Source organism: Vigna angularis, chromosome 3 (genome assembly GCF_016808095.1).
Source record: "Vigna angularis cultivar LongXiaoDou No.4 chromosome 3, ASM1680809v1, whole genome shotgun sequence".
Taxonomy (NCBI): domain Eukaryota; kingdom Viridiplantae; phylum Streptophyta; class Magnoliopsida; order Fabales; family Fabaceae; genus Vigna; species Vigna angularis.
In genome coordinates this window covers 37,547,151-37,672,880 of record NC_068972.1, presented here as the reverse complement: position 1 = coordinate 37,672,880, position 125,730 = coordinate 37,547,151, and the positions used below count along the sequence as shown (strand labels likewise).

Sequence of the window (125,730 nt, the reverse complement as noted above, 5' to 3'; positions counted from 1 at the left end):
GAATATCAATATTTATTTGTCTTGTACGTGAAATCCATAAAAAAAAATATTAAATGCGTTCAACTATTTCACTATATCAGGATATGTCCATAAGAGGTCACTTACAACCTCAGATTTGTTGACACATCTAATCCAATGAATGTAGTTTTCACGATCCAACATCATTATCAACTGCTACAGTTCAGTTCTTGGCCCTCTCAATGATCGTTTTATGTATACCTTGTATTATAGATTTGCTTGATTCTTAATACATTACCATTATTATTTTCTTTAAAGGTCAATAAAATATTTGCAAGCGTTACTTAAGTCTTAGTCATATCAACAAGTAATGACCCATTAAGATCTCTGTCAAATCGTGGTTGTGATATCCACATATTACAATCAATACCCACCTGTCGCCATTAAAAGATGGTTTGTCCCTTAACTTAAAGGACACTTAAATTTTCTTGTGTCCTATATACTCAGTTGGACACCGGGTTTGTATTTCTTATACTTTTTATCTTTTTCACATCCTAACAAGACAAAAGTTTTCCTTCCTGATTCACCAGTAGCTTTGACTGATCTTATAGTTACCACAACAAACTTAATATACAATCCTTCTCACTCATTGAATTAAGTCATCACTAGAGAAAAATATTTCATCTGTTATAAAATTATTTGTTAAATTACTGCTTTTCAACCTCATTTATTTATTTATTTATTAAATTTATCAAGAAGTATTTTAAGAAATTGGAAGTAAAAAAAGAAAAGCTTATAGATGAAAAGAGACCCACTAAAAAATAATATAAAACATGATAATAACAAAGTAGGAAAAGCTAGATTTGCCAGTGAAAAAGCAAATAACTGAACCTCTCTCATGCTTAATATTGTGGAAAAGTACACTTTAGAATTTCAATGGTCCAATCCACTCCAGTTCGACCTCATCCATCTTTCATAAAAAAAAAAAGTAGTGTATGGACGGCATATTTTACAATGTGTAAAAAATTTAGTATGTGCATGTACATATTTTTATTTATTTATATTATTTTTAAATTTTTTTAAAAATATTTATTTAAAAAATAATAATTTATCTAATTTTTATATGTTTAATTATTTAAATACTATGCAATTAATTTTAGTTTCCCTAAATATTTTTTAATTAATTAAAAATACTAACTCATACTTTAGTTTTCTAAAAAGTAAATTTTAATAAAACTTGTGCTATGTGATTAAATGTGTCAAAATTAACACTAGTAACACAACATATGTAACCCAAACAAAACAAATTTCAAATAATCAGATTAAAATTTAAAAATATTTTTAATCTCTAAATTTAAATGTAAAATTTAAATTTATTTTTATTCTAAATTTTAATATATATTTTCTTTAAATTTTAAAAATAAATTAATATAATTATTTTAATTTAAAAATATTAACTATTTTACATATTAAATCACCTTATTAACGTAACATTTCATTTTAATAGTATAAAACTATCAAAATAAAACGTTACATAGATGCTAAAAGAACGACTATGTAAAACAAACCTCCTTCAAAGAAGAGATCTACTTTTGTAGATCTATCTAACAATTCATCTGCTACGCCCTCACCTCAAGCTGGAACAACTGAAAAGTGAATCCCTAAGCTCACACCATTAGGTGATCATCGCAAAAGAGAAACAACATACAAAGACAAACAACAAAAAAGTAAGGGTAAGCTAGATACAAAACAATCCATTATAAGTTTAAAGCATTTCATATATGAATCATATGTAATTTAATCCAATCCAAACATCTTAACATGCAAGGACCTAAACCGACTGTCCGGACTTAGAATGAATACCGAGTTATGGAGGGTCGTGCACTCGTGGTGGCCTCTACTGCTTTACAAAGTCATTGCCAATGGGTTTCACCCTACCACACTCAAGAGGTTAGTCTGTTCCGGGGGCCTTGAGACATATTGGAAGCCCCCAAGACTAAGACCTCCTGCTACTCCTCACGACATGGATCAATCCTCTCTACTTGAGAATGAAAGACCATTGGAGTTTCAGGATAACCTCTAAGACTGAGCTCCTTGTATTCATCCTAAACATACTTGAGTCTCACTAAGAGATCTTACTTTGGAACTTACTTTCACCACTTTGAAATCACACTTTAATTCCATTTGAATCACAATTTATCTCTTTGACACATATATAACTTAGTACACCCTCAAACATAATCCAAGATAAATCACCACATCATTCAAATCAAACAAGAACACATAAGAAAAATGTAAACAAAAACTTGGACCAATCACTAAGCGCATACCCTCGTTAAGCGAAACCCACCAAACAGTGAATTAGACCCTCAACTCACTCGCTTAGCGCACACCATTCACTCAACGAATAAAACTGACAGTGCTCCCAGACCCCAACAATTTGCTCAGCGCACACCATTCGCTCAACGAATAAAATTGACAGTGCTCTCAAACCCCAACAATTCGCTCAGCGCACACCATTCGCTCAATGAATGTCCTTAGACAGACAACCCACCTCTATCACTACTCACTGAAGGAATCCACTAGCTCCGCACGTCTGCATAATTCTGCAACACCAAATCTGTAGAATTACGCAACCTACACCAAGTTTACCAATTCCAACTATTTTTCCCAACTTCTAACTCCCCTAGATTGTATTATATACCTAATTATACTTAACAAAGATTGTGTAAACACTTCTAACCTAAATCTAACAAAGAAACTCAAAATTTCACCCAAAAACTCTAAAAAACTCAACTTAGGGACCCAAGTTGAATTCTACCATTTGTGACACAATTTCAAGTAACTTATGGGCTCTAACAAGTTCCAAATTACTTACCAAAACTGCCCAAACTAACCATTTGCACACAAAACTCCAAACTCCAAACTCCAATTTTCACTACCTCACTTCCTCCAAATTGAGTTCTAACACAAATAGAACTCTACTCCGTCTTCATTATCTACCTGTAATTTAGATTTCTACCACTTCCAAGATGTTCAACCTGCATCAAACCAGTTCATAACTAATCTCCAATACCTCAAAACTGTTGGAGCGGCTACAACGAAATTGTTAGCGTGGATAAAAAACTAAGAGAGTTTTTAATACGAACGTGTGTCTTTTAATTTCTACTCAATTAAACTTACCAAGCAAATAATATAAATGAATAACAAGAGTAAGATTGAGAGAAATTTGCATAGATGATTTTATCTTGGTTCAGATCTTACCAATCCTACATCTAGTCGCTTATCTCAAAATAAGATAAACAGTTCACTACTCACAAAACAATTACAAATTACAATCACAAAGAAACAATTTGTAAAAGTTTAGAAACCACCTCTTTTGATACCACAAGACATGAACCTGCACCTCCTTTGAGTCTTCACAAAGGATGAAACACTTCCTCCGAATACTTCACGAAGGATGAACTTCCTCTTCCAAACACCTCCTCAGACACACCAAGGATGAACCGACTATTTCCTCTATCACCGCAGCAGCACTTCACCAGCTCCACAGACAATAGTTTCACAAGTTGAACAAGAACACACAAATCTCAATGATTTCTGAGTACTAAAGCACAAGGGAAGAGTTGTTGTTGATGGAAAATGAGAGTCTATTTATAGACTCACGCAAATACTCTTCTGTTCTTCGTTTCCAGCCATTTAACGCTTTTAATCGATTAATATTAGTGTTAATCGATTAAAATGAGTATAACGGCTAGTTTTAACGGCTATAAAACTCCAACGGTCACTTTTAATCGATTAAAATTTATTTTCATCTATTAAATCGAAAAAAGTTGAGTTTTCAGCTTTTACTTGTTTTAATCGGTTAACACTATGTTTAATCGATTAAAATAGTGCAACTTTGACTATAGATATCAATTATATAATATGAAAGTACATGGAATCAAAACCACTGAAAATCTAACTCCTAGACACTGAACTACAATTATTACAAAATCTTTCCATTGCAATACAAGTCTTCATAACATCTTCTTGAATCTTGATTTCTCTTGACTTGATTTGGACATCATCAAAACTTCATCTTCATCATTTTGCTAACATTCTCCCCCTTTTTGATGATGATTAAAAACTCATTTGATTTAAAACTTTTAGTAATAATCTGGATAAAAACACAACTTATGGAAGAAAAGAGCATTAGTGAATAAACACAAATAAGGTTTAAACATTTTCTCCCCCTTTTTGATTAGAATTAAAAAGCTGTGTTTAATTTTTCTCCCCCTAAGATAATACTCCCCCTTTATAAAAGCAAGTATGCATATAAGCTAAATATGTTTCAATTTTAAAGATTCATTCAAACATACACAATAGGAGATTTAAAGCATACAATTTTAGGATAAAGAACTTAAATATCATTGTTTAAACATACATTGAATCATACAAGATAAGAATTTTAAAGCATACAAAAATATGGCTAGTTTTTCAAATATGCTAAACTGGAACGCATTTAATCGATTAAAGATAGGTTTAATCCATATTAAAAGCGCTATTTTTCGTAAAACGCTTAAAAATGCACAAAATAGGTCAAAATGCAATCCTAAGATTTCTAAAATTGCTAGATCTCTTCTAATGTTTACCCCTTTTAATATGCCTCCAATTTCGTAATGATAATCCTCTAGGTTGTTTCCACATTTTGTTTAGATCTTCATCTTGAGGATTGTCATCATTCTTCGCTTCATTTGTTGTCTTCTACAAGTCCTCATCATTACCTGCATTTGATTCAACTGACTCAAGAGGTTTTGCCTCAAGGTCTACAATTTTATCAAAGACAACATGCACACATTCTTCTATTTCAAATGTTTTCTGATTGAAAAATATATATGCTTTGTATGTTAGAAAATATCCAAAACAAAATAGTTTCATCGGCCTTGGAATAAAATTTTCTTAAATTTTGTTTTAAAAGAGATTCTTAAAATTTAAACAATAGGTACCCAACTACTTGTATGGGTCCTTTGAGTTAGATTTAGAAAAATGAAATCATTTTACAACCCAAACATATCTACCACTTCGGAACACCATAATGCTTAATTTTACATTTATTTGAAGTATAACCCTTTTTCATAAATAAAAGCATGATACAACGTTTGTGTTCTTGTAAGTTGTTCCTTTTTCTACCTAAGTTCTACGGGTTCTATTATTATGTTTATTTTTAATTTTAGGAACATACTTATTTTTAACAACCTTATTTTCATTTTTCTTACTACATTCTCCTAAGGTTGTGTTATCTAGTAATTTCTTATAATTCACACAAGATGCACATTCATTACTACTAATATATTTACCTTTTTCATAAAATAAAATTTTATTTTTCAAATTTTTATTCTCTTCAAAAATATTTTCAAAGTCTAATTTTAAATTTTTATTTTCCTCAGAAATATTTTTAAAATTTAATTTTAAATTTTCATTTTCTTCAAGAACATTTTCGAAATTTAATTTTAAATCTTTGAAATTCTTTTTCAATTTCTTATGAGCTTTATCTAATTTTTCTGATTCTACTATTAAAGCAGCATAAGTTTCATGCAATTCATCTTCACTAATTTGACTATAATTATCAGAATCGCTAGATGTACTTACTTGGCTTCCAGCGTCGTCGTCTGCCATCAAACAAATGTTTGCTTCTTCATCAGATTCGCTCAAATGAGAAATTGTTTTATTGTCATCCTCCCATGTAATGTAGCCTTCTTTTTGAAGTTTTTCTTTTCTTTCTTTTCTTCACCCTTCTTTTGATTTGGGCAGTCAGCTTTTAAGTGTCCTCTTCCTCGCAACCATAACATCTATAGTTTGAGGAAGATTCTTGGTTTTCTCTCTTTTCATATTTAAATCTTCCTTTGTCTTTTGATTTCATGAACTTATTGAGCCTCTTTATCATAAGTTTCAAATTTTTTTCCTCATCCGAGTCTTCATCTTCTAGTTTGCTTTTGCTCCTTTCTACCTCAGATTTTAAGGCTAAAGTCCTTTTCTTCTTAGTTTTTGCTTCTTCTTCATCTAGTCTTCCGAGGTCAAGTTCATGCTCTCTCAATTTCCCAAGTAATGTCGCCATAGTCATTGTGTTGAGATTTTGTGACTTAGAAATTGCAGTCACTTTTGGTTGCCACGACCTGTATAAAGATTTCAAAATTTTAATATTAAGCTTATCATTTTCGAAAGACTTACCTAGTCCAATGAGATGATTAACGATGTTGGTAAAGCGTTTCTGAACGTTTGAGATTGTTTCTCCTTGCTTCATCCTGAACATTTCGTATTTTTGGATTAAGGTATTCTTTCTCGCTCTCTTTACGTCATCTGTACCTTCGCGTGTCACTCTCAGCACTTCCCACATCTTTTGAGCGGTCTTACAAACAGAGATCCTGTAAAACTCCTCAACGGTTAAAGCAGATGAAATAATGTTTTGAGCTTTCACATCATTTTGAAATCTATTCTTATCTTCAGCAGTCCACTGAACACGGGGCTTTGGTTCCTACATATTGTTAGTAGGAACAAAAGGGCCAAATGCAATAGCTTCCCAAATATCAACATCAATAGGCTCAATAAATATTTGCATTCTAACATTCCAGAATGCATAATTTTCACCTGTGAATAGGGGTGGTATGTTGATAAAAGCACCCTCTACAAATGTTTGATATGATCCTGCAATTTGAATAACTATCAAATTAAGCTCTGATACCAATTGTCAAAGCGGCTGCAGCGGAATTGTTAGCGTGGGATAACAAACTAAGAGGGTTTTTAATACGAACGTGTGCCTTTTAATTTCTACTCAATTAAACTTACCAAGCAAATAATGTAAATGAATAACAAGAGTAAGATTGAGAAAAATTTGCACAGATGATTTTATCCTGGTTCGGATCTTACTAATCCTACGTCCAGTCGCTTATCTCAAAACAAGATAAACAATTCACTACTCACAAAACAATTACAAATTACAATCACAAAGAAACAATTTGTAAAAGTTTAGAAACCACCTCTCTTGATACCACAAGAGATGAACCTGCACCTCCTTTGAGTCTTCACAAAGGATGAAACACTTCCTCTGAATACTTCACGAAGGATGAACTTCCTCTTCCAAACACCTCCTCAGACACACCAAGGATGAACCGACTATTTCCTCTGTCACCGCAGTAGCACTTCACCAGCTCCACAGACAAGAGTTTCACAAGCCGAACAAGAACACACAAATCTCAATGATTTTTTAGTACTAAAGCACAAGGGAAGAATTGTTATTGATGGAAAATGAGAGCCTATTTATAGACTCACACAAATACTCTTCCATTCTTCGTTTCCAGCCATTTAACGCTTTTAATCGATTAATACTAGTGTTAATCGATTAAAATGAGTATAACGGCTATAAAACTCCAACAGTCACTTTTAATCGATTAAAATTTATTTTAATCTATTAAATCGGAAAAAGTTGAGTTTTCAGCTTTTATTTGTTTTAATCGATTAACACTATGTTTAATCGATTAAAATAATGCGATTTTGACTCTTGATATCAATTATATAATATGAAAGTACATGGAATCAAAGCCACTGAAAATCTAACTCCTAGACACTGAACTACAATTATTACAAAAGCTTTCCATTGCAATCCAAGTCTTCATAACATCTTCTTGAATCTTGATTTCTCTTGACTTGACTTGGACATCAACAAAACTTCATCTTCGATCATTTTGCTAACAAAAACAGTTCACCCACTCTTGCTCACCAATTCTCTATCCAAAACCGCAATTTCAACCAAATCCTCTTCAACTAGTATTATTATTTTCCTTCAACAGTACAATTAACATAATTCACTTCATCAATATCAAATTTCAGCATCATAAACATACACCAAACAAATTCTACTTTTATCTCAACTACTAATTATCATAAACATCATCAAAATCTCAAATTTATCAAGAGCATTAATTTAACATTCACATTTAAGCAATCTAATATTCACCTACCCGTCCTTTACACAACATTCATACAATTTAAAAACAATTATCTAGCTTCCCTTACCTTAGAGAAACGCTGAACAACTCTAGAAAACTCCGACCAATGCTTGCACTGCAAGGAAACACTAGAAAACCTTACAAATCATCAATTGGTAATAGGAAACGACTCTTAGATCTTAAATTGAGCAAAAATTTAAGAGAAGGAGACTCTAATCACACTCAAAGACATAATTTTTGTATGATCACAGATTTAAGAGGAAACCTAGAAAAGAGAAACGAAACTTATTGACTAAAATCAAGAAATTGATCGAAGTTGTAGCCCTCGACGCTAGGATCGCCTATATACTTCTTGATTGTTGAACAAATGACTTGAAATAAAAAAACTCTTAGAGAGAAGGTAGATAACTCTAGAAAAGTGGTTTCTAAAAAGATGACACGTTTTAAAATAATGACGTTTATAACAAAACTATTTATAATAAAATCGTTTAATATTAAAATAATCGAGTCTCACTATTTTTAAACTATCATCACTTCTAAAATGCCTTTTTCAGGAGTTTTACAATTTTAAATTGATATGATAGTTAAAATGTCAATTTATAATATTTATAATATCATTTAATATGTAAACTGTATTATTTATTATAATATCATTTAATTTTATTAGATTAAAAAATTATATATATATATATATATATTAATTTTAAGAATTAATATATATTAAAATTCAAAATAAAAATAAATTTTAATTTTATGTCTAAGATTAAAATATTAAAAATATATTTAACAAAAAAAAAATGAAAAGATACCTGAGAACCTATTCTCATTCTTTACAAGGTAGTTTCTTATTGGGATCATATTTCTATGCATCATCTAATAATACCTCAAATCTCTTAAATTCCTGAGCAGGGTTCCAGACATCAAAACCAATAAAAAAAATACAATTAAGTTAATATTCTGTCTTTGGCAAGCTGATTTCCTAAAGGGATGAAATTCAAAATGTAATATATATTTACATTTTTATATTTACAGAAGAGAAAATATTAGTTAGTTGGGAAGTTTGTCAGAAAACAAATCAAAGTGTAACTTTGTTTTTGTTAGTTATATAGTTTTCAAGAAGACCAAAACCAAAACAATCATTCAATTAAGATATAAGCTTTTCTTCTTTATATGATTTTAGGATAATTTTTGTGTATATGATTTTAGTTTTTCTAAAGCTGCGATTATAGTTAAGGTTACATTACAATATTTTAATTTTAATTTATATTTTTTATGTAAATTTTAATTTCTTATCAATGAAAACACAAGTTCATGTGCACATGTGTACACTTTTTTATGATAACAAAAGTAAAAATATCATTAAAAGTTTATATAAAAATAAGTATAAAATTTTCTAATATAAATATTTATAAATTTCCGTTAAAGAGAATAAAAAATATATAGAAATAATTATAAAGTATTTGAAGTTTTTATTTAAAAATTTGAAATTATATAATAAAAAAAATTAGTTTATAAAGATAGTTTTCTTGAATATTAGAAACTATTTTTTTAATGAATATAAAAATATAAAGAGTAAAAGAGGTAAAAAGAAGTGGATATGAAAAAAAAGTATATTATAATTCAAGCTGTTAATAACTCAAAACATCCTTTTGAGTCACATTTACTAACCTAAAAATAATAACATAATTTATAGTTTACTTTAAGTTCAAACCACTTTATTTAAGAGTAATTTAATTTTTAAACACTAATCTAATAAAATATTTTTTACCCCGTTTTTGTTTTAGACTATTTAATTTTTCTATATAATACAATTTAGATGTTAAGATGATATTATTATCCATCCTTTTCATTGTTAGATGATGTATGTTCGTGGAGAGACTTTTCTAACTTGGACTGTGCATAAAGGGTGTTTATTGAAAGAACCATTGATTTGAGTGAGGATAATTTGGAATAGTTGATAATTACTTTTAAATTATTTTACTTTTAATAAAATACATTTTACAATAAATGATAAGTGTTTTAATTACATAATTCTAATATTGAAATGTTAAAATTGATTTTGGATCTATATTTTTGAGTTGTTCTTATAATTTTTCCTATTTTGTGTAATATTTATTTTAGAACTACTTTCTTAATCCCTCTACAAACATGTGTTATAACTAAAAAAAATGATTAAGTGAAAATATGAAAAATTTGGAAGGTACAGAAAAGAATTCATGGAGTGCATGAAACAAAGACTGATATTATTTGTCCCCCTCCATATTTCAAGGCCTATGAATGAAAAATGAAAAATACTTTAAATTGTATAATTTAACTATTTATTTTAAATTGTATAATTTAAATTTCATGTTTTCATATCCAAATGTATTACTTAATTCAAAAGCATATTTTAATTTCAGAATATATTTTCAAACTTTATAAATTTCAAATACATAGTAACAAGGAGAGATCTATAATTTATTTTTGCAATTTTCAAACTACACACATGTAATCTAAATCATTGACACTAGGAAAATATACATACATTAGGCACATGTTCACTTTTTATTATTATTATAATTATAAAAGTAAATTAAAATAATTTTATAATTTTATTGTAGGAATGTTTATTTTTGATTAGATAATTTTTTTATAATAACAGTTCTTTTAGTGTTAAAAAATAGTTAAATTAAAAGAAAAACGTAAAATTAAAAAATAGAAAAAATTTAAAGAAAAAATCATTTAAAGGATTATTTTAAAAAATATTTAAAAAATAAAATTGAAACTAAACCAGTGTTGCAAAAACATAAAAACATTTTTTTTTCCATCCTTTTAGTAAGTATCAAAGCTGATTCATCCCCGCCCACACTGTTCGTGTTTATTTTTTCTGTAATTCTGTTCACCTAATTCGAGTTGCTTGGGTGTTTCTTCTAGAAGCTTCTATCCTTTGACCATTGAATTTAACTTCGCTTCATTGAATTCTTCGTCTTCTCAGATTGAAGTCGATATTCATAGCTGCATTTCTGTATGTATATCTCCTTAGTTTTTTCATTCAATTACTTTCTATTCTGACGACCCTTTTTTCTCTAACAGTCTTTTAATTATGATTTTGTTATGTGTTGGGAATGAATGCTTGTTAACTTTTGAAATCTATGTTGTTAAATAGTTGAATTAGGGATTTTGGTAACTATGGAGATACTATGATAGTGTCGGGGTTGCGTATTGTGTGTCTTTGTTGTGATCCAAGCCACAATTAGGGCTGTGTGATTGACCGCTTCATCTTGGTTGTCTTGAAATTTAGTCTTTCTTCTATTCTCTTGAATTCGACATGTGGGATAATTGTGTGAATAAGGATGAAAAGTGTAAGACGCAGATAGTTCTAGTGAAATATGGAAAAAGTGGTTGGTTACGATGAATTTTGCATGCAATTAAGGTTTTAGTGTTACCTGAATTTTGACTCTGTTTTAGTATTAATTGAAGCTGATACAGTGCTGCATAATTATTCTTGGATGTTATGTAACTTTTGATTCCAATGTGAGAAATAAGAAATTTATCTATGGCAATTATGTATGTTAACTTTGGTTACAGGAATGTCATATGATAACTTGTCAAGACTCAGTACTCTTTGAGTCGAACTTAATGTTATCTGTTTGGATGTGTGATGTCTGAACATTGAGCACTGAAAGCAACCCTGGATGATTTTTGTTTTATTGATTTACTTGTAACACTTAATTTTCATTATTCTTTAGTCATTGAACCAACAAGATAAGATCCGGCGGTTTGTACTACTGTCTAACTAAGAGGAGAAGGTGATCAGTGACTATGACCGCAAATGAAGATGCTGCACAGGAATTTGAGCCAAAGAAGAAGCCACCGACAGAGGATGAGAAGAGGTAATTATTCTTTTTTTTTTTATATATATTTTTGTGCTTTGGCTCTGATGGTTTATCTTAGGTCGTCATTGTTGCTTTTATAAGTGTTGTTTCTTTGTTAAAATGAAGGAAGAAGAAAATTACGCCTGGGAGTTTGATGAAAGCTTTGATTAGGCCTGGTGGGGGTGATGCTGGACCGTCAGATGGTGATCAGGTTATTTCTGTTTTTCTTGGTTTTGGATGTGAATTCTTATGTTATGTGTAGGCAATATAGAAATACATTGGTAAGGGAGCCAATGGTTTAGTGTTTGCTTCGGTGGCTTGATTTTTATAATGTGTCTCAGATTATCTATCATTGCACCATTCGAACTTTGGATGGAGTACTCGTGGAATCTTCCAGATCTGATTATGGAGGTGAGGTGAATTAAGCTTCTTGGGAGCTTTTCGGTGTGTTGGGTTTAAAAAGATGATAATCTCTTATGTTGATTTTGTTTAGAATTTGTTATTTTATCAAAATTGGTTGTTTTTTATCCTCTATTTTTCGTACTGCTTTTGTTATTTTTGTTTGAGAATTGACACAGGTTGAAAACTTCTTGTTAGTTCTTTTTGTCAGTTCCTTTTCCCTACAGATACTGGACTTGAGAACTAAATTCCATAGTTAAACAGTCATAGGAAAAAAATGGAATTGGAATTTTAGAATCCGTGATTAGTCTTTGGGTATGTGTCAGATTGTTGTCTTGTGTAGTTGACCTAGTTGTTGGGTTTGATAACCTTTTATGTCATTGCAACAGGAAAAGGCACTCCAATAAGGCATGTTTTGGGCAAAAGCAAGATGTTATTGGGCATACTAGAAGGAATTCCTACAATGTTGAAGGGCGAAGTGGCAATGGTAACATACTAATTTTTTAATATTATTGCCTTTGATATCTACGGTTTTCCTGGTTACTATAAGCTAAAGTCATCTTTGTCTCGTGCTTAGTCCATTTTATACTCGAGCTTCTTAATGGTCTTCATTTATTATGATTTTAACTTAAAACCTTAAGGTAAAGCATGCTGCAACGCAAGGAGATTTTTGTTTCATTGGTATATCTAGATTGACATTTTTCCAAATTGATTTTGGACAAGACGGAAAAAATTAACAAAAAATTGAAAAACTTTTGATTTATTTTTCATAAGGTATGTCCACTTGACACGAGTAAAATCGTCAATAAAGGTAATGAATCATTTGGCTCCAGAATTAGATTCTATGACAGGACCCCAAACATTAGAGTGAATTAAATCAAATGAAGAAGTACTCTTTCTATTACTAATAGACTCTTTTTTTTACTAATAGGATAAGATGCACGATGATGTTTTGACAATTGACAAATATCACAATTAAAAGACTCAACAGACTCCTTGGTAAACAAATGGGGAAATAAGGACTTGATAAGATTAAATGAAGGATGCCCAAGCCTTTGATGATGTAACCATATTTGGGAATTTTCCCACGACTCAGATATAGCTTGTTGACTCATGATTTTTGTGTTGCTTTGGTTATCAGACTCCAAAAGATACAACCCACTCTGCTCCTTAGTAGTTAAAATCGTCTTTCATGTGGCAAGGTCCTCAAAAACACAATAAGTTGGGAAAAATGTTACTGAACAATTGAAATCCTTAGTGAGTTTTTGCACAGAGATAAGACTATTAGCTAATTGAGGAACATGTAAAACATCCTTTAATACAATAGATGAGTCCAAAATTATATTCCCATAGCCACATATAGGTATACCCTGACCATTCGCAACTGTAATAAGTTGTTCTCTATTTCTTTTACCATATGAGTAGAAGAACATGAAAAGGTGTCATGTGATCAGTTAATCTTGAATCAAGGATCCAAATACCTTGAGATACATGACCAATAGTATTGAGACAAATCTTACCTTTCATGGACAGAGTACATGATCCAGAGGGCTTACTCATTGATTCAACCATTGCTTTCAAGTGCTCGAGTTCCTCCTTACAAGCTTTCATATCAAGATTTGGTGGTGGTGAAGGACTAGATTGATTGGTGGCTTCTTGTTTTGAGGTAGTATGATTTACCCATCTTTGAGTAGACCCTTTGTTGTTTCCCATGCGCTCGAGAACATTATGTCTTCCATGGAGTTTAAAACATGTTTCCTTGGTATGTCCAGTTCTTTTACAATATGAACAATAGTCCCCATGAGTACCTTTTTCAAATGACTTTCCCCCAGCATTTGTTGCCTTATGGACTCTCTTTCCAGTTGTCATGGCAGAGCCTGTGTTGGAGGTCCCCCCATCAAGCATGACAGTTCTCCGAGTTTCTTCTCCTTTTACCATAAAAAAAACTTTTGATAAGGATGGTAATTTTTCTCTTCCTAAGATTTGTACTCGGATTGGGTCGTACTCATGATTTAGGCCACGGAGAAATTTAAAGATTCTATCTTTTACCACGACTTCAGCCAGTGCGACAACATCTGTTTTACACATCTTTATAGTTTGGTTCTGATCTAATTCATTCCAAAGTCCACTCAAGATTCTGTGATATTCTGAAACAGAAAGGGAGCCCTGTTTCGTATTAAAGATCCTGCTTTCAATGTCATAGCATGCAGCAAAATCCTTTTTTATTGAAAAAGTACTCTGTAAATCATCCCATATTTCTTTGGCAGAAGAATGAAACATAATTTCTATTTATCTCAAGAGTCATGGATTGCCACATCCAAGTCATAATTAGTGAATCTTCATTGTTCCAAATTGGAAAATGAGTGTCGTCTGGTCCTGGTCCTCCTCCATCTATGTGATCTAGTCTTGAATGCCCCTTGAGGATCCTTCGAATGTACTGGCTCCATTGTAAGAAATTCCAACCATCCAACCAATAGGCACCCACCATGATTATTCGGACCCAAAGGAATAATTTTTAATTCAGACATCACGTAGACTTGTGGGTTACACCGGGAAAAGGAGCAGAACTTAAAACTCAGATGTACTCAAATTTGGGCCAAGATCGGGAGTTTTGATACCAACCTGAAAAGGAGAATGATTTTATTATTTTCATTCATGACAATTACATTCTCCTTACCTCTATTTGTAGCAATTTAATCTTCTAAAAAAGGGAAATAAAGAAACAATGTACTAAAAAAATAATCTAGAAGATCATACACTTATTCTAATTAGGAAGATTCTATAGATATTTTCTCTAATTAAGAAAATTCTGTAGATATTTCCTCTAATTACAACACTAACAATGGAAGTTCTAAGTGTCATCATCATCTACCACTTCTACTATTATAATGATGCAGGAGGAAAATTGACTATTACCTGGTATTTCTATTTTAATGAATTCAATTGTTGATTTTCTTGAACATTTTTTTCTTTGTTTGGTTTTGTCTGCGCTCTTATATGTGGTTTTTGTTATGGATTTGAGGAATCATTTGTAAAATGATTATTGTTGTCTTGAACATATTAATGGTTTGAGTAGTGCATAATCCTACGGGAATAATGAAAGTTAAATTTTAATGTTTTGTGGGGCCTTCCAATGGTCTCTTGGGGTATTACTTTTCTGGATCCTTATCAGATTGTATATTTATTCTTGCAGTTCAAGATGAAGCATCAGTTGCATTATGGTGAGGATGATTGTCCTATTACCGCTCCTGATGGTTTTCCCAAGGAGGATGAACTTCATTTCGAAATTGAGCTGATAGATTTTTTCAAAACTAAGGTAAGGATGTCAACTTTGATTTTTGTTTTTATTCTAATGTTTGTTTTCTTTATCTTTGTTATCCTTCTAATGTACCAAAATTAAAATAATTAAAATAATTCTTCTCATTTGTTGCTCTTAACAGTTAAGGGTTTTGTTTTTCCAGTTTCTTTTCATTATTATTTTGAAATTCATCAGTATTATTGCTGTGTTTCCCATTACTACCGTCCCAGTTTTCTCAATTTATGGTTTTTTATTCTTTTCTAAATAACTATTCCTTGTTGGATCTGTGTTGTAATCCTCATTTGCCATTTGTGTACATTTCCAGGTTGTAACTGATGATTTGGGAGTCGTAAAAAAGGTAAATGGATAGATAATATTGCTTCATAGTTTACAAATTTATTTTGCACGTTTCTATCATCATGGATGGATCTCATGGGAAGTATGAATATTAAACCCAAAATGGAAAAGAAAAAGGAACCATGACTTGTTGGACTGACACAAATATTCAATGCATCTCCAATTAGGTGAAATTGGAATTGTTTTCCTTTCTTTGAAGTTTTAGGCATCCTTTTAAAGTTGTGTTGCCAAAATTGCAGGTGAATGCAGCGATGATTGTGGTTGCATTGCATTTGCAAACATTTAATTTAAAACATTGCTTAATGTATTAGAAACAATAACTCTTAGAATTACTCATCTAAATACAAGGTAAAGGAAGAAGAACAAAACCCGTGAAAAAAGTCAAGTGTGATGGAACGTAAGTCAAAACAGAGGTAACATTGGGGAAAATTTCACCCAGAAAACCCCCACAATGATATTGTATGCATACAATTGGGTTTTTGAAGGATATATCAAGGTAGGGCCGCTATAATATGCAACAAAAGCTGTTAGGAAACTGCTCTGCTTTTTGAATCCCGTAGAGGTCTAGGGCGGTTTTGCTCTGTACTGTGTTGTAGCATGCTATTGACTATTATGTTAAGAGAAAGCATGAATATGTTTTTTATTTTTTTTTATCAGGTTTTATCCGTTTTTAGCTCTGCAAAAATGGAAAATTTTGGGTTTAGTCCTTCCATTTTTTTACTCTTTTGGTCCTTGTAAAATTAATTTCATTTTTAGAACTCCACTATAATCGTTTAGTGATGATGTAGCATGCATTTAGACATGGTACATTAGTGACCACTTCAAGATAGCATGCGAAATGACATATAGATGTGTTTCATGTCCTTGGTATATGGTGATAGGGACCAATTTCAAAACATTTATATTGTGATTGGAGTATTTACAAATATTTAAATCTTAGGTATTTAGATACAGGGAATTTTTAGTAAATTGGGGGATTTTCCATAATTTGTCAGAAAGTTTGCCTAAATATTTTTGAACTTTCATATAATTTTTACATCATGTGTATATCTTGTGAATGGAAAGCTGAAACTGAATAGAAGCATTTGATCTGGAAAGATCTTGCGTGTAGGAAGAAGGTTCGGTCAATGTTATCCAATAGTCTTAATCATGTTCATTGTTTGTTTTCTAAGGTTAGCTCTCTGAATGTAGGTAGTGCGAGAAGGGAAGGGTTGGGAATCTCCGAGGGAACCTTATGAAGTGAAGGCTTGGTAAAACAAATTTTTGTTCCCTTTTTCCTATTGTTCATCTCATCTCATGTCAGTTCATATAACGGGTTGATGCTAGTTTCTGATGATATTTTGTTTGGTTGCTACCAGGATATCAGCAAAGACAGTTACTGGGAAATTGATCATGTCGCATACAGAAGGAGAACCATACTTGTTTACATTTGGAAAATCGGAGGTATTTAAATCACTTTGTGCATTTGTTAATTGTAATGATGATAATTATATCATGGTGCTATAAACCTTATAATGAATTGGTCTCTGTTAAGATTCCAAATATTTTGGTCAGGCCATTGTTAGAATAGGTATTCAATATAGGTAGAACATAGTTGTATTGGAAGCTGTTTCATGCTGTACCTATGAGCTGTACCTATCTCTGGACCTTGGTTTCTACTTTATGCTTTTGATCTTTGATCTTCCCTCTACTCTATAAGAATTCTATCATTATAAATATGAGATCATAACAGAGTTGTGATTAAGCCCTCTAAAATATATTTTCTCTTTTATTAATCTTAAGTGCCATGTTTTTTTTCTTATTTGCTGATCACAGCCAGCCATGTAGCAACCTTAAAATAAATAAAAATGACAAGGAAACAAGTAATTTCGTAGTCATTGTTGTGCTTGCAATATCTTCAAAATGCTTTAATATTAATATTGATTTCTTTGTCCTGTTCTTTAAACGAATCAGCTACCTAAGGGCCTTGAAATGGCAATAGGAACAATGGTTCGGGAAGAGAAGGCTGTTATATATGTTACCACTCAGTATTTAACTGAGTCTCCTCTGATGCCTGTAATAGAAGAGTATGATGAAGTGCATTTTGAAGTGGAGCTGGTTCACTTTATTCAGGTGAGCAACACCGTCCGCAATAGAAATCATGGTTTATTATTGAACTTGTTTGTTATGGCATGTATGTGTAGTAATAAATATTATAATGTGATAGAGAGTAAACTTTTCTCAGCATTCTTCTTTGTTATACTTGAATATTTAGAGAGAAAGAGATTAAAACAAAACCTCTATTATTTCTTCTTATTTCCTAATACATCACTAATCATACTTATACAAACATAATCAACAGTGAAAGTAGGAACAGTGAAAACAAAGGAAAAACATAGAAGACTCCTAAAGAGTCTATATCTAAAACATATTACATTTCAACACTCCCCCTCAAGCTGGAGCATATAAATCATATGCACCAAGCTTGGAACATATGAATTGAATTCTAGGCCCCCTTAGAGATTTGGTCAGAATGTCTCCAAGTTGTTCATTAGAATTGACAAATTCAGTAACTAGTTCCTTGGATAATAACTTCTCCCTAATAAAATGACAGTCAATTTCTATGTGTTTCGTTCTCTCATGAAACACAGGATTGGAAGAAATGTGAAGAGCTGCTTGATTGTCACAGTACAGTTTCATTTGCTCATTTTCACAAAATTTCAATTCTTGAAGAAGTTGTCTAATCCACACAAGTTCGCATGTAGTTAGAGCCATAGATCGGTATTCAGCTTCAGCACTAGATCGGGCAACAACATTTTGTTTCTTACTTTTCCAAGATACAAGGTTCCCACCGAGTAAAACACAATATCCTGTAGTCGATCTTCGATCAATTGGACTACCAGCCCAATCTGCATCACAATATCCTTCGATTCGAGTGTTTCCCTTGTTCTCATACAATAGTCCCTGTCCTGGGCTTCCTTTTATGTATCTGAGAATGCGAAGCACTGCATTCCAATGATCAACATGTGGATTTTGCATAAATTGACTCACAATTCCAACTGAATAAGAAAGATCGGGTCTTGTTATGGTGAGATAGATGAGTTTTCCAACTAGCCTTCTATATCTCTCTGGGTCTGAGAAGAGTTCACCCTGATCTCTCATTAACTTTTGATTTGGATCCATAGGACTATCAATGGGCTTGCAATTTGTTAGACCTGTTTCTTCTAAAATGTCAAGAGCATATTTCCTTTGTGAAATGATGACACCATCTTTTGACTGTGCCACTTCAATACCAAGAAAATATTTTAGACGACCCAGATCTTTAGTTTGAAAGTGGTTGAACAAATGATTCTTTAACTGAGTAATTCTGGATATGTCATTTCCTGTAATAACAATATCATCAACATACACCATGAGATAAACACATTTGTCAGGAGAAGAGTGACCATAAAACACTGAATGATCTGCCTCACATCGTTTCAATCCAAACCTTTGCACTACCTGACTAAATTTACCAAACCAAGCTCGAGGTGATTGCTTCAAGCCATAGAGAGAACGACGTAACTTACAAACCAAGCCAGACTCCCCCTGAGCAATAAATCCAGGAGGTTGCTCCATGTATATTTCCTCTTCCAGATCACCATGAAGAAAGGCATTTTTAATGTCTAACTGATAAAGAGGCCATTGACGAATAGCAGCCATAGCAAGCAAAATACGAACTGTACTGGTTTTAGCCACAGGAGAGAAAGTATCACTATAGTCAAGGCCATAAACTTGAGTATAGCCCTTAGCTACTAGCCGAGCTTTAAGACGATCAATTTTACCAGTAGGACCAACTTTAATAGTATATATCCATCTACAACCAACAGCCTTCTTATCAGGAGGAAGAGGGACAAGATCCCAAGTGCTATTGTGTTCAAGAGCCATCATTTCATCAAGCATGGCTTGTCGCCAACCAGAATGACCAAGTGCCTCATGAATATTATTAGGAACTTTAGTGGAAGATAACGAGGAAACAAAAGAGAAATATGAAGGAGACAATTGATGATAACTCACAAAATTATAAATAGGATATGGATTACGAGTAGACCGAATACCTTTCCGAAGGGCAATGGGCCAGTTATCATCTGAATCAGTAGAAGGTGAAGAGGATGAAGGATCCATGGTATGGTGATCTGATGGAGGAGGAACTGAGTCTCGAGGATCTTCAGTGTTTGGAGTTGAAGATTGTGTCCGACGCTGATATGTGATAAGAGGTGGAGGAACAATGTCATTTGGATTTTGAGTTTGAGGTACAGAATCAGGAATAACTAAAGGATCACATGTTGGCAAAGGAAACATTTGTTGAACATAAGAACGATCCTCCATGGAGGAAGAAAAAAATGGTTTATCCTCAAAGAATGTGACATCTGCTGACATATAATATCTCTCGGTGGAGGGAGAATAACATTTATACCCTTTCTGAAGACGAGAGTATCCTAAGAAAACACACTTGATAGCTTTTGCTGAGAGTTTATCAAGACCTGGAGAGACATTATGAACAAAACACGTACACCCAAATACTCGTGGGGAAACATGATACAAAGTGTCATTGGGAAAAATGACAGAGTGAGGAATTTTATTGTTAAGAGAGGAAGAAGGCATCCTATTGATAAGAAAACAGGCAGTAAGGACTGCATCGCCCCAATGATGTACAGGAACATTAGTATTCAACATCAAGGAACGTGCAGTTTCAATGAGATGTCTATTCTTTCTCTCTGCAATGCCATTTTGTTGTGGAGTATGAGGACAGGTTGACTGGTGTAAAATTCCTTGGGAAGATAAGAGAGAAGAAAATGCTGCAGAGAAATATTCCTTAGCATTATCACTTCGAAGAATTTTAATTGTCTTCCCAAATTGGTTCTTAATTTCATTAAGAAAAGACTTAAAAATAGACAAAAGTTCAGATCTCTCTTTCATTAAATAAACCCAAGTACACCGAGAGAATTCATCAATGAAAGTTACAAAATAATTAAAACCAAATGACGTAACACGACTAGGTCCCCAAATGTCTGAGTGAATAATTGAAAAAGGAGAATTACAATGTGTCTCAGATCTTTTAGGATAGGAAGATCTAACATGTTTTCCTAATTGACAAGACTCACAATCTAAGACTTGAATATTTCTGAGACTTGGAACCATCATCTTCAACTTGAGCAAACTTGGATGGCCTAAACGATCATGCAAAAGTTTTGGGGATGAAGAAGTAAAGCAGGAAACTGAAGAACAAGATTTTAAGAAATAAAGTCCTTGAGACTCATGTCCTTCTCCAATCAGACGACCTGTCCCATGTTCCTGTATAACAAAGGAATTAGCAGTAAAGGTTATGGAACAATTTAAGGAACGAGTCAGCTGACTCAAGGAGATTAAATTGTATGGACAATGGGGAACATATAAAACTGAATTTAAATTTAGTGAAGGAGATAAGGAAACTTTGCCAATTCCTTGAGATGTCACTTTCGATCCATCGGCAACAGTAATAAGATGGGGAATTTTTGGAGAAGACATAGAAGAAAATGAAGAAATGTTACCAGAGATATGGTCAGAGGCACCGGAGTCAAGAATCCATGGATTATGACCTTCCACAGATTTAGATAGGTTGGTTGTAGGCACACTGGTCATGGCAGAAGATTGACCAGGATTAAATGATTTTCCAGACTTGTATCTGAGAAATTCTTCATATTCTTCATTTGAAATTCTGGATTCTAGATCACCAGCTTTAGAAACATGAGCAACTTTGTCTGGATATCCATGTAAAATATAACATTTGTCCCGAGTATGACCTATTTTGTTGCAATATGTGCATTGAGGACGTATACTACGACCACCACGTCCTCGGTTGCTTCTGCTTCCTCCTCTCCCTTGTGGCACTCCTCTTCCTTGGGGTATTGTCATGGCTGATGTTTCAATAACCTCAATTGGATTCTCATTTTTCACTGATGTAGGTACTCGAAGAAGTCGAGTAACTAAGCCATCCATTGATGGGATTTGATCACCAGCTAAAATCTGATCACGTACATGATCATAATCTGAGTGTAAACTTCTCAGAATTAGGACCATGTAAAACTTGTCAAGCTTTTTATTAATCCCTTCTAATGAATCAGCTATAAAGAAGTTCTTTAATTCTTCTACAGCAGCCCTAGCCTTTGCTATATGAGAAACCATGTCATGATTGACTTGCTTTAGAGATGCTGCTCTTTGAGTTGCATCAAAGAGACGTTGTACATCATTAGCAAATATGTCTTGTGCCCTTTTCCAAAAGGATGAACAAGTCTTATAGGGTCTTAATATATCTAGAACTTCTTGCTCAACTGACTGCCACAAAATTGCACATAACTGAAAATCCAATTTTTGCCATTGGGATTTTTCGTCGTCTTGAATCATAGAAATGTCTTGTTCAAGATGATCATGGTGTCCTTGACCAAGAAACCACAATTCCACAGCAGAAGACCATGATAAATAATTTCTCCAATTGAGCTTTGCAGAAGTGATGATCGGAGTAGCAGATAGAGAGGAATTAATTCCAATAGAAGATGCCATGACAGATCTGTAAGAAGAATCTGGAGTCCAGAATCAGAAATGAGATCTGGAAACAGTAAAAGATAAGAGCCAACTTGAGGGGGAAACCCTAGGTATCAATTACAGCCCCTGAAACAGTAAAATAAGAGCCAAAAGAAGCTCTGGAAAGTCAGACGAACAGGACGACAGCGGTCCGATGATCGTCCGGCAAGGATAAGGCGGCGCGTGAACAGTACGCGCTTGACGTCTGACGGAGGAAGGAGGCGCGTGGCGGCGCGTGCAGCGGAAACAGGGAAAGCGACCACCAGGGATGGGTCGCGCTCGAGCAGGCGCACAAAACCCCTAACTTCGCCTGAGAAAATGAGTCACCGGCGACGGCGGCGGCGGCGGCGGCGGAGCGGCGGCGGGGCGGCGGCGGCGGCGGCGGCGGATATCGGTAGTCAGACAGAGAGCCCCGGTGGTTGGCTCTGATACCAACTTGAATATTTAGAGAGAAAGAGATTAAAACAAAACCTCTATTATTTCTTCTTATTTCCTAATACATCACTAATCATACTTATACAAACATAATCAACAGTGAAAGTAGGAACAGTGAAAACAAAGGAAAAACATAGAAGACTCCTAAAGAGTCTATATCAAAAACATATTACATTTCAACAGTTATCTACTATAGGAGTTATGAGGCATTCACTGATATGACTTTCTTCTATCCTGAGTGCCCATAACCAATTTTTAACCTATATATTTGGTTGCTTTTATGGATGGAAGCACTAACTGATTTGCTATTAGGTCTTGTAATTATGGTTTTATGTTTGACAGTCATATAGGAGTACCTCATTAGGAGCTATAAGGTTGGTCTAATGGTAAAAGCTGGAAGGGAAGGTGGGAGAGGTTGTGGGTTTAACTTCCCCACTAACATTTGGGAGATATAATGTTGGTTTGAAGGGTTTGAAGGGAGGGTGGGAGAGGTTGTAGGTTCAACTCCTCCCACTAACAACCTAACAACTAACATTTGCCTATAAAAAAAATAAAAAAATAGGAGTACCTCATTATATTTTTCAGTGTCTAGAGGTCATGTTTTGACTATTAGCCACACTGGCTTGTCTTTGGAAGCCTATTCCGAGACCTGAATTTTATCCTTCATATTATTGCTAGAGTGTCTGAAACATGCCTTGCATTTATAATTTTTTTTTTCTTACCAAGATGTCAATCATATGAAATTTCATCTTAGTAATATATCATCAGGTGAGGGACATGCTTGGAGATGGGCGCCTAATAAAACGCCGCATTCGTGATGGCAAAGGTGAGCCTCTAGATTTATTTTACTGCTACCAATCTGTTAGGCAATTAAAGGTTTACGTGAGAAGGGGTAAAAAAGGGATGAAATAAGTAGTGGGAGACGGTGGTTAGTTGGTTAGAAGAGAGAGGGAATATAAATAACAAACAGATTAAGGAGAGAGGGTATAGAATATTATTTTGGGAATTGAGACTGGACCTCTTGGCCAGTGGAGGAAGGGAGGCTTCCTTGGGGGAGAGATAGACACATGTATTCATCTTTTCTACACATTACAGAGGAAATAGAAATACAGATACATGCATATTCCTTTATACTGTTGAGTGTGTGTGTATTTTTTGCTACTGTTCGGTTCCTTGTATAAAGGAACCTAACACAATCTTACAAGGAGATTTTATAAAAGTCTTCATAACTTCATTTTAGTCTTTAGCTAAGGAATGAATGAATAATAAAGAAAGATATGTGGAGAATGCCTGGTCAATGCTTGAGTTTATATTAAAGATGTTATGATTATAGTACAAGTTTGTGGTTACCATGTTTTGTTTTTCACAATTTTATTATTGTTCTTTTGTTAAGGTGGCATGTTTGGAGAAGGAACTGATTTTTTTTTTTTTTAATTTTATGCTTGTATCACATTGTTCAAATTCCTGTTGGGTTTTGTTATTCAAAGTCATGTATGATATTGATTTTTTTTTATATAACAGGTGACTTTCCCATGGATTGTCCCCTTCATGACAGTCTACTTCGTGTTCATTACAAGGGTACTGTTCTCAATGAAGAAAAGAAGGTATTTTATGATACAAGGGTGGACAATGATGGTCAACCATTGGAGTTCTGTTCTGGAGAAGGGCTTGTGAGTTTCCAGCTTGAGCATAAATAAAGTCAAGTGATATGTTTATTTTATTCTTTTTATAGATTTTGCTGTTTGGAAATACTTGATTTTTAGTATTTATCTAGAATGTCTGCCCTTTCATATCAATGCTATCAATGCAAATACATCACATTGCATTGATTATTGCTTTGGACTCTCATTTTCTGTGTTTTAGGTACCAGAGGGATTTGAAATGAGTGTTCGTCTGATGCTTCCTGGAGAGATAGCTCTCGTTACATGCCCTCCTGACTATGCCTATGATAAGTTTCCAAGGTCATTGATGAAGAGCACCTTTTAACTCTATTGTGTTTAACCAATAATTTAGGTTTCTTGAAGCATTTAAGTGCAACCAATTGCAAATGGAATATGGTTTCTATCTTAATATCACTTGAGAAAAAAAAATGAGAAAGTATACCTTTTGAGAGCTTAAAAAGGTCTACCTTAGGTAGTTATATCTGTATACAATAGATTTGTTTGATATAATAATGAGAAATGAAAGAGTAAAAACCAAATAATCCTAGGTACAAATAGCTTCTGAATAAAGCTTATTTAGCTTACTTTGAACTTATTCCAACACCCCCCTTCAGGCTAGAGCAAACAGATTGAATGCACCAAGCTTGAAATAAATAAATTCAATCTAAGGTCCTCTAAAAAATTTTGCCAAATACATTTGCAATTTGATCATTGGATCCAACAAACTCAGTACCAATTTCCTTGGATAACAACTTTCCTCTAATGAAATGACCGTTGATATTTTTGTTTGGTCTTCTCATGGAACATAAGATTAGCAGTGATGTGAAGAGCTGCTTGATTTTCTCAATACATCTTCATTTGCTTAATCTAACAAAAATCTAGTTCTTGGAGAAACTAGATAAGCCACACAAGCTCACAAGAGATTAATCTAACAAAAATCTAGTTCTTGGAGAAACTAGATAAGCCACACAAGCTCACAAGAGATTTCGTTGCTTGTACTTAGCTTCAATAGTTCATCAGGCAACTATATTTTGTTTCTTATTGTTAGAATTATTGTATTTGTATTTAGATGTGAGTTGTGAGTGTGTTGTATGTGAGTGTGTGTGAGGTGTGTACCACTCACTTAATCCTATAAGTATAGGATTAAGTGAAGGGATGTAACAATGAAGAGAACCATTTCATTTAATACAATACCATTTTCACATGGTATCAGAGCAAGTTTTCTGATCCTCTTCTGGTGGTCTCTGCTGTCTGTCGGCGGCCGGCCGCCATGGCCGCCGGCAGCCCCTAAAATTTCAGTGGGCAGTCCATTTTTCTTCTTAAATCTCTGCCACAGTCAGCACCAGTCCAGACCCAGTGTGTCACTGCTGTCGCCGCCACTTTCCGCTGCCATCACTGCTAACTCCGGCCACCGTCGCCGCCGCTGCCGCCGCCGGCCACCGTCACAGATTCGACGGGTGACCTACGGATCTGGACCGTCTCTTCAAGCGACGGCCAACCACGCCAGTTTCGAGAGCCAGTTCTCGGTCACGCGCCGCCACGCAGCGCTTCTTTCCGGCCACTCCGTCGCCGGCCGTCGGCCACCGTCACAGATTCGACCGGTGACCAGCAGATCTGGATCGCCTCTTCGAGCGCGACCTAACCCTGGTGGTCGCCGTCTCTCACTCGTCCGCATGCGCCGTCACGCGCCTCCTCTCTCCGGTAGAACTCGGACGCGTGTTCATCACGCGCCGCCTTCCCAGCGTCGGCATCAAACCGCGACGCTGCCAGTCGTCTCGCCGGAGCTTTCTCTCTCTGTTCAGATCCTCCAGAGCAGCTGCAATCTTCGTTTCCTTTCTTCTCTATTTTGAAGGGCTCCCTTCTCCACCACTGGGTTTCTTCTTCCTGTTCAGTTTCTGTTTTGAAGAACCTATTGCTGTTCTTAACAGTGATGTTTTGATGTTGCTGCTCCGTTGATTTAACCTGTGACCAATGACCAAGCTTGCTTCCATCATCTCCTTCTCCATTGAAAAGGGTTCTCTGCCTTCACTAATGTAAAGGGCTTCCTGTCTCTATCATCCTCTCTTTGTGTGCTTTCTCTGCTGGACGTGATATGTCTTACATGAGCTGCACTTCTCCACCTGGACCAGCTGCTATCTCACGGCCTTCTCTCAAGTCCATAGCCTCTCCCTCTTTGCTGGGCTTGTGTTTGCTGGATGCTTACCACTTGCTGCTGTTTTCTTTTTTCCTTAGCAGCTGGGAACGTGAAATGTTATTGCTGGACGTGATTCATCTCTTTACTTCCAGCCATCAATGTTGTGTGCAGCTGCTGCCATGCCTCTCAAAGCCGTGACACTTTGGAGTTTTGGATGAAGAAATGAAGGCTTCTTTTCTGAACCGTGATGCTCCTGCTGCTGGACCGTGAATTTCCAGCCCTCTCTGCTGGACCGTGAATTTCCAGCCCTCTCTGCTGGACTGTGTCCAGCTTATTCACCGTTTTTCTGCTTTCCGGCACCGATTTGCTGCTGTCTAGGCGCCATTTGCCGCTGTCCCGCACCATTTGCCACTGTCTAGGCGCCATTTGCCGCTGTCCCGCGCCGTTTCTGCTGTCCCGCGCCATTTCTGCTGTCTGGCGCCGTTTCTCCGTTGTTCAGGCGCCGGTTGCTGCTGTTTGGTGCTAGAGTTAGCACAGTTTGCCGCTGTTCGGTGCTAGAGTTAGCCCGATCTTCTTGTACTATTTGCTGCTGTTCGGCACAGCCGTTGTTCGGTGCTAGAGTTAGCCCGATCTTCTTGTGATACACTGTTGCGTATCACCACTTGGGAATTGTCCAGCAAAGAATTTTGGACCTTCAATTTGGATCTTTGATGCCTCTGTTTCAGCATTGTAGCTTAATCTTGTGTTTTGTTTTAGTGGTCCAGCAACTGTGATATTCCACATTTCCGCCGTTCACACTAAGGGGGAGTACGTTTCCAAGACACTGCAAGTCACATGTATATGGGTGTAGTCCCTGCAGTTTTGTAGATTTCAGCTACTACTGTTGATCCCGTCACCCAGCCATCATTGATGAGGATTTAGTGTAGTCCCTGCAGTTTTGTAGCTCTTAGCTTTCAGCTACCACTGTTGATCCCGTCACTCATCCATCATTGATTGGAGAATCAGTCCTTGCAGTTTGTCATTGGCCACCAATGCTTTCCTTCATCCACTTTTGAAGTTGAAGTTTCACAAGCTGCTGTTGTCCATCTATGTTTGCCTCACACTCTTGAAGACAAATCATCTAGTTCAACACCGAGTTCATCTATTCCAAGCTTAGTACATACAATATGTATGCTCCAGCTTGAGGGGGAGTGTTAGAATTATTGTATTTGTATTTAGATGTGAGTTGTGAGTGTGTTGTATGTGAGTGTGTGTGAGGTGTGTACCACTCACTTAATCCTATAAGTATAGGATTAAGTGAAGGGATGTAACAATGAAGAGAACCATTTCATTTAATACAATACCATTTTCACACTTATAGTAGAGCTTTTGTCTGTTGGAAAACATGCCAATCGGCATCACAATATCCAAAGATTTGAGTATTCGCTTTATCTTCATAAAGTAGACCTATCTTGGAGCCTTTTTGAGGTATCTTAAAATACAAATAACAACATTTCAATGATCAATACAAGAAGTCTACATGAACTGACTCAAAAAACCAACTCCAAAAGACAAATCTAGTCTGGTAATAGTAAGATAAACAAGTTTTCCAAGTAGTCTTCTATAACTTTTTGGATTAGAGAAAGCTTTACCCATTCTGCCATTAATTTATGATTTGAATCCTTAGGACTATTGATTGGTAAGTCAATCATAGATATCTAGAATATATTTATGAGAAATTACAACACCTTCCTTTGATTGGGCTGCTTCAATGCTCAAAAAGAACAAGACCTCCAAGTTTGTTGGTCCAAAATTGATTGCATAATTGTTCCTTAAATGGAGAGATTCTAGCAATATCATTACCGTAATGACTATATCAAGATACATTATGAAGTACACACATTTTCCAAGGAAGGTATGAAAATAGATATCTAAATTATCTGCTTCATTGTGTTACAGTCCAAAGGTGTTAACTATGTGGTTGAACATTCCAAACCAAGCACATGGAGATTACTTTAGACCATAGAGAGAGTAACACAATTTATAAACTAGACCAAACACTCCATGAGTAACAAAAATAGGAGGTTGCTCCATGTAGACTTCTTCCTTAGATCGTTGTGAAGAAAAACATTTTTAATATCTAATGTACTAAGAGACCAATAACAAATGCTATGGCAAAAGAAAAGTCTGACAATAGTTATTTTTGTCATTGGAGAGAAAGTATCACTGTAATCAAGCTCACAGATCCAAGTGTATCCTTTAGCACTTTGTGGCGATTAACTTCACCATTGATCCAACTTTAATGGCTAGACCTAATGACAACCAACAGTCTTATTTCTCTGTGGAAGATAACCTAATTCCCATGTAATGTTGTGCCCAAAAGCCTACATTTAAAAAATCGTGTATTGTTGCCCTCCAAGATGGTCAAGTGGTTGTCACATTTTTATGAATAATAATAGAAGATGCAGAGGATATGAAAACAAAAAAAATAGAAAGGACACAACTTGCGATAGCTAAGAAAATTATAAAAATAGAATGTGGATTACGAGTCGGGTGAGTATTGAGGGACAAGGGGCCCACTCAAATCATCATTATCACGAGCTGAGGTATTGAGTGATGATTGAGAAGGACTTGATGAAGGGGACTCACCTTGGAGCATTGGACTAGCCATTTGGTTCATGTGTTGATAGGTAATAAAAGGTGGTGATGATGTATGGAATTTTGGGTTTCAAAACCAGGAAGAACAAAAGACCCAGCTAAGGGCACATAAGACATGTGAGATAAAATGAATATCCTGTATAGAAGGTGGGAAGAAAGGAGTTGGTTCAGAAAAGGTGTTATTAGTAGACATATAACACATCTTGGTTTCATAAAAATAACATTGATATCCTTTTTGAATGCAAGAATATCTCTAGAAGGCACATTTGATAGCTCTAGCTAAGTTTTGTAAACCGGAGACATTTCATGAACAAAGCATACACAACCAAAAACATGGAGAGAAATATGAAAGAGGGGTTCCTTTTGCAAATAGAATGGAGTAAGGAAATTTATTGTCAAGTGGAGAAGAAGGTATTTTGTTGATGAGAAAACAAGCAATTAGGATAGCACTACCCCAATAATGGACATGTATATTTGCACCAAGCAATAAGATACGAACAATTTCAAGTAAGTGTTTATATTTTCTTTCAGCTATATCATTTAGTTGAGGTGTATGAGGGAAAGTAGACTATTGTAAAATGTTGTTTGGGTTTAAGAGAGTACAAAAATTAGAGGACAAGTATTCTTTGGCATTATCACTTTGTAAAACTTTTATTACCTTGCCACATTGATTTTTGACTTCTTTAAGGAAAGACATAAAGATAGAAAAAATAGGTACTACCCAACACAGCTTTTGAATAAAGCTTACTTAGATTACTCAAACCTATTCTAAAAATATCCACTGTCATTCTGTTCTATCTCTATGCTGCATGATATCATTGACATACTTCCTTCTTTTATGACCAGGCCTTCAAATGTCCCTGAGGGTGCTCATATTCAATGGGAAATTGAGCTTCTAAGTTTTGAAACGCCAAAGGTATTTTTTCAAATTGGTCAGTTAAATTCATGTTACTTACTAAAGTAGTTACATATATGCATTTACCAATTATAAGGTCTGTGGTACTGCATGGTGGTGAATGTTAGGTGAAGTATTGCAACAGAAAAAACAAGTGTTAGAAATCACAATGCTGAAGTTAGGCTTATGTAACCACTATTGGTATGATCAATTATATATTATATAAGTACGTGCAGATCAATGATTGTAAGTCAGTTTTATTGGATTGAATTGTGTATAAATCCATTTTCTAAGATTTATATTCTTTATTTTTATTTTTCAGTTTGGTTTGCACTAAGTAAATATTCTTGAATGAGATAGATTTCAGGTTTATTGTTTTTTTATTTTGGTCCCTGGCTGAACCATGATAATCATGTTAAACAGCGTAGGATAAATAATACATACTTGGTTTAATACTTTTTCAAATATATAATTATGTTACATCAGTTTTTAATCTTTATCTGCTATAGTTTCTATTTAAATTGTTTTATCATATCCTTATAATGATGAAATGAGTAATGCATTATGGACTTTATTCCTTATTACAGGACTGGACAGGATTGGACTTTAAAACTATAATGAATGAAGCTGAAAGCATCAGAAACACGGTATGCAGTTGAACCTGCATAATTTTCCTTGCTGTTTCAGCTTTGTTTGCGAGATACTAGTTAAAACCAGAAAAATAGTCAACTAAGTTGACCACAGTTACACTGGATTTATTGGAAGTTTTTTGAGAACTAGGTGGCAATTCTACCTTTTTTCTTGTGTATAAGATTTTATTTGTGCTTTTGTTGTCATTCTTGTGATTCACTGTATATTTTGACAATATATTTTCCTACATTGGGAACTTCCATAACATCCATGTGAACTGTGTTGAGCAGAAATTTGAGAATAAGAAAGGGGAAACATTTAAGCTGTGAAGGCTGTCTTCAATGGTTATAGACCTTCTGTTAGTGATCCATGATTACTGCTCACTTTGCTGTGCTGAAATAATCATAAAAGAATTGAATAATACAGGGAAAGTTCATTGAAAATCTCAATATTTTTTTTTTCTAAAGATTATTATTTCTTTAAAATATACAGATTATTGTTTTCTATCTAATCTTTCCCTCCTTGTATATAGATTTAAATAATTTTGGCTTCACTGTGGCTTATTTGATTAATGCTCATTATTTGTTTTCATACTTGTACTACAATCTCTTACTAATGTATTGGAGAATGTTGAATCAAAATGAAAGAAAGTTGAATGTTTCATTTTATTATTGTTTTTCAGGGTAACAAGCTGTTCAAACAGGGGAAATATGAACTTGCCAAGGCAAAGTATGAAAAGGTAATTGATCTTTCTCTCTTGTGCTAAGTTGAATCTGATACTCTTATGTACTTCAGCTAACAATTTTCTCATAGAAAATTTAGTCATTGGGGTAAAAGTTTTGGATGGACTAGTTGTATGAGCTGCCATAATATAGCCTGCTAGAAACTGGGTATCTAAACATTATCATCATTGAATTGGTCTTCAGCTACACCTCGGTCTTATAAGGCTGGGAGAGTTAATGATTAGGATTTGAATCCTAGGTTCTCCCTTCCAAGGTAGTCAAAATTGAGATCTTACTCATGATTGGAAAGTGAAGTATGGATTGTACATCAGGAGATCGTAACATCCTACAAAAGTTATGAAGTTCATATATCCACACTCAAAATCATTATTTCTCACTTGAAACTCGTAATTGAACTTCAATATTATGACAAACAAAAAACAATATAATAAACATATAGTAAGTGAATAGGTGTAAGCATCCCATTATGTAACCGTAACTCCTTCCTTGTTACAAAATAAACCAATAGTTCCATTCTATTTCGAAATAGGAATTATATCCTTCAAAGCAAATAATCTCGTGGTCATACTCCTATTTAGTGTAGGAATAAGGAGAGGGGAATTTTGTGGTTTTTGGTATTTATAGTATATAAGTAGGTGCAAACCTCACCTTATAAGCCGATTTTGTGGGGTTAAGTTAGCCTTAAAGTCCATTTCTTAACATGGTGTCGGAGTTATGGTTAGAGCTTATTCTAGCAATATTTGTTGTTTGTTGGACATATTATTCCATCCGTTATCGGACCGCTATCGGACCACCCGTTAATGCCTAGTCTCATGCTCGAGATGTATATACCTCGGCGTGAGGGGGTATGTTGGAAGTTCCACATCGACTAGAGATAAGATCCATTTATAGTATATAAGTGGGTGCAAACCTCACCTTACAAGCCGATTTTGTGGGGTTGAGTTAGGCATAAAATCCACTTCTTAACAGTGACAATAGGAACAGAGGCTGTCGCAACAAATTTTAGGCAATGGGGTGCACTAGGTTACATGGTGTTTTTAGGCGATGTGGTGTGTGGGGTTAAATGATTGGGTTTTGAAGGTATACGAACTTGGGCTTAAGTTTTAGGTTAGAAAATGGGTAATGCAACCCAACCCATGAAAATAACCTAGAAACAAAGAAAGGCCATGAGAAGCATAGCAAGAAAGTTCACGAGGCACTGTGAGGAGTGCCATGGGAGGTGTTATTAGGATCTGACAAAATCACAACCTGAAGAAATGCGAGCTCAAAAAGAGAGGAGGAGATCGTAGACGCATACAATCTTACGCTCTAGAAAACAAATTTGACTGTCTTGCTCCATGTCCCAGTCGCATTGGACCTATAGTTGTGTTGAGAAGAATTATCAGCTAACAGCAAATTAGTTCTCTTTTATTGTGTTGCTTTTACCAAATTTATTCATACTTGCCAATGAATTTGCTGTCCTTTGATTTAAATACTATGATATTTTTTTTTGTTTCTGTTGGAATATCTGACTTTGTTGTTTGAATTGATTTGTATATTCCATGATAATTGGATTTGTATTTTTGCTTGGACTTTTGTTTGTGGTTCTAAATGTCTGACTATGCCATCAAACTTATTAACATTATGTGGTAGTTTGTAACAGTTGCTTCGAGAATTTAATCATATCAATCCTCAAGATGATGAAGAAGGAAAGATTTTTACAGACACACGAGTGAGTGATCTTTTATCCCTTTCCCAGTATATTAAAGATATGAAGCATATATTACCCAACATAATTAAGCTTGGTAGGTTGATTTAAATTTAGACTAAATCTGTTTGTCACTTTTGCTGCCATTATTGAAGAATTTGCTACATCTGAATGTCGCTGCATGCTATCTGAAATTGGGAGAATGCAAAAAGTGCATTGAGACTTGCAACAAGGTATGTTTGATGACCTCAGCTATCATTTATCTATAATTTTATTTCATTGGATGAAACACACCTCAGTTGATTTTGGTACGTTTGGATAGTAAAACAACGTCATGGATTTTATTTATAATTAGGAATGTTCTGTAGCAATGCTCTAACCTAGCGATGTTTCTTGGATGGGGTTGAGGGATTTGATGAATAAATTTATTGTAAGTCTATGAGGGATTTTAAGCTGCACACTTTTCAAGTGAGCTCTTGTATGTAACTAACTGAGTCAATCACCATGACTTTCTACTTTCCTCGAATTAATTGCTATTCCATAATCAAATGTTTGATAAGGGGTTAAAACTTAAAGGAGTAAATATTTTCATTTTTTTAGTTGTTACACTTCTGTTGGAGTAAAATCCCTTTTTATTTAAGGATTTCTTTTTTCTTCAGAAAACAATGGGTTTAAAAAGAGAACAAAAAGAGAAATGGCATGAATAATACAGTTGTGCTATAAACAGTGTTTATTTTCCTCAACTCTAAAACTAGATGGAAACTTGTGTCCTAAGTATTTGTCACTGCCTGTTTTCGTTAATGAATCATGCAGGTTTTGGATGCAAATCCTGCACATGTCAAGGGCCTTTATCGTCGTGGAATGGCCTACATGACTGCCGGAGATTTTGAAGAAGCCAAGGCTGATTTCAAAATGGTACATATCTTCATGTGCAACTGGTGTAGGATTTAAAGCTGTACTGTTATCCGTTTCTAAAATCACTTTAATGCTATTTTTAGATGATGAAAGTTGACAAGTCAACTGAATCAGATGCAACTGCAGCTCTTCAAAAACTGAAGCAGAAGGAACAGGTGGGTTTGAACCCAGTAATTTGGATTATGTGCTTGATTTGAGACATCACTGAAGGAGAACTCTTCACACTTTATTCTAATGTCAATTGATCTGTAGGAAGTCGAGAAGAAGGCTAGGAAACAGTTTAAAGGCCTATTTGATAAAAAGCCTGGAGAAATTGCGGAAGCTAAAGCTGATGATGATGAAGATCAAATAACAAGCGAAAGTCAGCAGAAGGATGAAGCACATGGGGACTCTGATGAAACAAATTTCGAGGATTCACATGAAGGTCCACCTGAGACACCTCGAACTAGGTGGTTCTCTCTCTTTTGGCCTTCTGGTAGAAGACTTTTTGAATCTCTTGGGCTTAATAGATGTGCCATACTTTAATTTAACTGCAGAAACATGTGGTAGTTTGTCATACAATATAATTTATAAAGAAGGCATTCCAGATCATTTTAACTTAAAGAGTGAGAGTTTAGGTATTTATAAGTTTGATGTTACTTCGGGGAATTTCATGCTATCTGCCGAAGGATTTTTGTGTTCAATTTTTACATTGTAATGTTTAAAACCATATATTGAATTAAAGAAACTGTTAAGCAAGTTGGAAATACCAAAAGGTGAACAAACTGGAGCAATTGTTTGAAGTGCAGCCATATCCTCTTGTTATTTTAGGTTGTGTCAGGAACCAACACTTTTATTGAAAAACATGAAAAGAACAAGAAATATACACAATAAAATCTTCATTCATAAAGAACTAATGCTATCAATCTAGAAAATGAATATCCCCTTTTTCCTTACATCCAATTTAATACACTTTCAACCCTTAACTAATTTCATATTGTTTAAATAGATTATAATTTTGGAAAACTTTTGCATTGACTAAATATGCATAATATTTAATTTTTTAAATACCAATGTTGGCTAACACACAAATAATGATAACTTATATCTTAATCAATTCTTCAAATGTTTCATGTATCATTTTAAGTATGCAATAAACCATATTAAAACAAAGAATTCTCAACTTATGTGCATCAATGTTTCCAATTACCTTTTGATCTAGAAATTTGTCTCAAAATTTTAAATACCAGCCTAGTAATAGTAAGGATGAAAATCAAACTTTGTTACCAATGAGAACCATTGTTGTCTTGAAGATAATAATTTTGATGATGCTACAAAGTGAAGAACTTGAAGACTTTAGTTGTAGTTTATTTAAAAGCATTTTTGTAAAATCAATTGTAATAGGAATAAATCTTGATAATGTAAACACTTAGAAGTTTTCTTGTCATTAGAAAGTTTACGTAAATAATCGATTATTTGGTTACTAATCGATTATCACGAGCTCATTTGAAAAACAATTGCTCGCGCAAATAATTGATTATTTTCTCAAAATAATCGATTATTCCTCGAAATAATCGATTATTACTTTTTGAAAAACCCATAACGGACAAGGATAATCGATTATCACTTACAATAATCAATTATCACTAACAGTGGGGAAATGTCTTTATAAATTATGACCTCTGGGCTATATATACTCTTTGCCAAACTCTTCAGAAAATATCTATGTCATTTGAGAATACAGTTTGTCTGAGGAAGTTCTCAAGTGATAGTGTTCTCTTGTCAAGTCTTGTGAATAGGAGAAGCTCGCGCTTAGTATGTCTAAGGTCGGAGCGGTTCTCTTCAAGTTGGCTGAACGGTTTCTTCTGGTTCGTTTGTCGAAAGAAGATTTTTGTTGTTTTTAATTTCTATTCATCTTATTATAATTGTTAAACTGATTTTAGTGAAATAGTTAATCACTCATTATAGTGATTAGTGATTAACGACTGGTCGTAGAATCTTTTGATTCGAACCAGGATAAAAATCATTTGTGTGATTTTTCTCTTCCCTACATTCTCTGCACTTTTAGCACACCAACTTTTTGATAAAAGTTCTCTAAGAAAACCAATTTTTAAAACAGACCACTGTAACTTGTTTATTGACCGCTACACGCTTTCCGCTCTTATAATCGATTTTTATTCCGCTGCGTGACTCCTTGATACCTACAATTGGTATCAGAGCTTACTTTGATATTCTTTCAAAATTTTTGAAAATGGTCGGTCAAAATCAAGTTTAGCTGAAGGTGCTTCCATCAACAGGCCACCGCTTTTTACCGGTGATAACTATGCATTCTGGAAAGTCAAAATGGAAATTTTCATGGGGTCTATTGACAGAGGCATCTGGGATGCTGTACCAAATGGTCCTTATATTCCTAAAAGTACTTTTGATGGTGTTGAAGTTGAAAAACCTTACTTTAACTGGACCAATGAGGAATATAAAAGCCCAATTTGATATTAAGGCTCGTAACATTATATTTTCTGTTCTGATGCTTGATGAATTCTATAGAATTTTTGTTTGTAAGACAACACAGGAGATGTAGGAAGTACTCAAAGTTACACATGAAGGTACTGATGATGTAAAGCGCGCAAGAAAGAACACACTCATCCAAGAATATGAGATGTTTAGGATGCAACCTGGAGAATCAATTTTTGATGTTCAGAAGCGCTTCACTCATATAGTGAACCATTTAACATGGTCGGGTAAGACCTTTGATGTTGATGAATTAAATGTAAAATTTTTGAAATCATTGGACAGGTCTTGACAACCAAAGGTGACAACTATCTCAGAGTCACAAAATCTCACCCAAATGTTGATGACAATTCTCTTTAGAAAGCTTCGTGAGCACGAGCTTGAATTGCATAGATTGACTGCGGAAGAGGATCAAGGAAGGAAGAAGATTCTTGCTTTCAAATCTAAAATATCCAAGGGAAAATGTTCAAAAAGAAATGATGATAGTGACTCTGACGATGAGGAAAACATGAGCCTCATGATAAAGAAGTTTGCTAAGTTCATGAGAGCAAAAGGAAAGGACAAATACCAAGGAGAAAGAAAGGAGAATCAAGGATCTGAATCAAGCATCAAATGATATGGATGTGGAGAAAGAGGACATGTAAAGACCGACTGTCCCAAGAATAAAAGAAGTGAAGGAAAGAAAGAAAGGAAATTTCCCAAGAAGAAAAAGGCTTATATAGCACGGGAAGAAAATGATTCTAGTTCTTCAAGCTCAAGTGAATCAAACGAGGAAGCAAATCTCTTTTTAATGGCTGACTCTGATGATGCTGGAAGTCAAGTAAGTGATTCTACCTTTGAGTCTAGTGAATTAGATTTGCAAAAAGCTTTCTTTGAATTGGATGAATCTGAAAAACTTAATGCTGGTCACATGAAATTAAAGAAAGAATTTAAAGAATTAAAATTGAAATATGAAAATGCATTAGATGAAGAAGTAATTCTAAGAAATAAAATTTGCAATCTTGAAACTAAAGTGTCTGAGTCTAATGTAAATGAAAATCATGTTGAATGCTTGTCTTGTAAGAGACATATGTTTGATATTGATATACTTGAGAACTTACTTGCTAAAGCAACCGAGTCTACCTCACATGCTCAAAATAATTTTAAGAAGAGCAACTTCAAAAACAAGAACATGCATCAACATAGGAAAATTAAAGCTAAAAGAACTCGTAGAGATTGGGTCGAAAAAGGCACTTTGTGAAAAATAAGATGCATGATGTTTGTTGTTTTTATTGCATGAAACATGATCATACTTTTAATAAATGCAACATTAAACATTTTGGAGTACCAAATGGAAAATATACATGGGTTAAAGTTGTTAAATGATGTTTATTGGATACTAACCCCAGGGACCCATAATGAGATTGGGGACCTAAAATTCTTGTTCAACTTGTTTGGTAGGAACCTTCTAAGTCAAAGAAGTCATTGTGGTATCTTGACAGTGGTTGTTCAAGACACATGACTGGTGACAAGAAGATGTTCATCTCTTTTGAAAAGAAGAAGCCAAGATTTGTTACATATAGGGATAACAATAAAGGAATAATTATTAGAACCAGAGACATTGGAGGAGGAAACACTTTGACAATGAAAGATGTGTTGTATGTTGAAGGTCTCAAGCACAACCTCCTAAGCATAAGCCAACTTTGTGACAAAGGTTTTAAGGTAACTTTTGAAAATGACAAATGCACAGTTTATTTTAAGAATTCTTCTGATATTGCTTTGCAAGGTGTTAGGAATAATAACATTTATTTGATTCACATTGAAAATGCATCTAGTCATAGCATATCATGTTTAGTTGCAAAAGAAGAAAATCCTTGGCTATGGCATAAAAAGGATGCACACATTCATATGCAACATTTGAAGAAATTGATTTCTAAAGACCTTGTGATTGGTTTGCCCAAGCTAAAATTTGAGAAAGACAAACTTTGTGCTGCAGAAAAAGGGAAACAAACCAAATCCTCTTTTTCATCCAAAAGTATGATTTCAACATCAAAACCTTTAGAACTCTTGCATATGGATTTGTTTGGTTCATCTAGAATCAAGAGTTTTGGTGGAAATTATTATGCACTTGTAGTTGTTGATGATTATACTAGGTTTACTTGGACATTCTTTTTTACTTTGAAAAGTGAAGCTTTTAAAGGATTCAAAAAATTTGCAAAACGTGTTCAAAATGAAAAGGACTTGAAAATCAAAACTTTGAGAACTGATCATGGTGGTGAGTTTCAAAATGAGTCTTTTGAAAAGTTTTGTGATGAACATGGCATAACTCATAATTTTTCTGCTCCTAGAACTCCCCAACAAAATGGGGTTGTTGAAAGGAAAAATAGATCTTTAGAAAAATTAACCAGAACTTTATTGAATGAGTCTAATGTGCCAAAATATTTTTGGACTGATGCAGTTAGTACTGTTTGTTTTGTGCTGAATAGGATGTTTATTAGGCACATTCTTAAGTTAACTCCTTACGAACTATTTTTAAAGGTAGAAAACCAAATGTATCACATTTAAGAATATTTGGATGTAAATGCTTTGTGTTGAATAATGGTAAAGATAACCTAGGAAAATTTGATGCTAAATCTGATGAAGCAATTTTCTTAGGATATTCATTAACTAGCACAAAGCATATATGGTATTCAATAGAAGGACTTTGATAATTGAGGAATCAATGCATGTTGTCTTTAATGAAATTGTGGACCTTGAGGTGAACCCTCTTGAGTCAAACAAACATATTGCAGGTGATGAGGATTATTTAAGGGAAGCTCTTGGAAAGATGTACTTAAATGAAAACAATCATAGGAAAACTCAAAATCAAGAAGTTGATCCTAAAAACTACCAACAACCTCGTGGGCTCTCTTTGGACAACATCATTAGAGATATATCAAAAGGAGTAACTACCAGACACAACCTAAATAATTTTTGTCTTATTGTAGCTTTTGTGTCTCAAATAGAACCCAAAAACATAAAAGAAGCTCTTCAAGATGACAAGTGGTGCATTGCTATGCAAGAAAAGCTGAAGCAATTTGAAAGGAATGATGTTTGGGAACTCATTCCTAGAAAAGAGGATTATCAAGTAATTGGTACAAAGTGAGTGTTTAGAAACAAACTAGATGAAGATGGAAACATCACAAAGAACAAAGCAAGGCTAGTTGCTAAGGGCTACCGTCAAGAAGAAGGTATAGACTATGAAGAGACTTATGCCCCGGTACCCAGGTTATAAGCAATTAGACTTTTACTTGCTTATGCATCCTTGATGAAATTTAAATTGTATCAAATGGATGTGAAAAGTGCATTTCTAGATGGATTTATAAAAGAAGTGCATGTTAATCAACCTCCTGGATTTAAGGACTTTAAATTTCCTGATCATGTCTATAAATTGAAAAAGGCATTGTATGGTCTTAAAAAGGCACCTAGGTCTTGGTATGAAAGACTTAATACCTTTTTGATTGAAAATGAATTTTCTAGAGGAAATGTTGATTCAACCTTGTTTATTAAGAAAGTAGGAAATCATATATTACTAGTTTAAGTATATGTTTTTGGATCTACTGATGATTCCTTATGTGAGGGGCTTGCAAATATAATGCAAGGTGAGTTTGAAATGTCTATGATGGAGGAATTGAACTTTTTCTTAAGACTACAGATAAAACAAATGGAAGGGAGAACTTTTGTCTCCCAAACCAAATATTGTAGGGAAGTACTTAAAAAATTTGAAATTGACACTTGTAAAGAGGCTAACGCCCCTATGCAACATCTTGTTATCTAGATAAAGATGAATCTGGTGAAGAAGTAAACCAAACAATGTTTAGAGGTATGATAAGATCATTGCTATATCTCACAGCTAGTAGACCAGATATTATGCAAAGTGTATGTGTTTGTGCTAGATACCAAGTCAATCCTAATAACTGTTGTTAAGAGAATCTTGAAATATCTTAAAGGAACTACTTCTTTTGGTTTATGGTATCCTTCTGATGCAACACCTAGTCTAATAGGTTATTCTGATGTTGATTATGGGGGCTGTAAAATTGATAGAAAAAGTACTAGTGGAACATATCATTTTCAGGGTTGTTCTTTGGTATCTCGGTACTCAAAGAAATCGACGTGTGTAGCCTTGTCTACCATAGAAGCATAATACATTGTTGCTGGAAACTGTTGTGCCCAAATTTTGTGGATGAAACAGCAATTGGAAGATTTTGATATCTTCCTTGATCACATTCCTTTAAAATGTGATAACACTAGTGTCATAAACCTAACCAAGAACCCTATAATGCATTCCAGAACCAAACACATTGAAATAAGACACCATTTCTTAAGATATCATATTCAAAAGGGTGATTGCACAATATAATATATGATACTTTGCATCAATTAGTTGATATCTTCACTAAGGCATTACCCAAGGATAGGTTTTATGATCTTAGAAGAGTGTTGGGAGTAATAGATATATCTTAGAATCAAAATTCTTGAAAAATTTAAGTTTTTCGTAACCCAGCGTATTTAATCGATTATTTGATAGCTATAATCGATTATCTTGAGCTTTCAAAAAAGTTTTAGGTTCGCAAATAATCAATTATTGTGAAGCATAATCAATTATCCTAGCTCCGTCTTCAAATCTGGGTATTCATGAACAGATAATTGATTATCTCCATCAATAATCTGGGTATTCTTCATCTTGTTCTAGAGCTGCTCGTCCTGCCTCCATTGAAGGATGGATCTTCGACCCAGAGAAACAAGCTGAATTTGCCCATTTTTGGCAAGAATGTCACATACTAGGAGTCAAATATATCAGGTTGGAATTTTACAGATACTATGGCTATGGCTTTCAATTTCCTTATTTGTTTCGAACTCAAAGTATCACCCACTTGGTTGAACAAAAGGAATGCATCTATCCTGATTTGATTAAAGTGTTCTATCACAACCTCAAATATCGTGATGGCATTGTGTTCGAATCATCCTTGATGATGATATATGGACCAATGTCGCAAAGCTCACAATATGGGATGATGCAGTAAAGGTTCATCTAGGCGTTCCTAACTTCAACTGCCTTCTCGCATACCAATCGTTTATGTGAAACCCCCAACAACAAAACAATCGTCATCAATTGTTGGTTGGAGGATTCAAGGTAGAAGAGAGGATTATCCACTATTTGATTGTGTGGATCTTGTGCCTTCGTGCTACTAATCATGCTCAATGTTCTGAGCAAGATCTTCTACTCTTATATGGGATTTTGAATCATATTCATATTGATTGGCCTGCACTTATCACAGATACCATGTTAAAGGCTCAAAAATACTTTGCATATCATCTTCCATATGCTCTTCTCATCTCTAGAATTCTTGAATACAAAGGAGTAAGCATAGATGGTGAACACACCCAAGCCATCCAATCAATTGGGACTGAAATTGGTGAGACAACTTTTAGACAAATGGGATTTATTGCTTGTGGACGTGTGCTTGTTCACAAGGATGATGATAATTAGGGTGAAGAAGATGATGACATGGATGCCCATATGGCTGAACCGGTAAGAGCTGTTGCTCCATCTGAAGCTGGACCTTCTATAATGCCTTCATCCTCTTCTCTCTCAATGGAAGAGTACTTTGCCAATTTATCCAAACAAATGGAGGACATGAGTTTTTCTTATCAAGCGCGATTTGATCAAATTATTGAAATGCAGCAAACTCATCAAGATTATGTCTATGAAAGGCTTGAAGATTTTGATACTCGCTTAGGTAATATTGAGGAACGTCTTAATCTTCAACCTTGAGAACGTTCCCCAAGTCCTACCTTTTAAAATTTAGATTTGTCTTAGTTGCTTTTAAATTGTTGTCTTTTATATTTTGAGTGAACTGTACTTTCCTTCATTGCATGATTTGCCTTATTGAGGAGGAGTATGTTTGCTTTTTTCTTAATGATCAAAAGGGGGAGAAAAACTTCTAGTGTAGTTACTACTAACTTGTTTCTATATTTGTTCATTTGAAATCTGTGTAGATATTCAAGAATGCTTTTAAACAAGGAATTTTTTATCATCATCAACAAGGGGGAGATTTTTACCAATGACAAGGATTGGTGTCTTGAAGATAATGATTTTGATGATGCTATAAAGTGAAGAACTTGAAGACTTTAGTTGTAGTTTATTTAAAAGCATTTATGTAGAATCAATTGCAATACGAATAAATCTTGATAATGTAAACACTTAGAAGTTTTCTTGTCTTTAGAAAGTTTGCGCAGATAATCGATTATTTAATGTAATAATCGATTATCACGAGCTCCTTTGAAAAACAATTGCTTGCGCAAATAATCAATTATTTTCTCAGAATAATCGATTATTCTGTTCTGAGTCAGTACTGCCCAAGTCTCGCAGATAATCGATTATCCCTCGAAATAATCTATTATCACTTTTTGAAAAACTCATAACGGACAAGGATAATCGATTATCGTTTACAATAATCGATTATCATTGGCAGTTGGGAAATGTCTTTATAAATTATGACCTCTAGGCTATATATACTCTTTGCCAAACTCTCTAGAAAATATCTATATCATTTGAGAATACAATTTGTCTAAGGAAGTTCTCAATTGATAGTGTGCGCTTGTCAAATCTTGTGAATAGGAGAAGCTCACGCTTAGTGTGTCTAAGGTCGGAGCGGTTTTCTTCAAGTTGGTTGAGCGGTTTCTTCCGATTCGTTTGTCGAAGGAAGATTTTTGTTGTTTTTAATTTCTATCATCTTATTGTAATTGTTAAACTGATTTTAATAAAATAATTAATCACTCATTATAGTGATTAACGACTGGACATATAATCTTTTGATTCGAATCAGGATAAAAATCATTTGTGTGATTGTTCTCTTCCCTACATTCTCTGCACTTTTAGCACACCAACTATTCGATAAAAGTTCTCTAAGAAAACCAATTTTTAAAACGGATCACTGTAACTTGTTTATTGACCGCTACACGCTTTCCATTCTTATAATCGATTTTTATTCCGCTGCGCGACTCTCTGCTACTTACAAACTTTATACTTTTCGAGAGATAAAAATAGAATAACTTTTTTTTAGACTATGATTAACACACAATACTTTTATATGAGCTAAAATCATATAAAAAAATAAATTCACATAAAATTATTATTTTTTAGATGTTAGGGTATGTAACTTCTCAAATTTCACTTTTTATTTCGACATCATTCAAATTTTGTAAATTTAAAAGGAATTCTAGAAGTCTAATAAACTATATTATTTTCAAATTATCAAATATTATCCATATATAACTTAAATGTTTTATGGATCAAGTTTTGAAATATATAAAAATAAGACTTCCGTCACCAAATTAGTTAAATATCGTTTTTAGTCTAATTAAACCAATATATTATTTGTACTTAATTTTAAACTTAATTAAAAACACTTTGATACCGTGTTTGTTTCTAGCTACAAATATACAACAAGTGAAGAAAAAGTTCAAATTTCAATGTGAAAGAACACATCAAACCAGACTGTTTTTCTGTTAAAACTTTCTTCACATTCGTGTAAAGTTTTGAAAAATGAGGTAAGTAACATTCCATTTTAATAGTATAAAATTACTAAAATAAAATATTACATATATGATAATAGAATCACTAGATAAAAACAAACCTATAAAGAAATTCTAAGAGATCTACTTCTGTAGAACCATCTAACAACTCATCTGTTTCACCTACATCTTTCGCTAGAACAACCGAAAAGAACATCTTCCTAAACTCACACCATTTAGGTGATCATCGCAAAAAAGAAAAACAACACGAAAACAGACAACACAAAAGTAAGGGTAAGCTAGGGGTAAAACAATTTATCTTAATCAAATAAAATTTCATCATACATTATATTCCACACACAAAATAAACATCCATATTAAACATGTCACAGACTTAGACTTGACCATCCGAATATAATATGAATGTTGAACTATGGTGATTCATGCACTTGTAGTGGTAATACTACTGGTTGACCCCAAGCTACCACACAAGATTAGTCCTTAACATAAGTCTTTGGCCAAGGTAAAGCCCCTAGACTTGAACCTCCTACTACTATCCACGACATAACCATCTATCTCTACTTGAGATTGAGGTTAATGAGAGCATCAGGATAAACCATAAATACTTAGCTTCCTACAATCATACAACAATAATACAGGGCACCACCATGTAACCTCTCCACGAATCATGGAATTACGTCCATTAATCATTCACACAATCAACCACATATTCATCATCATCATCATATCCCTCTCATAATTATATATATATACATATACTTCACACAAACATTGCATATTATCACATGAAATCTCAAAGCTTTCATCACAAAAACCATAAACAATCGCATCAAGTATCACCAAGTAGTTGATAATAAAATTGATTCTCTATTGCACAATAAAAATTGATAATAAGATTGCTTTGGATCATAAGAGAATAATGAAGTAAATAGATCATATGTGTACAAGTGAATTTGGTTTAGGTTGATAAAAATTACACATTACTTGGGTACTAATAAATTATATTGGTAATATAATATGTTAAGGCAAGCTAGAATTCACATAAAGCAAAAGAGGACAAAACTGCATATTTTAATATATTATATTAGAGACATAACCGGTTAAAACAAAAGCTTTGGCATAATCCATTATGCTTTTAATCTAATCTTTTAAAATAAGCCAGAAGAAGTAAAACAAGGCATAATTGGCATTTTAATCAATTACATTAATGATATAATCGATTAAAACAAAAGTTATTGCCTAATCGATTAGTATGACTTTGGATACTTTCCCCACAACTTTGATTGATCCCTAAAACCCTCTGGACACTAAGAAACTTCAGAAAACTCACTTCTAACTCAATTTGACTACTCCAAATCAAAATCCACTTCACTAAACTACCTAAACTCATTTCCATTCCTTCTAACCCCAATTTCATCCACCCAAAAGCAGGAATAAGTCATAATTGACTCAACAAGGGACCCTAAACCCTCTAATTCATCACATACTTCCTCCTTTAGAAATTCATTACCCAAAATCCTTTCATTTGGACCTTAAACATGTAAAGCACTCTCACAAACCATCTACTACATTCTACACCAAATTTTGCTGGCTAGAAAACTTCAATAAGTCTTAAATGACTTCAAAACTGACCTTAAACTGTTATTCTCCCAGACCAACCATTTTCCCATAATTTCACCTATAAAAACCCCTAATTTCACCAATCAAAACCCTTAATTTCACTCTAACGCAAAGATAAAAGTGAACTCAGTTTCTTTCTCTCAACTTAACATCCTAACTTGACCATTTAAGGATATAAACAAATTATAAAATACCTAATAACCCTTGCCAAACTGTAGGTTCCACTTTAAACTCAATATTCTAAGAATTTTTATACCAATACCCCTCAATTTGGACTACAAAATGATACATCAACCTTCCCCTTTCACCAATATCATCATACCAATTACCTTCACCAAATCACCCCCATTTTACACCAAATTACACAAAGAATCAAGCATTATTTATTCATTAAACTTCAATCAAACACATTCAACACTATACAAGCATTTTATTCATATACAATTATATATACAACCAACATACATACACACAATCACAACATGCATCAATTTCATATACTTTCAAAATATCATTTTATACTTAATAATTAAATTAGAAAATAAAATTAGTTTCCCTTACCTCACAAAGTTGCCTATTAAGCTCTACAATCGCATTGCGTTGCTTCCGACTCAAAGAATTATAAATACACATAAGAAACACCAAAAAGATATCAAGGAGAGTTCTGAGGACCTTTGATCAACAATGAACTCAAAGGAAAGTTCACATTACACATGCGGTGGAAGATTTCATGCATGGTCTCAAATAAAGAACAAAGAGCAAAAAGAAGTCGAAACTTACTTGCTCTATTGCATAAACTGTCAGATAGGAATGTAGACCAATGTAGTCATTTAGGTACCTCCTGATCGTCAAAGAGATGACTAAAGAGTTAGAACTCTTAGAGAAAAGGTCAAAGTGTTTTCTAAGAGAGATGATAAATTTTAAAATAATCAAACTCGTTTATAATAAAATTATTTATAAATAAATAATTTAATATCAAAATAACTTATTCTCATTATTTTTAAACTCTCACTGCTTCTAAAATACCATTTTCTTGAGTTTTACAAGGTATATACATATATTATATTTTATTAATTAATTTTTATTATATTTTCATAATAAAATAATATAACATAATAAAAATGATAAAATATAAATAATAACAACAATAAAAATAATAGTAATATCAATAATAATATATAAATTGTAATATCTCATTTTAATAGTATAAAACTACCAAAATGAAACGTTACATAGATGCTAAAAGAACGACTAGGTAAAACAAATCTCCTTCAAAGAAGATATCTACTTCTGTAGATCTATCTAACAACTCATATGCTACTCCCTCACCTCAAGCTGGAACAACTGAAAAGGTGAATCCCTAAGCTCACACCATTAGGTGATCATCGCAAAAGAGAAACAACATACAAAGACAGGCAACAAAAAATCAAGGGTAAGCTAGATACAAAACAATACATCATAAGTTTAAAGCATTTCACATAAGAATCATATGTAATTTAATCCAATCAAAACATCTTAACATGCAAAGACCTAAACCGACTGTTCAGACTTAGAATGAATACCGAGCTATGGCGGGTTGTGCACTTGTGGTGGCCTCTACTACTTTGCAAAGTCATTGTCAATGGGTTTCACCCTACCACCCACACAAGGTTAGTCCGTTACCGCGCAATAGGCCTCTAGGTAGCGCCTACACTAGGACCTCCTACTACTCTCACCACATGTATCAATCCTCTCTATTTGAGAAAGAAAGATCATTTGAGTGTTAGGATAACCCCTAATACTGAGTTCCCTGTATTCATTCTAAAACACTTGAACCTCACCAAGAGCATTCACCTTGGAACTTACTTTGAAACCACATACTTTCACTTTAATTCGCAACACTAGGCACCACCATGTAACCTCTCCGTGAGGATCATAGAATTACGTACATCAATCATACTTTCAATACATACATAACATCAAGAATCAAACATTATGTATTTTAATTCATATTACAATTAAATTCATACTCCACAACAAGTAGTAGAAACCAATCATTCAAACATTCACATACATTGTACACACTTTAAGAAAACATATAATATCTTAGTCAAAACTCTGATATTTTTGCTCAGTGCATGTCATTCGCTATCCGAATAAAATTGGTAGTGCTCCCAAACCTCAACAATTCGCTCAACGCATGTCATTCGCTATCTGAATAATAGTGACAGTGCTCCCATACCTCAAAAATTCGCTTAGCGCATATCATTCGCTAAGCAAAAGTCCTCTGACAGAAAATCCATCTCTACCACCACTCGCTGAGCGAGTGAATTCGCTCAATGAGTATGCATAATTCTGCAGCACCAAATCTGCAGAATTACGCAACCTACGTCAAATTTACCAATTCCAACTATTTTTCCCAACTTCTAACCCTCCTAGATTGTGTTATATACTTACTTATAATTAACTAAGTGTGTTTAAACCCTTCTAACATCAATCTAAACAAGTAGCCTCAAGATCTCACCCAAAAACTTACAAAAACTCAACTTAGAGACTTAAATTGAATTCTACCACTTGTGGCACAATTTCAAGCAACTTAGGGACTCAAGCAAGTCCCAAATGACTTACCAAAACTCTCCAAACTGACCATTTGAGCACAGAACCTCTAACTCAAGTTTTCACTAGTTCATTTCCTCAAATTGAGTTCTAAACCAAGTAGAACTCTATCTTATCCATCACCAAACCTTCTCCCCACGGATTTCATCCATTTTAAACATCTTAACCACTCACAAAACACTCAAAACATACTTCACATACTTCAAACCAATTCACAAGACTTCTCTCACAGTTTTCACTTTCTAATACCTCATTTCTAGACCAAAATAACCTATAACCAAGAGTAACCCTTGCTCCCAATAATTCCATCATCACAATTCACTTTATCAACACTAAATTCAACATCAATCTCATATACAAATAGATTCAACATATTATACATCATTCATCAACACACAAAACATCAAACACCTAATTGATTTCTCTACATTCAATCATAGAATAGAATTTTACTCACACAATTCAATATTCATGCATCCTCTAACATACACAATTAGCATCAATTCAAGAAAACTCTAGCTTCCCTTACCTCAGATCAAAAGCACAGCTCAAAGAAACCCCGACAGTTTGCTTGCACTGCAAGGAAACTCTACAAAAACCTACAACTCACCGATTGGTTATAGGAAACCAACTTCAGGACCTAATTGAAGTAAAAAAATTAAAGGGAAAGGTTACTTCATGCAAACAGAATCCATTGCATGATCAAGGTTCAAGAACTCACGAAGAAAGAGGGGAAACAACTTACCGGCTCAAATCAAGAAATTGATTGGTAGGAATTGTAGCCCTCGACGCAGGATCGCCTAGACACTTCTTGATCATCGAACATATGACTTGAGATCAAGAACTCTTAGAGAGAAGGTAGAGAACTCTAGAAAAGTGATTTTCTAAAGAGATGGTACATTTTAAAATAATGAAACTCGTTTATAACAAAATTATTTATAATAAAACCGTTTTATATTAAAATAATCAAGTCTCACTATTTTTAGACTACCACCACTTCCAAAATACCATTTTCTGGAATTTTACATCAATAACAATGATTAAATAATTTAAATAATAATAATCCAGTTTTATTAATTAACACACTTTTTTAATTTATTAAAACATTACGTTAATCATTAATTTTCATAAATTTTTATCTTAAATCTTTTTATTTTTTATAATATTTTTTGTATTCAAATAATTTCATTTTTATCTTAAATCTTTTCATTTTCTCTTTGAATTCACTAAAATTTACAGTATAATATGAAAGTATGATAGTAGAAATTAAATTTTTTTATTATAAATAATTAACCTACATTTCATTAATTAAAAAGTATTTCTGATAAAGAAAAATAAATAAGACATGAAAGTATAGTTTTAACAATAGAATAAAATGAAGTTCATAAAAAGAATAAACACATGAATATGAAACCTCAGTAGTCAGTGTTTACGCGCTTCCTCTCTACTCTTTCCCTCATCTCGTCGGCAGCGTTCCGCTCACCAGCCTTGTCTCCGCCGTCCGCCGTCGGCCAGCAAGGGTTTGATTCGTCAACTTCAGCCCGTCGCTGCATGAACGACAACGAGAACCCTAAAAACGCTAACGTCACAGCAAACACAATTTCCTTCACGGATTTGGTTTGGTGAGGTAGGCTATTTACTCATTACTCTATTTTGTAGTTTTTTTAGCTATTACATTGTTGCTTGTACTGTACTTGCTGTTATGATTTCATTCTTATTTTTTATTTCTTGTGTGGTATTTGAAGATTGAGGTTTGGGGTTTCTTGTTATGTAATTTGGGGTATTCTGTTGAAGAGTGAGTTGGGATTTGGGGAATGAGTTAAAACTTTCCGAGCCTTAGCAAAAATATTTTATTGTATTTAGTTTTTGAGATATTTCAGAGTTGGGTTTTCAGAGCAACATTCCAAAAAGATTTTAACAGTGCCATGTTGTGACTAAGTGTTTCAGTAAAGCAAAAGTAATCAACATACTCTCTGTTTCTCTTATTAATTTCATTGTCAAAGTATCAACTGTTAAAAGGAGTGGTTGGACGATAGATGACATTGTCTCAGCTGAATTAGTTATATTTTGACTCCTCACGTCTAATCTACTTTGAATGGGGATATTTGAGGAAAAGTTGGACAATCGGAGCTTAATGAGAGATAGCATGTTTTAGATAAAGCATACTATTGAAACTTTACATTTCAATCTTTTTGTATGGCTTATTAGTGGTGGTCGATGGCAGATTGGTCACTAAGCATAAAAAGGAAGTGGCGTGTAGAATTTCGTGTAATATAAACTGTGTTATGCGGGGAACTGGTGTTGGATATTCCGCTTCATTTTGTACTGTATTTAGTTGTGTGAAAAGAACCAGAGAATATGTATTTATCATGAATTGTTTTATGGGACTAATAACTCAGAAGCTCAGAATGGGATATCAACACAAAAGTTAAGGGTATACCATTAGATTTTAAATGTCTTTTACATTGAAACGATTTTTTTTTTAGTTTTAAATGTTATGCTTCTTGTCCATCTCTGCTTCAGATGCATTAAATCTTCTATTATAATTTTGTCTTTCTTCAGATGAATACATATATAGCTCTTTGACTTGTTCTTTATTGGGGTGTTTGAACGATCCATGCTTCATTTTTGTTAGAGAAATCCTCCCACAACATGGGTTTATGCTTTTGCTTATCATCCAAGTGCGCTACAATTTTGTTGCTAAATACTATGTAGAAGATTTTTGCTGGAATGAAATCCATTTGTTGCTAATAATTATTTAGAATCAGAACACAGGGATTTAACCTCTAACAAATTGGTAGAAACAAGAGGCTTTTTGGCACATTTCAAGAGCTGAAGTTGCTAGATTAGGCTGCTCAAAATTATCTTTATTTTTAACAAATAGGGTTTTCTAATTTCTATATTAAAAATGGAGCAAAGATCAGCCTAGATATATAGTGCTTGATTCTTGCTATTCTGATTTCTGAACATTGTTCTGGTTTGATCAGGCTCAAAGTAATCCAGTAACTTAGCAAGGTTGCCGTTTACCCATATCAGGGAATAATATAGCCGCCCACGAGAATGAATTTTAAATGATTCTGAGAGAAGTAGAAACCATCTTTTAATACAATGTTTTAAACAAAATTAGAATAAGAAACATTATATGAAAGACTGAACATTAAAAATAATTATGACCAACCATCCTTTTTTTAGCATTATCACATGAAATAGGTTGATGTTCCTCATTACCTTGTCTCAAAAACCTTTGTTTAGCAGTGGTAGACCATAATAAATAATTATTGCCACTCAACTTTTGATGAATAATTAGAACACCACTAATAACAATGAATAAAATGCTCTCTGATTAGGGTCTCAGGCTGAGACATGCCGGATATGAAAAATTCACTTGTCTGTAGTCAATAGTTGTGCATTATTTTGCACCTTCTTTCTTGTTTCTTTAGTTATCCTAATTGTGATCATTAGGTAAATATGTATTCTGCCCTCTTGCCTAGTTTAGTTTTGGGACGCCTCACAGTAATCAAAAATACTTTTGTTGTTCTGTCTTATTGTATAAAAATAATAAATTGGTTTTATAATTGAATTTAGAAAAAAATATATAGAATTTGGATTTATGAATAGATTTTATATATTAAAGAAGTAAGGTTTAAAACAAGTTGAAAACCAGATTGATTTTTACCAAACCGTTTTTTAAATGAAATGGGTTGATTTTCAAATTTAACCTTATAATGAGTCTGTAAAGGGTTTTGGTATGGTTTTATTCCAAACCTATCCATTCACAATCACTAACTTATTTCTATTGGGCCTTTACTTAGATCCTTTTTTTGTGGTTTTATGTGTACGCTTGACACTTCTCTGCTTGTGTTTCCTTAGATATGGCATTGGCAATTTCATTTAATTTTTCTGGGCAGCTATTATTTATTTGTAGTAATTTTTTAATTTAATTTTGTAGTCTAAAATTCTATAGTGTTGTTTTTTTTATTCTTTTCAGTTGGGTAGGAATCATGGAAGTGGAGAAGGAAAATGTTACTGCAGAACCATCTTTACCCGCCTCTGATGGTCAAGATACTATTTCTGATAATGCATCTCTACCCCATTCAATACAACCTATTATTCCACCTGTTATTGCACCTTCTGTTGTGCCTCCTTTAGCTCCAATTCCCACAATTCCTCCCCCTCGCCCACTGGCACCACTTCCAGTTCGGCCACCAGTCATTAGGCCACCTGTGCCACAAAATGGCGAGGTTAGATCAAGTGACTCTGACTCGGACAATGATGACTCAAATGCAAGAATTAACCAGGGGACTGGAGAGTATGAGATATCTGAAGAGAGTAGACTGGTGAGAGAGCGGCAGGAAAAGGCAATGCAGGAACTCATGATGAAGAGGCGGGCAGCTGCTCTTGCCGTTCCTACAAATGATATGGCTGTGCGAGCTCGGCTTCGACATCTTGGTGAGCCAATAACTCTGTTTGGTGAGAGAGAGATGGAGAGGCGGGACAGGTTGCGGATGATTATGGCGAAGCTAGATGCAGAAGGTCAGCTGGAGAAGCTGATGAAAGCTCATGAGGATGAAGAGGCTGCGGCTTCTGCTCCAAAAGACGAGGCTGAGGAAGCACTGCAGTATCCTTTTTACACTGAAGGGTCAAAGGCTCTCCTGGATGCCAGAATTTATATTGCTAAATATTCTTTGGCAAGGGCAGCATTACGGATTCAACGTGCACAGAGAAGAAGGGATGATCCAGATGAAGATATGGATGCAGAGATAGATTGGGCATTGAGGCAGGCTGGGAATTTGAGTCTCGAATTCAGTGAAATTGGAGATGATCGGCCCCTTTCTGGTTGCTCCTTCTCAAGGGATGGAAAATGGCTTGCCACCTGGTATGTTGTTGTTGTACAGCTTAAGCCTGATCTTTTACCATTTCTTCCTTTGTGAAACCATTCCAATCTACTACTGAATGTTTTTATTTATTTTGTAGTTCTCTGACTGGCGCTTCCAAGTTGTGGAACATGCCCAAAATAAAAAAACATTCCACCTTGAAGGGGCACACAGAACGTGCTACAGATGTTGCTTTTTCTCCTGTTCATGATCATTTAGCAACTGCCTCTGCTGATCGAACAGCAAAGTATTGGAATGATCAAGGATCACTTTTGAAGACATTTGAGGGTCATCTGGACCGTCTTGCCCGCATTGCCTTCCATCCATCAGGGAAGTACCTGGGAACTGCCAGTTTTGACAAGACATGGAGATTATGGGACATAGAAACAGGGGAGGAGTTGCTTCTTCAAGAAGGACATAGTAGAAGTGTGTATGGCCTGGCTTTCCACCGCGATGGATCATTAGCTGCATCTTGTGGACTAGACTCTCTGGCTCGTGTTTGGGACCTCCGAACTGGAAGAAGTATTCTTGCACTGGAAGGTCATGTCAAACCGGTAGGAGATTAAAGACCCTGCACTCTTTTTCTCACTCAAAGTTACATTTAATGCCTTACTTTCATAAGGATGACTGATTGTAATTCATTTTGAAGGTTCTTGGCATCAGTTTTTCACCTAATGGATATCATCTAGCCACTGGTGGTGAAGACAACACGTGTCGGATTTGGGATTTGAGGAAGAAGAAATCCTTTTATACTATTCCTGCTCACTCGAATTTAATATCACAAGTTAAATTTGAACCACAAGAAGGTTACTTTTTCGTAACTGCTTCATATGACATGACTGCTAAGGTATACTTTCTATTTCTGCCTAAAACGTTTTATTGAAGTGAAATTTTAAGATTCATAATTTGTTTATTTTGATTTTAGTATACTTATTTATATTTATATGGAGATACAGTACCTTTGCATGGGTAATTGGTTAGACTTATTCATATTTATGTTTTAACTGTAGGTTTGGTCGGGCCGTGACTTTAAGCCTGTGAAGACACTATCTGGGCATGAAGCAAAAGTTACCTCTGTGGATGTTCTTGGAGGTAGGATTTCTATCTCAGAAAAGAATAACACACACATGGCTCTGATTCAGATATCATTTCTTTTTTCCATTTTTATGTGCTATTTCATTAAGTGATCGATGTGTTTCAATGCACCAGTGTCCTGTCCACAACTCACCACCAATGGTGAATTTAAAATCTAACTTAACTAGTGGGTATTTTGAAAAACTAATGATATATCTGGAAAGTTTGTTGTAGGAATTGATAAAATAAATTATGTGGCATTGAGTTTAATGGGTACATCCTATGTGAAGTTGTGACTCAAATTGCAAATCTGGTTTAAGCTTTTCCGAGTTTTAGTCCAGCAGGGGACTTTTTTAAGTGCTTCATAGATTTTTCTTCTGCATTCATTTCCTTCCTATATGCCATAAAAGGCTAAAGGAAATGAAAGGAGAGGGATGGGTTCTTTTATTCTATTGTCAGATGTTAAAGGATAGGACTTCATCAATTTTACTGTTTATATACTCTTGGTAAGTGGGATCTGATTCTTTTAGAAACGTAAGGATCAAGTCTTTGAGCTGATAAGTTTTTTTTTTTGATAAATTGTTTGTTTGCGGCGCAGCTGTATCACCAAATTACCGTATTCTGATTGTAGCATGTATTATTATTGTCTGCAGATGGTGGCCACATTGTTACCGTCTCCCATGATCGCACCATAAAACTGTGGTCCAGCAATACGACTAACGAACAAGCAATGGATGTTGATTAAGCTATTTTGATGACATGCAATATCTGAAAGACTTTGGTGGCCCAAATGAGATTCATAATTTTTGTTAGAGACATCTTAGAATGACTATTTTGCTTGGATGGATTTTTACGTAGTCATACATTACATTGAAAAAAAAAATACTTTTTTTGCCACCTTGTATCACTTATATAGTCGACCAACCAATTACACTTGATGTAGCATGAGTAAATAACTAATTATCCCTTAATTTCAATGTAGCGTCCTGCTTTTTGTTTTCTTTCTTTTACAATATTTTTTGCATGTAAAACACTGTCTCAGTATGCATAAACACATTCAGATAATTTATTTGAAGGATGTCATTTCAGCTGGTGATTTCCAAAACCAAAAGAGCACGCGGTGGCATTGTTATAAATGATATTGCTAACGGATTGTATACGAAAATGTTAAGCTATTGAATGTCTCCAGAAAATTTTCAAGTGGTATATTTCTGTAAGTTGATATTAGTACACAACATTCAGATGATGAAAGAAATTCGTTCACCAAAATCTATATGCCTATTTCTCACTAAATTTTTCTACAAAAATGGTTATACAACAAAACCAGTCTGTCGAGTGGTTTTCATCCATGTCTTTTTTAGTATCCACTTCGGGCTTTTATTTGTACCAACCAGCAAGGAAATACCTTAGCAAGAAACAGAAACAGCACGCTATAGCCTGTCCAAAGGGGAAAAGAACATTAGAGCAATGATAACTATGATAAACTGCATGATTAGCAAGCTATAAAGTGATTAAAATTTGCTCTTGATTTAAAAAAATATATTAATATCCTGCATTTTTTTCCCTCTAGCATGTAATCCCATAATAGGAGTCAGATCCAACAAAATAAATCAAGTTCTTGAAACTACTAGTTTACTTGAATCATACAAACAACCAAGTTCAACACGGAAATAGAAAACAAAAAGGAATGCTGGTCACAAGAAAAAGAGGGAATCACCTGGAAAGCAAGAAGATAAATACAAAGTGCTTTTTCAGATTTGCGGCCTAAATTTCTTAGGAAGAAGTTAACGAGTGTCCCATCATTTGTCCCAGTCAGTAGTCCAGTTTGAGGGTCAAACCTGAATGAATTGAGGGTCCATGAGTTTTCAACCAAACAAGTACAAGAGGTAAGATGTCTCAACCATTGACTTAGATACATTTGTTGTTAATGCCTACCTTGGCAGACGATGACGTGGACACGGAATATAGCCAGAAAGCTGGTGCAAAGCATATTTTATGTCAAACATGTTCACAACAGTTTTTAAATTATCACAAAGTTAAAATGTCAATTGAGATTTTGTTAGTGACAAACCTGGGGAAGTGACAAGAGAAAGTTCAAAACTTGGGGTAGGAAGAAAATCAAGAGAGTTTCACTGAAGCAAATATAATAAAATTATTACAAGGAAATCGATAATCATATAAGGCAAGTTCATAAACAGAAGCAACATGGGTTAAGAAAAATGTGCTATCATTTAGCAATGAACTAAAATCTCAGTTAAAGCTCACATTACTAAGTCGATTTTTGCATGGTTAAACTTAAAGTCCACTTTCTAATGGTATTAAGGTATATCCCAACTAAAATTGTTGGACCTATGATTTCACCCGTTGTGAGACCACTTTCTAACTATCCACAAATACATTTAGTTTCACACTCAAGATGTTCGGTCCTTATGGTCTATTACAAATCTCACATCAACTAGAGAAATAATTAAGTTACAATATGTAAATGAAAATCTCACCTTATAAATTGGTTGGTTTTGTAAAGTTAAATTAGATATAATGTTCACTTTCTAATAAGAATGAAATGATGAATATAGACCTCACATTTGAATAGAAAATCCCCCCCGAAAGTGAAATACCTTGTGCTATTATATAAGGCAAAAGTACACTTGGAAGGGTATTATCACAAGATATCGTTAACCATGATTGAAATGAAAAGAAGCAAGACTGGAAAAATAAATCATTTGTTTGCAAGTTTCAACTAATGAAAATGAAGATCTACCATCTCTATTGATCCATTATAACAGAGTACGACGGCAGATGCAAGGTAAGAATATACCTAAAATGGCCTAAAATACCAATCACGGCCATAGTCATCCCTGCAAAGTATGTATATGTATCTCCAACAAAAACTGAAGATGGATACCTAGAACAACAACAGACTGTTAGTAAACTACTCTTAATCACGTGAAAAAAAGTTTCAAACAAAATGATAATGTTACATCAGTGAGTACCAGTTGTAAGAAAGTAAGGCTAAAGAGGTAGCAAGCAAGGGCTGAACTAAGTAAATAGAGAATGCATGCGCTTGTTTATATTCAGGATCTGTTGATGCTCCAATTTGCATAATATTGTGAATCAGGATCTGCATATCCACGGCATTACTAATTTTCATGACCAATGTGGATTATGTTAACTGTTACAAGCTTGAATACTTACAGCTGTTGCAATAACCACCGTCTGCCCAACTTCTAGGCCATTTAACCCAGCATGTATATTGATAGAATTTGTGCAGAAAACAGCCAATAGCCCCATATATAGTTTATATATCCATCCTGCCTCATGAAACAAAGTCAAAGTAGTGAACTTTTAAAATAATCAGTGACTTCTCAAGTGTCATTTGCATAAAGGTAAAGAAAGATTACCAAGATCCAAAATCTCTATCCCAATGTGTGCAACAAGTGGCTTTGGTATAACTATAGTTGTGTGTCCAGCATATGCCATTAACAAAGGAAGTGCAGCAATTGATGGGAGTAGTAATTTTCTGTTCTTCACATCAACATAAAATAAAAAAAAGCAACTATTATAACAGTAGTTAACAAGCACAAATCCAGGAAGCAAATTGTGAGAACATGTAAACTCACACTCTCCAAGGTACATCAAGGACATCGTCAACAAAACCCAGTAATGTCATGAAACAGATGCATGCTAATGCTGCATTATATTCAACAAGCCACTGTAAAATAAAAATAGTTTATAAGTACAGCATTTCGTTCTTCTATTGATACTAGAGTTGAACCGAATTCTCATATCTGCCACACTCATAATTCACATAATATACTTACATTTGAATCTGCTGTGAAGTTAAAATACTGAAACAAGATTGCCACCACCAAGAAGACAATACCAACAACTATGCCTAACGACTCAGGCCTGCAAATAAAGAGGTTACAAAGTCAAAACTTAGTACCAAAAATATAAAACAAAAGATATCTATCCTTTCCGTGCACCAAAAATATAAAACAAAAGATATCTATCCTTTACGTGCATACATGGCATTAAATACATAAAGTACATAGTACCAAAATAAATCTTAGCTAAGGATTTGTTCTCTACTTCTCTCTCTTAACTGCATTTACAATGTAAGGTAATAACTGCATTTGCCAAGCATATTAATCAATTTCTTAAACTAAACCATCAACCAAACTACCCATTCGCTGGTCGTGACATCCTCATTTTCATCACACATTTCCAGTTAAAACCTAAACTGAAAATGCCAAGTTCAACAATCCCATTGAAAAAAAAAAATAGAAGGGAAAGATAGCAAAATTAATTCTACAAATCAAAGTCTAGAACACATTCCAAGAACACCATCGGTAAGTCTAAAACTTCCACGCTTTTCGCTTTATCAAATATAAGAATTAGTCTGGTAGATAGCAAACTCAGGTTTCAGAACAATCCAGAGTCTAAAAAGAGAAAGCATTGTGCTAGTGAACATCATCTTACCAAAATAATCAAATCCAGATACATTTATTGAACAATACAACAAGTGTAGGATAAAAGAAAAAAAAAATAATGATCACATGGAACAGAACAAAATCATATCAGAAAGCACAAAACTTATATCCCAGACTGAAGATTCCCTCCCAAATCCAACCAAATGCTCCCGTTAACCCACCTATGATTTAAAAATAAAAAATAAAAATAGATACCAAGATCTCGAAATCAAAATCCAACACAAACCCACTTCATAAAAGCAAAAAATAAAAAAGGGAAACGAAGAAAAAGACTAACACTTTGACATTTCCTTGAGGGGTTCCCTTCTTGTTGATATCATAGCCAAATAGATTTCGCTTCTGAACGTATCTGGACGCGACGGGGATCATCTTGACCGTGACGAACAACCCCGCAAGGCTCATTCCCGCATTGATGAGGATCGATCTTCGGAGTTCCGATTCGATGGGGTAGTAGTAAAAGAGAAGGTACAAGTAAGGAAGCAGCAGGAGCGAGAGCTTGAGAAGAAGACCCCATTTGGGAGGCGCAATTGGAGGGTCTGCAAGGTTCAGTTTTTCTTGGGGTTTGTTCTGTGTGTCTTCCTTCACCACAGAAGAAGAAGGTTCAGAAGAAGAAGAGAGTCTCTTTCGTGCTCCCATTGTTATTGTTGGGTTTGTTAAGGTTGTTCTGTTTCAGGCACACTCTGGTCTTTGTTTTGGAGATTTGCTACGCTGAATCTTATTCCTTTTTCTATTTTTTTGGAGTTTTTCACTGTCGTCATAGCACCAATCAGATTTTGCCAATTCATCACCACAGGCCCATGAGACGTTTTAGTTTTTTTAATAACTTTAATCCATTTAACTATTATATTAAATATTTTTAATAAAATTAATTTATACTTATAATTTAAAATTTAATTGTTGTTTTATTATGTGTTTATTTGGTGTGTGTGTGTATATATATTAAATGAACTATATCGTTACATTATAATTACTTATTGGTTAAATTATACAAATGATTTTTACCTTTTACATTCTATTTAATTTTTAAAAATTTCAATTTAGTGTTTTATGATTTTTCAATAATCTAAAGTATTAAACATTTTATAACAGATACTGTGGATTTTTAATCATCATTATAATTAGATAAAACTTCACCAATTTTTCCTTCTCCTTTATAGTTTTTCACATCACATATTACCTCATTTTTAATCATTTTACCTTTAAAATCTTTATCCTTTGTGAAAATCAAATATAATACTAAGAAAATTTATGAATTACAAATTTTATAACCATTCTTGAAAATTATATTTCAGAATAAGAATTTCAAATAGTATATCTAACATAATTCAAAATTAATTTGTAACTCTTTTACATTAAAACACCTATAAGATCTTTTTTAAGAGTAATTTAAAATATATTCTATAATATTTATTTTAAAAGGCGTAATATTTGATATACTCTGAATGTTTTTTCAAAAAAAATTTTAAGCGAGTATAACAAAAATTAATTACAAAAAGCAAATGATATTACAATGTGTGGGTAGAATTATATAATGTTAATAACTATTATTAAATTAATAAACATTATTTATGTACTTATATTTAGGTCAGCTAGATTCAAATTTGACATAAAATCAAGGGAGGTTGGTTGTTGGACGAGTTTGTTCTTGTTGGGCTCATTTAACTATATTTTGTTATTATTTGACTCACATGTTACTTAGTCGAGTTCCTTCTCATGGTTACTCGTTTTGTTGATTTCTCTATTTGATGTGGTTTGAAACGTGAAATTCTTTTTCTAGAAATTGTTCTAATATGAAATTATTAGGGTTTTAAGAGAATGAAAGCATGCTAATATGATGAAACGAATGGTATAAAAATGTTATGGATATTGTATGATACTTATTTGAATAGAGTGTGGTTTAAAATGTTGAAATATAAGTAATACTTAAAAGGATGATAATGTTAATGTTGGATTGAACATATGGTTGAAATTTGTTTACCATGTAACTATATTGTTAACTATTTAACTTATATGTGGATATGTGATATGAATAAGGAAGAAATTACGTGGAGGTACCAATGTTATGAAATAGTTTGGTTAGAAATTTTATGTGAATTCTCGTTAAGTATGAAATCTACATGTTGAAATATCATAACTTTAATAAACTCACAAACTCATATACAAATGATATATAATAATTATAGTTTATATGTTTAACATCAGTTAATTATTAATTATGTGTCTCGGTGGAAAGTTTTGGGACCGAAAGACTAACCTGTTGACGCGTCTGGGCCGCTCGCTCGCCTCCAAACTCCAGCTGTTGGCCGATCGGTGTTGGCGCAAGCCGATCGGTCTCCTTTTGGACGGGGGTGGATGTACCTGCAAAAGGTACTCTGACGCTCAAGTTAGGCGTGTGATTTTGAGGAGCCTCGGCTCTTAGTTGAATGTTTAGTGAATGATTTTCACTACTGAGTATTTTAGAGTAGCGTAGAGTGAATAATGCGTAAGTGGAACCTACCTGGCCTTTGGCCCTGACTTTGTATTTATCATTTACCTCATGGATCCTAAGCTGAGATAAGCCCAATAAAATATAAACAGAATAAGATATAAACAAAATAAGATATAAACAGATTACCTGAATATCCGGTTGGTTGTTTGTAACCGCTCGGTTAATATTTTATACTGTACACTATGCCCCCCAAGTCCGAGTTAAGCGTTTGGCTTTAGCCGTGGTTAACTACAGGACTGATGAGTTTGAGGGAGGCTGTGTTTGCGGAATTTGAAAGCGTTTTACCGCTCGACCTTCAACATTAACCGAGCGGGATTTACGGCTCGTCCTTCAACAGGAACCGAGAGGAATTTACCTCTCGGTCTTCGACATTTATCGAGAGGGTTTTACCTCTCGACCTTCGACATTAACCGAGCGGGATTTACCGCTCGTCCTTCAACAGGAACCGAGAGGAATTTACCGCTCGGTCTTCGACATTTATCGAGAGGGTTTTACCTCTCGACCTTCGACATTAACCGAGCGGGATTTACCGCTCGTCCTTCAATAAGAACCGAGAGGAATTTACCTCTCGGTCTTCAACATTTATCGAGAGGGTTTTACCTCTCGACCTTCGACATTAACCGAGCGGGATTTATCGCTCGTCCTTCAACAGGAACCGAGAGGAATTTACCTCTCGGTCTTCGACATTTATCGAGAGGGTTTTACCTCTCGACCTTCGACATTAACCGAGCGGGATTTACCGCTCGTCCTTCAATAGGAACCGAGAGGAATTTACCTCTCGGTCTTCGACATTTATCGAGAGGGTTTTACCTCTCGACCTTCGACATTAACCGAGCGGAATTTACCGCTCGTCCTTCAACAGGAACCGAGAGGAATTTACCTCTCGATCTTCGACATTTATCAAGAAGGTTTTACCTCTCGACCTTCGACATTACCCGAGCGGGATTTACCGCTCGTCCTTCAACAGGAACCGAGAGGAATTTACCTCTCGGTCTTCGACATTTATCGAGAGGGTTTTACCTCTCGACCTTCGACATTAACCGAGCGGGATTTACCGCTCGTCCTTCAATAGGAACCGAGAGGAATTTACCTCTCGGTCTTCGACATTTATCGAGAGGGTTTTACCTCTCGACCTTCGACATTAACCGAGCGGAATTTACCGCTCGTCCTTCAACAGGAACCGAGAGGAATTTACCTCTCGATCTTCGACATTTATCAAGAGGGTTTTACCTCTCGACCTTCGACATTACCCGAGCGGGATTTACCGCTCGTCCTTCAACAGGAACCGAGAGGAATTTACCTCTCGGTCTTCGACCTAGGAGTGCTTCCTAGGGAACGGGCTTTACCGTTCGGTTTTGAGAGGGTTTTACCTCTGTCCCGAGGGGTATTTACCGCTCGGTCTTCGACCTAGGAGTGCTTCCTAGGGAACGGGCTTTACCGTTCGGCTTTGAGAGGGTTTTCCCTCTGCTTTGAGCTAGGAGTGTTTCCTAGTGAACGGGATTTACCGTTCGTCGTTGAGAGGGTTTTACCTCTCGCCCGAGGGGGATTTACCACTCGGTCTTCGACCTAGGAGTGCTTCCTAGGGAACGGGCTTTACCGTTCAGCTTTGAGAGGGTTTTACCTCTGCTTTGAGCTAGGAGTGTTTCCTAGTGAACGGGATTTACCGTTCGTCGTTGAGAGGGATTTACCTCTCGCCCGAGGGGGATTTACCGCTCGGTCTTCGACCTAGGAGTGCTTCCTAGGGAACGGGCTTTACCGTTCGGCTTTGAGAGGGTTTTACCTCTGTTGACTGAAATTCTTGATCGAAATTGGTAACCGATGATCGAGCGTGAATTGCTCGGTTTTATTCATTGCACAACGAAAGTTTAATAACAAAAGTCTAAATCAAAAATTTAAACATGACATTAAATAGAGATTTGGATTGCTGTCTTCAGTTTATAACTCTGCGAACCGATCGTTCACGATGACGAGCAGGACTGCGACTATAGTCTCGCCTTCGTTCGTTCTTCCGATACGCTCGTTCGGGACTTCTTCTTGCTTCTTGTATGTAATTACGGAGGTGTCCTGCCCGAATGAGACGTTCTATTTCGTTTTTCAGCGTAATGCATTCTTCTGTAGTATGCCCCCGATTCTGATGGAAATGACAGCTCTTCCTTTCATCTGCGTATCTTGGAGATGGCTTCGTTTGGAGTGTGAGAAGTTCAACATTTAGAGCTTCTTCAAGAACTTTTGCCCTAGGTGTGTTGAGGAGTGTATAGTGATTAAATTTAAATGCTCGGGAAAGCTCCCCGCTTTTACCATTATTGTCGAACGGTCGTTTACCGTCCTTTCTACCTCAACTTGCCTCAGTTTCTTGTTGTCGCTTTCTTTGTGAAATTCGCATGTCCTCCATGCGGATGAATTCGGCTATCCGTTCTTGGAGCTCCTCCATTGTTTTTGGGGGTCGTGCATACAATTTCTCAGCAAAGTACCCTGGTTTTAGACAGGAAGGCAAATTGGTGATGATAAAAGATTGACTTACCTCTTTGACTCGTCGTGCAGTTTCCATATACCTTTTCATAAAGGCCTTCAAAGTTTCTCCCTTTTCCTGCTTAGTATTTACCAATTCCGCTGGCGTTACTTCCTGATTACGATTGGAGGCGTATTGCCTTTTAAAAAGGTTTTCCACAGTGGCGAAGCAATCCACTGTGTTTGGGGGAAGAGTGTTATACCACTCTAATGCTTCGTCCTTGAGTGATAAGGAGAAGGCTCTGCACATAACCGGATCACTGTCCGTGTAGAACACCATTGCATTGGTGAAAATCCTGAGATGATTGTCGGGATCTGTCGAGCCATCGTACTTATCCAATACAGGAGGGTTCTTCTCTGGCATTGGAGCTTGCATGATGATCGCAGTGAAAGGGAGCAGACTGGAGGGCCGATCGGTTCGTAAGGGGGACGGTTCTCTTCTTCCCCGATCGTTCGGGTCAGTATGCCGAGATGGCTGCTGATTACGACTTCCAGTGTTATCATTGTGTTGGTTGTTACCCCGATCGGTTGTGGATCCGAGTGTTGAGCTGACCGCTCGGCACGACCTCGTTCTGCTCTCAACATTGTAATTTCTTCTGCGTGTCTTCGCTGCATCTCTTGTTGTGCGTGCGTTTGTGCTTGTATGGTTCTGGCTTGTGCCTGTATTTGCGCCTGCATCTGCGCTATCAAATCTCTGGTGTGTTGTTCTTCCTCCATGCTCCTCGTGGTCACCATTTGGGTTTGCCGCTCGGCCCCACGGTGGGCGCCAAAATGTCTCGGTGGAAAGTTTTGGGACCGAAAGACTAACCTGCTGACACGTCTGGGCCGCTTGCTCGCCTCCAAACTCCAGCTGTTGGCCGATCGGTGTTGGCGCAAGCCAATCAGTCTCCTTTTGGACGGGGGTGGATGTACCTGCAAAAGGTACTCCGACGCTCAAGTTAGGCGTGTGATTTTGAGGAGTCTCGGCTCTTAGTTGAATGTTTAGTGAATGATTTTCACTACTGAGTATTTTAGAGTAGCGTAGAGTGAATAATGCGTAAGTGGAACCTACCTGGCCTTTGACCCTGACTTTGTATTTATCATTTACCTCATGGATCCTAAGCTGAGATAAGTCCAATAAAATATAAATAGAATAAGATATAAACAGATTACCTGAATATCCGATTGGTTGTTTGTAACCGCTCGGTTAATATTTTATACTGTACATTATGAAATGCTATTAACATGATTGTTACGGGTGTTAAAAAATAACATCGACATCATTATTATTACTATAGTATTGATTGTACAGGTAATAATAATAGTAAGAGTGGTTATAATTATACCTAATTCACTCCAAGAATGTTTTGAAAGAAGATTACCTATAAGTAAAGATCAAGATAGAAAAAAACATTCCGAAGAGTTTAAAGATAAAATAAAATAGTTTTTCATGTCATAAACTGTTGGATATTATTCATTGTATTTGGATATTCCTATAGTAGCTCAGTCTTTAATTTTGTTTCCATATAAAGTTGAAATGAATAAATTGTTTAACTACTTATAAAGAATTATAAAATACCAACTTTTCTTTTTATCTCGTAATTTTCCGATCTATAAAATCAATTGATCTTAAAAACAACTCTGAAAAATGAAACAATTTATAATTAATCCAACTTAAATAATATTTGTTGTCATGAAATATCATGTGTTTTAATATTCATTTAATTGTTTCTAACATCCTCAGCAAGGGACTAAAGTGCAAAAGGAAAACATTCAACAACTCAATTTTTTTTCTAGTTTGTTTTATTTATAAAACAAACAAGAGTTTTCAAATGTCCTCCCATTACAATGGACCAACTTTGTAGATAAAAACCACCTAATTCAATTTAAATCTTATATTACTTAAATTCAATTCACTTTCCATTTTAGTCTTATTTTTCTTTATTTCGAAAAGTTATTAAATAAATAATGAGGTATGCATGAAATAAATAAAACACAATTTAATTTGTTTTCATTGCATATAGAAAAAAAAACATTAAAATTTAAAAAATCTTACATTTGAAGTATTTATTATAAATTTAATATACTTTATATATTTGTCATGTATTTTAATCATAAAAATAAATATTTATCTTATAAAATAAAATACACATAATAAAATATTAATTATATATGGATGCATAATTTAAGGACCAAGGAAATTAGGATCCTAACGGAAAACCAGAGTCATTCACAGTATCAACTGCAAATAACCAACACTACCTTTAACCTTCTTTTTTTCCCTCTGTTCAGTACATCGCAACCCACTAACGTTTTAGGTACATTTTCTACCCATTTCACTCTAATCTTTTTCTCCCTTTTCTTTTTTCTTTTTCTTCCGCCCTGTGCTTCCAGTAAATGTTTTTCTTCTGCATGCTATGTGTTTGATGAAAAGCTTGAGTGGTTCTGTACTGAAGTGGGTCTTGTAGTATGTAATTTTTGTTGTTCGTTGCTGGTTCTTTAGTTAAGAGCATGCATTTCTTATATATTACTTAGCCGGTTGAATATTGTGAATCAGTTTGTCTTCTAGATTTCTACCCGTTCCTTATTACATATTTTTTTGTCGCTTTAATTCCAATTTTTTTGGATCAGTGCATAACTGCCACAAAGGGACTCTCCTTTCTCCTTGTCAGCAACAAGTACACGCATACTGCACACCCTCCAAATTTTCTTCTACATCTTCAACACTGATAATAAAGTTTCTGGTAGCAGCATTTTTTTTTCTGTTGTATAACTTTTTTTTTTCTTTTCTGGGCTGGAAAAGGGTTAAACGCCAGGAATTTCACTGCCAGAAACGTTCAACACCATGGCAACTGAAACTGACTCAAGAGATAGCGCTCTCTCTTTGCTCAAACAAGGAGCGGAGGCTGTAAGTATTACTGTAAAGTGTCTCTGGATTTGTAGATGCAATTAAAATCTACCTTCTGTATAAAATTTCAATCTTTCTTCTTTTATTGCTGCACCCACCTTGAAGTGCAACTGATTTCTACCTTTTGTGTAGAGTTTCAAATTTTTTTTTCGTTTACTTGTTCTACCCACCTTCATGGATTTTATTTTATTCATGAACTCCTGATTTATCTTGTTTTCCAAATCTTTATGCCTCTTTGATGTGCTTTTGTGTAGAGGGTTTTTGAGTCTTCTTTTGTGGGAAGGAGATGTGTTGTCAAGGAGCGCTTCTCAAAGAAGTACAGGCATCCAACTTTGGATTCTAAATTGACACTGAAGCGCTTAAATGCGGTTAGATTTAGAAAAAAAGAATTGTAATTTCCCCCCATATTTAAGCATTGTTTTTGTTGCTTTTCTTGTTTCACCGATGCGATGCGATTTTGGAGCAGGAGGCGAGGTGCGTGACCAAAGCAAGGAAACTTGGGGTTTGTACTCCTGTGCTGTATGCTGTGGATCCTGTGTTGCACACTTTAACGTTTGAGTATGTCGAGGGCCCTTCAGTCAAGGATATATTTCTTGAATTTGGTTCTCGTGGCCTTGGTGAAGAGGGTCTGGACAACATTGCTACCCAAATTGGTCATTCAATTGGAAAACTGCATGATGGTGGTCTTGTTCATGGTGATTTAACAACATCAAACATGTTGCTCAAGAATGGTACCAATGAGTTGGTGAGTTCATTCATGCCTTCTTAGATCATGTGGTATCCAATTATCCTCCATTCATGTTATGCACCCTGAGAAATATTATCAATTTGTGTTACAGTAGCCAAATGAATTGTTTGTAGGTTCTTATTGATTTTGGTTTGAGCTTTACTTCAACTCTACCGGAAGACAAAGCAGTTGATTTGTATGTTCTGGAAAGAGCTATTCTGTCAATGCATTCTTCATGTGGCAATGTGGTAAGCCAGCTTTCCAATTTCCCCTGACTGCCATTCCATATAGAAAATTGAGATGAAAACAGGATTTTATTTGTCTGATTTGAGAATTTAAATGAGAGTGCACTCCAAAGTCGGCCATAAATAAAATATGGCACATTAATTTTCTTAAGCATGCTTTTGGTTAATATTTTAATTGAAGAAGATAATGGAGCTCTTCTGCCATGCTTGTGATTAGCCTTTTGACCATTCACCAATGGATAATAAAGAAAGGTTTTTTTTCTATTTCTTTTTTTCTACTGTTACGGTATTGAATAGGATTAGCTCCTCCATTGTGAGATGAGTGCATCAAGTTTTGTTGGGGGTCAAAGAGACAGTATTGAATAAGATTAACTCCTCATCGATCAAGAATCAATCTTTCTTTTTGCCAGAGAGGATTAGATTTACTTAAACTAGCCCAGAAATCCATGCCATTCTAGTGAAGGTGAAGGGGACTGAATCATTATTATTCTGAAATGTGCTTTCTGCTTAGGCAAATAGAAGTTTTGAACAGATAATCAATTCAGTTTTAGGTTAATTTCGGATTTTATCTGGACAGATGGATCGGATACTTACTGCATACCGGAAGTCATCAAAACAGTGGTCATCCACATTGAACAAGTTGGCAGAAGGTTAGCTGCCTCATATACTTGTATAAATTGAACTTTTCTTAAGCACCGTCTTCTTACCTCCATACATTTTAACAACTTTTAGTGAGGCAAAGAGGACGAAAGAGGACCATGGTTGGATGAAGCTTTCTCAAATTGGAATTCGTTAGAGATATAAAAGGGAAGACAACTAATGAATGTTATTGATGTAATTTATCTCTCTGTTATCTATGTTCATGAGTTTGATTATACATTGTCAATAGAAAACATTTTTATAAGAACGTGTAATGAGATTCTGACGATTTTACCTTGGTATCTTACTCCTTAATATGTTGTTGTGATAAGATACATTATGTTTGAGATATTATTTTACATTTACAGTGTGTATAAATTAACTCATGAAGTGATGATTAATTTATATAATAAGTGTAAAACATTAAATTTTTAATTGACATTGCTTTTTAAGTATGCAACTAACAACCAAAATTGTTTGGAACGAATCTGGTTGCTTGTGTTTACATGTCTTAATCTCAGAAAGCCTTTGCTTGTTAGTTGATACTATAACAGGTGAATCTTTATTGAATAATGATATGAAACAGAAAATTGCATTCGGGAATCAGTTGCTGCATATGAATTTCTTTTTAAAAAACAATGTTACTCTGGGAATATCCAAACCGTCAAAAATGAAGAAATACCATTCATACTGGACAAGTTTTGAGAAAAACATTCACAGACAACTATTTCTAATTTTGACTTTTCCATGGGTTGTAAATCTTTCTAAATATCTACGTTATCAACCAAGTTCTGTGTATAAAATTTGTTACGAAGATACTAATGTATACATAAAACAATTCACAAACTCTACTAATTTTACTTTTAGGAAAATATTATTTCATATTATTTTTCAATAAATACTTGTGGATAACTTATCCAAAAAGATCTTAAATCTTGAATGTTACTAGGACCTTCCTCCACCTTATGTTATACTGAATGTTGGTGGCCTACTTAGACAAGATTTTGTTCAATGAAATCTCGATGTTGTATGAAAGGATTTTAGAAGTTAAATGGCTTAAATCCCTAGGCATTGCAAATTTAAAGTGTTTATATAAGTTATTGGGCGTAATGCCCTTCTTAAAATAGTGAAGTAAGTATGAGAATATAATTAGTTGTATCCTTATCTCATTTTTTTGTATATTTACTTTCATTTCATTACTTTTGCGACTGAGAACTGGAAATACGGATGGACAATAATAAGCACTTTGTTTCCGCTAGTTATTCAGCATTGGCTACTTTTCATTTCATGCTACACTTTTCCAACGATTAATTTCTGCACATTCCATGATTTCTTTGGACACTTCCATAAGGTTTAGGGTGGAGGGAGTAGTTGCCCAGGTTTATCTACTCACAACACGAAATTAGGAAATCTGAAAAAATTATTGAGGATACAAAAAATGAAATCGATTGTCTAAAGAAATTATAATGATTTTATCTGTCAATATACAAGAGAAGAGTCAAGAAAAACTGTATGTTATTACAAGATATGACCGAAAGAAGAAAAAAAAAGACTAACATGAAATTCAAAAGTTATCACTCGGAAAAACACCACTTGGGCACAGGCAAGAAAAAAATATGTAACTGCCTCCGATGTTTTACAAAATTACCTCAATTAGAATATTTGGAACATAACAAATTATTTTTCTTGAGTCATTCAAAGGCTAGCACATGTAACAGTCCTAGACTACTGTATATTCTATATTTTGTTGCAGAATCAAATATGTTCTTTTCATTGATATAAAAAGAGTAGATTCCCTGTTCAAACTTCTGTTAGCCTAGTCAAAATCACAGATTTAGTATGTACAAGGGTTGCAGGTTTTTCTAAGTTAAGAAAACCAGACAAAAAGGTAAAAACCCGTGCTTGCAATATATATAGGCTATCCCATATATTACAATTTCTAGCAACATTTGCTACAAGCTAATACATAATTTTAGAACTAAGACTTGACAATAAGACCAATAGGGCAATGATCACTACCATTGACATCAGGAAGAATGTATGAATCGTGAACTTTGTCAGCAATGGATTCTGAGACGAGGAAATAATCAAGACGCCACCCTGTTTTATTTTCAAAACATATCATATAGAGATTTAAATGGAAGGCATTCAAAATTCAGAACAAGAAATTTCTGCATTCATTATGCTAATTTAATAAATGCACACACCATTACCTGTGTCATGGATGTAATGTGTCATCGATGTAATGTGTCATGGATGTACTTCCTCAAAAAGTAATACTCATAACATTCTAATTCAAATGAGACAAGCATACAGATATGAGCGTAGGAAATTTTGAGAGAAATTCCAAAGACCCCGACCAGGGAGTGTGTCCATTTGGGTATCTGTTCGGCATTTGAACTATGGAAGAACACAACTACATCTAAGATGCATATATTTTTATTCCCATAACAGAAGTTGACAATTGGAAATCCATGCATTTTCTTTTGGATAGAATTAGGAAAGTCTTATTGAATGCAGTTATCTGTGAAATGGAGGAATACCCTACTCTCATCTAGAAGGAGAAAACAAATAGTGGAACATGTACAAAAGGGTAAGGAGAGAAGTCAACGGAGAACTAGCATGTGAACACACACGTGCTTGTGCTCAAATAAACTCATAACACAGTCATGTAACGGATATTAATATGCGAAGTGAAGTAGATTCCACACAAACAGCGAAGTATGCAAATCAATTTTAGGAGTGCTCTATAAATACCTCTGTTATTCTTGCGCCCACCATGCCGATAACCCCAATAAGTATATCCAATAACACCAGGGTGCTGCCTTCTAAAGGTATCTACAAATCCCCTAGATAAGAAGTTTGTTGCAAAAGATTTCCTCTCTTCATCTGTAAACCCAGCACTTCTCTTGTTACCCTGTGGATATAAGTATTTATCAGTAGAAGTAATCCTCTTGGCACTCTCACGTAATTCATTAGTCAGGATATTGATAACAGACAGATTATTGATTTAAATTCCAACTAGTCTTTATTTTCAACATATTCAAATTTTCAAAAGCCAACTAGTTTGGTGTAAGCATTTGTGAAACTTGTTGATCGATGACTATTGGAAATTAACAAACTGGAAATCAGATTTTAAGCTATTTTTTAGGAAAATAAAAGTCATGTTGACTGATAGGATTTATCTGCAATTTTTTGGCACCAGTTTGTTAGTTGTTATTCTAGCAGTTTTCTTTCCGTTATTTGCTGTATAAAACCTACAATATTGCTCAATAAAATTGGATTATGCAGTTCATATTTTACGGTTCCACTCTTTCTAGTTTTTTATATCTTCAAATAACCAACAAACCTCAACAAAATGGGCCCAAAATGGTTATGGTCACATAACTTGTAGGGAGTTACTATCCTAATACAACCTTGCTGTAATTTTCTAATGATTGATAAAAATGGAAATGATGAAAACGATGAATGATGGATGTAAGTTGTAATGTGTCTCTAATTTTCGTATAGTCTGGGAAATATATAAGAAACGGAAAAGGTTGCTATGCTTGGAGAACCCGACAAAGAAGGAAAAACAGTATTCAAAATACATGTCCTCCCCCTACCCGCCATCTCTCTCTTCATTATGCCTATATAGCAACTTGATACCCCACACGTAATCTGTCAAGCAAGTTATGGCACCCACACTTTTGGGATCAACTGACACGTGCCCTGACTCCCAACCAAATCGTCCTCACCCAGGCTATCTCCCATGGTCTCCCTTGCACGATCTTCCAGTATTACAAAATCATAGTACTCATGATATTGCCGATTACATACTCCTCTTGCATGCTTCAAAGTCCACATCAATTCTATAGCATCTCCAATATACTGCCAGGTGATGTGGTTTCCTACCAATCATAAGCACGACTCACCATGGTGCTATCACTATTCTAGATATGCTACCTCCAGTTCTATCATAACAGATCAAGCATGTTAGGATAAACGTTAGGTATTAACATGATGAGTTACCCTTGACACTAGGAGGGCATTGTGCTTTGCTATTTAAAATCGTAATGATATTGATGGAGTAGCAACCATCGGTAATCACCATCTAATCAATACTACAAAAATGGTTTGGCGTACTGCGTATCTCGTTCTCACCAGTGACTAGTCAGAAATGAAATGTAGTATAGTTATCATCGCATCAGGCCTCTTCATTTAATACATACTCAGTCCACCTTTTCATCTGAACAAATTTCAAACAAATTCTAAATGAACACCCAATTGCTATTAGATTAATATTTTAAAGCTAAAAAATCAATTTAGATAACAGGAGTTACCGGTGACTCAGCCAACACCACCTGTAACTATTTACATGCACAGTTGTTCTGAGTAAACATTAACTTAAGTAATAACAACATTTGATTTCAATTTTAAGCCAACCATAATCAGAAGATTGGACTATAAATTAATTCAATGCATATTAACAACTTCTTGACTACTACTTCTAAATCCAGTAATTTATATCTACCAACAAGTGCTAGGTTTTGCTGGTAATATTTACTAGGGTTTAATCGGCATAAACAATTTTTACGGAGAATATTAAATCTGAAACACTTACGGCAGGGTTGTATATGTCTATCTCTTCATGAGCACAATTTAGATCACCAGTCAAAATTACCGGTTTTGACTTTTCCAATTCCTGAATCCAGCAGAAAATGAATTAGGAATCCTAACCATGCATGCATAACAAAAAGAATTTCAATAAAATGTTAGTATTCCTTCTGTGAGAAGCATATTTACCACAAAAGAATATCTAGTAATGACCAAAGAAAAAAATGAAAAAGGGTATACAACATAGGACATCAACGCGCTCTCCAATTTTATTTTTTAGAAAACAGACTTTAAGCTCAGTTCAACCTTGTAAAACTAGTTTTCAATGTGAGACTTACACCCACTAAAATACTATAATATAACTATATTTCTAGTTGACATGGGCTAACATAATTATTATTTTAAATAAAGTGATGCATTCCAGCATCAATTTTAACCTTTTGAGCTTAGACGAAACACTACTAGGCCTTTCAAATATAGAACAACTAGGTAAAAGGAATAATAAAAGATGAAACAACAAAAAACCATGCACACCATGAAACAACAAAAAACCATGCACACCGTGCTTGAAGAGCAATATATACATACAACAAAGCATAAAGCTTTATCCTACTAGGTGAAGAAAAGGAACCGTACATACTTTTAAATAATTACTGAGAGATGGATCCCATTGAGTCACCCTGTAAGACTAGATTCAAATACAGAAAACAATAGTTGGACAAGGATATTATTTCATAATGAAATGGGTATAATATATAATACAATAAAAGAAAAGTCCGTACCAGTCTTTTCAAGCCATCTCCAGAATTAGGGATGTATCCACATATCAAATAAAATGTCTCAAACTCAGCTGTCACGAGTCTACCCTCACTATCATGATCAGATATACCTAGGCCATATCTAACTGAAAGTGGCTTTATCTGCCAGAATTCAACAATATTAGAAAAAGAATTATTAATCCAAGCATCATTCATGCAATTTAAATATGAGGATGCAAATGGTTAGCTTATAAAGCAGAATGAAAATCATGACAGATGAGAAAAATAGTATTTAACTCGGTTAGAAAAGAATATCACTAAAATAGGCAGCAAGAGTTTCATCTCAATTTTGCAAAGTTCTATTATCAATAGTCTCATTTCCAAAACATTTTACCCAGAGAAAAATGTGTACAACTATAGCCAGTACTATCGTTTTTTGGGCCCATGGAAAAACAATAAATAAGGGTCACCTGTGCATGCAAATTTTAATGGTTACATATACAGAACCTTTAAAATGATGAAGGTTGTTTAATGTTTAGGAAGAAATTCAATGTCCAATTGCACATATTAATTGGAGCTTTAAACTTTAGCTTTAAATTTGTAATAAGAAAATTGGGAATGAAAAGCTGAAACAAAAGTTAAGAGTGCATAATAAACATGATTTCTTTTAAACATCTATGCTAACCATTGTTGGGTCCCTCCCATTCACTAGCCTGGAGCAGAACACCTCTAAAGTACCCTCAGGACTGGCCTTGTGTACAACTCATTATTAGATAAAATTTATGCAGCAATAAATATTAAGTTGCCATGAAATTTAGGTTGATTAAATTGTGCAAGGAATGTTCCCTACCATAAACAGCCTTTTCTTCTAAATTTGGGATTAAAAGTTTCCATTTAGCATGAAGAAGTGGGATGATTGCAGTCAACATACCCTTGAGATAATTGCTGTTCCAGAATAACCAAGCTTAGAAATACTACACGTCCAAAAGCTGTTATCATAGCCATCTATTAGACGCTGTTTGATTTCCTCAATATCCTTCTCCTGTTAGCAAAATCACAGCATTCATAAATAACAGAGACATGAGCCCCATCAAATTTCATACAAACATCTTCAAGTGTGTTTGGATAACACATGAGAAGCAATTCTATCCTACAAAATCACAATGATAGCATGCAAAAGTTAGAAGCAACTATTTGTTGCTTTACCTTCATGAAAAAAATAATTATTACTCACCATGAAGCTAATCCAAACACACTTCACCAAAGTTGATAGATAATAAAATGAGGCAATGAAAAAGCTTCTCATGCTTCACATCTTTCAATATTTTCAAATAACATAATTCGAGATTCTCTATGAATACGAAACCATTTTTTAGCATAATTCTGTAGCGACCTAGAGAGTTTACATAATTTAACTACAATATGATGCAAGAAGCACTTATAAACCAGCAGAAACAAAATAAAAAAGAATAAACTTTGCAGTTATTCTCTAAAAATGTCTAACAACACTGAAACATAGGACTGTTGGAAAATATAACTCTCAGGCATAAAATGACTAATGTTATACCTGCAGCTTCGTCTCTTGCAAACACAATATATCAAAGTCTTCCCTTTGGGCAAGTTGAAGTGCAGAGAATCCTTCTGATTTTAGCAATGCTCTCAATCCATTGACATTCCATGACAAAATCTTGACAAATTTTGAATCTTTATCAAGCGGTGGTGATCTCATTGTTTTAGGATTATATGCAATCCAACCTTTTTGAGGTTTCTTGTGGGCAAGAACTGTCCATGGTTCAGTTTCAATGGTAGCTGTACTGATTTCACCTGACTCCGTAACAATGCTAACAACATCTGAAGATACTTTTCTGTTTGCCCTGGAAGGCTTAAAATCTGGAAATAAAAGCCCATATAAGATTGATCCTGAGTTGACTGAGCAACATTTGAACCAAAATTAAAATTCAGAAATAGTGTTTAAAGGTATCATAGTGTCATGCTTAAAATCTGAAAAAAAAAAGTATAGTAGTATTAAAATCTGGAAAAAAAGAGTTAACTCTATCCTACAACAGTACCTGCATCACCATTTGATTTCGGTGAAATTTTCTTCTTGATTGCCACTTTGACAGTTTTTCTCTCAGATTCAGATTGTTTTAGTCTTTTCTTACCCTGGTTAAGTTCAAATATCTCTGAAGTTTCATTGACATTTTCAACATGGTCTTCATTCAATACCCTTTTAGTCTCCGCTTCTACAGAAGTATTGTCAGCAGAAATTAATAGCCCTTGCTCTTCTCTTATATGAGAATCTTGTTCTGTACATTAAGAGACCTTCTAAACATTAGAACTACACAACTTAAGCTAGTTTCTAAGGAGTGACACGAAGTTAAGGATAAAAGGAGGCGACTGTGAGGAGAAAAATAATTGATGTTGAAACAGAAAAGTAAAATCTCTTCATTCTCCCCAGAAACAGTAAAAGCTGAGATAATGCTAAGAAAAATGTATACCGCCGCACATGCTACTGTCCATGAAACTTTTCAAGGCAGACAAAAGATCATCTTTACGACCTTTAGCAGGGACCCTAAATCTCCTGAGATTTCAAATCATTGTGAAGATATATAAAATCAAGAATATTACATATTCATATTCTAAAACTAAACTTGGTTAGGAAATGACCAATCTGCTTACTTCAATGTTTTCCGGAGTTCCTGAACAGTCATTGCTTCTACTATTGTCGGGTCATTTCTTAATCTCTCAATCTCAACGGAATACATATTAACATCATTCTCCTACATTATCAATTTATAGTGAAAACCCAAGAAAAAAAAAACTCAAAGGAACATAACAGTGACAATTTTAATGAATATCAATTAGACCTCAATAACATGCTTCTTGGAACCAGGGTTTGCTTCCAACCCCTTAAGCTCCACATCCTTCTTGCCCTCAACAAATGATGAAATTGGTTTTAATGAATTTGAAAGGGATCTTTTGGACCCCATTGCTTTTACAGTTGAACAAACCAATATAGTAGCACTCAAATGCTTCCGAAACACTGCAAAGCTACAATATTCTTAGTCAATTCAGGTACCCAGATGAATGTGTACTCAATTTACATGTTCCAGCAAATGTGGTGCATCATTTTCAACTTTTTTAACAAATCAATTAAAAAGGCGTAAATAAAAATGTAACCTTTTCAGAAAAAATAAATCAAAATACACGCACATTAATTCACATGGATTTTGAAAGTTAAAAAACGAAGAAGAGGCATGACGCAAAAGAAACCTGGTGAGATTGATAGAAGTGGTAGATACGAATTGCAGGAGTTGTTTCATGTGAGGTACACACGAAATAGAAAGAAAGAACCGCCACTGAAAATTGAGAAAGGGCAAGGAACTAAAGAGAGGAAAGAACAAAGGTAAAAACAATTTGAATTTTTTTCTGTGCAAAATTATATTTTTTAAATTTCTAAACATTCACCCAATCATATTGATAACTAAAGTGTTTAATACTTATTCAAAATTTATATTTTCAGAAATGATTTTGATATACTTTAAAAATAATTGCTGCAAAAATAAAAATTAATAAAATTATAATACATAGTTTTTTGTTAATAGGATGGATTACATCATGTTTTTGTTTGGATATTTTACAATGTAGTATAATTAAATTCTCATTCTACTATTTTAAATGGGAAATTATAAGTTTATTATTTTTATCATATTCTAATATAATCATTTAAAAAAAAGTAGTAGTATAACAACCATCTAAGTGTTGCATAAACCAAAATGCATAAAGCTATGTATTTTCAAGAGTCAAACTCTACAACTATAGTGTTTTCACCCTTCGTTATATAATCAAACATCAAACGAGAACTAATTGCACATAACTAGTGATGTGTATTCTTAACATAATTTTTAATATTTTTTTTAAAATATTTTTTTCTTAGCAACAAAACAAATTTTACATAATTAATGTTGTGAATTTTCAAACATTTTAAATATATTATTTTGTTGAAATATCATGTTATTTTATTATTCAAATTTATTGAACATGTGTCATTTTATATTACTTTATCCTTTAATCGAGATAGTCTTTTATGTCTTTCAACTTGTTCTTACAAAAAATGAATCGATTTAATTTAAGATAAATTGGACTAATCTTTGGAACAAGGTTGAATTCTAATCTACCATAAAAATTCCACTTATAATGATTATAACGCAAGTATTTTGTTATTGTGAAAATAAAATATTATTATTAACTTAGTGTATTTCTTGTGATAACATGTATTTACAAGTTTTTGTAGACATATATATTAGTATAGTGATAAATAAAATAAATTCAAGATATATCAACAGATTTAACACATATAATAACTTGATATAGTTTATTATAATTTGAATTTTAATTATATTAATATAAATATAATTTTTCTTAATGATAATTAATATTTCATATAGATATCATTCTTTAATCTCATATTTTATTACACCGTTTTGGACATGAGAATAATAATATATCTTGGATCAATAGATACCTAATTTTTTTTTCTTTAGAAAATAGTTTGAAACCAAACCAGTGAAAGTTGACACAAATTACCTGGAGGATTTTAAGTTTCAAAAAAAAATTATTAAGATTATTTGTTTCTCCAATTAAAATTAATTTTTCTAAATTAAAAATTTATTAAATAAAATTAACTTAAAACCCTTTTTGTCTTCTTTAGTTTCTGTTTAACTCACTATTTAAAACGAGTCCATAGTAACTTGAATGTTAGATAGAGATGAAACAAATATATATTTTATTTAATAAGTGATATAAATATTACCGATTCTCTCGTATCCAAAATAATTGAGTATGATTAGGAGTAATAAAAACGATAAGTTAACGTTTTACTGAACTTGATTTGGAATTATAAACTCTAACTTAAAGAAGATTGATTAACATGCTGGTGAAAATAATAATATACATTACTTTTGAAAGAAAATCTTATAACCACAAAGCTGGAATAGCTCAGTTGGTTAGAGCGTGTGGCTGTTAACCACAAGGTCGGAGGTTCAAGCCCTCCTTCTAGCGATTCTTCCTTTCTTTTTCTTATTTCGAGAAACTTGTCAAAGAATAGTCGTGATGTAAAACTTCAAGAAAAATGATACTCATACATGTACCTTGAAGAACCAGTAGAAATAATACTTTTGTTGTAAATAAATAGTGACATCCAACAATACTTTGTTTGTTAGCTATTAGTAAAGCATAATTTTTTTGTTAAGAATTAGACATAATTTCTTTTAAAGTGTATCCAATATAAAAATATTTGTTATTCTTTTATGCTTTTATATAATTTACTAACATTAGGTTGTTATTTGAGTGCTTGAAAAGATATGGTTCATAAACTATCATTTATCGTCTTTCATAATTTGTCTTTAAAATCAAGTCTTGAGTCTATCTATTTTATAAACTGCCATATTGCTTATGATTTATTCTCATTGATTTCAAAGAAGTTTTAAAATATATACTATAATACAATTCAACTGTCACTTTTGTGTTTTCCTCTTTTTACAATATTTACTGAATTTAACTATAATTATTTAAAATACTTGCACGTTTTTTTAGAAAACTTCCAGTTTTAAAAGATTAAAAGGAAACAATATATTCACTATATTTAATAAAATTGACTAAAATACACTATATTTAAATTAATTAATTAAAATATTGACTAGAAATATTTTTAAAAAAATCTTTCCATTTTTGGCGTGGTGTAAACAATTGAGCACATAATTGGTCAGAATTGTAAAGAATGAAAATTGTCAGACCATTGAGCAATCACATGAGCTCAATGTCTGCTTAAAGGATTGACAGAATGACAAGATTTTGATACAACAAAAGTTTCAATAGCCAAGACAGGCACTTGTATTCTTCAATTTAAATCATCTTTTCAAGAGCTTTAGCACATCTCCAACAAGATGCAGCGATCCAGTGACAAGAACCTGAAACCATAGGTAAGAATTGGTTCAGTGTAAGCGTAGTATTATAGGTACGTGACTGGAAAGATTGGGAGCATCACTTTTTTTCTGTTCCATAAGGAGAAAAAAAGGTAAAAGGAAGCACCATTCTCCGTCTTCCAAAGACAGATTATAGGAACCAGTGGTTTACCAGAATACTACATCACTGGGTTTCAACATCACCATTAATGGTGAAATGGATAAGGCAAGGAAAAAAAAAAGAAACAAATGTTACTAAATCCAACCCAACAGAAAAAAGTTGACTTTCAGGACATGGTGGTTGAACAAGACGAGGTGTCATACACAAATGAGACACCTCTGAAGAAAGGGAGAGAAAAAGGTGGAGTAAAGTTTGATTGTCAATGGAATTTAACTTCCTGATCAAATAAAAGTTGAGATTTAACACCAACTGAGGAGTATCCCTCCATTAGCCAAGTGATTATAAGAAGCAAGTACCATCCACGTCTTTGTTACCTGAAGTCTTGTAGAAGGGTGCTCTTTGACACAATCCTGCAGCCATTTGATTGCCAATGGTAATGAAGGTATTACTGCACTGCTCGCAAAACAGTTATGAGAGTGACCACCACTCGGAGCATTATCGTTAAGAAACTCGGGAGGTGGTACGATCTCCTTGCTATCTATCTTGAAATCCTTTTCAATTGGCACGGTTATTTCTGCAGATGCACAAAATAATTCTCAGGTCAGAAAAGTCAAGCTTTGTCCTCTAAGCCAACATCTTAGCATGATGGGCTGTCTGACTAATTTCATCAGGCAACTTTCTATCATTACTCATTACATTTACCATTATCCACGAACAACTAATATTTTAGAAGAACTTTATAGCACTTGATGTTCAATTTTAAAACTTCAATTCAGCTCCACAAACATCTAAAGCATTGTCTTCTCTCATCTTTCGGTTGAATTTCCACTAGAAATATTTTCCACGTTGTTTACAAGATAATAAGGACATCTAGATGCATGATGAAGCAGTTAAAGCTTTACTTTTATGTGAAGTAAACTTATAATCCACATAGGTTACCCCATTCCACAGCAAAAGAAAAAGATAATGAAAAAATTAACGTTAGGGTTGAGCTGTTAGTTAGAACTTCACAGTTGAGAGTAGGCTTTATAATCTGTTAGAATAGGTAAAAGTTAGACTGTTATAAATGGAGGCAGCAGATGATAGAGGAAGTTAGTTGGTGAACATGGCCTATGGGTGGGCCAGACCAGGCTCTTGAATACATGTGAGTTCATTCAGTTATTCTTGTAAACTTTTGCCACTGTCTGTTCTACTATAATAATGCTAGAGTTGCTATTAGGTATTTTACCAATAAAATTTCATTTCATTCTAAAACATTGATATCTGAGAGTGTTATTGACCCTTGAAGCTGTAAGAAAGACAATATGACCAACATCACTGTGAATTCCCAATAGACAACAAACATGTCACAAGCTGAAAAGACAAAGCATACCTTTCCCGTGTGTAATCTTCTCCCAAATTCTTTGGAGGTTAATTTGCCATGAAAGATCTATGCCATGGAGATCAGAAGAAATAACTGATGCACCAGAAACAACCTTACTATATTTTGACATATTTGGGACAAAAAGTGCTCTTGAGAAATGAACACCTAATCAAGGCTCAAAAAAAAGTGATTGCATTAGTGCAATGCAATTCATAAGCATCCATACACAAAGAAATTCAAAGATAGTGAAGCAATAAAATATGTAGAAAGACTTAGACACCATTCTCTTTTTTCAACTTTTTTTCTTTTAGCAGATTATCTAAACATGATGCAGTATTTCACATAAAATATATTGGAAACACATTTGCACGCCATGTCAAGAACTCAACTGATATGCTAGAAGGTTCAATGTACTGTCTAATTTAATTTTAAATCCAGTCACAGCTTTTATATGTAAGAAAAACAAGGTAAAGTCACAAGTCACACATAAGATAGCTTTTTTTAGAAGGTGAAAATAGCAAAATATGAGGCGCTTTGAAGTAGGAATACCTGAAGAAGCACATGTATTCACCAGTCGTGGAAGCAAAATATGGGGATTTCTCACATCTAAGCAATTGAATAGGAGAATCTACAATTAATCAATGCTGAATATCAGGAGAGAATTGATCATGAAATAAATTATCAAAAGAATTTCACGTCATACTCTCGGATTCAAGAAATCTCAACAAACATATTGTTAAAAGTAAAAACGGCGATTGAGAACTATATAAATAAATTATTAAAAGGAGGAAAGAAGCATCCAAGAAAGGATATACTATGATAAACAGCAAATGGTTAATCTACAGGAATATCTGGAACAATCAATTACTTTAAGAATATCTACCCGCTTAAAAGATTTCTCAAACTGCCCCAAGGTATTTCCTTTGTGTAGTATGTGACCATTTTCTGAAGATCCATCTTCCTTTTGCACTTCAAAAGACGATTTTGATGGAATTTCTACAGCATTAGAGAACCACTTTGCACAAGCCTCCATGCTCTCCGGACTATGAGCTCCATCCAAATAAAATATCAACTCTCCACAATTTTTGGACACAATTTCTGAACAGTGGGAATTTGAAGTGGAGGCATAAACAATCTGAGCCCTCCCAGAAAAATGCGCATTTGAAAGGCCTCTCATAAATTCATCTGGCAAATTAGAATCCTGAAATTGCTATCATACAATGGAAAAATTTAGATGAAAATGATATTATAATGTAGACAGGAATATAAACATGTCCACACTAAATCATCAACTGATGAAAAATAATCGGTTAGAATAATCTCAATGAAAAGAACAATTATCATGCACGCACATGCAGTAGAAAAAAGTTACAGGCTAATCCATCCTTAAGTATTAAAATGTGTCTGACAAGGGACCCATTTTTAAAATTCTTATAAAAGATATGTAATGCTGATATTGCCAATGTATTTAAGATTCTAATGCATGCATGAACCAAAAGTAAAGGTTTAACCAACATTTTGATATTTCTTTTCCCAGTTCCCAGTTTTCTGAAGCCAGCATCTACAAAGTGAGACCGCAAGAGCAGCATTATAGAATTGGTGATCACCAGATAAACCAAGCTTTAATCCCTTTATTTGTTTACAATCTAAAGGTTCAGTCACTTCCAGGGGAACCTGCAGCCATTGAAAATTGAAAATAAGTAAGCAATTAATAGCATTAACAATAGAGAAACTCATATGCTCATCTGAGGTTGCAAATGCTCTGGCATGCTTTTATGATTTCAGGCCTATATTTTCCAACTAAATCTGTGCTCTAAAATACAGGCAGTACTGCATTTCATTTAAATGAAAGATGCGAAAGATAACCTTTCAGAGACCAAACCTAAATATCAGGATTCTTTCAATTAATTTTTTTTATCTCATTATTAATTTATTTTTAATTATACTCAATTTGAAAATTGATGGCATTACCAAAATTTTGTCCATCAGAACAACTACAAATTAGACATGGCAAAAGCTTGTCTAACAATGATCTAGCTTTAACAGAAAAAACACTTTTTGATTGGACTCCAGACTTTGGCCATTTTGAAAAAAGTGTTGACAAGAACAGATTTGGGTTTCGGGATGTAATTACTTGCCTCACTTAAAAATCCGAACCTGTCATTTGGTCTGTTAAGAAATGGACTTTAAGTTTAATTAAACCTTACGAAACCGGTTTGTAAAGTAAGGTTTGCACTCACTTATACTATAAACTTGTCTTTTCCTTAGTCAATGTGAGATCTCCAACGCACCCCCTTATGCCGAGATATATACGTCTTGAGTATAGGACTAAACATTAATGGATGGTCCGATAGTGGGTAACATGATAAGCCCAACAAACAACAAATCTCGCTAGGATAGGCTTAAACTCATGGATATGATACCCTTTTAAGAAGTAGACTTTAAACCTAACTCAACCTACATAATAACTTGTAAGATGAGGTTTGCTGATAGGTTTCCGAACAAGAAACCCAACCAAGAACTCCCTCATAGTTTCTCACACCAAGAAAACAAAGAGATATATGATGAATTGTGTATTATTAACAGAAAGAATAGTGTGTGTTTACAAGATGCAGAGGCATAACCCTCTTCACAGGTCTAAGGCTTGTCACAAACCATGTACTCAAAACTCCCTTCTAACTATCCAATCAATCTATTTATACAATTCCTCTGCCTTCTATCCTAATCCCCTTTCCCATTATATCCAAATACCCTATATCCTAACATTACACCCTGCTGCAGAACAACCTTGTTCTCAAGTTTGGAATCGGGAAGCTTGGTCTCATGGTTCCTCTTCCTCATCGGTTTACCATATGAAGGGAACCCATTGCTATGTCCTCCAATTCAAGTCAGGAGGCTTGGGTTTTGGCTCAGCCTCGCTCTCTTTTTCCTCTTCTTCTTCGGCTAGTATCAACATTCTCAATCCCTTAAAATTTGCACTCTCATCTTTTCCATACTCATCCTGACCTTGTAGAGAATGGGGACAGGGAGAGGAAAACCAGCCCCTGACTCCCCATTCTGCTCTGCTACCATGCCTTTCAAAAATCCTAACAATGTATGGCATAAACAAGTGACACTTCTAAGCTTACTATTTGATGAAACATACTTTTTCTTCAAGCAATTTTTCATGCATAAAGAATGTGAGGTCACATTCAAATCCAATCCTGGAAATAGCCTCTCGGCTCGCAGGGGTACAACATCGTACTTCTACCTTCCCTAGACTCTACCAGATGTGAGCATCATCCATTGACTGCCATTTATATATGTAATAAATGTATCACATATGTAGTGCCAGACGAAGCTCAAGCTACAACAGATTCAGATCTTTAATTAATCTAAAAATAGCATTGGAGAATTTGAATCTTTATGGTGCCTTTATTTCTAGTAGTATTTTTATGAACAACATGCTCAGTCAAGGTGAGCAGAAGAGCCTATGACCACAACAAAAGAAATTGGTATCGATAAGAAACAATTTCTTAGTGCTCTTTAGTTGAGGTAATTTGTAACAGATGACGGGATTGAGAACAATGATTACCATGCATTCTTTGGCTCTCTCAAGGATAACACCCATTGCTTCCGGAGGTTGTGGTACTGTGAAGGCAGGAACTTTAGGCTTCAAGAATAGGGAAGACATCAGTTTTTCAGAAGAAAAAGTAAAGAGTGAAGTGAGGGAGCATACAAACACAAAAAGAATAAAAGTACTACAAAAATCAGCTGATTTCCACAAAAATCAATGTGCAAGTTTGGTTGGTTGGGTAGACTTTTAATACCTTAAAAATCCCTGCCTTGTGTGAAGCTATCTGTCCAAGAGTATCTCCTGCATAGATGTACTAATTTAAATACTTTTTCCATATTGTTGTCAATTCACTGTTGAAGAAAAAACAAAAAATGACGAATAAAAATGAGACTTTATTTGGATGGTGGGAATCACATTCCCAAGACAAGAAAATGTTAAGCTTCTTGTGTAAACAACATGCAAAGCATCCGAATATGAGACACACACCCAATATTTCAGTATGATCCATGCCAAGAGAAGTAATGCCACAAACAGTGGGCTTTTTTATCTGAAAGTTCATAGTCAATTTAAATGTATTAGTCATAAATCATATGCAACTGGTTGCAATTTTCCTTTATTAGTTCAAGAAAATATATCAAACAGAAAATGTTGTTAACATTAATATTTATGGAATAAATATGTGATACCATACATCAAATGCGTACCACATTAGTTGAGTCTTCTTTGCCTCCAAGTCCAACTTCAATAATGGCAGCATCAACCTATGAATGGGATTCAATTAAATGAATTATTAGCAATGAGCAAAAATGTGGAGAAAAAGAAGAATAAAGAATGGCAACATAAGCAGATGAGTAAATATTAGTAAGCATGAAACTACAGGTAAAAGCCAAAAAATTGTATGTGTAACATCTTGCTATATTTGTTTATTAATAAAGAGGTATTTTAATATTTATTTTTACTAACATCACTATGCTATCTGCCATCTCTACTAGATCGACACTCCAGACAATATCATTCATATGAGCATACTTAGATATTATTAAGAGAAAATAACCAATACATAATGGGAAGATCAAAACAAACCCAACAACGAAAACAAAACAAACCTATAAAAAGGTAAGTGATGTGTCCCTAAAGAAATCAATACTAAAAAAAGGCATAACATCCCACCAACTATCAATTTGATATTTAACACCTTGTGCTGAAAGTAATTCAACACATCTATTACCCTCAATCTATATGTGTGAAACTGTTAGGTTCCTTTATGCAGGGAACCTTAACAGATGAATCTCCTCTCTCACAACACTCTAACAATAGAAAGAGATGAATGTATATGTATTTCATTAATTCTGTAAAGTATGGAAGAACAGAATTTACAGGTAAGTATCCCCAAGGAAGCCTCCCTTCCTCCACTGGAAAATCCCAGTCTATTCCCAAAAGTAAAATATCTGATACCCCTCTCTCCTATTCTGTTTGTTATTTATACTCCCTCTCTCTCTTCTAACAACTAACCACCTTACCCGCTACTTATTTCCTCCTTTTTTATTCTTTCGCACGTACACCTTTAATTGCCTAACATTACCCTCCTCCCCAACATCAACCTTGTCCTCAAGGTTGAAGTTAGGAAACTACTGCTTGATATAGTGCTCCTCCTCCCAAGTAGCGCCTTCAACACCACTCTCCTGCCACTGTATGAGGACTTGAGGTATCTCCTCCCCTTGGCATTTCTGGTTCCTGCACTGCAGCACCTTCACCGGGGTATATCGAGGACTGTCATCCCGTAGTTCATTAGGAAGATCACCTTCAACTGTATGCATTCCAATAGCTAACTTCAGCTGAGACACATGGAAGACAGGGTGTATTTTGGACGTTGCTGGTAACTGCAGCTGAAAGGCTACTGGACCTATTTTTTTTCTCCACGAGAAACGGACCATAATATCTTGCGAAGAGCTTCGGGTGGAGTCTTGTAGGCATAGATGTTTGCCTATGAGGTCTGATTTTTAAAAATACCCAATCTCCTTCCTTGATATGTACCTCCACTCTCTTCTTATTGGCATAGTGTGTCATCTGTGCTTGAGCCCTGGACAGATGATATCTAAGTTGCTGTAAAGCCTCGTCGCGGGTCTGCAAGTCTTGAGCAACTGCCTCTACCACTGTTTCCCTGGAATGAAACGTGTCAATGGTGGGGGAAGTCTGCCATAAACTATTTCAAAGGGTGTGCACTTAGAGGCCCCCTGATAGCTGGTATTATACCAGTATTCCGCCCAAGGCAACACCAAACTCCAACTCTTGGGCTGTTCTGAACTGAAACAACGCAAGTAGGTTCCTAGCACCCTGTTTAACACTTTCGTTTGTCCATCTGTCTCTGGATGGTAAGCAGTACTCATCCTAAGTTGTGTGCCTTGTAATTTAAAAATCTCTTGCCAAAATATACTAAAAAATGTTGAGTCCCTGTCACTTACAATGGTCATAGGTATGCCATGTAATCTAATCACCTCCTTCACGAACACTGCAACTATAGATCTTGCTGTATACGGATGTTTAATGGGAATGAAATGCCCATATTTGCTGAGCCTGTCCACCACCACTAATATAGTGTCAAATCCATGCGATTTAGGTAACTTTACCACAAAATCCATGCTTATATCCTCCCACACAACTGTTGGAATAGGTAATGGTTGCAAGAGACCTTGTGGTGAGGATGCCAAGTATTTATGCTGCTGACTTTTATTTAACTTTTACAGCTTTAGTAGCATGTTTAGGACCTTTAGTTTTCTACAAAAAAATAAAAAAATCTCCAGCAAGAGACTTATCCTTTTAAGGACTTGTAAGGTACCTTGATTATCTATGATTGAGATGTTACGTTTTTTATATTATATTGAGGTTTCCTATTTTAATTCTGCATTACATGGATGCCAGTACAGTAATACCCTCGAGGATGTTTCAGTATGAACTTGCAGCGCATTACACTCAAATAGAAGGTACAGCACATGAAGGGTAAAGATTGAGTAAGGATTCCTGAATCAAAAACATAATAATTTATCAACATGCAAACACACATATATGAACAAAACAATGTTATTATGACAAAAGAAAATAACATATTTGTTGGATTTCACCTTAGATTATTAGCAAATGATGAAGAACATAGTTTTCAAAGCCATTTAATTTAAGAATCATCTTGACAGTTTTAGATAGAAATAACATGCAAAAAATACATGGCAGCTGAGACAAAAAGTAATCCATCCATGTAGAGATTGCAAGATATTCTTATAATACATGGCAGCCCAATAACTTTGTTAGTAGTCTCAACATTGAATAGGATAAGCTACATGACGTGGTACCTAAACCAAGAGATTCTCTCACCTAATGGACTATCTTTGGGGTTGAGATCTACTTTTGTGCTTAAGTCTTTACAATTCGCATTTTCATTGAGAGCTGGGTTACGAGAAAGTTACCTGTGGGCTAAGGTACAAATTGAATACTAATAGAAGAGTGAAGCCATCTTAAGGAGAAAAGATCCACTACTGGGTTAGTGTCGAAAGAATGAAGCTACATGGACCTCGGCCACTAATGCGGGTGACAATGTTAGAGTTTCACATGGAGTGAGATTAACTACTTGATGCAATACTTAAGCCTATAGGTTATCTGCTAGGACATAGGATCCACCTAATTTACCTTTTATTTTATTTTTATTTTAAAAAGTATGTGTTAGAATATTTACCCTATTTATCATGATTATCATGATTATATTGTGTCTAGAGTTACCCTATTTATCATGATTATATTGTGTCTAGAGTTGCCCTATTTATCATGATTATATTATGTTTGGGATTACCCTAATTATCATGATTATATTGTGTCTAGAGTTACCCTAATTATCATGTACTCTTGTATCAATTTATTTTTATAAATAGAAGATTATGAGAGGGATCAATCAAGCCCTCTAGAATTATTTTACAGTTTAATTCTCAAGTGTATGTAAGGTAACAGTAATTCCTTTATGACAACATTCATTTGGAGAGGATAGATGTTCAGAATGCAAACAACAGTCTGCAGGGAAACAAAGGTAAAGACGTGTACTAGCAATGACATAATATTATATAATTAGAAAGCATGGACAAACTGGTTTGGTTTGCTACTGCATTATTCAAAACAAACTTAATCTTACACCTCCAAGATAATACAGGTAAAAATATTGTAAATATCATTAGTTACTGGCTTCTGAAAAATCATAAAATGACAACTATATACATCACGTAAAATCTTTCACATAGGGCTACAGCCAACAGGGATATACAAAATATTTGCAAGGATAATTAACTAGAAACTCAATACAATCTGGTACACACGATTTACCTGTTCAGATATAAATATTTTGAATGCCAATATAGTAAGAAACAGAAATAGTGGGGGCATTGGAAGCTTCTCCGTTGTGTTTTCCTGTGAAATAAAGCTTTAGGAATTGAGAAGCTGCCACCAGATGTTATGACTGAACTCTTCTAGAAATAGAAGGAAAAGTGAATCTTTACTTTATTGAATGATAGGGAACATTTTCATATGAGAATGATACACACTCCAAATATTTCAAAGGGTCTAATCCACTCAACTTTCTAAATCTGAAAAAGTCGCCTAACGTTATTTCATTATTCTCTTTTATCATAAGTAAATGGATTACAATCAATAACAGAAAACTGCCCTAAATGGGCCCATCAAGCTGTGGCCCTACTTTTAAAATACACTTGCTTAACCTCAGACCTTCCATCACATTGTTTCTTCTAACAAAAGATTTCAAATCTGAAACATAAATATTGACTATTAAAATTGAAGTATACTTCACAAAAATCACAGTTTCTCAGCAAGATCAATGGGCAATGAATTAAAGGAGAAATTACTTCTAATATGAATTGATTTATATTCCTTTATATATGCACCCAAAATGCCCAGTCAATTTTGTAAAGTAGCTTATAACAAGAACTTTCACTCTGAAACTATGAAATTTTTTGAAAGAAATGATAGCCATGGAGTTTGGTACGTTATATTTTCAGTCCCAAACGCAGCTCTCTCCCTTTTTATTTACAAAGCTAAAATGGTTTATGATACATAGAAGATCCAAACGGAACAATGGAAAAGGTATCTCATAAAGTGCCCCCCCACCCCCACTAAATATGATAGTCCTCGAAAATCCCAAATTTCCTCGAAACTATGGCCTGCCTCAATTACAGAGGTACAGTTTAGCAACTTCACTTAACCCAGTTGGTTTTAAGATGAAATCTAACAGATAGAAAAAGGAACAGCAGCATTTGATTACAGGCTACTAGGATAGTATGCAAAGGAGGAACAACAAACACATTGTGCGGCAAAATTTAACCAACCAGTTCACAAGGCATGTGGGGCCAATAAACAGATTTGTGAGTGAGGTTTGAGAAGGGAGAAACCAAGCCCCTTGAAGTGTTTGCAGTGTCTCTACATTTCCATTTCTACGGTCATGAATCTTCCCTTATGATATTGTAGATATTGGGCCAGTTTGTCTGTGCTTATTTAAAAAAGTGAATGTTTAATAAAATAAGCAGATTTCTGCAATTTTATGTGTTTGTCTAATTTACTTATTTAAAAATAAGCAGTTTTCTGCTTTTTTAACGAAGAAAATCTTATCTGCTTCTTCTTAAATAGTTTTTTTTTTAATTGCTTATTTTAAAAACACATATTTTATGAACGGACTAATTATCTCATATCAAGCAAAGAGAAGGGATTTTAGCTCTTTCCCTACAATGGAAGTGAGCTCTATTGTTGAGTTACTATTAGTATATTATCAGAAGCCCAATAGGGAAAGGCCAAAATTACTCTAATAGTCAATTCCTCTATTAAGTGTATATACAAGCAACGGTGCTGCATTGCAACTTAAAGCAATTCCTAAGATAAATTAGATAGATTTCAAAATTCCAAGGTCTCTATAAAAATGTAATAAACAATACCTCCAATTGATTCCAACAATCCCAGAAATATTGCAAAAATTTGTCTTCAGATATGTCCATCCTACAGAGATAATGACAAGTCAGAATTTAATCCTATACAATTTCAAAAATAGGTGCAGAAGGTGGAAATTTCAGCTCAACCACTGTTGTGAAACAAATTGGTACCAACTATTTTTATGAATATTAAAAAGAATTCTATTTGAAAATTCATACTTCCAAATCTAGACCTTATTTTCAGAAGGAAAATGCCGTTTTTTCTTTTCTCCTCAAAAATAGGTAGCCCAGTCGCTTCTTCTGTTTGAAGTTTAAACATAATATTAGGTAATGGTTTTACTGATAAGACAATGAGGGTGCGGGTCGCATGAACTATCCTCCAATTCCTCATGGACAAAAAAAACACGGTATTTTTTGTTAACATTTGTAATTGAAATATCCTGTAGCCAAGAAATTTATCTCATTACAGTTTCTTTTTTAAGTTGTATTGGGTAAAAAGCTTTAAACTTTTGCTATACGGTAAGTTACCAACATCAGCCATATATGTGTTCCGTACATTCATGTTCTATGATAAAGGAGAGGTAGGTTTGTGTGTGTATCATGTGCATGGGGAGTGAGAGAGAAAAGACTACTGAAAAAATGTGACAGAGACAAAATAGATTGATGGAGTGCCCATCCAGTATCGGTCATTTAGATAAGTTAGTTTATTCAATTCCTAACCCATCAATACGAAATCTTTCCCGCACGTCAATTAGGTGAGGGGATGTAAAAACTCCGGTGCGAAAGCCACACTCTCTTAAGATTGCCTCACAGAATATGCATGTTGAACCCTGCAAGTAATCCGTTACAAAAGAGGGAAATTAAGGATAATTATGAATACCAGGGATGTGCTTACTGTAATGTCAGATACCTGACAACTAAAGATTAGTTCAACAACTGTTGTGTAACATCTTTATTTCAACCATCATAGACAAGCACCAACTTGTTTAAAAGTTATATAATATTCATAATAATTATTTGTTCTTGAATCGTGAAGCAAAAAAAAATTATCTGAATTGACGTTCCAACAAATTGATAAATGATAAAATGAATAAAAAACTTGACAAGTAATGAAAAGAGTACCTTCCCCTTTGTGCCTGCCACATGAATAATGTTGAGCCTATTTATATCTTCCTCCAAACCCAGTATCTGTGTAGAAAGCATGCATTTCATTTTCTAGTGTTCAAAGAAGTCTCCTGGAGCTTTTAGCCCTTAGAAATATAATGAGAATTAGACAATTCATGGAACGTTTTCATGTACTAGACGTGACTCCAAGGAAATGGAACACTTTATTTTCCCTAATTGGTAAAATACATAAAGAATTTCAAGTCTGCCGACTTAAAATCTCACAACCCAGTTCTCTTTTGTTCATTTTTCTTCCGAATTTTCCATTGAGTAGGGAAAAAAATTAGAAAACACCTCCAAAAATAACCAAGACAAAACCAGGGTTATAATTACAAGCACCATCAAAATTCTTGGATAATAATTCAGCATATATTACCTTAAGATACAATGACATCATTTCTAATTTGTTAGCAATCGGTGGCTTTTCCCCTCGCCTTTGGCGGGTAATAAGAGATGAAATCTTCTCCATGGCAGCTTCGAATGAAGACGATGGGAAATTGTGCTTTTGCCCATTGGTGACGACATTGTTTTCCATATGGAAAGGAACTTCTTCAGATGAAATGTTATATATAGACCCTAAAACATGAAGCCACAAGAGATTTTCAGAAACACAATGTTAAGCTTTTGCAGGCTCTGCAATGCAAGTGTCACTCGAGCAAACGGAGAGAATGAGAGAGAGTAAGAGACTCACAGTGAGAACAAAAATGGAAGAAACGGAGAAGCTAAAATGATCTGAATATCAACTCAATCCTTTCTCTGAATTTGTATTACAGAGTAAGGTTCACACATTTAAGATTGAACCATTTTTTTCCCCCAGCGACCATGAGAATGTGCGCTGTTCCACTCGTTTTTCATTTCTTACTATAAGGTCCTATTATCACTGCTTTTACGTATTAATTAAAGGATAAAATGTAATATATAATTTCTTTAATTTTTTTTTTAGTTTCAATGCGTATATAAATTGATTTTAGTTTATAAAAATTTATTAACCTTTTTTTTTCATTTTCTCTTAAAAAAATATTTATAGAAAAATTGGTTTGGTTATCTACATTTTTATTAAGTATTATTCACAAATCAATTTCATATTAAACCTTATTATAGATTTTGACATCTAGTGCTTGTTACACTCAAATTTTATTAATTATTTATTGTCGTATAAAATATTTTTAAAATAAAAATATATAAAATATAAAGATACACCAAATTCATAATAAAAATTTACCTTCTAAAAAATATACATAAATTATATTTATTTTACAAAATCCAAATAAATATATTAAATTACTTATATATTTTTTTATAAATAAAAGACAAGTTAACTATTTTCTAAGCATAGTAATTTTCTTTACGAAATAACATGAAAAATGTGTTTTTACAAAGAAAACACATATGATATGTGACCAATTTAGTCCGTCAACATCATACATGTTATACTTTCGTATTTCATACTTTAGGGTGTATTCACATAAGATGATTGATGGGAGATGATCTCGGGAAGAGTAATTGAATGGATTTGAAGATAATTTTTTTGTTATTTTTTTAGTGGATTTTTGGGTAATTGAAAGTGGATTTAGAAGTAAAGTTTGTGAAAATTAGTGTATGATTTGATTAATGTGACAGATTTAAAAAATTTGTTTAATTTGTAGAAATTAAAAATTACCAAAATATCCCTAGTTATTAAAGTAATATAAAATGTTATTTGTTAATGTTATATTTAATTGTAAAAATGTTTATAAAGAGTAAAAATTTTAAAATAATTATTAAAATTAATTTTTAAAAAGTAAAAAAATTATAATTTAATAAAATGAATTTATTTTTAAATGTAGTATTTGTTTGTAATATAATTTATTACCAAATAGTATGAATTTATTTGTTATGAAAGTAAGATTGACATAGGTAGTGGAGGTGTATGGACGAAAAAAAAGGGTGCATGAAAAATATGTTGGTTTAATCCCTCACAATACCAAAACATGCAACATGGGGTGTATGTATGAAAGCCATAGGTGCCACACACAATATTCTCGGTCCAAGCCCAAAGCCTCTTTACCTTCATATTAGAAACCTAGGGTTTCTTCTTTTCTCTATTAGAACCAAAGCCTACCACAATTTTTCTCGTGTGTCTTCCTGTCCCCTCTCACAGCAAAAGGCTTGCTACACTTTCTACACCCAGAAGGCTTGCCACATCTTCGACTCCCACTACTATTCAACCAACACCTTCCAAAGATGTTTTCACTTGAATATATCACCATTGGAACAGTTAAATGCTTCATTTCGCGCATAGGGGTCAATAGCGGCCCAAATATGTTGCTCCGCAATCAAATCCGCATCGGAAGAAAAGGAATAACCCTCCCAGGCACCTTTAGTGTTGGGAAATCTCAACGGAATTCCTTCGTGTTTGCAAATTGCGGCGTAAACGCAAAGACTCCCAACCAGGTTCATCAATCTGTAGGGAGAAAAGCCAAATATTGTTCCGGGCCTGTGTACGGACCAATGCTAGTGGTATGAACACACCTTCATCCTTTGTGGCCTTCTCCTCAACCCCAAAGCCACCATTGCTTCCATGGGAGGCCAAGAACATGTTAATGACATCAACCCATGCACGTTGACAGCGGCGCATAATCGAATAAACGTTGCTTGGAACCGGATACGCCAAGTTCGTAACCGAATCCGCCTACTTTGCAATTTCTTCCAAATGCTGGAACCGCTACGGTATTATGTGGAACCGAATACATGCCCATGAACATCTCTTCTTCAAGCTTTCCTCATCTCCATGCAGTTGCTCCTCATCACCAACCGCGTTCTTCCTCATCATTAACCACTCCCTGCGTCTTCAACTTAATCACACGACTTCAACCTGGCTTACTCACATGGTTGGAATCGATTATTTACGTTAATATTTTCCTTTATTTATATTATGGATGGCTAAATATTATCGTGGAATTGATCAAATAGTACATGGCATATAAGTCTTTTGTGCCTAAATCATCGCAAATTGCAGCAAAATACAGATGAACCGCACAGTGAAATTTTGCAAATCGTTGCTTTTCTCTCTTTGCAAATCAGCGCAAGCGAACGTCACTTCTCTCTCTTCTCTCGCAAATCCGTCCGTCTTAATTACTGTAATAAGGAAATCACCTTCAAACGAACACAACTTCAGAGAAGAAGAATTAAAGATTGAAATTTTTCAATCTTATTTGGAATGGTATATTTTTAATAATCCTGGAATGCTAGCCAATAAATAAAAATAAAAATCCATTTCTACAAACAAAAATTAATTTCAACTAAGTCATTGTATTTTAATAACACGTGAAGTTTACTTTTCACGTATAGAATCAATTACAAGTAATTAAAATGCATACAAAAGCATGATAATTATCTGGGATGAAGCATGATAATTTCTCACATAGACAGGTATCTCCAAATATATGTACTATTTTTTTACTACTAAAAATTTTCATATTTTTTCGTAGAATAAAATGGAATAATTGAAAGGAGGACTATTTACTCTGATTGATAATCTTAGTGGATAACAAGGTTAGGAAACTAATTCAATTTTACAATAATGAATGTTATGTTTACATATATGAGTTGAACACCATTTTTATTCTAAATTATTTATTTTGTTTTATGTTAACTACCCTAATCCTTATACTTTAATTGATTTCTCTCCATTAACATGATACAACAAAATTCATTTGTTGCATAACATAAAATTTATGCATGAAGTTATTAGTATTTATTTAAAATTTTATTATACATTATATATTTTTATTGTGTCATTAGTACATAACGTTATTACTCTTATTTTGATAGTTTTTTAGAACAAATTAAATTATGAATAATGTGTTCTATAAAGAATTCGAGAGACTTCTTCAAAAATAAAGCATTATACCACATCAAAATAAACTCAATTTTTACATATTATTTTTTTAATTACATATGTACAAAATTTACTTTTTATAAATCACATGAAAACAAAAAGATATCTTCAATATCAATCTTTAATTAGTCTTCTAAATATACAAGAATTTAAAAATTTATAAGACTTTAAGTTAGTAATTTGTTCTTTTTTTTTTAGAACGTGTAATAAAACATAAACATTTATTTTATATATTAACGTCTTACTCAACTTATTTATATAGTTAACTTATAATCCATTACAAATATTATATATTTTAGAGTAACATGGAAGGATTATTAGATAAGGAAACCTAGAAGTTATTGTCAATGAATGATCGTGCTTTGTTTTAAAGCCTAGGAATTTTTATAAATAAAAAAAGCACGAACATTATGAATGGAGTTCATTGAACTATTATTTGGTGTTTTTCGTCATATTAGGAGGAATTTAAATAACTTAGATAATGGTTTCCTAAGCATGGGTTGTCTACTCCATTGATTGTGTTTTCTCCAATATTTTTCCTGCATTTATAAGAGACTCCTTATGTTTATGATTATTTATACTTTGTCGTGTGTAGAAGATGTTTTATGAATTCATATTTTTTTATATTAATTTAATCAATTTACAAATATTTTTAGCTTGCATAATATATAAATATTTAAAAATTATTGACATAGGCACGATAACATTCGTGTTTCTATTAATAATAATAAAAAAGTACTTCTAATAACAATATTAATATTAATACTAATAATAATAATAAGTATAATAATAATCATTCATTAATAGTGATAATAATAATATTAAATCGAATAATAATATCAGTACAACTAATAATACTAATACTAATACTAATAATAATAATAATAATAGTAATAATTTATACTTCTAATACTAAATATTTATTAATATTAATACTAATAATAATAAAAACATACCAATAGTGAATGATTTTTGTAAATAAAAAAGATGGTTAAAGTATTTAATGAGTGATATTGTCATAATTCAAGAAAAGTAGTAGGATGAATGATATTTTCATAAATAAAAAAGGTAATAAGGGTATTTAGTGAGCGATATTGCCATAAATCAAGAAAGTTCGTAGAAATATTTAAGTCAATTGGCTAGTAGTTTGGACGCATAATAACATAAAGAAATAGTTGGGTAAATTTCATAGTAGTCAACTTTCTTTATATTATAATAGATACATAATGACTTTCTAAAGTAATATATATATATATATATATATATATATATATATATATATATATATATATATATATATATATATATATATTCAAAAGTTTTACTTAAATTTATGAATTAAATTTATGTTTAGTCATTCAATGGTAAAGTTCATGAAAATATTCAGCTTGATCAATAGTAGTAATTTTTTCTTAGTATTATTATTAGTAATAATTTTATGGGTAGAAAATATGATTAATAAATTGTGATAAGTTAAACAAAAAAATTATGGTATGCTTAAATAGTAGATAATTATAGTGATTTCAAAGGAATAGGTCCAAATTCCTGAGAACATATTTTTACAAAAAAATTTAAGGTTTTATAAAAAAATAAAAAATAAAAATAAAATAATAATAATAATAAAAAAAGAGAAAAAGGAGAAGCTAACAAAAAAGATTTCTTTCGATGATTAAAATAATGGATTAAAATAATAATAAAATAAAAAAAATAAAAAAAAAATAAAAAGAATAATAATTAAAAAAAGTCATTTATGGCCTATTAAATAACAAGGGGAGGGGGATTCTAAAGAAAGGTTCTAGAGAAGGAGAAATAAAATTAGAAAGAAAAGAGTGTAGGAAGGAATTTATAAAGTAGAGATTCTAAAAGGATTTTGGGAACAAACTTAAATCAAGAAAAGAATTCTAGAAAAGAGGTAAGGGTAACCTTTCTAGGTTTTTACATTAGTGATCTAATATTGTTGTATATTTATGCATGTTTTGAATTTTTGTGTGAATATGTGATTTTGTATTGAATTTGTGAAATCCACACTCTAGAGTTTCTCAATGAATATTGTTTATGAAAAATCCATGTGACGTTGTATTGAATCTTTGAATAAGAAATTCATGAAAACTAGTTGAGGAATACTTTGACTAAGGAAAGACCTAGTACTTTAATTGTCCATTGAGTCGCAAGTATCTTTCCTAAAAGTCTACTCAACGAGTTTTCAACTTTTTCTTATGGAACATATTATTATATATTGTTAAATTATTATGCAATATACTTAGTTGGTATGAAAATCTGTGATGAATTCATTTTGTTATGTTGCATAGGAATTGATGAATCTGAACATGGTATGAGTCTCGTAGAGAGATTTTGTAGTGGCATGGTACTCGTGTACACGTTAATGTTGAGAAAGATGTGTTATGTAGTGAGAGTGGTAGGAGGTCCTAGCCTATGTTCAGTTGTGATCATAGGTGTTGACAAACTTACCTTGTGGATGACATGATATATTGTATTTGGCCATGATTTTTGTTGTATGAGGAGTGGAGGTCATCACAACAAGTGCACGACCACCCGAGACTTCCATCAACGTTCTATCCAAATAATAGAGTCTAGTATAACCATTTGCATCTCACATGAATTTTATTGTGAATGAGTTATGTGTAGTAATAGTGCTATGCCTTCTTTTGAAAAGTCTTTTACATGGTAGCTCACCCTTACTTGTTTGTGTTTGTGTTGACAAATTATATTTGTGTGATGTCATATAACATGTGTGTTATATGGGAGTAGATGCGGGAATAACGTTGGATCCAATGCAAGTGAAGAGAGAAGCAGAAGAATAGTATAGAAGAGTTTGAGCTGTTTTTATGAGTGTTAATGTGAGATTTGAAAGAAATATGTATCTTCAGTGTGAACTTCTTTATATTCCTCATGGATGACTGTATAAATTTTACAATATTTATATTATCTATGAAATGTCTAGTGTGAGAATTTGGAATGTTATAGACATTAAATTGAAATTTGTCCCTGTTCCAAATTTTCATATACTTTGGTTTCCAAACTTTAAAAATTGATGAATATAGTCTTTTTAACTTAGTTACGGTAAATTTTTTTGACGTGTCAAATGCATTTCCCAACTAACATTGAAGCGATAATGTTTAAACATTCTAAATAACTTAAATGATAGCATAAAATACATTTCACACATACAAAGAAAAATATAACAATTACGTTTAAATGACTATATTAATTTATCTTTAAAGTTTGAGAACCAAAATGTATCAAAATTTTGACATAGACAAATTTCAATTTTGATTGAAAGTTCAAGGATTAAAAAATAGTTAATCCTAGATTTATTTAAATTTTAAGACCAGCTAAAAAATTTCCTATATTATTTAGGTTTAATTGATTCGGAGGTCCCTATTTGTGCAGTTTTGTGTCAAGTAGGTCCCTGTATTTTGAAGTAACTCAATTTAGTCCCTAATTATGAAAAATTGAACCAATAAAGTCTGTGCCGTTAAATTCTGTGAAGGGCGTCAAAATTGTTGCCTGGTGGTTAGGTGAGGTGGCATTTGAAAACACGTAGCACATAAATAGTTTAATAGGTGGACTTAAATTATTTTTTTAGTTTCAGAAGCACATGGTTTAAATTAAGGTACCGTTATGAAATTGGGGAAATCAAATTAAAAGGTATTAGCTTGAGAAATTGGGTGTGTGCGAAATTGGGGAAATAGGGTTCGTGGGTTAGTCGTTCTGGTCCGCAATTGGGGAACATTGGGTTTTAGTGTGAAATTAGGCTTAGAAAAAGTTTCGTTTTATGAAATTATCTTCATCTATCGGTGGTTTCGCGTAGAAAGCTTTGGCGAAGTTCGTCGCAAGTGAAGCACGTGTTGAGGTTAGTATATTGGTGGTTTTTCGAGAATGTTGCATGGTTAGTATATCGTTGTTACTTTTAATGTGGTCCCCCATGTTTGAAGTGGTGATGTGGTCCCCCATGTTTGAAGTTCTGTGGGAGTGTGTTTTTGAAGCATGTTATGTTAAAGTTGTGTTGCAACGTGGTCCCCCATCTTTGTTTCTTGTGCTTTTAATTTTGTTTAAGTTTTGTTGTCGTTGGTGTTGGTGTGTATAATTGAAGCATGTTTTGTTAAAGGTTTTCTATATATAAGTCATACACTTTCTCTGTTGTGGTTTTATAGGATAAATATTGATATAATTTGAAATAATTTTAGTTTTCGTTGGCCTTGTTATTATTTTATAGGATAAATATTGTTGTTGTGTTGAACATGGAGGATCATTTTGAAGTTGTTTTCCACCATGGAGGGAAGTTCTTGAATGATGGGCCACTTAAGTATGAGGGGGAAAGTACAACTTTGTCTTTTGACCCAGACATGTGGAGCTACTTCCTTGCTTGCCTCGATTCTTCATAGTTTTGGTAGTTCTCATCACAGATCTCTGTCCACAGTGGCAAATCGGTGAAGAAACTATAGGGTTTTCCTTCCGCCTGCATGTCGACGAAGAGCAAGAGTACTCCTTCGACATCCTCTTCCAAGAAGAACGACTACAACCTTGATCACCACCAGACCCATCCCCCTCGCAAATAATACTGAACCAACACCCTTCGAAGAAGAACGAGTACAAGACCCTTTTCACACCCTTTTCAATTAGGGATTTTGAGCTTCAGCTGAGGGATTTAATGAAATCCAAACAAAGTTTATGTCCCACGTGCTTGTCAAAGTAAAAAATTATTTAAGTCCACCTATTAAACTATTTATGTGCCACGTGTTTTCAAATGTCACCTCACCTAGCCACCAGGCAACAATTTTGATGTCGTTCACAGAATTTAACGGCACAAATTTTATTGCTTCAATTTTTCATAATTAGAGACCAAATTGAGCTACTTCAAAATACAGGGACCTACTTGACACAAAACTGCACAAATAGGGACCTCCGCATCAATTAAACCTATTATTTAAAGACCAAACATTGAAAGAATTACTATTTCAAACACGAGGAAATGGAAAAATGGTAGCACATGAAGTGTTGAATACAAAACATTGGGTGAGAAACCTTTATTAACATACGTGGGAATAACAATTTCAATTAATATCAATTAAAAATAATTTCACCAGTCAATTAACAAAATTGTTTGATAAAGAAAATTATGACTAATTATAAATGAGAAGCAAGGTTGAAACAAACAACAACAAAAAAAGAGACAAAAAACTATTTCCACATTTTTTGTGATTTGAATAGATTGAAAGTTTGTCGACTATCTCAAAAACCAATTACACATTATTGTGTGTTTTTGGATATTCCCTCGTATCTTAATGAATAAAGAGACAAAAAAAATGTTCTTTTATCTTCGACAAAAGTTGAATATAAAACATTGATTAGTACCTCTTCTGAATTGACTTGATTACAATCATTGTTGAAAGATTTGTGGACATTACTTCATAAACCTACATTACTATATTATGGCAATAAAACAACCTTACACATTGCACCTCATCTAGTATTTCATGAAAATTCTAAACACACAAGATGAATTGCCACTTATTTATGATAAGATTCAAAATGGTTCAATCGCAACTAAAGATATACCTTTAATTGAACAACTTGTCAATGTGTTTGCAAAACACTAAAAAGTGAAGTTTTCTCTATGAACTGCAAGTTGAGAGTTTTTTTATGACTTTTCAATTTAAGAAAAAGTGTTAGAAAATTAATTATATTCCAGGATTATTGAGAGAAAATATTATTATAATTATCTTTACTAGAATAACTTATTTGTAGGAATATTCTTGTAGTATTATAGGAACATAATAATGTAACTATAAGGATAAAATAACATAATTATAAATACCCTCTCTAAATACTCTGTCTTATATATATTTATGATATTTTCATTCAATTATACACAAGACATAATTAATTTTATTTGTGTTCTTTATATAGAGTTAGTTTATATATAAATATTTTTTTAAATTTTCTTATTAATTTTTTTTTACTTTTTAAAAATAAAACTAAATTATGAAAAAATTTATTTTAAAAAATACTTATAGAAAATTGTATCCACGATCCTCTAATCCAAAATCATTCATTAAAAAGAAAGTCCTTTATCTACTATTAGCATAATTGTTCTAATCTGAAATCACTTGTCTACAAATAAATTAGACATATATGCTAGTTTATCTAAAAGGTGCTTCAGCAATGCATTAAACTATTTTGTTTCATGTGTTTACTTGTAACAAAATATCTCTATTATCAAATTAAAATTCAACATTAAATCACAGTTTTAAAAATAAATTCAAACAAGTTAAGCAGATGAATTTATGTCTTCACCGAAGTTTTGTTTTAACAGATTACTTATTCCACATATGATTAAAATTAATTTCTTAAATTAAAAGTTTAATGAATAAAACTATATTTTTAAATTAAACAGAGTTTAAAGGGGTAAAGTTCAATGAGATAAGAATATTATATAATTTCTACTAAGTTTCGCATTCTGTCAAAAAGCTGGAATAGCTCAGTTGGTTAGAGCGTGTGGCTGTTAACCACAAGGTCGGAGGTTCAAGCCCTCCTTCTAGCGTTCTGAAATTTTTTCATGCTATTTTTTATTATTCATTTTATGCTGTCTTTTTTTTTGTTATTTTATTCATATTATGCATTTTTTTATTCTTTTTAAGCCTCTTTATTTTATTCAGACAATTTTCAACCCGCCATTTTTGTTAAAAAAAATTAATATTACCAGTGATTATTTTTGGTCTTCTAACTTTATTATTTGTAAATTGTAGTGCATATTCAATATTCAATAATCCAGTTTATCAAAACGAAATTGTTTGAATGAATATTCCTTAATTAATTGTTTCAAATTTCTTCGTTCTTCGAATATCATTTTCCCATATTAAGTTCTATGCTTGCACACCTTTCACCTTTTTCATTTCCATTGTACTTTTGCTTCAAAAACTCTCAAATTTCATGAGCTGTTTTATGTGTCATTATACTTATCAACATAGTGGATGATACTGTAGCAAATAGGGTTGTAGTTGCTTTGCCTTTATCTGCTTCCTCTCTTTGTGGGTTTTGATTGAGGAGAACGATACTTTGACATCAAAAATTCACTTTTTCTTCAGATCATTTTACCTTTATAGTGAATTTTCAAATGTTTTTCTTTTAATCTAAACAGCCATTGGATATGATAGACTTAAAACTTTGTCCACACCTTCAACAACTTCTCATAGCTAACAAACATCATGGTAGGCTTCCATTCTAACAACCAAAGGTGATAATGTTTACTTTGAAACATAACCAATAAACCTCCTAAAAATTAATTCAAATCACATATATTTAGGATGCCAGAAAACCAAATTATAAAATGTTTAGAATATAATGCAATTTACATTCAACTCATTAACAAATCTGTCAATATAGACCAAAATGGATGAACTGATACATTTTTGCCTCATGAAATCAAGGGATTGAAGTAAATCCTGATAATTTTGCAGGACTGAAAAAGTGAACATTTACACAACAATTGCAATAGCAAAATTGATCACCTGGTGTGGTGTATGAAATATGGATTCAGACCTTATGACATGGCTCTGCTATTAATATGAGCTGCAATAAGGGTTCCAATATTCCCCTCAAGAACATAGTTCAGGTCTGGCATCTCAATGCCTGTCTTTACATCATGTACTAACTTGTACGGATGAAAAACGTACCTCCTAGTTTCTTCTTGCCATGGACTCACAATGTTGTCCTTCTGTATACTTTTTATGCTTGCAACTTCTTGTTCCCTTGCTACCACTAGAAGTTTGGCTTTAAGTCTGTTTAGTGCTTTCATCTTATTTGCAAAGTGACTTCTCTCACCTCCACAAAGAAACCACAAAATGTAATCAAGTAAAATCTCCATTTACATGCTTATCAAATTTTTCAATTTGAAAGTAAGGGAAACTGATTTGGTAGTAATTTAGTTCTACCAGTATTGGAATGTGGTCAAAAAGCAAATAATGAGTGAACAAAATTAATTTCTATCTACATTAAAGTCATTATGAATTCTGTTAAATTATGCTTAAGATGCAGCAAAGCGTCTGTTATGCTTCTTTTCTTTCACTTCTATTTCATATATCTAAAATCCACAATTACCATGTCCACATGAAGCGTAATAAATTTTGTAAACTATGACCTCTTTTATAACCGAGTAATCAAGACCAGGACAAGTTTAAAATCATTGAAAAAAAATACAAAAACAACATCAGTTAGAACTTATAATTTACACATTGTTTGATAGGAACCGTTTAGCACAACAAACAAGGCAGAAAAAAGCAAAAGGAAAGAAAATCCTGAGACTTCCAAATCAGATTGAGACATATAGATGTGAAGTGACCAGATGTCATAATAATATGAACTATGTGGCACACAAGATACTGGTTCGTAGACTTTACCAATCTTTCACAATACTAGTTTAATATGAGAAAGGTATATTAGTTTTCTCTTTCAATTTTCAGCTATCGACAGCTTTTTCCAAAAGAGAATCCTTATCCATCCTTCATGAGTTATGGTCTGGTAATGGTAACTAACCAAGTAAGGCCAAAATGAAGAACTTCTCTAGCAATTAAAGTACCTATGATAACTATGCTTAAAATTCACTTCTTTACATGGTACTAGAATCATGGGTTCAAGCCTATTCTAAAGAAATTTGTTGCTTGTTGAACTTATCGTGTTTATAGTATATAAGTGGGTGCAAACCTCATCTTACAAGCTGATTTTGTAGGATTGAATTAAGTATAAACTGATTTTAATATTTGTTTCTCTTTAACATAGCAAAGAGAGCAAGAAACCACATTGTAGTAGGGTGAGTTTTATGCTAACAATTTCTCCTAAAAAATATTAGTGTAGCAAGCAATTCTCTGCATATTATATGCATAGTTAAATATGAGACCATATGGCTCTATCAGTTCCCAACTTTTAATCATGAATGTTGGCGTGTAACCTAATTTGATCAGGTGTTAATCCTAGTAAGATAAAGGAAAGACCCAACAAAAAAAACAGGTCAAAGGAGTATGTTTGTTTATGTAGAAATCTTCAGTAGACTAACATATCGTCAAAAGCCAAAAAAAGGAGAAAAAATAGCACAACCTATAGGACATATTGCAATTTCATTATCATATTCTGGAACATACTTGAATATATATAATGATAGAAGAAAAGGAACTAAAACTGCGAAGCAAACATCTGAAACACAAACATATGCATACCAGAGGATTGGACACTTATGCCAGTAGGTAAATGCTGAATGCAAACTGAAAGATCTGTTTGTCTCTTGTTTTCTCCTTGAATAGACGGAGATGAGATAATCAAATCTTCAGAATTAATTTCAAGATCACAAGCATTATTCTCAAAGAACATGGGAATAACATCTACAGTTGCTGAGCAAGCCTGCAAATTTTTTAATTAGCAAAAATAGTTACTTCATCAAATTCTAATAATTATTTCATAATATATATATAAGTTCATTCTATGATTGTTCTAATATAGCCCAGTTCACTATAGTAATCATCGGTCAATCCTCATCATAGAAACTCAAGAAAGGTCACAGTGATCACAACTTTGGTATACTTTCCTTGATATTTCATCAAATCCAGAATCCAACATGAATTTTTACAAGCCTTTTGAAATGCTGTTTCCACAATATATTACAGTTATAATGTATAGATATAGCATAATATAATATCTTCTACTACGCATGGATAATTATGATTATTTCGATGTATTATGTTAAAAATTTATATTGATAGTTTTTCCTATACTGTTCATGCATGCGCAATAAACCTAATGGTGATGTCTATGTAAAGTATTCATAGAATTAGAATCATTATGAAGTGGAGTAGAGATTAATACTCTGTAACAGGAATTAGAAGAATTTTCTTCTCAAAAAGAGTTTTTCTATAATGTAATTCAATATGCAATAAACAAAGTATACAAGAAAGGAAAATCAGTTTGCAATTACATAGGAAGAACGGAAATGTTCACACCTCGAGCGGAGAAGACTCATTTGAAGAACCTCTTATCAAGTTGTGAGCTCCTTTTTCCCCTGAAAGATAACCATATGCACGCTCAAACTCAAACTCTATAGTTGCAGAATTAATTCCTCCATTCTTGAACAGACACTTGTCAACAATCCTTCCTTCATAACCTTGTCTTTTAGCCCATCCAAGATACATACTTAGGAGCTGTTCTGCCCAGAGCTTGATTTACACAAAAAGTAGGCCAAGGACAACAGAAATAATTTACATAAATAGTTTAAGAAGAAAAAAAAACTAGAACATAAAGCAAACGATCAGAAACTGTTTTACAAAGTGTAGATGAAATATGTGTTTATTATATGTACAACACTGAAAAAATTGGTTATTTCTTCACATGAGTGAGGTTTTGCCAAATAACCATAAGTCTAATTAAATGAAACTTATTTGTACTCATTACTGCTCCAAGAATGAAGCAATACTAAAACTTTGAAACTAGAAACTTTAAAATTTTAAAGTGAAAGAACCAGATTTACAGATGAAATTTCATTTCCATAGAAATAAGTAGGAACTTATGACTGATACAGCTACACAATGGCAAGTTCAAAATTCTACTTCTTTGCAAGAGGTAAACGAAAGATGATATTTAACATCCTTATGCTTTCAAACTATATTATATTTCAAAACAACTGCTGGACTGAAGAATCAATTTTAGAATGCATCATAAACAGGATTAAGTTTTACTAATATAATAGCATACAATAACCAGATTCATAAGTTATAGTTTAAAAAACATAATCATATTGAAGTTCAAACATTACATATCAAACCTTTGGATGGATGTCATCAAGTGAAGCTTTTATAACCAAGCATGCTCCGGCCATATCAAATGGACCCTTAAGAAGCTTAGAAATCTCATACTGATCTAGAATATCACTAACACCCAATGATGCTTCATAGGCTTGTTTATAAAGCCCATAATCAATAGCATTCATCTCAGCCAACTGATTGATCAACTTTGCTTCCTCTAACTGGAGGACAAACAACAAGGAATCATATTTTTTCAAATAAGAAAAAAATAAAATAAAATAGTATGGCCTATTTTATTTGTTTTAGTGGTGTTAGCAAAGGTGTATTTTGAGCCGTATGACCAGGAAAGCCACAATTTTCAACTGTTAGCAAATTCTGGCCAACCTTCGCAAAATAGTGATTTCCCAAGTTATACATATGGTATATCATTTTAAGAAGTATGGTGGATCTGAGACAGAAAGAGGATTAACTATACAACAGAAGTTTACAGTAGCTAGAGCTTAGAGGTAATATAATTCTGGTTTAATGAAAGATGCCATGCACAAACACAGGGCAATCTTTGAGCTTTACAGAACAGTGGTCGGAGTAAAGATCATAATCAAAATTATGTTCTAAATAGAAGTGTTCTTTGGACATTTCTTTCTTCAGTGTAATTGCTGCATTTCATTTTATTTTTCTGTTAGTGTATCAAAGTCCCCACATACCATTAGTTAAATGGCCTACACAATTATTATTTCATACCAAACCAATCAAAATTTATATAGAATTGAAGACAAATAATACTGTGAAAATTCAGATGAAACTGATGGAAACAGACCATCACCTTGTATTTCATGTCCTTTAAGGAATCAACTACCTTGGCACTGTTAGCCAACTTGACAAGGACGTCATTGGACTTAGCTGGATCATCCCACATATCAAAATCACGCACCATTTCTTCCTGTTTAATCTTAGTTGCTTCTTCAATTTCTAAGGCTGTCGAAGTGAATGTTTCAGCGCGAAGAACTGCATCTTCAATTTTCCTTTTTAGAGAAAACAAACCTGATCATATTTGAATGGTTATTATGACTGATGAAGATAATAAGTGAAAGAAGAACTAGTCACCTGCAGCTAATATAACAGACTATCCTATTGTGAATCATTAAGTTATATCCACTTCACTTAAAAGATTTGCAGAAGAGTCATTAAACTATCAAGAATCTTCAATCAGCTTAAAATTTGCTCTGAGGGTTGACGACAAAGAAGAAATCAAACGAATATTTCTACATGATAAAAGTCACATTCATGGCATCAAATTTAGAAAGGTGAAAATAGATATGCACGATCCATTAAGAATAATAGATGCAATGCAACTAACTAGCATGAAGTATATATGATAACTACAGGGAGAAACATTCTTCAAACAAAGTCTTAATTGACAGAGATAACATTTATTACATAAAAAGAAAACAAAATCATCCCAAAGTGTTCCATTTAAGTAAATCGAAGCATTACCCCTTAACCATTGCCCATAAGGCATGGGTAACCAGCTATACCCTTGTAGATAATGAAAAAGTTTTTGCAGTTTCTCTATTTTTATCATACCATGTAACCCAACTACTCAGTTATCTAAATAGGTTACATGGTAAGAGGTATCCCAGAGACATTTTCCATAATCAGATGAGTGGATCGTTTATCACACAGGCACTGTTCTTTAGCTCTTATCTGCATGTTCTGTTGAAATTAGATACACAAAAAGGTATTGAACCTAACAAGCTTGAAACTCCACTATCTGTGACATCGGTTAAAACATCTATTGGAAATCACAATCATGTTATCATCATAAAAATCTTATATCAACATACCAACCACCACCCCAAAATAAAAAGGTTCCCGACTGAAAACGCACTCCGTCAAATTCAAATTAAGGGTGATATTTTTTCAAGACTTGTATCCAAGAATACCTCTTCAAGCCTCACTCCTCGACTTTCCACCATCCCATTTCACCCCTACAAGCAAAAGGGCAATCACAAACATAAATAGTAACAAGAGCCACATCCACAATGATTGAACCGCCAAAGGTACTTTAGCACATACAAAAAAAAAACATAAGCATAAACCAAAAGCAGAACGTGTTCTAACACACAAAAAAAGATAGCATTTTGAAACAGACCCACTTGATTGTAGATGTCCTTGTTGTTGGCCATGGAACTATTACAAGCTCTAATTCTGAGAGAACATTGAAACAGGTGAACATTCGGCTTCTTCTTTCCCAGGGAAGAGCGCCATTTAGAGCTGAAAGAAGATGCAACTTCATGAACCGTTCTTGTGGGAAAAGCATGTTCAGACACCATAGTAGCCATAACCATTGAGCGGATGAAGATGGGAAAAAATGTAAAAGGGTGAAGAAGGCCTTGTTTTGTTTTCCGGTGAAGTGAATGGTGCTATGTTCGAAAGCTCCCACGACCGTTTTTGTGTTGTGTTGTGTTGTGTTGTGAAAGGAGCAAAACTGAAACGACCGTAACTTTGTTCCACATATTGCCTTATCTTGAAAGCGGAAATCAATGTGAAATAAGACAAGTACACTACTTCACACCCACAACAGTTTCGCGTTTATAATTTTGTCACGCATCCTAGATAAAATAATTAATTTAGTCACCATTCTAAAAATATTATTAATGTGACAAATTAATCTTCATTTTTAATCACTTTTTATTTGTTTTTTTTCTATTCAATACAAAATACAATTTATAAAATAATTTATTTTTTATAGCAAATAAGAATATAAATATAATCTTTACGAAAGTTGACATTCATAATCTTTAAACAACTTTCGAGAAGTTTGTTACAAACCTTAGGGTGCTCATAGATATACATGTCAATTCAAGCATGCACATGGTAGAAAATATGAAAAAAAATATATTGAATTATGTATTAAAATATTTTGTAGTTTTCGAAACAATAGGATGTGATGAAAATAATAAAATAATGTTTTAAAGTTGATAAACTTACTGTCAATACTTTTACAAGATTAACACCTTATTAATACGGACGCAAAATATTTTATGAATTCAGTTCAACAAATTCCTCTTCTTTAAAATTAGATAAAATATCAATAACAAACAATTTAATAGACTTGAAACTAAAGAAATATTTATCGATGTTATAACATAATAACATCAGAGTATCGAGTATTGTAATGTTAAGGTAATTTAATAATATAAATAAAATTAGATAAACATGTTTTATTATTTAAGACACTCATTATTTTTTAAAATGTTTTTTTTTAGTTTTCTTTCCTTTTTTTTTAAGATTTTTTATTTTGAGTTAGACATCGTATTTAAGAGATCACAAGAGTGAGTTCTTCATTCTTTACCAAGTTCTGTTATAAAATAAGTAAGTTTATGCTCATTTTTCTTTAATTCTTATTTTAAGACTTATACATCTAAAATTTCTCACATGTGTCACTTGATATCTTTTTCTAGCTTCTTGTTGATTAGTGGTCCTAAGGGTTCATTCTGATCAAAATTTCATAATTTGTAGGCAATTCTAGAGTTCTTTAAGCTGAGGTAAGGATAGTGTGCTTCATAGAGCTTTTGTAGCTTTCTAAACAAGTAAGAGAAGCTAAACTTGTCTTTAATTTTAATCTAGAAACTCTGAGTTTAGGTAATGATTTGTGTGTAGTGAAATTACGTTTAATTTGATGAGTTATTGTGATGTGAAATGGTTTTGATCATTGAATGAGCTATTGATAAAGATTTGGTAATTTGTATGATGACATGTTTGTTGATCTATGGTGATTTTTGATGAATGATGGTATGAATGACTTGTATTTGGTTGTATTGTTTGGATCATGTGAGGTTGTTGTGTTGGAGTATAATTCTAGTGATGAAAAATGATTTGGTTTTGAGGTTAGTGAATAGATAGATCTTATGTTTGGTTTTGGGTCAAATAAGAGGTTTTGATAGCTGAAATTTTGAATTACAAATTGAATGGGAAAAACTAAGGTTTAAGGTTTGTTTTGTAATACCCAAATATTTTAAAGGGTATTACTGATAGTAGAGACTAAATTAATTCGATATCTCATATAAACAATCAAACTTTATTTCAATTACTCCAAAGTACAATACCAAACTTACAAACTTTAAACAATATAGTATTCACCGTTGACATTTCAACTTTTAAATTTTACACAACATAATCTTCCCAATACAAATTTATTCTTTTTACAAAAATCCATGAAAGGTTTTCCCCGCATCTCTCTCATCTCTAAGCTTTTTCAACCACATCTGTAACATTACCTAATCACATATAACATGAGTTATATGATCATAGCATAAACAAATAAGGGTAAGCCAACCATATCAAATCAATCATTAAACTTGTAATAAGCATAGTTTAATCATTTATTTCTACAATTACTCAAATATTATTACCCCGATGTCATTAATTCATCATTATCAAAATCATCTTCCTCAATTTCATAAACCTTACAATTTATACTATGCTTACTCACGAAGCCTTATGGTCAGACCGCTCTCTGCCTGCTTCCTTAAGCCTCACCTGTATACTATGTTTTACTCTTTGAAGCCTTATGGTCAGACCGCTCTCTGCCTGCTTCTATAAAACTTATGAACCACATATTTATGTCAAAGCCTTATGGTCAGACCACTTGCTGCCTGCTTTCATTAACCTCAGGTGTTACTTTGTTCATACCAAGCTCTCATGGTATAACCGAACATACTACTTCCCGTAGGAAACATCATTTCATAAGCAATAATTTCTTATATCCACTCCAACATTTCATCACATCAACATTTCATACTCTCTTATCCACTCCAACATTTCATCAAATCAACAATTCATAACCTCTTCTCCACATAACTCAATCATGTTCATTCTCTAATCATAATTTGACAATAACCTATTTTGGTGTCAATAAATTAAACATATCGCCAGCTATCATACTTCATATTATAAACTCATTTTTGACCATAACGAGTATAACTCAACATATTTTCACCAATTAAAGATTCATAGATCAGCCAAAACATTTCATCATATCTTAGCCACTACGTATTAAAGTCTGAACTCAATGTAACGATAAATAAAATATATATGAAGTTTTTACCATGATAACTTTATGCATCTCCAATTAACTTATTTTATTTTAATTTCATCCTATTAGAGATCTTTCTTTACCCCAATTGGTCACCGGAGAGGGCCCAGATGTCTGAACGCATCAAACTCACCTTCGACGCCAACACATATGACTAGTCACAACTGACTGGACCAGGCCAGGGCTGCTCTATGATCAGGGATGTGCCAACTCAGGTTTTTAAGGTTCCTCTATCCTACCAACAAAGGGAGGCTTTCAATAATTAACAATTTATTTATTTAAATTATCTACCTTGTTCGCTTATGCTCTAAATCTAAAATGCCTAATTTTAATATTTTTACTTCCTCTTACAACAACCTTAAATAGTATCACTACATCTATTTAATACTCATATACAAGTTATTACAGAATCCTTACTCCAGACCTTCCAACAAGATCAATTTCAGCCAAGAAACTCATTCATTATAGAATTCATACAAGATAACAATTACCCATAATAAGATATTACTATACATGGTCATAGAAGAATACAATATTTGACAATCATAAGAATAATCTTAATATAAAAATTCATGGGAAACAAGAAGTTGAATCTGGCAGAGCCGGTTAGACAACTTCTAATCCATCCCAAAATACAATATAATTAAATAACAAGAACAATACATGTCTGGGGAAATAAGAAGTTGAATCTGGCAGAGCCGGTTAGACAACTTCTAATCCTTCCAAAAATGCAATAAAATAAATAAGTAAAGCAATAAATAGTTTGGGGAAACAAGAAATTGAATCTGGCAGAGCCGGTTAGACAACTTCTAATCCTTCCAAAAGTGCAATAAAATAAATAACTGAAGCAATAGAAAGTTTGGGGAAACAAGAAATTGAATCTGGCAGAGCCGGTTAGACAATTTCTAATCCTTCCAAAATACAATAAAATTAAATAAGGAAAACAATAGAATGTTTGGGGAAACAAGAAATTGAATCTGGCAGAGCCGGTTAGACAATTTCTAATCCTTCCAAAATACAAAAAAATAAACAACTAATAACATACAAGTGGCATAACATAATCAACATTACATTTTACAACTATCACACTTGGATATCAACACAAAGCATACTCTCATTTAAAATTTAAGATCATACAGAAACAAAATACTCCATATTCACGATATAAGATCAGAAAAGAAAAATATAGCATATCCAAGACTCAAGATAATACAAAAGAAATACTCAAAGTTAGCTCCCCTTACCTCTACTACAGACTTAATCCCCTCGTCCTCTGAAAACTTCCAGAATATCCCCTTTGCAAAAAAATTGAAATTCTTCCAACTCTCTTCTCTCAAAAATTTTCTAAGTTCTTTGGTGTAAATTTTCAGCCTCCCCCCCTTGGCTATTTATAGTAAAAAAAATTTACTATTCATTTTTACTATTCATTTTAACTATTCATTTTTTTATTCATTTTACTATTACAAAAATAATTTTTTATTTGCAAATTGATAAATTCTGATCTCAAAGCTACGTGGAACACTTATCCTTTCCAAAAATATTTTTATTTTTTTTTTATTTTTTTTTACTATTCACTTTTTACTATTCACCTTTTACTATTCACAATTTACTATTCATTTTTTTTTTTAACTTACAAATATTTTTCAAGGATCTTACATGTTTTATGGTTATTTTAAACTTGTTTAAATATTTAGTTAAGCTAAATTTGAGGTAGATTGGGTTAATGGTTGGTAGATTAAGTTTTATGTTGTTTTTGGACCATGGTTAGAGGCTTTTACAAGTGAAAATCTAAATTGAAGGTTCTATGAAGAAAGTGAAGGTTTGGAGTGTCTTTTTGGATTAATTGTGACTTGTCTAAAGATAACTGTCAATACCTAATTTCGTCCGGGTAAATATAATTCATCACAAAAATAAATAAAAAAAAACATAAAAAAAAACCAAAATGAAAAATACTATTTATTTTACTTTTTGCACCCCCAAATTTTCTTTTAAACACTTAATCCAATGGCCCAAAATAATCTCACTTTTTTTACTTCCTCACCACCCATCTTTTCTTATCACACCCCATTCTCCACATCACCATCCACCTCACCCTCCACATCATCTACCTTTTTCATTTACTTTTTCCACATCATTTCCATATTAATTTTATATATCAACTTTTCTAATTATTGCACTTACATTTTTTAATTATATCTTCTCCATCAACATTTTTTATTATCCATTTTTCTCCACATTATTTCTCCACCCACTTTTTATATTATTTCTTTCACTTATTTTCCACATTAACTTTTACTATTCACTATATTTTATTTTACCTACTTTCTCCACCAACTTTTTATATTATTTCTTTCACTTAATTTCCACACCTAATTTCTCCACCAACTTTTTATATTATTTTTTTTCACTTATTTTCCACATTAACTTTTACTATTCACTATATTTTATTTCACCTAATTTTTCCACAAACTTTGATATTATTTCTTTCACTTATTTTCCACATTAACTTTTTCTATTCATCTTTTTTTTATTATATTTTATTTCATCTAAATTTTCCACCAACTTATTATATTATTTTTATTCATCAACTTTCTTCATCCTTAACTCTATAAATACCTACATTCTCTTCACTTCACACACACAAAAAAATTACATAATACTCATCTCTTCTCTCTCAAAACCTCTTCATTCCATCCCAAAACTCTACTTCATTTTTCTCTCACATTTTACTATTTCCTAATCCCTCTATACACAGTAAATCCCATACCACATTTCTACTATAAATTCATCTTCTTCGCCATCAACCTATCTCTCCTTACAACTTATTACAAGCAAAGTTTTGCTTCATCTTTCAAATCTTCAACGAGGTACACATTTTCTTTTCATTCTATTTATATGCATTTTGATCATATTTTTTAAATTTATCCAATTTTCTACCACAATTTTATCTTATGTTTTTTTTTCTTTCACAATTTTATGTCATAGACATTTCAACTCGTCTCTCTTCTTAATAAAAAGAAAACTAAAATATAAAAATTAAAGATAAAAAGAAAAATACAAAATAAAAAAATTAAAAATTACAAAAATATGTTTTAAAGGTTTAGGCACATGTGTGATCGCACGCATCGTCCTTGTGCCAAAAACCTTTTCTCTTTCTTCAAAATCCCAAAAATATGTTTTAAAGGTTTAGGCACATGTGTGATCGCACGCATCGTCCTTGTGCCAAAAACCTTTTCTCTTTCTTCAAAAAAATGTCAAAAATACATTTCAAAGGTTTAAGCACATGTGTGATCGCACGCATCGTCCTTGTGCTAAAAACCTTTTCTCTCTTTTAAATAAAATTACAAAAATATGTTTTAAAGGTTTAGGCACATGTGTGATCGCACGCATCGTCCTTGTGCTAAAAACCTTTTCATTCTCCTAAATAAAAGATACCAAAAAAATATAAAATCTTCAAAAACTAAAAAACATCTATTTTTCAAACTACAAACAATATCGCCTTGATAGAACTACGTGATCCTTGATTCTCCATCAAAAATGGAGATACGTAGGAGCAAGGCCAGTCCTTGTCAGGTTCATTTCCCCAAAAATCCAAATTTATTCATAATCAATTAAACAAATTTTCAAACAATTTCCAAACAAATTTCTCAAACAGTTTTCAAAAGAACTACATAACCCTGATTTCTCATTTTTTATGAGAATATGTAGGAGCAAAGTCAATCCTTGTCGGGCACAAAAAACTAAAAAATATATTTTGTTTCTTTAGAGTTTTATTTTAGGGGATAGTTAAACATTTTGAAAACCACATCATATTCGCGTATTTAATTAAAGGTACTGCCTTATGGCAGGCGTTGTAGGGTGCTAATACCTTCCCTACACGTAACCGACTCCCGAACATAGAATCTCATTTTCGCAGACCATGCTTTATCATTTTATGGTTTTTCCGTAGTTTTCCAAAATAAACTATGGTGGCGACTCCAAATCTCTTTTTCAAAATTTTTCCTTTTTTCGGATCGTCGTCCCGTCGCGATTTTTCGGTTGCGACAGATGGCGACTCCGCTGGGGACGTCAGAGAGTCAGGCCATTTAATTAGATAAGTGAATTCAATGTGGTTTTTCTTTGTGTTTTTATTCCCTTTGTCTTTATTTATGTTTAATATTTGGAATAATTTCATGTGAGTTTCTTTTACTTTTTATTTATGTTTGAAATAATTGTTTCTACTTATCTGTGTTTATTTTTGCAATTGTTGTTTTTTATTATAATCTCCCTCCACACAATATGCATATCATGAGTGAGGCCTTATACCCGGGTCTGAGCGCAACTTAGAAATAGAGGGGTTGTGTAGCGGTGTCACTCTGGGATGTACTTCCTGTCTGGCTATCGTGAGAACTCCAGCTAGAGTCTGTTCTCTTCATTTGTGTCTCCACATCTAGTTGATTACTCTGACTGTTGTGGAGAAACAGTGAAAAGAGCCATAGCTCTAGTGGCCTTGATTTAAGGATTAGGAAGTTATCCTTGTGAGTGCATATATTTGGCCTTAGAACTTTAGACATTCAGCCTTTATTAAGGCACGAAAGGGAGATGCGTGTCGTCTTATAACCGTTTTTGTTCATAAAATTAAACACGTTGTATATATCACTATATCGTTATGCATTTTTCTCATACATTTTATTTATGGTCTTGTTGTTGGTCCAAGGTAGGAAGTTATAAATTTGTGACTAAGCCGTTGAGGTAAAATGGAAATTAACATGAGATGTGAAGTTGACCAGCCTTCAAGTTCAAATATTTTAAAGGAAAGAATAGCCATTGAAGCGGAGGAAGGAAATATGGATGGTCTGAGAGAACTGGTAAAGAAAATGAAGACATCCCAAAAGGATGCATTCAAGAAGGAGTATGGGAATTTGTTAAGCTTATTAGAGGTGGAGGTCCCAACATCAGCAATTACTACTTTAGCACAGTACTATGATCCACCATTGAGGTGTTTCACTTTTCGAGATTTCCAACTGGTGCCAACAGTGGAAGAATTCGAGCAAATTTTAAATATACCTCTTGAGGGAAAAGCTCCATACAATTACCTTGGGCAATATGTCCCTGTCTTGCAGCTATCAAGGATCATGAAAGTACACCCTATGAAGCTGGAGAGCAAGTTCACAATCAAGGGCAAAGTGAGGGGCCTTCCTCAAGGATACCTAAAGGGATACTTGCATCGTCTGGCTGAAGAGGAAAACTGGGAAACATTTATGGATGTATTGGCTCTTCTCCTCTATGGTGTCATGCTTTTTCCTAATGTCAAGAATTTCGTCGACTATGCCGCCATGAACGCATTTGTGGGGTACAAAGAGCGCTGTGAGAATTCAGTCACTGCCGTCTTGGCTGAAGTTTATGGGACACTTAATCGTTGTTATGAATTGAAGGGAGGAAAGATGTTATGCTGTCTACCAGTGTTGTATATGTGGTTCATTTCCCGTGTGACTGGAGATGCCTTAAATTCCTTATGCCCCATGGATGAGCTATTGCAGCGTAAATCAAATGTGAAAGGGGCAAATGAATGGGCACAACTTTGTGCAAGTTTAAACGAGGATCAAATTAAATGGTGTGTCCCTTGGCAGCGTAGATCACAAATTATATATCACTGCGGGAGGTACCCTAATGTACCCCTCATGGGTATTAGGTGTTGTATTAATTACAATCCTGTGTTAGCACAAAGGCAATTTGGGCATCCTATGAGAGGATCACCTACACTTGCGTCTCTTGCCATATTGCAAATCTATTATGAGGAAGGAACCTTTGTTGAAGTACTTCATCAAGTTAGGAATGCTTGGGGCAACATTATTCGTGCAGAAATGGACCCCAGACCATGGACTATTGATGAAGGAATTCCTTACAGCCATTGGATTGCAGAAAGGGTTAGGACAGTGAAGTTGCCTTTCGAGTTAACTTCTCCTAACCTAGATTATGGAAAGCAGTTTCATAAGGCTGAAAGTGAGGAAGTAAAATTGTTGAAGGCAGAATTCGAGCAAATGAAACTAGAAAATATCAAGTTGACCAATAATCTTCAGAGCCTACAACATGATTATGAGAATCTTAAGCAAGAAGGTGTGGAAAACAGCGAAGCATACGAGGAGTTGTTAATAAGACAAAAGCAAGAGCTAGTAGCGGCCAACATTGAGCTGACTTTGAAAGACCGGGAATATGGTATAATTGAGATATCAGAGCGTGTTACGAAGCAATTGTGTGACCAATCCCAGAGGGACAAGCAAAAAGTACTAGAGGAACTGCACAAAATGCATATTAGAATGGACGACGTCGCACAACAGGCGAATGCAACAGTGACAAAACTGAAGAAGGAACGTTGGCATCGGGCTGAATCAGAGAAAAAACATCAAGAGTTGATGAATCAGATGAAGGAGTATATCGTTGAACAAGGGCGAGTTATAAAAAACTGGAAGAGAAGTTTCGCACAACTAGCTTCCCTTGCCAATGAAGCCATTAAGGATGTCCCTAAGCTATTAGCTGATGCTGAGTCTGCATTGCCGATCTTTAACCCACCTGAGAAGGTTGAAACTTTCCTCAATTACTGCAAGAAACTGATAAGAGAAATGAAGAATGTAATGGCTGAGGCTCATGATAGTTGATCGTGATTTTGCACACCTCACATGTGTTGAACTTAAATGTTATGAATGGACTATCCTATTGACTTTGTTTCATGTTAATTTCCAGATTATACATTTGGCAATGTTTTCGCATCTTTATAATTTCTTACTATAGTAATTGCGTTGCTTTGTCTTTTCTCTTTTTCTTTTCATTTTTATTTTCTTTTTCTTAATTTATTTCATCTAATAAAATTCAGTTTAAAAATAATAATACGGCTAAAGTCTCCAAAACATCCTAAAGGACACGAACCAGTGGCAAAATCATGGAGAACCAAGGAGAAGTTCAAGAGGGGATGAAAGTCGATATCCAACAGCTGAAGGAACAAATAAGTCAAATCCTAGAGGCCATGAATGCCTTACAAAGCCCCAAAGATTCGTGCGCACAACAACCACAACAAAGAGTTCCAGAAGTACAAACTTTCCCTTCCTATGGTCTTCCCCCGAATTATACTCCACCATCAGGAGTGGACTTGGGGCATCTTGATACTCAAAAGGCCGAAGGTAATGCAGTTGAAGTAGAAGGCGAGCTTGGGGCAACCACTTTCACAATTCTTGGGAAGACAATCCAACCAGGTATTGAGAACATGATAATGAAAAAACAACCTGAGACGAAGTCTTCATCTTATGTCGTTACACCAACAGATTTTAAGGACGATAAGAGTAAATTAGAAGTCTTTGAGAAGAGGTTAAGAGCCATAGAAGGCGAAGGAAGTTTTGAATTTGGAGATGCTAGAAAACTATGTTTAGTTTCTGATGTGGTGATACCTCCAAAGTTCAGGTTGCCAGAATTTGAGAAATATCGGGGAAATACTTGCCCATGGAGCCATATAACCATGTACTGCAAAAAAATGGCGGCTTATGCCCACGATGAAAAACTTTTGATTCACATCTTCCAAGAAAGTTTAATTGGCGTAGCTCTGACTTGGTACATGCGCTTAGAAACTACTCACATCTATTCATGGAAAGATCTGGTTGATGCATTCCTAAGGCAGTATGAATATAATAAAGATCTAACACCTGATAGAATACAACTGCAAAACATGGTGAAGAGTCTGAATCATTTAGAGAATATGCCCAAAGGTGGAGAGAAATTGCTGCTCAAGTAGAACCGCCTCTGAGAGACAAGGAGATGACTACCATATTTTTGAATACTCTACAACCACCATTTTATGAACACATGATAAGCAGTGTCTCCTCAAGTTTTGCTGACATAGTAGTAATTGGAGAGAGGGTCGAGGGTGGCATAAGAAATGGAAAAATTGCACTAGGCCCACAACTAGTAGCGAGTTTAAATGAGTATGGTCCTAGACATGAGAAAGATAAAAAACGAAGAGCTAACTCACATTTTATTGCCTATCCTCAAATGTCACATTCTCATGGGTCCAATCGACCCATTGAGCGAAGAAATTACAATCGTGATGAGAAGGTCGCCAGCTTCACTCCTATCCCCATGACCTATACAGAGTTACTGCCAGATCTTCTCCGCAGAAACCTCATAAAGGTTTGTCCAACTAGACCTATACGACCTCCGTACCCAAAGAGCTATGACACAAACGCCAAGTATGATTATCATGAAGGAGCGTGTGGACACTCAACAGAGGCATGCAAGGCTTTAAAGCATAAAGTGCAATCTTTGATCGATTCAGGATGTTTAAAGTTTGAAGAAAGTCAATCCAGCACTCTGGCAAGGCGCGAGTTCGCCCCTACAAATGCCATGGACAAATGAAGAACTATATGGGAAAGCATAGGTTGTTGTAAAAGGCGAAACTGATGTCTTGCTACGAGGGTTATGCTCATGGATATTACGCTTTTATCCGTGACTTTTAATGTGAACTTTCATTATTTGGTATCTCCAAGGTTTACTGGAAATCATGTCCTAATAGGGTGTCGTGGAGAAAAACAAAAGCCGCGAATAACAAAATTGAAAAAAAAAACAAATAAATGAAGGCAATATTGAGTCGCTTGTCTTTCTTGCAAATTATCAAACTCTTGTTTTTTCGAAAATAGCAAAAAATATATAAATAGAAAAAAAAGAAAATAAAAGAATTGATAACAAAAAGAAAACAAAAGTTGTAGTGTCAGATTTTTCCGAGGTCAAATGTTGAATCAAAAATAACAATTTGATGTTTTCTCTCGAGATGTTTGTGCACATGGTGTTTGAAAAATCTCACCCTTCACTTTCCAAAATAAAGGATCTTCCCTAGTAAACATTGTCACTGCCCTCAGTAACAAAAACCTTTACACTGGGGCAGATTGGCCTGACCAACATTATCCTCGTTTGCGCTAGTTGAGTGATCCCTGAATCCATTGAGGCAAACAAAAGAACAAAAGAATTTTCAAAAAAAAAGAATAAGTCCCCTATATTGAAAAACCCGAAAGGGCGATCTAGAAAAGAAAGGAAGAAAAAACGACTCATGTTGAGGTCATCTAATCGTAGAATTAATCTTTTGAAAATAAAACAATCAGAGTTCAAAATGATGTGTGGCCTTCTTTCTTTATCCAAAAAGCAAAAAACTATAACCATTGTTACCCCGTTTGAGCCAAAAATAAATTTTTTTTTCAAAATTATTCCCAAGCAAGGGTTATCATCAGTATGAGTCAACTTGGAATGCAGATGAAGAGTACTCAACGATCAAATGAAACGAATCCTTCAAAAAGGGTAAAAAAAAAACAACAATAAAAAAGAATTAACCAGAGATGAAGGAAAAACGAAGTTCAAGACAAAAGCAAAGTGCTCTAAAGATCAAATAGTTGATGCAATGCGTAGATGATAACCCTTGTTTTAAAAAAATGTGTATCCGACAAACATTTCATTTGGGCCTTTATACCCTTTTCATTCAATACCTTTTAGCCCCTAGCCATGTTACAAGCCTAACAAAGTCCACGCAGATCGAATGATGATTGCTCATATTTTCATAAAGCTTAATTTTGCGATAAGACAAAATAACTTTCAATGTGTCCAAAAAAAAAAGATTTGAAAATGAATAATGTCTCAAGAATAGGGGACCTCTCTACCAACCAGCCAAAAGCATACAAAAGAAAATCGAAGCAATTTGAGCCATCCTTTTAGCTGATCCTTTCCTACCCACTACTTCTTCCAAACGGAACCCCATTCCAAAAACAAAAAAAAAACAACAACAAAACTGGGGCAGCTTGGTGAACCTCACCGCGCGTCTTTTCCTTGAAATTCGTCAAACCATAATCTCAAGAATGGGGCAGCTTTGCAGATCTTACTTGAATTTTTCACCAGAATTATCATGGATTCACCATCATACTCATTACACCAAATCGGGGCAACTTTTTAGGTACCTCGTGTTTCGCTTTGGCACTCATCTCCTGTAAGGAGCGTATGAGGTGGCAAGCCCGCATGGCTATCCCATTATCTTCCAAACCATTCTAAACAATTCCCATTTCTTCACTTCCGAGTGAATTCAAGCATATGTACGTTAATGTCTCGGGAGAAAAAGTCAAAATGTAATAATCTCAAAGTTAGATCTCGGATGTATGACATTCCTCACTTTTCTAAGCATTGGAAATAATGGCCAGTCTGATGATTGCAAGTAAGACCATGGACTCAAAAAAATAACAAAAAACAAAACAAAGCAAATGTTTTCATATATTTATCAAAAAGAAAGTATTTCTCATCGAAACCCTCTTCATTCACATGAATGGTTATCGATTTCCTTCTTCAAAAAAAAAAAAAAAAAAACCAAAGAAAACACAAAAAGAATAACATTCAGATTTTCTCTCTCAAGCCATATTGTTTCATGTCGATAAGCTTTCGAATTTGTGTCAAAATTAAATAACATTTGAAGTTTCAGGAATTTCAAAATTCGAAAGCCCAGTTTCTACACTGGCCCACAAAATGAAAGGTTTCAACACCCCTACGCTTTTTCAAAAATCAAATTTCTATCAAAATTACAAGACATTTCACAAATTACAAATTTCAAGAATTTCAAAATCTGAAAGCCCAGTTTCCATACTGGCCCCTAAGCCCAGTTTCCACACTGGCCAACATTTCTCAAATTACAAGTTTCAAGAATTTCAAAATTTAAAAGCCCAGTTTCCATACTGGCCCACAAAGCCCAATTATCACATTGGCCCCAAGCCCAGTTTCCATACTGGCCCCTAAGCCCAGTTTCCACACTGGCCAACATTTCTCAAATTACAAGTTTCAAGAATTTCAAAATTTGAAAGCCCAGTTTCCATACTGGCCCACAAAGCCCAATTGTCACATTGCCCCCAAACCCAGTTTCTATACTGGCCCCTAAGCCCAGTTTCCACACTGGCCAACATTTCTCAAATTACAAGTTTCAAGAATTTCAAAATTTTAAAGCCCAGTTTCCATACTGGCCCACAAAGCCCAATTATCACATTGGCCCCAAGCCCAGTTTCTATACTGGCCCCTAAGCCCAGTTTCCACACTGGTCAACATTTCTCAAAATTACAAGTTTCAAGAATTTCAAAATTTGAAAGCCCAGTTTCCATACTGGCCCACAAAGCCCAATTATCACATTGGCCCCAAGCCCAGTTTCCACACTGGCCCCTAAGCCCAATTTCCACACTGGCCAACATTTCTCAAATTACAAGTTTCAAGAATTTCAAAATTTGAAAGCCTAGTTTCCATACTGGCCCACAAAGCCCAATTATCATATTGGCCCCCAAGCCCAGTTTCCACACTGGCCCCAAGCCCAGTTTTCATACTGGCCCACAAAGCCCAATTATCATATTGGCCCCCAAGCCCAGTTTCCCCACTGGCCCCAAGCCCAGTTTTCACACTGGCCCCAAAGCCCAGTTTCCACACTGGCTCCAAGCCCAGTTTTCACACTGGCCCTAAAGTCCAGTTTCCACACTGGCCCCCAAGCCCAGTTTCCACACTGGCCCCAAAAGCCCAATTTTCACACTGGCCCCCAAGCCCAGTTTCCATACTGGCCCCCAAGCCCAGTTTCCACACTGGCCCCTAAGCCCAGTTTTCACACTGGCCCCCAAAGCCCAGTTTCCACACTGGCCCCAAGCCCAGTTACACAATGGCCCCAAAAGCCCAGTTTTCACACTGGCCCCCAAGCCCAGTTTCCACACTGGCCCCAAAAGCCCAGTTTTTACACTGGCCCCCAAGCCCAGTTTCCGCACTGGCCCCCAAGCCTAGTTTCCACACTGGCCCCCAAGCCCAGTTTCCACACTGGCCCCCAAGCCCAGTTTTCACACTGGCTCTTAAGTTCAATTTTTGCCTGGCCCTTAAGTTCAATTTTTGTATGGCACCTTTAGTTTCTCTTTGGGATATCGATCCTCTGCTAGGCAATGGTCGAACCCTTTTTATTGCATCGTGATTCTCTTCATCTTATGTACTTGAATCGATTATTATTCTCCTCTTTTCTCTTTGAAACCCAGACGAAATTAGTATTTCTATCTTTACTTATCTTTTACTCTAATAATATAAAAACGTTGTTTGTCATATTATCTAGTAAAATCTAAGTAAAGAGGGGCAACTGTCAATACCCAATTTCGTCCGGGTAAATATAATTCATCACAAAAATAAATAAAAAAAAACATAAAAAAAAAACCAAAATGAAAAATACTATTTATTTTACTTTTTGCACCCCCAAATTTTCTTTTAAACACTTAATCCAATGGCCCAAAATAATCTCACTTTTTTTACTTCCTCACCACCCATCTTTTCTTATCACACCCCATTCTCCACATCACCATCCACCTCACCCTCCACATCATCTACCTTTTTCATTTACTTTTTCCACATCATTTCCATATTAATTTTATATATCAACTTTTCTAATTATTCCACTTACATTTTTTAATTATATCTTCTCCATCAACATTTTTTATTATCCATTTTTCTCCACATTATTTCTCCACCCACTTTTTATATTATTTCTTTCACTTATTTTCCACATTAACTTTTACTATTCACTATATTTTATTTTACCTACTTTCTCCACCATTTTTTTATATTATTTCTTTCACTTAATTTCCACACCTAATTTCTCCACCAACTTTTTATATTATTTTTTTTCACTTATTTTCCACATTAACTTTTACTATTTACTATATTTTATTTCACCTAATTTTTCCACAAACTTTTTATATTATTTCTTTCACTTATTTTCCACATTAACTTTTTCTATTCATCTTTTTTTTATTATATTTTATTTCATCTAAATTTTCCACCAACTTATTATATTATTTTTATTCATCAACTTTCTTCATCCTTAACTCTATAAATACCTACATTCTCTTCACTTCACACACACAAAAAAATTACATAATACTCATCTCTTCTCTCTCAAAACCTCTTCATTCCATCCCAAAACTCTACTTCATTTTTCTCTCACATTTTACTATTTCCTAATCCCTCTATACACAGTAAATCCCATACCACATTTCTACTATAAATTCATCTTCTTCGCCATCAACCTATCTCTCCTTACAACTTATTACAAGCAAAGTTTTGCTTCATCTTTCAAATCTTCAACGAGGTACACATTTTCTTTTCATTCTATTTATATGCATTTTGATCATATTTTTTAAATTTATCCAATTTTCTACCACAATTTTATCTTACGTTTTTTTTTTCTTTCACAATTTTATGTCATAGACATTTCAACTCGTCTCTCTTCTTAATAAAAAGAAAACTAAAATATAAAAATTAAAGATAAAAAGAAAAATACAAAATAAAAAAATTAAAAATTACAAAAATATGTTTTAAAGGTTTAGGCACATGTGTGATCGCACGCATCGTCCTTGTGCCAAAAACCTTTTCTCTTTCTTCAAAATCCCAAAAATATGTTTTAAAGGTTTAGGCACATGTGTGATCGCACGCATCGTCCTTGTGCCAAAAACCTTTTCTCTTTCTTCAAAAAAATGTCAAAAATACATTTCAAAGGTTTAAGCACATGTGTGATCGCACGCATCGTCCTTGTGCTAAAAACCTTTTCTCTCTTTTAAATAAAATTACAAAAATATGTTTTAAAGGTTTAGGCACATGTGTGATCGCACGCATCGTCCTTGTGCTAAAAACTTTTTCATTCTCCTAAATAAAAGATACCAAAAAAATATAAAATCTTCAAAAACTAAAAAACATCTATTTTTCAAACTACAAACAATATCGCCTTGATAGAACTACGTGATCCTTGATTCTCCATCAAAAATGGAGATACGTAGGAGCAAGGCCAGTCCTTGTCAGGTTCATTTCCCCAAAAATCCAAATTTATTCATAATCAATTAAACAAATTTTCAAACAATTTCCAAACAAATTTCTCAAACAGTTTTCAAAAGAACTACATAACCATGATTTCTCATTTTTTATGAGAATATGTAGGAGCAAGGTCAATCCTTGTCGGGCACAAAAAACTAAAAAATATATTTTGTTTCTTTAGAGTTTTATTTTAGGGGATAGTTAAACATTTTGAAAACCACATCATATTC

At 33.8% G+C, this 125,730-nt stretch overlaps 7 protein-coding genes and 2 non-coding genes across 26 annotated transcripts; 5 read left to right on the top strand and 4 right to left on the bottom strand.

Annotated features, from left to right (window-relative positions):
* Positions 1–10,774: 10,774 nt before the first annotated feature.
* LOC108325962 (peptidyl-prolyl cis-trans isomerase PASTICCINO1) lies at positions 10,775–34,958 on the top strand. Its single transcript, XM_017559137.2, has 21 exons — positions 10,775–10,947; positions 11,672–11,815; positions 11,924–12,008; positions 12,139–12,208; positions 12,586–12,683; positions 15,390–15,512; positions 15,820–15,852; positions 17,043–17,101; positions 17,210–17,294; positions 17,805–17,963; positions 23,634–23,691; positions 24,387–24,535; positions 24,729–24,826; positions 30,144–30,213; positions 30,780–30,839; positions 31,505–31,561; positions 33,208–33,276; positions 33,408–33,485; positions 34,066–34,167; positions 34,251–34,322; positions 34,420–34,958. The coding sequence occupies exons 2-21, from the start codon at positions 11,745–11,747 to the stop codon at positions 34,690–34,692; spliced, it is 1,869 nt and encodes a 622-aa protein (XP_017414626.1). The 5' UTR covers positions 10,775–10,947; positions 11,672–11,744; the 3' UTR covers positions 34,693–34,958.
* Positions 34,959–49,825: 14,867 nt separating this feature from the next.
* Positions 49,826–55,351, top strand: LOC108326053 (U4/U6 small nuclear ribonucleoprotein PRP4-like protein). The gene is made up of 6 exons (XM_017559297.2): positions 49,826–50,053; positions 52,415–53,302; positions 53,401–53,854; positions 53,950–54,147; positions 54,311–54,392; positions 55,028–55,351. Exons 2-6 carry the CDS (start codon positions 52,428–52,430, stop codon positions 55,117–55,119), a joined length of 1,701 nt encoding a protein of 566 aa, XP_017414786.1. The 5' UTR covers positions 49,826–50,053; positions 52,415–52,427; the 3' UTR covers positions 55,120–55,351.
* A 203-nt stretch (positions 55,352–55,554) lies between these two features.
* Positions 55,555–59,577, bottom strand: LOC108326054 (uncharacterized). The gene is made up of 11 exons (XM_017559298.2): positions 59,145–59,577; positions 58,196–58,283; positions 57,995–58,086; positions 57,776–57,894; positions 57,570–57,685; positions 57,368–57,495; positions 57,193–57,279; positions 56,446–56,506; positions 56,310–56,350; positions 56,092–56,212; positions 55,555–55,811 (listed from the first exon to the last, which is right to left on the bottom strand). The coding sequence occupies exons 1-11, from the start codon at positions 59,501–59,503 to the stop codon at positions 55,752–55,754; spliced, it is 1,272 nt and encodes a 423-aa protein (XP_017414787.1). The 5' UTR covers positions 59,504–59,577; the 3' UTR covers positions 55,555–55,751.
* A 6,460-nt stretch (positions 59,578–66,037) lies between these two features.
* Positions 66,038–68,796, top strand: LOC108325265 (uncharacterized). Of its 8 annotated transcripts, none has more exons than XM_017558306.2 (8): positions 66,038–66,160; positions 66,474–66,520; positions 66,646–66,750; positions 67,005–67,118; positions 67,217–67,495; positions 67,612–67,725; positions 68,300–68,372; positions 68,455–68,796. In XM_017558306.2, exons 3-8 carry the CDS (start codon positions 66,688–66,690, stop codon positions 68,490–68,492), a joined length of 681 nt encoding a protein of 226 aa, XP_017413795.1. In that variant the 5' UTR covers positions 66,038–66,160; positions 66,474–66,520; positions 66,646–66,687; the 3' UTR covers positions 68,493–68,796. The 8 variants fall into 8 exon arrangements, with proteins under 8 accessions (XP_017413795.1, XP_017413799.1, XP_017413800.1 ...); XM_017558310.2 differs by having other exon boundaries at positions 66,474–66,586; positions 66,674–66,750; XM_052874990.1 differs by lacking the exon at positions 66,038–66,160 and adding an exon at positions 66,194–66,309 and having other exon boundaries at positions 66,474–66,586; positions 66,674–66,750.
* Positions 68,797–70,158: 1,362 nt separating this feature from the next.
* LOC108324282 (DNA-(apurinic or apyrimidinic site) endonuclease, chloroplastic) lies at positions 70,159–77,115 on the bottom strand. 3 transcript variants are annotated; one of them, XM_017557190.2, is made up of 12 exons: positions 76,989–77,114; positions 76,583–76,766; positions 76,395–76,495; positions 76,214–76,296; positions 75,785–76,021; positions 75,283–75,605; positions 74,647–74,757; positions 73,740–73,877; positions 73,598–73,645; positions 72,965–73,045; positions 71,119–71,278; positions 70,159–70,461 (listed from the first exon to the last, which is right to left on the bottom strand). In XM_017557190.2, exons 1-12 carry the CDS (start codon positions 77,036–77,038, stop codon positions 70,340–70,342), a joined length of 1,638 nt encoding a protein of 545 aa, XP_017412679.1. In that variant the 5' UTR covers positions 77,039–77,114; the 3' UTR covers positions 70,159–70,339. The 3 variants fall into 3 exon arrangements, with proteins under 3 accessions (XP_017412679.1, XP_017412681.1, XP_052730947.1); XM_017557192.2 differs by having other exon boundaries at positions 76,583–76,758; positions 76,989–77,083; XM_052874987.1 differs by lacking the exon at positions 70,159–70,461 and adding an exon at positions 72,505–72,589 and having other exon boundaries at positions 71,152–71,278; positions 76,989–77,115.
* A 1,587-nt stretch (positions 77,116–78,702) lies between these two features.
* On the top strand, positions 78,703–78,776 carry TRNAN-GUU (transfer RNA asparagine (anticodon GUU)). The gene has a single exon. It is a non-coding gene; the product is annotated as a tRNA-Asn (tRNA).
* A 607-nt stretch (positions 78,777–79,383) lies between these two features.
* Positions 79,384–92,705, bottom strand: LOC108326451 (folylpolyglutamate synthase). Of its 9 annotated transcripts, none has more exons than XM_017559964.2 (16): positions 92,543–92,705; positions 92,228–92,427; positions 91,810–91,875; positions 91,408–91,517; positions 90,694–90,754; positions 89,078–89,161; positions 85,423–85,479; positions 85,205–85,265; positions 84,972–85,018; positions 84,737–84,814; positions 82,678–82,836; positions 82,046–82,372; positions 81,712–81,790; positions 81,172–81,327; positions 80,174–80,373; positions 79,384–79,684 (listed from the first exon to the last, which is right to left on the bottom strand). In XM_017559964.2, exons 2-16 carry the CDS (start codon positions 92,384–92,386, stop codon positions 79,625–79,627), a joined length of 1,704 nt encoding a protein of 567 aa, XP_017415453.1. In that variant the 5' UTR covers positions 92,387–92,427; positions 92,543–92,705; the 3' UTR covers positions 79,384–79,624. The 9 variants fall into 9 exon arrangements, with proteins under 9 accessions (XP_017415453.1, XP_017415454.1, XP_017415455.1 ...); XM_017559965.2 differs by having other exon boundaries at positions 82,046–82,363; XM_017559966.2 differs by lacking the exon at positions 89,078–89,161.
* A 9,517-nt stretch (positions 92,706–102,222) lies between these two features.
* TRNAN-GUU (transfer RNA asparagine (anticodon GUU)) lies at positions 102,223–102,296 on the top strand. The gene has a single exon. It is a non-coding gene; the product is annotated as a tRNA-Asn (tRNA).
* Positions 102,297–103,067: 771 nt separating this feature from the next.
* Positions 103,068–109,058, bottom strand: LOC108326659 (peptide chain release factor PrfB3, chloroplastic). The gene is made up of 6 exons (XM_017560268.2): positions 108,692–109,058; positions 107,363–107,580; positions 106,560–106,760; positions 105,742–105,954; positions 104,965–105,145; positions 103,068–103,576 (listed from the first exon to the last, which is right to left on the bottom strand). The coding sequence occupies exons 1-6, from the start codon at positions 108,885–108,887 to the stop codon at positions 103,296–103,298; spliced, it is 1,290 nt and encodes a 429-aa protein (XP_017415757.1). The 5' UTR covers positions 108,888–109,058; the 3' UTR covers positions 103,068–103,295.
* Positions 109,059–125,730: the final 16,672 nt, after the last annotated feature.

Excerpts from the sequence above, each read along its gene's own strand:
- LOC108326451 (XM_017559964.2), bottom strand. The coding sequence starts at position 92,386 with ATGGAAAACAATGTCGTCACCAATGGGCAAAAGCACAATTTCCCATCG. Across the intron at positions 91,518-91,809 it reads TGGCAGGCACAAAGGGGAAG|GGTTCAACATGCATATTCTG; the intron begins GTACTCTTTTCA and ends GATTACTTGCAG. Across the intron at positions 90,755-91,407 it reads GAAAGATTTCGTATTGATGG|GATGGACATATCTGAAGACA; the intron begins GTTAGGAATTGA and ends TTATCTCTGTAG.
- LOC108325265 (XM_017558306.2), top strand. The coding sequence starts at position 66,688 with ATGGCAACTGAAACTGACTCAAGAGATAGCGCTCTCTCTTTGCTCAAA. Across the intron at positions 66,751-67,004 it reads TCAAACAAGGAGCGGAGGCT|AGGGTTTTTGAGTCTTCTTT; the intron begins GTAAGTATTACT and ends GCTTTTGTGTAG. Across the intron at positions 67,496-67,611 it reads AGAATGGTACCAATGAGTTG|GTTCTTATTGATTTTGGTTT; the intron begins GTGAGTTCATTC and ends AATTGTTTGTAG.
- LOC108325962 (XM_017559137.2), top strand. The coding sequence starts at position 11,745 with ATGACCGCAAATGAAGATGCTGCACAGGAATTTGAGCCAAAGAAGAAG. Across the intron at positions 31,562-33,207 it reads CCAAGGCAAAGTATGAAAAG|TTGCTTCGAGAATTTAATCA; the intron begins GTAATTGATCTT and ends AGTTTGTAACAG. Across the intron at positions 34,323-34,419 it reads AACTGAAGCAGAAGGAACAG|GAAGTCGAGAAGAAGGCTAG; the intron begins GTGGGTTTGAAC and ends ATTGATCTGTAG.
- LOC108324282 (XM_017557190.2), bottom strand. The coding sequence starts at position 77,038 with ATGAAACAACTCCTGCAATTCGTATCTACCACTTCTATCAATCTCACC. Across the intron at positions 73,878-74,646 it reads GAACAGCAATTATCTCAAGG|ATAAAGCCACTTTCAGTTAG; the intron begins GTATGTTGACTG and ends GAATTCTGGCAG. Across the intron at positions 70,462-71,118 it reads TGGGCGCAAGAATAACAGAG|GGTGGCGTCTTGATTATTTC; the intron begins GTATTTATAGAG and ends AAAATAAAACAG.
- LOC108326659 (XM_017560268.2), bottom strand. The coding sequence starts at position 108,887 with ATGGTTATGGCTACTATGGTGTCTGAACATGCTTTTCCCACAAGAACG. Across the intron at positions 106,761-107,362 it reads TAAAGGACATGAAATACAAG|TTAGAGGAAGCAAAGTTGAT; the intron begins GTGATGGTCTGT and ends TTTGTCCTCCAG. Across the intron at positions 105,146-105,741 it reads ATGAGTCTTCTCCGCTCGAG|GCTTGCTCAGCAACTGTAGA; the intron begins GTGTGAACATTT and ends AAAAATTTGCAG.
- LOC108326053 (XM_017559297.2), top strand. The coding sequence starts at position 52,428 with ATGGAAGTGGAGAAGGAAAATGTTACTGCAGAACCATCTTTACCCGCC. Across the intron at positions 54,148-54,310 it reads CATATGACATGACTGCTAAG|GTTTGGTCGGGCCGTGACTT; the intron begins GTATACTTTCTA and ends TTTTAACTGTAG. Across the intron at positions 54,393-55,027 it reads CTCTGTGGATGTTCTTGGAG|ATGGTGGCCACATTGTTACC; the intron begins GTAGGATTTCTA and ends TATTGTCTGCAG.
- LOC108326054 (XM_017559298.2), bottom strand. The coding sequence starts at position 59,503 with ATGGGAGCACGAAAGAGACTCTCTTCTTCTTCTGAACCTTCTTCTTCT. Across the intron at positions 57,496-57,569 it reads CGGTGGTTATTGCAACAGCT|ATCCTGATTCACAATATTAT; the intron begins GTAAGTATTCAA and ends GTGGATATGCAG. Across the intron at positions 57,280-57,367 it reads GCCTTACTTTCTTACAACTG|GTATCCATCTTCAGTTTTTG; the intron begins GTACTCACTGAT and ends TTGTTGTTCTAG.